Source organism: Paralichthys olivaceus, chromosome 6 (assembly GCF_024713975.1).
Source record: "Paralichthys olivaceus isolate ysfri-2021 chromosome 6, ASM2471397v2, whole genome shotgun sequence".
Lineage (NCBI taxonomy): Eukaryota > Metazoa > Chordata > Actinopteri > Pleuronectiformes > Paralichthyidae > Paralichthys > Paralichthys olivaceus.
Genome location: NC_091098.1, coordinates 19,507,954 through 19,629,577, shown reverse-complemented (window position 1 = coordinate 19,629,577; position 121,624 = coordinate 19,507,954). Strand labels below are relative to the sequence as shown.

General features: G+C 41.1%; 3 protein-coding genes and 1 long non-coding RNA gene across 18 annotated transcripts; 2 read left to right on the top strand and 2 right to left on the bottom strand.

Annotated features, from left to right (window-relative positions):
• Positions 1-12,312: 12,312 nt before the first annotated feature.
• LOC109635147 (SUN domain-containing protein 1-like) lies at positions 12,313-17,179 on the bottom strand. 2 transcript variants are annotated; one of them, XM_020096105.2, is made up of 13 exons: positions 17,018-17,179; positions 16,761-16,869; positions 16,521-16,627; positions 16,069-16,287; positions 15,926-15,985; positions 15,241-15,312; positions 14,984-15,111; positions 14,429-14,512; positions 14,230-14,314; positions 13,967-14,037; positions 13,658-13,831; positions 13,430-13,519; positions 12,313-13,199 (listed from the first exon to the last, which is right to left on the bottom strand). In XM_020096105.2, exons 2-13 carry the CDS (start codon positions 16,865-16,867, stop codon positions 13,083-13,085), a joined length of 1,314 nt encoding a protein of 437 aa, XP_019951664.2. In that variant the 5' UTR covers positions 16,868-16,869; positions 17,018-17,179; the 3' UTR covers positions 12,313-13,082. The 2 variants fall into 2 exon arrangements, with proteins under 2 accessions (XP_019951664.2, XP_069383462.1); XM_069527361.1 differs by lacking the exon at positions 17,018-17,179 and having other exon boundaries at positions 16,069-16,306; positions 16,761-16,787.
• A 4,745-nt stretch (positions 17,180-21,924) lies between these two features.
• Positions 21,925-23,404, top strand: LOC109635148 (rhodopsin). The gene has a single exon (XM_020096106.2). The coding sequence runs from the start codon at positions 22,004-22,006 to the stop codon at positions 23,060-23,062; it is 1,059 nt and encodes a 352-aa protein (XP_019951665.1). The 5' UTR covers positions 21,925-22,003; the 3' UTR covers positions 23,063-23,404.
• Positions 23,405-24,619: 1,215 nt separating this feature from the next.
• On the bottom strand, positions 24,620-110,873 carry LOC109635047 (membrane-associated guanylate kinase, WW and PDZ domain-containing protein 1-like). 13 transcript variants are annotated; one of them, XM_069526448.1, is made up of 25 exons: positions 110,139-110,575; positions 84,574-84,690; positions 60,208-60,327; positions 58,713-58,901; positions 57,328-57,595; positions 56,982-57,029; positions 56,640-56,722; positions 56,006-56,044; positions 53,901-53,958; positions 53,648-53,772; positions 52,239-52,361; positions 51,883-52,068; positions 51,053-51,664; positions 43,896-43,930; positions 40,053-40,308; positions 38,280-38,371; positions 37,352-37,547; positions 36,953-37,255; positions 33,924-34,127; positions 31,816-31,903; positions 31,678-31,735; positions 29,959-30,102; positions 29,602-29,740; positions 28,921-29,012; positions 27,917-28,112 (listed from the first exon to the last, which is right to left on the bottom strand). In XM_069526448.1, the coding sequence occupies exons 1-25, from the start codon at positions 110,434-110,436 to the stop codon at positions 28,056-28,058; spliced, it is 3,930 nt and encodes a 1,309-aa protein (XP_069382549.1). In that variant the 5' UTR covers positions 110,437-110,575; the 3' UTR covers positions 27,917-28,055. The 13 variants fall into 13 exon arrangements, with proteins under 13 accessions (XP_069382538.1, XP_069382540.1, XP_069382539.1 ...); XM_069526437.1 differs by lacking the exon at positions 28,921-29,012 and having other exon boundaries at positions 24,620-28,112; XM_069526439.1 differs by lacking the exon at positions 28,921-29,012 and having other exon boundaries at positions 24,620-28,112; positions 53,666-53,772.
• On the top strand, positions 30,078-93,999 carry LOC138410470 (uncharacterized). Of its 2 annotated transcripts, none has more exons than XR_011243176.1 (3): positions 30,078-30,193; positions 89,995-90,072; positions 93,864-93,999. It is a non-coding gene; the product is annotated as an uncharacterized lncRNA (long non-coding RNA). The 2 variants fall into 2 exon arrangements; XR_011243175.1 differs by lacking the exon at positions 93,864-93,999 and adding an exon at positions 91,484-91,612.
• Positions 110,874-121,624: the final 10,751 nt, after the last annotated feature.

Sequence of the window (121,624 nt, the reverse complement as noted above, 5' to 3'; positions counted from 1 at the left end):
TGTTGTCTGGCACTGAACTGGTTAATGCTCGGTTCTTACTACTCACGCTTAAGACCACTAAGAGCTTTCAGGAGATGAGCCATTGATTCCCTCGTGGCTCAGTGCACAACTGCACTGCCACAATACAGGAGGAGGCGAGTCACGTAGCAAAGATAATCCACTTTCATGGGCCGGAAAAAGCATTTGGATCCCAACATACAATTCAAAAAGAAGGTTTTGGTAAAACCCTGTATGAAAAGTGCATCGACACTACAAAAAACTAACAAAAACCCACCCAGAAATATGCTTTCTTCTCCTTCCTTAATAAATATAATTTACTCTAAATGCGTGTTCAACATCCATGTCCTTCACATACAATTTTTCATGTCTACCTGTTCATTTTAAAAGCCCCGACTGAGAAATGGCCCTCCTTCAGTTGGATATCTTAGAGGACATGATGTCAACAGATATCTTGTTTACCAAGTTACTAGTTGTCACAACTTCCTGGGAATTGAGCAGTCAACAAAACTGAAAACTAGGCTGACAGACAGGCACAGTGCCTGTGACACATTCGAATGGACACAATACTTTGCAAGAGCACGCGGGATGAAAATAAACTGCAGGATGAGATACAAGGGTGCAGTAAATGACATACAAAGCATTGGAGAAGCAGTTCACACTCTGCCGTGCTGTGTCTTTATTATCCTCAGCTTTTTTTAGTAGTTGTTTTTGTGAGGCTTTTATGGGGGGAAAAGGAAAGCTTTATGTGGAGATCTCACATTCAAGGAAGATGAAATTAAAATGAATAGCACAGGGATGACAGGCGAGGTTCTGGGTGGTTTTGTCTTTTAGAAGCTATCCTTGCTTCATGCCGTGTTGCTTTCCATCTGTCACAATTCAACAAAGTCAGTGTGACTGCAGCAATCCTTTCCCTAAACTCCTCTGAGCTCAGCCACACAGGATATGATCTCCCTTTGCATATAACACCACGACATTATATCGTATCAACGGTGTGGAGCCCTGAGCGCAAACCCTGTGGATCTGCCACATCCACTTTGGCCGCATGTAATTTGATAAGACACTTAATGACAGCATGTTCAATAGATGAGATGGGAGCCACATGGGCAACATGTGCGGCCGCCCCACTAACCCCACCTGTTACAATCTTTTTTCAAGATGCCACCATCACCAGAAACACACATGGGGCTGTTAAATAATGCGTCCTCCTGTCATCTCTGCCCACAAGTTTACTAATCTAATAAAAGCAAAACTACAAAGACCCAACTTTGAACCATACATGCAAAAATTAGACCAACAAACGGCAAAATCACACTGGCACTGAGCATAAACATCTAAGTGATGCTGTGCAAAGCCTCAGTGCTGCAAAGTGCAGTCAAAGGAGAATCATATCTGGTGATCAGATTGCTGATTCAATCATACAGCCATTTGTTCCGCGAGGGCAGTAAATCATCTTTTATTGGGTCTGAGATGCAGCACGTGTTCACAGACTGCAACTCCAAACTATCCAATACACCACATTGAATACAAAAAACCCCCCATATACATTTGAGCGCTCAATATAAATATGTTTTGTAATAATCTATTTTCAGCTCTGAAACAAATTAAGCATGTTGAGCTTGTAAAAACCATGAAAATAAATGTGGATATGTTCTCTACGCTGCACTGTATGAAAGGATGCAGCACATAAAGGTAAACAGATCAGGATAATGATCTCTATACGAGGAGTTATGAAACTCTTACCATTTGCATTTCTATTTCTGTCCACTCCCCGTCATGTCTCCCCGTCATGTCTCCCCGTCATGGATTAACAGCTCCAGGAGGATGCTACTTCATCACACAGGGGCTGGAGGGTTATTTGATAGCGGGGCAAGGGTCAATGGGGAAAAGCTCAGTCCAATTCCTTACCAAGAAGGCTGTCTCCATCACAACCATCTCTGAATGCCTTTACAATTTCATATTTTGGGAAGGACACAGAGAGCTGCAGTTTAAACAGGCAGGGATCTCGCCTGAGACTCTCACGACCTCAATAAAGATTTCAAATGAGATAGACTCTGGTGATGAGCTTTTAGGCAAATTATTACAAATAGCAAATTGTTCAGTGAAGCAAAAAGTGGTACAACCAGGGTTACTGAAATGAAAATAAGGGACACACACACACACACACACACACACACACGCACACGCACATAAACACATTCGATTTTATTGTACAATACCAATTTTGCTTGGATATGAAAGGGATTCTCGCAGACGTAAAGCTGTAAACTGTGCAATGAAACAAGGAAACCTCTAACTTGGTGCTTTAATAAAAATATTAGGCCTGTCATGATATGTTTTGCCAGAAATGATTGTGATAAATCATATTATTGTCATAATTTTGAAACCATTTCATACCACTGGTAATGATATCATAGCATGATATTATCATTATAGCATGATATTATCATTAACCCTTACAAAGAGCAATGAACTTTGAATTCCTAAGAATATACAGACATTTGAATTAGAATAAAAACTATTAAAATAGTGCTGCAGCCTGCCACGCATAGACTAGTGCCACCGAACTTTTTTTACGCTCGGGCGGAAGCACACATGCAGGTGAAGTGTTCCAGGAAGGAAGCTGTGATCGGGCGATGCTGCAATTAAACACAACACTGCAGATAACTTTTAATGATACAGGTGTCATTCGTTTGATTTAAACGTGTTCATTAAAGTAACTTTAGTAAATGGACAAACGGTGGACACATGGAGACGTTGGCTATAGGTCGTCCTCTGTGGAGTGATTTGTTTTTCGATAGAGCCTGAAGGCAGCAACTAAAACGAAACTTATTTCCCCCCGGTGCACCAACTCCTCATAGTCCTCACGTGGGGAAGAGGAGGAGGAGAACGAAGGAGGAGGAGAACGAAGGAGGAGGAGAACGAAGGAGGAGACGGAAGAAAAGAATGAGGTGGAGCAAGAGGAGAAGGAAGAGGAGGACGTTCCACCAGGCCGGCTAGCGGTAAGTTCAGTGCTAATGCGCTAATGTTAGCTAACAGTCACAGATGCTAACCTCTCTGTTCGCTGTTTCCGCTGTGTCCAGACATCATGAAAACATTTTCTACATAAAACATGTATTTTATTCCGTGGTTTAGTACAGGAACCATTTATTTTTAATCTGAGACCCAACTTTTGTGAACCACAGACAAAGATGGTGGATCAGAGGTGACAGACGTACCTGCGATAATTGATAATTAAATTTACTCTGGCAATGTGTTGACTCAGTTCAAATTATAACTTCATTCTGTTAATATTGTGACGTTCTTTTCATTACATTCTGAGTTTATTCTTGTAAAATTACGACTTCATTCTCAGAAAGAAATGTCAGATTTTGAGAATATGGCTCCGATAAGTCGGGGAGTGTAACACATCTTGTTTTCTGTGGCTATTATTTACAAATACCCCCACAAGAGTCTAACATGCAGACGATTAGTAAATGCTACAATTGACTGATGTTCCCTGATCGCCTTAGATGCTGGCTATCACTAGCACTAGCTATGCATAGAGATGCTTCCCTGGTGTGTATGTGTGGCTATAAGTGATTGTTTAGGAATGGTGAAACAACTTGTTGTACAAGTGTGGGAAACACTTTAGTTGCATCAGAAGGACCGTACTACCACACATGCCCAGCTGGCTGCCACCACAGGGAATGGCTTAAGTAGAGATAATCCTTTCAGTTTCTAAAAACAAAGAATCACAGTGTAAATTATTCAATGAAAAAGGATAAAAATGTCCTACAGTTGACATTACTTTTACAGTTGTGGAAGAGGTTTACTTTTGTGTTGAAAAAACACATTGACACCTATGAAAAATTTGCTGCTTTTCATCTGCTATTTCTAAAATATACACTGAATGTAATTAACTATACCACATGGATCTGATAGGCAGCAAAGATAGCTAGTATGAGAAAGCAGATGCAGGAACACAGGGATTGTTGTGCTATTTTTATGATTTATTACATTATTGCTGTGTTACTCTGCCAAACACTTTGGAGTCGCAGGAGCCCGTAAAAATCTGTTGTTTTGTCTTTGGTTCGTGTTCAGTTGAATGAAAAGACTTTTATTCTTTGGACATAGCTCATAAACCCACTGTTGGTTGTTGCACGCCCCATGAAAGCTGGGATAAGGCCGGAACAAGGCCAGTGCTCAAGGCCTTGTTTCTGGTAATCGCTCATATGTTGGCTGTGTGGAATATTAAACTGGGAGTCTGGTGCTGTAAGATACTGAGCTCAGCAGACATGACCACACTGTTTGACCATGATCTGTAAGATACTGAGGAGCAGACAGCGAGGAGCTCCTGGATGAGCACAGTGATCTGGCGGGGTGTTGTGCCAACTGCGTCCTCGACAAGAATCAAACAGATATGAAAGTACGGAGATTAAAGGTGCCGCAGCAGAAAGAACAAGAATAGAGAGCAAGGTTAAGGGACATCAGTAATCACTAGGTATACGCAACACTTATGAAACTTAGTGGTAAAATCATGTTTCCAATTGGGTTATTCAATTCTATTCTAAGATTGCTGGGATTACTGATGAGCCTATCATTGAGTGAGTGAGTTGAGACAGAAGAAGCACATGCGTGTGTTTGTATGTGAGGGAGTGACAGTGAATGTGTACAGTGCGTTGTTTTATGTATTGTGCCCAAAATAGCCGGATTAAACCTTTTCACGGTGGTAATCATGACAGACATCACAAGATGCTGCACAGCTTTCATTTCAGACTAGGGAGAAAGTGTTTCACTTCACACACATGCACAAACACAAGCAGATGCAAACACATAAACAATAAATATTTATCTGATCCAGCTTTTATGAGCCACCACTCACAAACATGTGAAGCGTTCTGTATGGCATACTTGCTCTTCTGCAGCAGACAGAAGTTAAAATAGAAAAATGCATCCATCCTTGTTGGAAATAATAAGCATTTTCAAAGTCAGGGAGGGTGATTCAAGAACATGTACGCGTGTGCATTTGTGTGTGCAGTTATTCCCTTTCATTGTTTGATGAAAACAGTTGGATGTGTTAATCTATCATGTGGCTGATGCAGGATTAGCACATCCTTTTCTCCTGTTTAAACAACAAACTGCTTAACTAAATGTAAACATCCCTTCTCTGTTTTCATTCTTCGTCCGTTATGTTTGGTTTTAATATTTCCCTGTGTCCACTCTCATCATGGTAAGAATGAATAATTCAGAACCATTTGCATCAAAGAAGACAAGACCATTTATATAGATACAAATGGCTTTATATTTGTATCTGATGGAAAGAAAGTACAAACAGCAGTAAATGCACAGGGTAACAGAACAGAACTCAGCAGACATGTATCCCTGAGAGATTTTATATACATAATGCACAAGGTATGAAATGTATGATTAATAAGAAACCAAAACAGGAGCAGGGGGTTGGCCTGTACACACAGAAGCAGTAATGACCAACCGAGTGTGAGCCAATTGTTTGGCTAAGACCATTAAATTGACTCAGTGTAAGTGGAGCTGCAGCTACTTATTATTTTCATTGTTATTGCCATAATTTTATAAGGGTTCAAGCTCTTTCACCATGGCTCAAACTGACATCAGCTGGAATGAGCTGGAAACATGAACCGCGGCTCATTGATTGGAAATGATGTACAAACGCTTACCAAGAAAAATGAGTCCAATTAGCCAGATGGTAGCGCTGTAATTAAGGCTCAAAAACACAATTTTGGAAAGGCTAGAGCTCTTAGACAGGAAGTCCAATTGACTGGAAAGTTGACGAACATGTCCAACTCAATCATCTCCCCAAAACTCCAGCCATTTTGATAATTTGAAAATCACATTTTTGGTAACTTCTCTCAATATCTGTAGATCCTTGTTATACCAAGCTTGTTGATATATAATTTTTTATTATAATCAACAATTAACGGTTGAACATGAATTGTCTGAGTGAAATACTTTGTATATTGTTTACATTTTTCTTTATATATATACATATGTGTATTTTTTAAAATGTTATTTCTATATTTTTATTTGTCTCTATCCTAATGCCCTTCTGCTGCTTTAATGTTGAAATTTCCCCAGTGTGGGATGAATAATGTCGATCTTATCTTATTTTTTGTGTGCTGCATCCATAGACTGTATATACAGAGGCTGCATCCTGAAAAATATCACATTACATGTCTGCTGTCTACAGAGAACAGCCTTTTTCTTTTTTTGAACATGTGAACAGGAGATTGATTCTTATGCACTGATGCCCATCCTCACCTGCATTAGCTGGTCATGCAAACAAAGTCACGTGATTCCTGCTCAACTTCACAGCAGGCCATTTGCTGTGCTAATTATAAGACCCCATGTGTGATTCAGTTAACGAACCTTAGGCCTCCTGGTGGAATTACAGTTATAGTTATTATTATCATATTATTATTATTAACTAGATGTCTTGAATCAACTCATATGTTCTTCCGATAGGCTCCTCAAATGAAGCTGTTAGACTTGGTAGTCTGTTGAGGGATGCTAGTCTTTCATTGCAGTGAGTTGGCAAAACACAAAATCCTCTTGATTATCTCTCTGGTTGCCTCTGTTATTTAGAACAGTGAAACACTTGATTTTCATTTAAAACAATAGGAAAATGCCTCCTACTTATTTATAAACCAAGGTGATGTATTGCATGTCTGCTGTAAAGGAGTTGAATCAGGTTACCAAGCAGATGGGGTTTAAAGCCTTTGTATAGTCTTATTCCCAGTTACACACTTCAGAGGCCCAATCCATCATCTGCTGATCTGTCTCCTTGTCTGCTCTAGTCCCTCCCTCTCATTAAGCAAATGAAAGCTTTAATTGGAGATTGTGTTAATTCTCTGAAACCCTATCTCACCTTCTCTTCCTCTAAATTGGAGACACACTTGACAAATTTGGGGAGGCAGCTCCGCTGATGCATATCCTGGTTAAATGTTTTTATCTTCACCCACTTTCCACTATTCACGCTGCATTAATGGTTAATGCCTTTAAAACGTACAAGCTTGCTGACTTGACAAAGCTGGAATGAGTAGTGTCAAGCTGTTCAAACAGTCATGCATGAATAAGAATTTTGTCTTAATTTTAAAATAATCTTGTCAATGATGAGTACAGTGACATTGTGGATTAGTGCTCTGTTCATGTAGCACACACATGGAATGAATATTCATGCATCTACATACATTAGCATGGGCTATGGCTTCAAACAATCCTGATGTCAACTTGCCTCTTGGTTTCTTTTGACCTTTGTGAAACCCCAAATTGTCATTATGCTTTGTGTTTCTCTAATTGTTGCTTGAGAATTGTTTCACGGTGTGAATATTTACCTCTCAATAGGACAATTAATAAGAGAGTGCTTCTCTCTTGTGTAGCTGTTGTCTAGCTGTAATACACTCATGGGTGGTATTGTTTGTCTTAGGTATGATGCATTATGTGGGATCAATCTGGGTTGCACTTGTCAGTTGCTTAAAACCCTGATGTCACATAAACAACATGTCAGAAAGAAACATTATTCATAAATGGAAGACATTAAATAACAACAAGTCCAACTGTTTTGTGCATTTGCATCCAGTGGCTGTGGACTATAGTAACCGCTGCTGTATAATTTTTTTAAAACTATGTTATGGTCTGGTAGAAGCTGAGTTAAAGACCAGGACTGCAGTCTTTCCTCATAATGACAGACCCAATGTTACCTCGTACAGTATTTTAGGTGAATCTATTGCTTCAGCTTCTGATATGATCATTGTTGTATGCTGGATGTAGGGCTGTGTAATATGGCCAAAAATGATAAAGATGTTCACATCAGAGTCAAGCTGTCTCAATCCAGACCGTTTCATTTTGGTTTGGCCATAGCAGTCTACGTGGCACACAAAGGTGCCTCTTTCATTGGCCAGTTAGACCACGTCCTCTGAAGGAGTCGGCCCCCTTAATTGGGACACAGCTAAAGTCTGTGCGGTAGTGATCGCGGCATGGAGCAGCAGCGAGGTTGTGTCGCCCTGTCCAATCATGAGTCAGTGTCAGATGCCAATCATGATGGTTCAACCAATTTTTTTTATTGCATCAAAAATTCACTGGAAAAATGAATACTTGACTTTTACTTTTTACTTTTGCTCATGTCCCGTCTACTAACAGAGGAGGGATTTATGACCTGTACTGCAGCTAGTGAAAAGTTTCCTGCAGAACCATCTGTTGACTGATAATTAGCAGACTGCTGATCGATATCTGCATAAGTCAACAAATAAGTAAAAGGTACTTATAGGTGTTTCTTCCTCTTTCCATATTTTATAATTATTTACTATTTCTTTTTTCTATTATTTTTCGATTAAACATAAAGAAGCAGAAATTATGCCCATCATATTTCTTAGAGTTGAAAGTGAATTTTCAAATGTCTTCTTTTGTTAACCAACAAAGAATTTGATCTAATGATAATTGCAGAGTAAAACAAAATATTGTTTTGTAGCTGAAGAAGCAGCAGAATTATAGAATCGCTAAAGCAATACATTGATTATCAAAATTGTTTTTCCTGTTCATTTTCTGTTGATTAAGCTACTAATCATTCCCTTCGAAAATCTTTATGTTGAAATGACACTTGGCTAATACAAAACTATTATACTGCTCTGAGTTGTACATACAATAATTATAATAATAATACAACTCCAGTAGCAGTTGGGCTGTACTTTCTGGTTGAGATGGGACTTCTCTGAGCATTGGTGCAATCAGTTGTGTTCGTCAGTGAAGCACCAAATGAGTGTTGGATCTGTTGCAATTTTGGATATTTATATTTCGAGGTTTGGCGCAGGTTTCAGGGATGTGGACTCTGAATGATTTGGACATAGAATTCAGTCCATTCAGTAGCTTTGGACTAGTCTTAGCCCAGCTGGGATGGTTTTGGCACATTGTTCATGACTAGTCTGGCATTAGGATGGTAATCAGACAAACTAGATTTGGGTCCCTGTTTGGCTACATGTGCTCAGCACTTTACACAGATTCAAAATGAGCAGTGGCCCTTTTACAGCACACATCAAGCCTGACACAGGTGTTTAACCTTACTAACTGTCAAGCTGTAGTTTACAAGCTCAAAGTCTGTGTGGCTGTTTAGCATGAGAATGATGAGATCTGATAGAGGGAGTTTAGAGAGGGCTGATGAATGTGTGGCTTTGAAGCGGTTGTTGTGTGATCATGTGCAGATGAGGGCGTAGGAGGTGTGTGTGTGTGTGTGTGTGTGTGTCTGTCTGTCTGTCTGTGTGTGTGTGTGTGTGTGTGTGTGTGTGTGTGTGTGTGTGTGTGTGTGTGTGTGTGTGTGTGTGTGTGTGTGTGTGTGTGTGTGTGTGTGTGTGTGTGTGTGTGTGTGTGTGTGTGTGTGTGTGTGTACGCGCACTAATGAGGGTGACATTTGTGCACAGAGCTTTAACAACAGACAGGAGCTTCTTTCTCCAAATCCTAAAACATCAAGCTCAGCCCGATGGTTTAGTCCTGCTTCCACTGCGTGTGTCAAAGTGAGGACATCGCTCTCCACACACTCCGCATGATTTCACCACTCAGCACATACACTGTGGATTCATCACCTTAGCAACCATTCGATTGAAAGATGATGAATCATGCCAAAGACTGCTAATTTCTTTGCAGTTGTCAAACATGAACAATGGGCATTAAGGAGTCATAGAAAACGTCACCACGGACAAAATGTTGTGTGGTGTTGTGTGTATGAACTCGGAAGACTACCATAAAGAGAGAGAAAGGGAGATGAGGGGAAAAATCAAGGTTAAATGGTCAGATACCTGATCTATTCAGGTGAGATTGGATGGTGTTGATGCAGTATGATCTGATATGCTGCAGGTGAATGAAACTGTAAAAACACCTCTGACTTCATGTTCTCTGCACCTTAAGGTGACTGAATGTGCTTGGATGCTATTTATTAATAGATGTCTTTTGTTGTCACGGGGGGAGTGTGTGAGGGGTCCACCTGACCTACAGTGGGCTCCAAAAGTCTGAAAATGTGCTCTCAGACTTAAAGGGTCCTCTGTATATGAATTAAGTGATGAGATTGTGCCACTAATTCAGCAACAATAAGAAAATGTTCCTTCAGTCGATTGCTGTGGAATCAGTGATGATGCAGACTGCAGAATGTGGACGATTCTGACAAGCAGAACACTGAAGGTTAACAGCTCCCACTGCTGGTGAAAAAAGTGCAGCCTAAGAGATTTGTAGTAAAATGCCTTTTATGTGAAGCTTTGACTTATTTACGATCATGTTCTCAACTTTAAAGTGTAAGCAGTGATTTCTCATGTTGTGGGTGAAGTATGTCTTATCTCTTCTTTATCCATTGAAGTGTTGTTTTTTTATTTTTTTTATTAAATTATAACATTGGACTATATATAAATAAAGTTCTGTATTTACTATCTGTGGACCAGTTGACTGAGAGGGAAATTAGCACTGATTTGACTGGTATAAAAAATAAATAGTAATTTGTACAAATGATTATTCTTTCAAGTCATTCAGCTGTTTCCTTCTGTTCGGTATCTGTCCTGTTCATGGGACCTCTACTCCCCTTTATCCCCTTATATGGGGTCTTCGCCATATTTGAACATCTTCTTCTCATTCTGTAGACTTAACTTAAATTAATTGACCATGAATTAATCGTAGGTGCAGCTTTATACACTAAACACAAGGGAAACTATCCCACTAACATACTTACACACCCGCAAAAACAAACATTTTTGCTGATTGGATCTTTGCAAATGTTAGAATTTTATGTTTATTCTGTTTTATCTTGCAAATTTAATATTTTTGAAGTTGGCCTGTCTGATTGCCTGCCCAGCAAAACAAATGTGACCATGTCACTTTGCAGTCAGGTAAATTGAATTGGTATTTTGGATTTAGGTCCAGTTAATGATTAACAAAAAGAACTAACATCGCTATTGATTAAAGGGGCTCTTTTTTTCTAAATCACCATTGGTCTTTCCCATTCTCAGGAAGGCCTTGATGGAATTCCTGCAAATTTGAATTTGTATGTTTATACATTAGACAGGAGTCTTTCTCTCTGACATATAATTCGAATATGTAGTGCGAATTCATAGGCTTTTGAATAAACTGTCATTGTATTTCTGACTAATGTGGCATGTTTAGGGTTTTCAGTGAGGACTTTGACTCTAGTAGGTCCACCCCCTTTTTTGAGCAACAATGCAAAAAAAAAGTACTCATTCCAGCTAAAGTAATGGACTGAACATACATGATGGTAAAGTGAATATCTTAGGGGTTTGTTGGTCGGACAAAACAAGAGCATCCTTCAGCTTTAGAAAATAACAGCAGGTGTTTTCAGTATTTTCTACATTTTATCAGACGCAACATATGATTGATGAATGGAAAACATGTTTAAATTCTTCAAAGTGTATGTGACACAGTTTTCATGTTTGGACATTGAAACTCTTATGATCCTCAACAACAGCTGATGTTATTTTTTGCTCTTGCCGGCCTGATGAAATATAACCCTCTGTGTGAAATGTATGTGGGAGCTGGTGGTGTGGAAGGTGCCATGTCCTGGTCACAACATTCCCTCCTCTCTACCGGTCACTCAGCAAGAGAGTTCCTGTGGGCAGAGTGAGAGAGCATCACACTCTGCCCACACATTTGTCCTCTAAAACCACAGATATCTTCATATAAAAAATAAAAAAAATCAGACAGTAAGGCCACGGCTGTTTGAAAATATAGTTTTATTTTTTCAAAACCAGTGTTATAATTGATGATAACCAATTGAGACTCATTACTATGTCTAAAAGTATCCTGGATTGGCAACCATGGATGGTACCCCAGCGACTTGAATGCTTGCTTACTCCCCTGATACCGAGGCTGAATAGTTAATGCTCCAAATGCTAGAAAATGTGTGACACCGACAGTAAAATATACAGTCTTGTTTGTTCTGTAAAATCTGATGTCAGTATTCTTGTGTGCTGTTGATATTATTTAGAATAGTTCTCCCTCCAGATTCTAGGCAGGAACAATTCATCTCCTGTGCTTCTATACATTTCTCGTTGGAGAAAGTCATACATTATTCATAATAAGGCTGAATCTTAGTGTATTATTCATAAGCATCTATCAAGGTAGATTATTTTAAGACACCACAATACTCTCCATTTTAAGTTTGGTATTTAATGGAGGAAGGAACAGAAAAATCACATTGGCTTCATGCTTAGTCTAAGAATTGCACAATAAAATACCAGAAACAAACCAAAACAACACTTTCATTACTTTGGGTAGAAAAAGATATAGTGTATGAATAATATTAAAACGAGAAGATAACTGAAAAGAAAGAGTTTATTTCTTTTATCCAGCTTCAGATCATTTGGTAATCCATGTAAAAAAGCATTCAAAGTCTTTTTGTGAGCATTACTATATTATTAATATTGTGCAATGATGTGTAAGCATCATGTTACTTAAGTAACTTAAAGTAGTTGCTACTAGTTTTGTCGGTTCCTCCCAACCTTTGGATTGATTCACTTTTTTTAGAATATAGGACCAGATGGTGAATATCCCTTGTATGTTTGAAGGTTTTCTGCACAATTTAAGTTACCAACTACCAGTAGATCTTAGCAGGTGTTTGTGGGCACCAGTGGGTGTTAGGGACATAATGTCCCAACTGTTCCCTTTTTCTTTCAAGGATACAACTATAGGTGTGCATTGATGGCCTCCCATTTTGCTTTTTCTGAAGCTCCAGACCAGTTCACCTTTGATTTGGTTTGTAAAGGTTTCTTCTCCATAGTTGGTTTTCCTGGCTGAGTGGGCAATATACTTTCTTCTGCAACCACCTCTGTGCTTGAGTTAACTTCCACAGATAGAGGGGGGCCGATGTCCTGCAAACTTTTGGACAAGTCCAGTCACTGGACTTTCCCTGACAGACTTGATAGACTTCTCACAAAGCACTGATCAATGCTTTTCCATTCCAGGGTCATTAGCCGTGTGCTCTGTTAGTGAGTCGTTTCCCCCCCCATTCTTGCCAACTCGGGGGGTATTTTTGCTTTAATTGCTTTCGTAGCCATTAGTGGTTGTCTCGATGTTGTCAGTTTATTTCATGTGGAGTCGATCTCTCCATGGACACGGAAGCGGTAAAGACATGTATATTCAGCTTGTCCCCAGTTACTGAGGACATGCATCTCCAAAGAATGGTAGAGGTCATCAGTAGGGTTCTGGTGTCAGGGCACAGGGAAAAAGAGGAGAATGGAGGGAAACAAGAAAGACAGATATTCAAATTTAGAGTGGGATACAGAAATAGAATCATCAGATGTAAACACTACTGCGTTCTAACATTCAAGAGCAAGCCATGTACTAGGTTCAGGCCTAGAAGCTAGGTCACGTTCTACCTTTTTCTAAATATCATGGTTTCATTGTCTGTTTAGATTTGATTATTTTAACTTACAGGCAGCTGAAACGTCTGCGTTGACTCGCCATTGTCTTTGTAGGTGAATGCTCCAAGAAGAGTTAAGTTGTCTAAGGTGTCTTTCATTCCCTGGGAGAGAAATTATACATTAGAGTGGCGACTATTATATGTGACTCACTTTTTTCTCTAAGGTTTAAGCACAGAGTGATAGGACCTCTGCAGTGCCTCATATAATGGGTGATAACTAACAGTATTGAGAGCACTCACATAGACTTTAAAGTCTTTGGGCGCAGAGTTGATCTTGCCAGTGGGTGAGTTGCAACGTGGCAAGTGGTCCACTGTCACATGCTTGATCCTCACAGGGTGAGAGAGAGAGATGGCAAGAGTTCCCTGGGCACCAGGGAATGCCCAACAGTTCCCTGCGTGCAGTGGTGTGTGACCCTGGGGATAGAGGTGATGCAATTAGGAAATAATATTTCCTCACATGAAACTAATTGTCACCAACTTGCAGTGAACAATACCCAACCCCACAGATGATACAAAGAAAACAGGGAGGAAGGTGATCATTCATTATACCTCAATAACAGTCAGTGGGCTCCTACTACCATGATATGACTTTGAAGACCTGGAAGCTATCACCCTGGCACCTACAAACAGAAACAAGAAAATGGGTAATTTGTATGAATGCTGAGTCATCATTCTCCAAGAATGGTACAAGAATGGTCATACTGAGCTAATAGAAGTGGTGATTATAACTGATTTGTGATGGTAATGACTAAATCTCTAATGCAGTATCATTCACTTAAGACAAGTAACAGTGAGATGGAGATATTCCTGACCTTGAGTCTTGAGGGCAAAGTCAGCCATTTTGTCAGCCATAGGAGGTCTACTTCCTTTTTCATCAAACCTGAATACATCATGCTCCTAATAGACATTCACATAGTACATAATTATTTCTTATTGACATTTGTTAAAATGCAGACACATCTAGACACCATAAGTAGTCTTGGAGATGATCTAGAGTATCTCTCCACCTACCTTGATGTAGTGACTGAGCCACTTTCCCATGGCCTGTTGGAGCTCTGGGGTTAGAGGGTCATTGACAGGAGCTAAAGGAGACAACTGATAAAGCAAAAAGAAAGATGAAGTCACATTTCAGTCACACCATCTCAAGGAAACACGACAGCAAGTTTGAAGTGAACAAGAACTAAAGATTAGGGCATGTGTGTGTCAGACATCTCTAACAGTAGTGTTACCTCTTCATTCTTAATCTCCACAGCTTCCAGTCATCTAACATATTTAATCATATCATATTTAACTTTAACCAAAGACCTTTTGGAAATTAAATATTTTGGTGTAACAAGTTGCAGAATTGTTCAGTACTGACAGTGGTGTGCACTTGTCAAAATATACAGAAGATACAGGGATTATGTTTCACTAAGAATATTTGTATAAGTTTGGAAATGCACTTTCATTGTTTTGAGTCTGTCAAAGTCTCATGTCTGGATTAGGGACTATTCTACTAGAGCCCTACCATATTGTTCAAGAATATACGAAAAAGTTTAGGACAGGGGATCTGCAGTTGAGTCCTACCTCCACAGCAGCATGAGGAATGGTGTTGGGTTGAAGAGTCATGTCAGGAATAAGAGGTCGACTCTCTGTCTGTTTGAAACTTGTGTTGGAGACGAAAGGGGTCAACAAGGGAAAGAGTAACCAAACACCTGGAGAAAACAGGAGGCACAGTTCTTAGAACTCCAAAGATCTGAGAGAACATTGAGTAGTCTACTCAATGTGAAAATTTGCCAAATGCCCTACAAATTTGAATCTTGTAAAATGTCAATGTCACTTACATAGAAATATGAGGACGAGGAGGAGAAGCAGACCACAAGCCTTCTTTGTTTGACTGCTGACTGAATTGTTAACTGTAAGGACAAGAAAAAAAAGTGGATTTTATGTTTTAAACATCTAGGGCCAAGTCATGCAGTGATTGTGAAAACACAAATCTATGTCAAGTAAAAGTTGTTTATGTAAACATGTGGCAATGTGAGCACACCCCACACAAATCTACTTACAGGTCCAGTATCTAAGATTTAGGTGAAAGGGATCTATTTACAGAAAGTGAATATAAAATAATCCCAGCAATGTTTTTAGTAGTGTGTTTGATCTAAACTGTACAAATTGTTTTCACTGTTTTTCTTTACCCTAAAATGGGCCGTTTATAGTTAAACTTTATATTTACTCGGTAGAGTGGGTCCTCTCTACGGAGGCTGCTATGTTTTGTACAGTAGTCCAGACTGGACAAACTAAACACCTTTTGAGTTTTTATCACAACTGAAGGCTACCACAGGTTCTCTTTCATGTTTGGAAGGGAAGGGTGAGGTGAGGGGTATTCAGCTGCAACATGCAACTTCACTTCTAGATGTCAAAAATATGTACACACCAAACCTTTAACAATGCCATTAAAACAAGCATGAGCTTGAAGCACACATCAAGTTAACCCAAAGCCAAACTTAAACATATGCACCGTCAACTTACCTAATGCTCCCAGATGCATTATCCTTGACTTAACTGTGGCAGCCATCAATAAGAGTGAGACTGCAAAAAAAATATCAGATTATGATGTCATAATATATTGTATCGTGTTATATTATATTATATCGAATAAGTTTGATACAAACCCATCAGAGAAAAGTAGGCACTGCTGATTTTGCTCATGTATCCAGAACTTTGAGCTGAACTCATTATGCTGGGACTGTTGGTAATCCTGCTAGAGCAGGTATTGACGATAGGTGGCCTGATGGTTGGCCTGATGGTTGGCCTGATGGGCTTGCCCTCAGCCCACAAGTACCTTGAGTTCAATTGCATGGTGTCATATGATACCAATGCAGGAGGATTGACTTGATAGACAGAGAAAAACTTGTTAAACAATTATTTTTTTTGTGTGACTTTCTTCATGTGAATAACAAGATACATTTACCTCTTCAATTATATTAATTACAAAAAAAGTACAAAGAAAATCTGGTTGAACTATATACTAGACTGAACTAGACAATACTTTGTTGGAAATTGTCCCTTTTTAAATCTAGAAAATAACTACAATGAACACTGTGCACTATGCAATTTATCTTACCATTAGACTGGGCTGCAGGTATGGGTGGCTCATAGCTGATTGGTTTAGTAGCACAATCGGCCTTAGGGGACTTTTTGGAGCGGTTCCCTTCCCTCTTCTTGAAAACCCTTTCCAAATTGAACACACACACGCACAGTTGAAGAAATTGGCATTAGAGAATAGACAAATGATTGTTTAATGTTAGTCTGCAAATCAGACTTGCTAAATTCAAGCTTGAGACACATGCATAGTGTTACGTACTTGACAGGCTTCTCATGGTAGGATACATTTGCCAGACAACTTAAGTTTGATATGTCATCTCTTTCGTAGTAGCCACTGGCTAAAAGGCGGGCACTCTGACGAGCCATGACTGAAAGAAGGAAAGAAACAAGATATGACTTATCACCAAGTTTTACACACCCTTTTAAACCAACCCCAGTCAATAGCAAACTTTAAACTATTTCATCCATAATGAAAATGCATCTTCTGATGAAAATGCAGAGTGAATGAATACTGACCTGCTGACTATGCTTTGCTGAATCAAGTGCGCTATAAATATGTAGCTGATGAAGCTGGAAACTTGTAATAGTCCTTCAGAAAACTTGCTTAAAATTCGCTTTGAATACTAAACCTGTAGAAATACTCTGCTGCATAAACTTATGATGATCCTTGATTAAACTTGCTTAAGTTTGCTTTGAATAATAAGCTGTGGAAATGTATTTCTATAAAGGCAATAAAGTCATCATAGAAATGTGATGATAGCACACTGCCAAGATCAAAGGGATGTGATGATGTCACTGAACCCCTATAAATGTCCTGAACAAGGTGAGTGTTTGAATGGTCCTATTGATGTTTTAGTCAGTTGAATGGTTGATCAGCATTCACAACAAATTCCAATTAATGTTAGCTGTGTTAACCTCAAAACAGCACATCTTCTCTTTGGTACACTCTTGCAAATTGCAAATACATTTCTTCTTCAAGTATCTAGTAAAACTTGCCACAGAACTCTGGACTCAGGCCTTCTCACTGTCTTCTGTGTCTGCATGTAATCCCACACTGTTTTCATGGTGTTGATATTGGGGCTATGTTGGCCCATTAACATTTGTTGCAGTACTGTTTTTCTTGTCACTGCAGTTGGCTCTTGTTGGTGTATATTTGGGCTCATTGTCCAGCTGCAATGTATGATGGACCAGTCACATGGATGGTATCTAAACATCTGAAATACCTAAAACTTTTGCACTGCAGTGTGTATAGTATATTATGTTTAGCTCATGAAGTAAAATGTTCTCAATTACAGTATTTTAATTGGATATTAGTTTAGTTAGGGTAATATGTGCATTAGGATGCTGAGGATTCTCTGCCAGTCAGTGGAGAACATTGTTGTATTTCTTATGGAAGTTTTCTCATTTACCTTGTGTTGCTGAGTCAAATTAAATTTTCCAACGATCAATAAAGGCACATCTTATATTATCATGTGTTTACCTCTGCCAAGAAGGTTATGTTTTTGTCTGCAGGTGTTTATTTAGCAGGATTACACAAAAAGTACAAAAATTTTGTGGAAGGGTGGGACGTGGCCTCTACTGCAGTGGAGGTGCATGCATAAGCGAATGAACTTCACTCTCACAACCAATGAGTGAACAGATCTAATGTGAGAGATAATTGCATTGCATACCACTTGCAGGTACAGACGCTACAGCAGCTGAAACCAATGAGGTCTGACTGTCTGCGTGGACAGTGAAAACTAGTCTTTACAATTTTAATCTGCACACCAAACCAGCTTTATAATCAGTATCACTCACTTTTAATATAATATATATTATCAATATTTCTCTTCTGCAGATGAAACACGTGGCATTCATGTAGATCCCGTTGTTGTGAATAATGGAGTTCCTGGTTAAATAAATTAATACATATAAGCACAATGATGCTTGCACTTCATATATTTCTGTAAATTGTCATATTAGTCACATATTCAATACCATTTATTCTCCACTAGAGAGCACAGTTTACTCAGAGAGCAAAAAAATCCCTAAACCTTAAACATTTCCACACCACCATTTTTCATCTTTGCTTACCCCACACTAGGTCTTTCATATTTTCTGTTTCTTTTTTCCTTTTTGATTCACTGCACCTATTGAAGTACATAAAATTATTATTTTTAAGAATTTAAGAAAAATATATAACTATATAAGTTTGCTTTTGTTGTTCCCCACCTTCAGTTGTGCCCTTGTGAATTGGAAAACATTTGAGAGGAAAAAATACGTCCACACCCATGCTGCTTATAAGAGTGAAGCATAAAGGATTCATCAATCAATTAATCATAAAGATAATTACTACAACAATTTCGATTGATTATTTCATTAAGTATATTTTCCCAAGCAAATATATCAAATATTTGTTGGTTCCAGCTTCCTTGATTTCTCGCTGGACTCCATTTACACCAGACATTAAAATGCATTTAGTATCCAGACTAAGTATTTTTTCAATTAATTGTATATAATATTAAAACATGTCAACCACATTTTGCACGATGTGACCATAATAACTCAACCTATTAATATCTTGTATTGTTTGATCAAAAATCCAATAACCCGATGATGCTGAGTTGTCAATGCTGTGACTAAGAAAAACATCCTCACAGCAGAAACCACAGAATGTTTGCCTTTTTTTTCTTCACAATTTTTACTTTAAAAATGAAACAAACTTAATTAACACAATAGATGATCACAAAGGCAAGTGAGGGACAGGGATTAGTCCAAGTTTCCACGTTTTTAAGAAGGGCTTCAAATATAAAATATATTTGAAATCCAACAGCTGTTATTTTGGCCATGCAATTTGGGAACATGTGGAGAAAACGTAGCCTACATATTGTTGACGTAGCAAACTTGTTAGCAAAGATTGAGAGTACAGGGGGTTCCCTTTCTACTAAAATAGGTTCCTTTTGTTAATGAAATAATGCATTGAGTGCAGTAATAGCAAACCACTGAACAAAACATTTGCAGGTTGCAGTCAGTTAGCTCAATCTTTGTATAGGCTGAATTTTCGTAATTTGGGACATTGGGTAATGTAAGACACCTAAAGCTTCAGTCTGTTTATTTCCTGGTCTAACAAAATCTATGCAACAGGACTATTACTATAGTTTAACATGGGGATGGTGTCACAGAAAGGGGCAGGACAGATGTCAATCGGAGGCCTCCCCTTGGAATTGCGTGACAAGGTTAATCTGACAAGATTAATGTTAAGAATATAAATCCATAATAAATTAGACAATGTTCCTAATTCTTATCAAATAATGTTTGTGATGTATTCAAGCAACATATTATGCATTGAGTTGTTGAAAATGTGTGTTAGTTTCCCCACTTTATCAAACATGATTGATAATGTGGGACAGCATGCTTTTGGTAATCTAGATCATTTAAATTCTCTAAATGGGGAAATATGCATTAAGGGACTTCCTGAAATTAAAATAATAAACTAGTAAAGTGATGTAGCATATGGTCTACAGTTGTCAGACAGGCGATTATAGTAAATACAGTATGCCCCTGTCAGACTCTGTCTTCTGGTTGGCTAACTACTCCATAATCAGTTAGGTCTCTAGGACAGAGATGATCTACAAAGCACAGAGAAGTGTCCTGTCGTCTGCAGCCATTGGTTTCCACGAAACATGTGGAAGAGACAATGGGCTGATCGATGACGATTTGTCTTTCACCTGCAAGGACTGTTTGTTTCCAAGAGTAGCCCCAGTAGAATTACTGAATCATTTAACAGTTGTTATTTTTTGTTATTTTTTTTTGCTGTTGTTTGAATTTTAATTGATTAAAAAAAATGTATCATCCACCTTTGATAGAATGTTTAAAATTAACTGTACAGTTTAATTATTTAGTTAATTATTATCTATAGGGTCCTGAAAGAAAGAATATATATTTTTACATGTTAATATGAATTAATGACATTTTTTATGAATAACATATTTTTCTTATATATTTTCTTATTCAGCCTACTTTTGCATAATTGCAATTGCAATTGAAATTGGTAATATTGAGTTCGGCATGCATCAAGCAAGGCCTTACACAAGTGTCCCAGATTACAAGTTATATGTCTCAGATTATCTAACTCAGGCACAATTTACTTTTTTGGCACCAAGAACTCTCAAAGCTGTCATGTCTCCTTTGAGTATGATATACTGTATGCATTCTTTCTTCTAGTGTGGCTTGAACACATTTTAGGGATTACAAAAAGTTATATTTTGTTGATCTACTGTTTAAATCAGAAAGAGTCACCAAAGTCAAAATTGCAAAAAAATATCCACATTAACCAAATTCACCCTAAATATCAGTAAAGACAGATTTGTTAACACATTAAAGTTTTGTCAAAGTTTATGCAATTTGACTATTTTGATGCACTGTCCTTTCATTAACCTATTTTGAACTAAAAATAAAAAAAAAACAGAAAATAAAAGCGCTTCTGAGGACAGCAACATCCTCCTGTTTGGGATTGACCCTCTGAGATATTAAATCCAGTACAGGCCTCTGAGAGTAGCATGTCCATAAGCCACAAATCTCTTTAATACAACACCCATTAGGAAAGTGCTGAGCTCTTTACCAACAGCTAAGATGGTCCATTGCTCAGCAACACCATTGCCTATACTCTACATTCAATACAGTACATCAGCAGTAAATCAATCACTTAGCATAATTTAATGTATAAGACCAGCTCATATTTTAAGATGATTTGATGACCAACCTGGGACTATACACAGTACAGTGTCTAAAATGTTTGTTTCACAGAATGTTTCACAAAATATTTTCAGAATTAGAGTAAAACCACATGACTTTGGGACAAATTTATTTTCAACATATGAATATACACTTTATGATATGGTTAGATATACAGTGTAAGAGTGTGGGGTGTCAAGTAATAAATACAAGTTTTGCTTTATTCAGGGTTGGAGGTTTGAGATAGTGCCAGCAATATAAAAACAGTGCACAGTTGACCTGTCCACCAGCCAGCTAAAAAGATACTTAGATACTAAAATTACTAAAAGAAAAACTATGAATCATTGCATGTTTTTTTGGACCTGCAGGAAACTAGAACAAACATGTTGACACATCTGAACACTGCACAAAAACAGTTGCCTTTAATGGTAGCTTTTAAATTCAGAGTGTAAGATAGATATCTTTAAAGAAGCATAATGAAGCATGTTGTAGTCATATTTTAAAACAAGTTGTTGGGCAGCTCCATCATAGAGCAGGTGAACAGGTGTAACCTTAATATCTTGATGAGTGGTCAGTTATGTTTGCATAGGTGGCTGGATTAGATATTAACTGTGGCCTAAATCACTTTGTGCTGACGGATTTGGAAAGTGATAATCCAAGGTGTGCCTTTTTAAAAGCCCGACTCGGGCCCCCTGGGTCCATTCGTAGCAAGGTCTCCCTCTTCATCACTATCCTACACAGCCAGAAGAAACACCACTGAAGGGCTGATCGCAACCGCAAGCCGCAACCATGAATGGAACGGAGGGACCATATTTTTATGTCCCTATGGTAAATACCACCGGCATTGTCAGGAGTCCTTATGAATACCCTCAGTACTACCTTGTCAGCCCAGCAGCTTATGCTGCCCTGGGTGCCTATATGTTTCTGCTCATCCTTGTTGGCTTTCCTGTCAACTTCCTGACTCTCTACGTTACCATCGAAAACAAGAAGCTGCGAACCCCTCTAAACTACATCCTTCTGAACCTTGCGGTGGCTAACCTCTTCATGGTGTTTGGAGGATTCACCACAACGATGTACACCTCTATGCATGGCTACTTCGTTCTGGGTCGTCTTGGCTGCAATCTCGAAGGATTCTTTGCTACACTTGGAGGTGAAATTGCCCTCTGGTCACTCGTTGTTCTGGCTGTTGAAAGGTGGATGGTTGTCTGCAAGCCCATCAGCAACTTCCGCTTTGGAGAAAATCATGCTATCATGGGTTTGGCCTTCACCTGGTTTGGAGCCAGTGCTTGCGCTGTACCCCCTCTTGTTGGCTGGTCTCGTTACATCCCTGAGGGCATGCAGTGCTCATGTGGAGTTGACTACTACACACGTGCAGAAGGTTTCAACAATGAATCCTTCGTTATCTACATGTTCGTCTGCCACTTCTGCATTCCACTGATTATTGTGTTTTTTTGCTATGGCCGTCTGCTCTGTGCTGTCAAGGAGGCTGCTGCTGCCCAGCAGGAGTCAGAGACCACCCAAAGGGCTGAGAGGGAAGTCACCCGCATGGTTGTGATCATGGTTATCGCTTTCCTGGTATGTTGGTGTCCCTATGCAGGTGTGGCCTGGTATATCTTCTCAAATCAGGGCTCTGAGTTCGGACCTCTCTTCATGACCATCCCCGCCTTCTTTGCCAAGAGTTCCTCCATCTACAACCCACTGATCTACATCTTCATGAACAAGCAGTTCCGTAACTGCATGATCACCACCTTGTGCTGTGGGAAGAATCCCTTTGAGGAGGAGGAGGGAGCATCCAGCACCAAGACCGAGGCCTCTTCTGCCTCCTCCAGCTCCGTGTCACCAGCATAAAAAGGGCCATCTACAAAGGCTCTGTGATCCACCATCCAAGAAGAAGACTTCTGCTCCCCCCGGGAAACGACTGAAGGCTAATGTCTACAGAAATAACTTCCTTTTTGTATTTTTACGAACAAGTTGGTTCAACCTAAAGACAGTTGCAGGAAAGGTCAGCCCATTACAGAGTTGTTCCTGTATGTACAAAATATCCAACCTAACAATCTATAATTTTTTTTCCTGAGAGTAAAGGGGAAAAATGTTATCTTTAACAGTTGGATCCTATATCATATTGGCTTATTTTTGAATGTAGAGGCATGTAATCAAGGCAATGTAAAATAAATCGCACTTTGCAAATGACTCATTCTGTTTATGTTTTACTTACAATTTGGGTAGGAAAGTTCATATGACTGTAGTTTATTTAATCAAATGAATAAATATGAATGACCTTTTCAGAATGCATTTATGTGTTGAGTCAATTTCTATTTTTGAGATATTGTAGGGACGACCGCCTTTCTACTCAGGCAGATACACACAGAATGGTACAAAAAACTTTGACAGTGTGAGACTCAGTCGTGGTACTGCATTGCTACTGTAATCTCATTTCAAACACAGGTCACCTTGGATTTAGAGCTTGGCCTATAGCAATGAGATTATGACATTGTTAGTCAGGGGTGAATAATACATATGACTCAACATCCAACTTTGTCTCATGACAAATATTAATCACATTATTTAAAGGTTAACACGGACATAAGACTTACTGGATAAAACCAATCTCTATCACCAAGGTGATGCAAAGCTTACAGAATCGAAACAGTCATCGCCTGCATTAATTTCCTCTAAAGGCATTCAGATAAGTTGTACCAGTATGCGACAGAAATTACAACATGATTTCTCCTCCTCAGGTGTCAGCTGTTTAGTATTCCAGACTGAAAGTAAAACAAATACTCAAGATCTCTCCCATAATGACCTTCATGTGTAGCTATAGCAACCGTCATACTACTGGATCTTTAGTGGAATAAAGATATGCTTTTAGAGCAGTCTGTCAGACTCCAGCTGCTGCTGCTTTAATTAAGCTCTAAAAGGTCTCATGAATTAAATACAATTTAGCTTTTTGTAATCAAATGATAAAATAGAAGATCATAAGAATCCAATAGAATAAATACAGTTTTTTACAGGGTTTAATGACTTAATGGTTTACGGGTTTCATGAATTTTGTTTTTCAATATATTGGACTGTAGTATCATTGGAGGTGACAAAGTCTCATTGCACCACTATAATAACTTTCTAGGTAGCATAGCTTGTACAACTATACCTCACCATTATGTGCTGTTCAAATAAGATGAAATACGCTATCAATGTAGATGAGGGAGGCAGCACAGCTGGCAGCCCATATACCAGCTTACCATCACTTCAAAATGTAGTACATTTTCCTTCAGTCTTCAATAAAACAGTCAAAAGCTGTGTTTTAAAATGTAGTGTGACCACAACTGACACATAAGAGCCATTTGATCTGAGTGAACAAAGTCTTCTAAAGCATAACTAAAAAAACATCTCTGCAGAAATATGAAATCCTTTTGAATTTGTATGGAAAACTTTATTTGATAATAAAAATAGCATTCACAGACTTCTTTTGATAGCTACATATACATTGTAATCCATCTCGGGGAAAGAAGCTGGAAAAGTCCACATCTACTTGTACTTAGACTAATGTTATGTATAGCTTCATGGGTCAAATAAAGCTATGAACAATGTAGTATCTATACTGTATATGCATAGTTTTATAAAAAAAAAAAAAAAAAGATTGGCCCATATACATGTACTGCTTTTATCAACACAGAGACAGCATTAAGTCTGGAGCACATTGCAAGAAATAATGCTTGAAGAACACAGACTGCATACAAGTGCTTTATAATACAAAGGCAGGCTAACCATCGAGAGAGATTCAAACCATCAAACAGTTTCTGATTGACCAAAGACAGGTTTTCATTTTAAAATGTCTTTACATACCTGATCCAGAGTAAATCAACACATTTCCCATAAATCATCAGGTCCGTTTCAGAGATATAAACACAATATCACATCCCTCACTGCTGAGGTTTTTCATAAATTTCTCTTTTGTACAAGAAAAAGGCAACATTTTATTTTATTTACGGGTTCCTAATAGTTACATTGGAAAATTCTTTACTGTTGATAGTTATGTTGATTTATTTCTTTTTTTATTGTGTGTATTTTTTGTTGAATACAGTACCATGGCAACAACAGTGATCAAACAATTCATTTGTTGTGGTTTATCCAATATATTTTCAGTTCTTTAATGAAACATAAAACAGAGAATACACACAAAACACATTATAAAGCAGCAGTTCGACTCCAGTGGCGAGACAGCATGGCTCAGCATGGCAGATTGGTCGCCTCCTGTACCAGGACTCTCCATATGTTACCAACACAACAAAATACATCAGCTCTTTGTGTCAGGACCCAGGAGGTGGTCGGTGCACAAATCATCAACACAAGGACAGGGCTAACAATTACTGTAGGATTACAGTGCATGTTCCTTATCGATTATTCTCACTTAGACTTATCAAATAAAGTGGTTAAACTACACTTTGATTCACACATGCAGCTTGCACAGGGATAATTTACACATTGGTTTGTTTTAAAACCTCTGCACACCCACAGAGTTGTTTTAAATTACTCTGGTTGAAAATGGATTGAACTACGGTGGACATTTATGATGTCACAACAATTGGCAATTGGAAATGACCATAACAGGCCATCAAGTCACCCCGCCCAAACGGTTGCTACAAAATTAACAGGAGGGTGGAGCTGTCAGTCAAACCAACATGTTTCTGAGAAGAGATCTAATCAGAAAATACCTGTGTGGGTGGGTTATAGGTGTGCAGAGGTTTTAAACCTTTTACTTTTTTTGGCATATTTGAATAATAATATTTAATGGCAGCTTCAGGCTGGCGTTGTGGCATAATGCAGACTCATCTAAAGTACTTCATTGAAAGTAAGATGAGCTACAAATTTAGATAATTCTCATTTTCCCACAATGGAGAATCTACCAGAGCAGTTTTGCCTGTAGCTGAAAGTGAGTCAGGTTCCATCTTTACACACCAAAGAACCAGAATATTTGAGTTGTTTTTATAATCCTACTCCATGCCAGTAACTCATTTTCACATCAGTTGTCTGATTTACTTCTCTAATTTCAGAAGTGTGTGGGTGTATTTTGGCAGACCTGCCACACATTTCATGGGTGCAACACAAGTAAAGGTACAGCATGCTTTCCCAGGTACAGTGTATACTTCTACCTTGATCCTTACAGGTTTAATGAAAGTTGCTCAAGATATGTGCCAAATTAAAAATAAATAGTGAGCAAAAAGTCATATATTATTTCTATAATTATCACTTAGTTTCCTCATCAGATCTTAAATTTTGATATTTGCCTCCAAGTCCCAACTTGATTTTCACAGTTCTTGTGAACCATTAGTGTCTTGTGCTATAGTTTGTTCAGTAAAGTTATTCAGGAATGGAAAAAAATATCTACAAAACAAGTTTAAAACAAGTTAAGTAGTTAGAAGTTACCACGACTGGAAGCATGTTTCATACCTTCGAGGGAACAAATATTTAGATTCAGCAATGCCTACAAAAAGCAATATCACTGATTTCATATGCAGGCACATACAATACCTTTACTATAGTACAACAACTTCTGTTATGTTCAAAATAACTATAACAATGACAAAACAACCAGTATGAACTGAGAGAAGGATTGTACTCCTGCTGTTTTATGAATCTCTGGATGGGATCACAAGTAGAAAAGTCAGTCAAATTAATCAATACATCAGTCGACCGAAATAAAGCACAAGAGTTAGTATCCTCAGAAGTACAATTCCAGTGTATGGTACATAGTTTGCACAGACAGAGGAGAGAGTGGCGAGGGGGATCTCTGCTCTGCTCTAGATGCTGAGGTCTTTGGAGCTTTCTTTGTACAGCCTTCTCTTGGGCTCAGGGAGCTGGTTTGGGCTGTGGCCTACTGCGTTATTGTTATGGCCTGTGTTGTTGTAGGCAGCATTGTTGTGTGGAGTGTTGTTCTTCATCATGCTGTAGTAGTCCTTCAGTCTAGGTGCTGCTGCATAGTTCAGCTCATCCCTGCTGTAGGTGCTGTCAGGGGAAGAGTCCCGCTCCATCCGGTATCGTCTCTCTGGTGTCCCATTCATCTGACATGTCTCCTCCATCCTCTCAGAGGAAGAGTCCCTCAAGAGGTTGCCATTCTTTGTGGTTCTTTCGTGTGTGTGACCCCTGGAAAGAGACAAGGAATCCCCGTAGTTGTTGGTGCGCTCGGGTGTTGTGGCCTCCCTGACTCGCCCAGCCATATGTGAGTCCTTGAGGAGCCTCCGCTCATATAACTTGCGTTCAGGAGTGACTGCGAGGAACCCTCCGTCATCGTTATCCCTCTCAGGTGTACGGTCCCGATGTGCTCGCTCGGCCCTGCGGTCCATCGACTTGGCCCGCCGACGATCAGGAGACGAGGTGCGCTTTTCGGTTGGTGAGCGGTCAAGGGAGCCGCGGCGCTGCAGGCGAAACCTCCCATCCAAAGTAGAACTGCTGCTTGAGAGCTCTCGACCCCTCAGTTTTTCGGCAGCTGCAGCCTTCTTCCCAGAGCTGTCTTTCCTCAGAGTCTTAAGGAGTTTAGAGATGCCGCTCTCCGACTCTGACTTTTTGACTTTTCGGCCTCGGCTCTTCTTGTTGCCACTTCTACTGCTGTTACTGTTGTCTGGAGACTGTTGTCTGGGGGTACTTTGACTGTGATTGTTATTCCAGGTGTGATGATGGTGGGGGTTAAATTCCCGGCCTTGGTAGTCCATCTGATCTGACCCGGCCCTGTCCCTGTTCCTGTCCCTGTCTCGCGCAGCCTCCTCCTGGCGTGATGGTTTGTGAAGGTCTGGTGGATAACTGGACTCCAATGAGGTGTGATATCGGCTGTTGGGTGGCAGAGTTCTCACTTCCGGAGTGTTTTGTGCCCCGGGTGTGGAAGGGTGCCCGTCACTGCTGCCGTCTGCAGGAGAGGAAAAAGGAGGAGAATCTTGTTGACTAGAAAAACCTTACATGAGGACTGTGGTTGCAGAAAACCAATAATAACATGAGGTCTATTGTGTACAGCAGACGTGACTTTCATTTTGATTCAGATGAGCTCTTGCATAAACATCACAGCAGGTCAATGCAGAGATTTATGGAAATCATGCACTCGTGCTCTTTCATAATATCTCCAGAAACAAATAAAAATGTGTGTATAATATTCTGTTATACATCATCAGTACACTTGAATTGCATTGAAGTGATAATCACTTCAATATATTGTCTCTACAGGGCTGCAGGTTGAAACACAAGGTGATGTCAGCAACAACAACAGGTGCAACACATTGGCAAGTATAGGGCAGGGTATATCAGTGACACAGCAGGCACCTGGGAAATCATTCAAGATAACATGGTGAACAACTCAATGTGCATCATTGGGAAGAACAAACCAAAAGTAAAAAAAACAAAAAAAACAGGTGTTTGACACAATGCTATGACTGCAGCATGTGACAAGCAGAGGCGTTAAATTAGTCCCTTCGAAAATATTTGGACTGACACTGGCATAAGGGAGAGGATTTGCTCATGTATGGATCCACAAAAGTTACTTCAGTTCAATTCAGGCATAGCAAGACGTAAAGCATGTACACAACGTAAACACGCCCAAGCGCAAACACACAAAGTGGGATGCAGGTAGGGATGAACTGGAAGGAAGGGTGGGTAAAACTGAAAGGAAGAAAAAAAGATGATAGTGAGAGGGAGGGGACTGGGACAGACTTTTGGCTACAAACCGTGGTCTGATTTTGGCCCATTAGGTAGAAACAGGGCTCTCCCATCTTGTCATTCCTCATTGTACCAACAGCGAGATGAGGAGCCATCATCGCTGGAGAGAGGAGGAAGAGCCCAGCAACAAGAAGAGAATCAGTGAGAAAAGAGGAAGAGAGGAAAAGACAAATAAAACAGACAAGAGGCCGATTTACAGTGCAGCTTAATCCAGAGAAGAAGGTGTTTGTTTTGAAAGACAAGAGAACATTCACTTGATATAATATCAAAAAAAAATCTCAGAGGGATTTCAGTGTCAAATTAAACCGCACATAAGCCAGAAAATATTTAAAAATGTGAGCGTAAACTCAAACTTTGAGCGTAATAATCTATCTTTTAAACATACAAATCCTAAAGAGTATAAATCAATGGCTGAGCTTTTGTGACGACCATTTCTTCTTGTGCTGAAACCGAGGAAGGCAGCTGACTTCAATTAATGTGCCAAAGTAGCTGTGTGTTAAATATTTATTATTTGCAGTTATAACATTTATGAAAATCAGGTAGAGGTTTCTCTGCAGTGCGCTAAGCAGATGAAAAGCTTTATACTAGTTCACAGTGTGAACAGAAACAACAGTAATAGGATTTCATTGCTGACATTAGCAGTTTATTTACAGGAAGCAGAGAAAATCATTTGCAAGGTGTTTACCTACCATATTCAGGTACAGATCCATCTCCCCGCTTGAGGACGAGCCGCGCCCTCCGACCCCCATTCTTGATCAGTTCAATGGCACGTGAATGCTTCATGTTCTTTGTGCTCTCACCATTTATCTCCAGGATCTCATCTCCCACCTAAACCAAAGAGAGGCCCTGTTATTATCAAAGCCGGCTGGTAATATTTCACAACAGTGTACAAAGAAATGAACCTATACTGCCCCACAAAGGCAGACAGCAGTCACTACAGAAATGCTGAGTTTTTACATATTCAATATTGATTTAAAGTCTGCCAAGATCTATAGAGGAGACAAATTTAAGAAAAAGTGTCCTTGTGGTCACAAACTGTTTCATACCCTCATCTTGCCATTTCTGACAGCAGCCCCATCCTCGGCTAGTCTCAACACGTATAGGTCCATGCTGTACTCCCGTCCTCCTCTCAGGCTAAAGCCAAACCCTTTGCTGTCCCGCTCCAGGTCTACAGAATAGAACTCGGCATCCTGCAAGATCGAAAAGAAGAGATGCAGAGAAAGTCGCAGAGAGTGACGAGAGAGGAGGATCGACTAATCCGTGGTGCAGTGGAGTCGAATGGTGAGTCAAAGACGTCAGGACTAATCAAGCCATGTCCCACAAAAATTCACAAAATGTCAATGGCAGTACAATACCTAAGAATGCATGAATAATTAATGCCACAAGAGACAGTGAGCAGGGTATAGATCACTAAGGGTAACACAAGGGCTGGACCAAAACTCACCACACTCATCAAATGTTCTCTCCCAAGAGAAACATGGTCTCCCCCAAAATTGTTTTCTCCGGGTCTTACAGTAGCAAAGCTTTACTCAGCATTAAACCACTCACTCATTTGAATGAAAGATTTTACTGATACTGAAGACATTTTAAGATCAGTGAAAGAGGTCAATTCAAGTGAGGAATGAGAAAAACCGTGCTCTTATTGTGTTCTTATAGGAACAGTGACTTCATAGGTTATTTTTGTGGGAGAGATCTATATGTACACAACAGAAATACATGTTTGGGATATGACACCTCAACTTAGACAAAGAATTAATCTAAAATACTAATGTGTTTGTAATAACAATAATTGTACATAAAATGGACTTTGTGCAAACATAACAAGTTGAAGTAATTCAAATATTCCACCCTATAAAACATTCATGTTTGCTATTTTTGTCTCTCTGGTGGACATATAGCAACATGTTTTATGCACATTGTGATGGAAGTGTGTTTCTTCTTACATTCCCTAAACTAGCACGACACTCAGAGAGCACATATCTCCACCGATTCCCAACAGTTCCCTTATGATACCACATTTAAATTCACTGGATCCATATTTTTTTATTTGGATCTGCACCAATTTCACACACTCATTAATATCAGTCCCCTAAACAGGCCTGATCTTTCATCAAGACCCATCAATTTTGTTGAGTAATCAACAAAGATGTTGAAAAATGCCTAATTTCACAATGTCAAAGAAAATTAAAAACCCACGAAAGAGTTGTTTCTTGAGTCATGCCCCAGCCCTCAACAACATTTCAGCGAAATCTGTTGAGCGGTTTTTGCGTAATCTGACTAACAAAGAAACAAAAGCAGATGAAAACATGGAAACTACAACAATGAAGACTTAGTTTAGAATAAAGATCTGTGAAAGATTAGTCTGTTGTTTATTGCTTATTTCTCTTCTGCTAAATATTTGATTATCTCAGTTGTAAATATATTGCAATGCTGTCACACTTAATGGACATTTTCTTCGACGTGCTGGATGTATGTCATTGCAAGGAAGTGATTGTTGGTATGTCCAATAACTTCTGGTCATAATTTAACCTCGCTCTGTTGCTCAATTTTATCACATTCTTAACCCAATTTTTTCTGCCACTATTCGTGTGAACAACTCTTCTGGGAGAGACTGACCACAAGCACGATTATCTGGTAACTGAAAAACGTTTTTGTGTCATGGTGTGTCCCTCTGCTTATTGCTGTAGTCTGTTTAATGCACTGTTACTGGCGTATTGATCAAAAACCCAGATGTTGAACTGTGGAGTGAAAATGTCTTTTCTTACCTGTGTCTGAGTTTGTGTGGGTGGAGGAGGAGGAGCTCCTTTTGACTTTGAGTTATTCCTATAAAAACAGAGATTTTAAGAATATATCCTTGACTGGGAGATGGATTTGTGCAAATTTAAGAAAAGACGATCACCTACCGTGACTCTGTAGACTGTTGGGGTGTGTGTGTGGTGGTGATGGTAGCTATCTTCTCAGCATTAGTCAGCAGAGAAGCATTGGAAGATTCTGAAAGTAAAAAAAGAAAAATATAAGATGAAGAAAGAAAAAAATAAAATGAAATGACTGCCTTTGTTGAATTCATTTGCCCGTAGCAGTGTTTTCGAAAACCTACTCAGAAAAAAAAAACGTTACTGTCCAGAAGAGTTGCTTGAACCACCCACAGGCTACTGTATTCAACCCGATTTTAACTGCCTGTGATGTTGTCATTTGCCATTTGCTCATGGACAATGCTGGCTGCACTGCACAAAACACAAAAAAAACAGCAGTAAAGGAAAAAAATCAAACTCTCGACTTGCATCATTGTTTCATTTTCAATACCAGGATATGACAACTGTCTTGTCTTGCTGTTCTTTAATTCCATCTTCTCACCAGCGAGAACTCCACAGGACACATTTGTTTCCACAGACACAACTACAGCTCTGTTCCTGTTTAGCAGGAAATGTCAGCCTGACTCATTTGTCTATGGCTTTTTACTCACTTTCTGCTCATTGGTAGAAAATTAACTTTTTTCTAAAGGCACTCATCTGCTGAAGCATATGAAATGAAAATAACTTGAACTAATACATGTCACCATTCCCATTTTATAAGGCCATACTTAGGGTCCCTTTCATTGTGCATTTGTATGCACAAGCCAGTGGGTTGGTGAACATGTGTGTGTGTGTGTGGGAGTTTGTTCCCACCTCTCTTACCTCCAGCCTTAATCAAGCTTTATTTTCTGCCTCTGTGGAGGATGTTGCTGCATCGCTCTGTCACTGGTTGACCAGTGGCTAAGCTCAGTTACAATACTTAACCTTATTTTACACCAAATGAGGAACTTTGTGTCACAAACTACAGAGGATTTAAAATCCCTGAATAAAAACAGAGATATTGTATTATCACAGCAATAAAAGTGAAATGTAATTAATTTAATGCCTGCTGCCTTTGAGTCATGTCCCAAAACTGTAATTAGACTATTGTAATTCTTTATCATTTTGGCACAGAAAGCTACTGTTGGCAGGTCTATGCTCCGCTCTCCTGGACAACACTGAAATACTGTTGTGATTTTATTTTTGAAAAGGTGGGGATGTCATGACAACAGAAAATTGACAGGATTCTCATTCCAAAATTAAATACCATATTCAAATGCTGGACATGTGCAGACGAGAGATACTGGACGGGGCAACAGATGAGAAACATAAACCATGAGCTGGACCAAAGATTAAGTAAAATACTAAGTAGGTACAGCCTAATCGTTCTTATGTTGCATGGTACAACTGAAGCCTTCTTATTAATTTTAGGTTTGACATCTAACTAGAAAACGTATAGGGTTTTAATGCTGCCATTGTCAACCTTTGGCACTTATGGTACTGTGGAAAAACAAATACTGTCAGAAATGAAAAGATTTTGAGCCTCAACTTTTCACCAAAGTATTGAACCTTGAGACATCACTCATCCAGGGTAAACCCCACTCTCACTCACTGGAAATGGCTCAATCTACCCCAGAGAAGTACAGCTGATGGATGCATAATGTGGATAATTATCAAGGATAAAAGCATGACTAACTGGCGTTAAATTTTTAATAATGACAGTAAAAACAGACATTAAAAGGAACTACATTTGTTTTTTTAGCCTTTTAAAAGCTTCTATAGGCACCTGCTTGTGCAGCTCTATTTCCTTTCCTAAACTAAGCTGAGGAGATTAACACCAACAGGAAGCGTTTGATTAAATGTGTGCAGTGCTTTTAATCCTTTCAGACTGGCAAAATATTGCAAATGTCAAAATATCCGGCAAAGAAAACAAAAACAAAAACCACAGAGAAAGGGCGAGAGAGGAGAAAGAGTTCTCGTGGAAGTGCTGCATTAGTGTCTGGGGGCAACTTCATCTCACTCCTACTCAGTGACTCACTCTCTCAGGGTTCACACCCTGATGAAAAGTGCTCTTGCCTGTGAAGAGCAGCAGTGCCCTTTTCTTCCCACTGCAACCATGAATAAGTCACATCATGCTGCATTATGAAACAGCCATGTGAGGCTGGAAGCCAAAGCCTTACCATCACCGGGGATGATCCTGAGCGAGACTGTGTTTCCGGCTTCCTTGATCAGGTTCACGATGTCAGAGTGCGACTTGTTTGTGATGGAGCAGCAGTTGACAGCCAGTATTCGGTCCCCAACTTTCAGCTTCCCGCAGCGGTCCGCCGGGCTGCCCTCGATGATGCGTCCTATTTTGTGGGGCATGGCCACACAAGCATTTCCAGCTTTTGTTTTAACACATATGTTTGTTTACATGTGTCAGACATAAGGTGTGATGATGGTTTGACAAAAGGATTTGTGTGATTGTTTGATTTTATTTGATTAAAAGGAAAAGGACAAACAGAAAACAGAGAAGGGAAGAAGGAAGGTTAATTTCCAAATCACCAAATCTCAGTTCACCCATAGAAAAGCAATAAGTTGTGTGCACATCAAAAGTTTACATTCAGTACATATGATAAACACAACCTGACTCAGAGAGGAAGAAAAGCAGTATAATATCAATCAACATAGATGTCCTCTGCCCCCATCGTGTGACGTGTTAATCAATGGACTGGGAATCATATGCAACCACTCAAGGTCCTCTGAGGTAACACTTGACGGCCTATCAATACTCTGGTCACTTCCTCCTGACTGTCCCCAAACACACACCTACCTGCCAGGGATCAGAGAACAAATAGCCGTTGCTGCAGTGTAAGATGTTCAGGAGACGAGATGTGAGTCATGTGGTCAATGCGAGCGCTACAAAACATACAATCTGCACCTGAATGACAGTGTTCAATACTACACGTCTTGTTTGCACAGTATCCCTGAAAATACCCTGGGGACCCGAGCTTCTCCTCGCCTTCCCTCCCTGTCACCCCCCCACCCCCCACCCCCGCGCTCCTCCTCACTCTGCCCCGTCCATCTAGTACAGCAATAATTACAGTATGTCTCCGTCTTGATTGCAATAAATGCACTTGTATCCAGTCACTGCCTAAATGATGAGATATGAATCATTTACTGGGTGTGGCAAGTCACCACGATTTAGTACCAAAGATGCTAAACCCCACACCAACCCCAGGTCATTACAGGGAGGGATGAGAGGGGGATGGGCCCTGCTGGACTGGAGCAAATTGGTTTGTGTATCCACTGTGTGTGTGAGATCGAATCAGTAGAGAATGCTTTGTTTTTCACACAATTAAAAAAATATCTTTTGCTCCTGGAAGAATCCTCAGAGCTATGTATTTGTTTTGTTTTTTTCAATACACATTCCTCTGTCAGATTTCAGCTCTTGTCCTACATTTAAGCGAGTGAGTGCAGGATGCTACAACACGATCCCAGATCAGCTCATAAAAGCTGAAAGTCCATTCATCCTACTCTGCTCCGTCACTGTTCGTCACAGGAGGAGGGGAGCGCAGAGAGGCAGCAGCAAAAACAAAAACCTTAAAAGACCAGAAGACCTTTAGACGCGGTTGTTGACTAACACCGCCACTGGCGTCACTATGAATAATACATAAGTTCATGCATCGCATTTTGCAGAGCAACACCATTAGCCCATGGGATCAATGACATTTCACTGGGCAGTTAGCATTGCTAACATCTCATCAATTCTTGTGACATGCCACAGTGCATCATCCTAATGGCCAACTATACGAGGGACCTTGGCATGACATTGGTGTTGGAATTCATCACTCTGAGGTTAATACCAAATTTGTTCCAGAACAACATCTACAACTCCTCATCAGTGCTCGAGCAGCTTTAATGGATGTAATTCTGCTGTTTTCTGTGATGCATAAATGGTATAGACAGATATATTTGTTGCTGAGTAGACTCCAATTACGTGCTGAATGAATTGTTGCAGGCAGCTGTGAGGCATGAATCTGTGATGGTGGTGTTTGTGATAAAGCTGTAGCCAGCCTGATCCCAAGGGGCCGAGCTCAGCACATGAAGAGATTTCTTTATCCATGAGCTTGTGACGGTAGGTGCTTGACCTCGATCTGTGGCGTACTCCTGTCAAACGTCACTCGCCTGCTATTCATAAAGTGGAGTAGAGTCAATGAGGAGTGACTGTAAAAATACTGACATTCTGCCAGGAGATGGCATCAGTCATTTAACTCAGAGGTGCGTTCATGATCTCAGTGGATTGAGTCTGAGGGTTTCTTTATTATTTTAGAATGTAGTACAAGATGGTAAATATCCCTTGCATGTTTGAAGGTTGCCAACCCCCAGCAGGTATCAGGGATCACCAGCAGATGTTAGAGACCACTGACAGATGTAAGGGACATCTTATCAGTTGTGAACCCTGGTGTCATTGGGTGTTTTCAGCCTTTCATTTTAACATATATATATATTAAAGTAACTTAAGTTTGCTTGTAGATTAAATTGCTGTGATCTCTGGGTCTTGATAGGGAGATAAATGTTCTGGTGCTTGTCTTATCTATGACAGTGATGTTTTTCTATCTGATTGCAGGCTGACATTACACTGTTGTCTTAATGTGTATAAATGTGCTATTTCCTTTTAGTCGGCGAATCCCTTCCCTCCTAATTCTCGTTGTGTTGATTTATTTAAGTCAAGTGGGGTTTAAATTTAAGTTTAGTGTTTATGTATATTAGGAATTATTGTTATATATTATTGGGAAATACTTCAAATAGGATATCATGATCACACTGTCATAATGCTTAACAATGGGTGACCATAGTTAAAAAAAAAACTCTTCAGGAAAGTATTATCGTCGGTGCCATACGGTAACCTTTTGAGGAATATAACTTTCTGACCAAAATATTACTGTTCAGAGGTTATTTGTTCCTGCTTCTCACAACAAGAGAATAAATGAATCGTGGGGAAAAAATGATAATCATCAGAAAAAAATTTTTGTGGAACATGCACCAACTCAGATTAGAGATGCCCAGACAATCAAGTTGTTGAGTCAGATTAAAGTCTAAATTGAACCATGTTATTCTTTGAAGCCAAACAGAGTCAGCACATAGTAAACAAAACAAATTCCCATGTCACACTGGATAGAAATCCCTGTCAATCTCCACTAGCTGCAGCTCAGTCTGCCTCACTTACCAAAGGTTGTACCGGCGTCAGGTCTGGAAACAGACGACACAATGACGAAACCGAAGCCCTCGTTCTCTCCACGCTGGATCTCCACGTCGTACGGCTGTAGGGAGGCGGGCACCACTGCACTTCCGCTGCCGCCTCCACCGCCGCTGCCTATGCCGCTGGTAGATCCGCTGCCTGAGCTGACAGTGTTGAGCGAGTTCTGGCTCCCCTGGGGGGTCCGCTTGCCCTCCGTCAGACTAGGTGCCTGGGTACTGCTGTGGTGGGAGGAGGCCGGTGATGGAGGAACGTCACCCTCTCCTTTTGACACTGGAGAGGAGGAGGAGGAGAGTGGTTAGACGAGTGTGACAGTGTATTCCTTGGCCTGCCTACACACAGAAAAGTTTAATGTAAAACTTTCATCACCTCCGTAACCAGGGGTCTTGCGTCTGACAGTGAGGTTGACATGGCCCTGTTTGGCAGCCTGCTGCATCAGCTGCACCACCAGCTGGTGAGACTTGCCCACCACCGCCGTGCCATCCACACAGATGAGCTCATCACCCGACCGCAGCCGCCCGTCTTCATCTGCTGCCCCATACTTCACTATGTGCCCTATGTAAATCTGGAAAAGGCAAGCCAGATAATGCATGTTAGTAAATAATTTGCTTTTTGTGAAATTATCTAGCTTCAGAATAATGATACTGTGGCTAATTAAGAGCCAAGCTGAAGTAAATTAAATACAAGTAAATGAATCCATCAACTGAGAGAGTACAATGAATCAGTGCATACTTAAAGGTGTTTGTGGCCGATGTTCGGAGAAATCAAGAAGGCAAGTGCGGCCATGCAGAGGCTTGTGTGCTTTAGGCATTGCGTGGGAGTGCACACACAGCTTTAACAGAAACAAGCGCACAACTACTCTTTGGCACAAACAGTACTGATTCCTGTGGGGTGGACCTGCTTCCATTTTGTTTCCCTCTATTCCTCAATTTCTGCCTTTCTCTCCCTGTCTTGCTCCCTTCTTTAACACAAATATGGCATGCAACCAGAAGGATTGGTGGGCATGGCCTTTGACTTTCTTAACAAGCTGTCTATGGGATCCTCCAGGGAACGACAACTCCAGTTAGAGAGTGATGTGTGCAATGTTGGTTTACAAGCCAATCCACACAGGGAAACACAAGGAGAAGGAAAAACGGGCAAGAAAACACACCAAGAACGCTGAGAAAAAGGAGGAAGCGTTCAACTATTTAGCAATAGTAAGAATGTGGTGTGTGAGTGTGCATGTTTACTTTAATGTTTTAAGTCATCAGCTGTTACAATAATCTATTCATGAGATTCAAAGGTGAGGGATACTTACAGGCTCCCCAGGCTCATTTCCTCCCAGGATGCGAAAGCCGAAGCCTGTATCCTTCCGCCAAAGGAAAATGTCCTGCTCCTGGCAATCTGGCACTGAAATACACAAGAGGAACAGTGAGTGGACGACACCAAACTGCCCAAAGACCTGATTGACCGATTAGCATCTTTGCACGCTAATCACTGAATGCTTGTTCTCTAATCAACCAGTTAAATCCAGTTTTGTCTGATTATAATAAATCCCCGTCCCCGTGCTGATCAATAAGGTGCTTTTCTATTAGTGTCAGTATGAGAGGAGGCAACTTCAGCAGCTGTTCCTTACTCCACCTCAGTCCTGCTTCATTGAGCTACTTGTTCTCACATATAGATGACAAACTAGGCTGTGGAGTCTCATGCTGTGACCATGTCATACTCGCAGACCTACAGTCTGATGAGTTAATCGATGTCAGTCTTCAATATTGCCCTTAATTTACATACATTTCATACAAGCCTATATTTTTTTTTTACAATTTTACAAATTTTCTCCTGTTTTCCATGATACACAAAAACACAAAACTACCCACACGTTTACATCTCACCAGACAAAGCAGGCCCTGGAGGAGGACACAGGCAATTTGGTGCCGGTCTGTTCAGCCCACAGGAGCCAGTCCGCACCGGAGGCACAGGCCATTTTTTTCCCTGCACTGCCTGCTGTCTGCACGGCTGCCACGCAAGGCCAACAGTCGAACCCATTAGCTTCAGCTCTGTGGTTCCCCCGATAACTCACTCAGTGTGATTTAAGCTGCTGCGGCTAGACTTGTAATTAACCCTCCACTGACCTGTGTCTATGGAGTTGTGATCAAAGTAAACTAACAGTAGGAGAAGGAGCTGTGACATGAAGCGCTGAAGGAAGCAGGATTCCCCAAAGCTCACCTCTCAGTTACACTGTCCTGCCACTGACACGTGGCTCCTGATGCACCGATGCATGGATGCACCTACTCTCAAATGCGTGTCCTTGTATGTTGGAGCCTGCCTGAATACATATGAAAATACAGACACAGAATCCGGGCTTCATTTCTTTGTCTCTCTCCCTTTCCTATTTCATTGTGTCTCGCCCTTCTCCCCCGATGACTCAAAAAAGGGGCTGCAGCTCCTTCAGGGGTTATCAAACAGATATACCAATCAGCCGCAGCTTAAAGCAGCCCTCTCCAGGCCCACTTAATATTTAATCATAAGCAGCCCTAGATTCCACAGGCAGCCATGATTATTAACCAACACTGCAAATACGCGCCATGTGCACGACTCACATGTCGAGCTGGCAACAATCACAAGTGTGCAAGCTAACGAAGCAGTCAATATTGAGGCGTTTTATTCAGACTTATTCTGCTTTCTGGTGTGCGCCCTGGGATGTGGAGTCTGACACTGAAGTCAGCGGATATAATACAGTGGTTAAAAAACTCTATCTAACAGTTATCAGTTAAAATAACCTTTCCTTGACCTCTATGTCGAATCCCAAAATCTTGCACCTTTTATACAATTCAAAAAGAGAAAAGAGGATGCTGTGGAACAGATCTTAATTTGTATCAACCAAAGCATTTTTATAGAAATCCATACACAAAAGAATGTTATACAGCCTCAGGTATTTGGGCGTCATTCCACAGCTGAGAGCTTTTTTACTTTTTTATCTTTGGCGAATAGGAGATCTCAGGCCACATTCACACATAAAGTTAAACTCTTTTCAACTCATCTCAGCAAAAATGTAAAAACATAGAATAAGACTAGACTGAATTCTACTCACGTCGGCTCTCGTACATGCTCCTGGACTGCGCCCAGATCTTAAAGGGGTCTGGCTTCTTCTGGAGGGTGAGGGTGCCATCCGCAGGTTCCAGAGGGGGCAGGCCTGGCAGAGGCTGGTTGGGGGCGGCAGGAGTAGGACCCACGGCCTCGCTTGGCATGACAGTGGGTGGGTGGCTGGGAGAATCAGTGTGGATGCTGCGATGGCTGCACACACTGTGCTGGGAGCTGTTCTGGCTGTCTTTCCTCTCTAACTGGTGCTAGGTGAACAGAAAGCAGAGAGAGAGGTGTGTGAGTGATGGGGGCGGACATGAGCAGAGGATGGAGGCAGAGGGCAGCAAGAGTGATAAGTGAGTTAGTGATAAGGACGAGATAGAGGAGAAAGAGGCGAGTGAGAAAAGTGTTGATGGAGGACAAAAAGAAAGAAAAAGCGACCAAGGTCATCTTTTTTAGACATTGCAGTAGAAAATCTCTCACTATCTTTCTCTTTAACATCTGCTGGAGTGTGAAGAAAAATGATTTGGTTTCCATGGTTGCCAGACAAAGACAGTTTGAAATGTGGGGGAATTTTAATGAATAAAGATACTGCTTTCATGAATCCCATGAATCTTTGGAAACAGAATCAAGGTTGGTCTCATAGTTGAGGCTGAAATGTGTAAAATCTAGGCTAAGATCAAACAGTAAAATCCAAACAGAAGAATCATAGGAGGGAGGGATTGTGAGTATTGTTACCTGAAGATACAAGAAATAATTAGCTGTTTTGATTGTGAATTTTTTTCAAAATCAAAAAGTTTGGCACTGAAAATCTTCAAGTGTTCATGGCTTCAGCTCAGAATTAAAAGTCCTCATTCATTTAAATAGTTCTCTCTCAAATCATCAATGTGTGAATGCATAAGGATCCTAGTGTTGTGTTAAAGAGTGTTAATATACATTTTCCCTTAAATCTGAACCAAAAATTATCCCTAACTCCAACCTACACAGAGTCTGTAGGTGAGACAAGACTTTTGGCCAGGCAGCCTTCTGTTTTTTATTTATAGTTTGTCCGATCACGCTTTGGCTGCCCACAGGTAGACAGTGTGTGTTGAGAGCAAAAGAAGTGAAACGCAGTGACCAATATACCTCGGCTATCTGCTTCTAAATTTGCTTCCATTCTTATGCAGATAGTTGTTAATGGAGATTAGCCAGAATGTCGTAAAACACCTATAAAACCCTGATAACATATGGATGAGGGCCACTTCAGGTAATTATGCAGCAATTCTTGCCTTCTTGTGGCCCAGACAAAATTAATGTGAGCCTTAAGTGGCCGAAATATCCCAAAACAAATGTGGGCCTAGCACATTACAAATTTGGGCCACCTCTGGTTGACATGCTGTATTGCTATGGCTAACTTGTGGCCCAAATCTGAGCCAAAACAATTTTGCTATGTGGGAAAGTATCGCTGCCTGTGTTTTGTGTGGAGGGTACAGTGAACAGAAGACATCCACCATCTGCACTGGAAGGCCCCAGATATTGGTTGTGCCTCTGAAATTGTGAAAGGGCCTAACTACAGCATAAAGCCGGACCCCAACCACAGATGATTGAATGAGAGAAGGGAGCATCATATTTAACAGGAGGGCAGCACACAGAGGCTCAGTGTTTGAAAAAAGTTTCTAAAAATCTGACTTAACAGGTGAATCCTCAGATTTGTTATTGTTTGCTTCCCCTTTGTATTTTTACGATCTACAGTTAAGAATCAAACATTGTTCCACACACTGCTTCTCGAATGCTTCGGTGTTGTGATGATCTGGTCTTATTATATTTATTGCTTCATTTACTGAGCTCAACAGGGCACGCAACGAGTTAAACTGGACCACAAAGAAAATTACGTTAAACACGCAATTGTTAATTTTAAATTCGAAAATGTCATTACAGTTCAAACATTAGATTTTGCCCACATTTTAATTAAAAAATGATTCTGGATAATATGCAACAGTCCTGATGTGGCTCCAGTACTTCTTCTAGCTTTTTACTTTGTGGTTGTTGCAATGAAATATAAAATAATTGCTTTATTGATGACTTTCCAACTTCATGGTTTTGTTGGTCAACTTCCTGAATCATATTTCATTGTGTCACTGGTGACACCCCACTATTGAAGCCACTTGTGTTGTTTTAACACTGTGCTCCGCTTAAGCAGAGTACCAGGGGTTTTTTGTTTAATGGCTGGTTATTGTGCTGCTGGGAACTTGATGACTTTCTGTAACCTTTGTATTCTTATTGATTTTGATTATTACATTGTTATTTGCAGATGCACTTTATAAATCCTTTCATGAAAAATGAGTCTTACTGACTAAATGTAATTACTGACAGTGAAAAAGTGCAAACAGCAACTGAATCCATCTCTGTCTGTCTGATATTAATAATAAATAAACGAAACGGTAGACAAGTCCTGGCACCATCTTCCATTTTCTCACTGAACAAGATGATGGGTCAAATATTCCAGGTCAAAACGCTTCTTAATGAAGATAACAGACACACAAAGTCTGATCACTGTAGCTGCACTTAATGGGTTGAGACAGCACAGTCTCTCTTGTATGTGGGAGTTTACTGTGAGCATCTATTTAGATTCTGAACTTGAGGCAAAATGGTTTTTCTGGGTTGACACGAAGTCGCATGCAGCGTGACATTTCACTGACATAACACAGAGGGGGGAAAAGTGGCTTTTCTTCAGTGGAAAACTAATCCAAAGTGACAGTCAGGCAAGGCCTCTATTGGTCCCTACCGACTGCCTTACAGCGCCCCCACCCCTCCTCCATTCACCGTGCCATGTGACCTGAATAGGTGACACCCACAGCTCTGACTGAAACCGTTTCAAACTAATCCTAATCCTAATATCCCGCCATCCGAGGGGAGGGATTTTAATGTTGATTGAGAGACATGGGAGTTTTTTCCACTCAAGTGGTGGGAATTGAACCCATCACTGACCTTGGATGAGTCTGTCCAGAAGGGAACGTCCTTCGGCTTTTTTGCTATAAGTCACCGGCTCTCCGGGGGGTTACACCGGGTGACAGTCATTTAAAACTGCACCGGAACCTCTTCTGAAACTGCATTGATTTTTTATCAGGTTGAGATGAGCTGTAAAAATGTGGAGCCATTTGCTCTTTAAACTCCTGAATGACTGTGAGGTCCCTGAGAGAGACCCTGCACTGCCCACAGAGCTGTTTGTTTCTCCCCTCTTATCCGTCACAACAACGAGTCTTATTGCAATCTCTTGCGATATCTCCTCCAGCGTTCTCCTTCTTCTTCGCTTGCAGCCCACTCATCATCGCGCCCTTCTCCCTGTCTCTTAGCCTCTGTGTGTTCTCTTTATCTGTGGGCTAGTGATTCACTGCTGTAAGACAAGCAGCTCCACACTGGACCTCGCCTCTCTCATCCTCATCCTTTTCTCCTATATTTGCATCATGCCCCTCTCTCTCTCCCATCATCCCTCAGCTGTGGCATCCTGCCCTCTCCAACAGCTGGTCACTGTTACACTGCTCTGCCTCGGCTATGCTTAATCAGTCACAGCATGGCAGGAGCGGAGGGATGGAGAGAGAAAGAGAGAAAGATGGGATATGATACAATGAGATTTCAAACACAGAGGCAGGAAAAGAAAAAGAGAACAATGACAGAAAAATGCATGTGGCGAAAGACAGACAGTGAAAGAAGTAAACGAGGAATCATAACAGCAGAATAAAGTGTGACGGTTTATGAAGCTGTAGAGCAAGAGTTTGATATCATATCTGTGTCTTTTGTTCTTTAAATAGCGCTTGTTTTACATGCATACACACACGCGCACACACATAAAAGAGATGAGGCTCAAAGTACTCACCACCAGCTTTGGACTCCTCTTGGCTGGCACCACTCCTGCAAAACATCGGCAGAGAGACAGAGAGAGCATTAATGACCTGTGGTGCTCCTGCCTGGTCCCCTCTGATCAAAAACTCTCCAGGACGGAAGGATGGACCCTCAGTTTCCTGCTACAGAGCAGAAAGCAACTGGCCCTGCTCTTTCGCTCTCTCCTCCTCCTCTCTGTTGCCTTCTCTCTCTGAGCAACACGCTGCACTCGGCTGCTCGCTAATCTAAGTGATCTCCTCCCCCTGTGCTCTATACTGCTCCACTCGCCACTCTCACCCGTGCTTTTAGAGGAGCAAAATGCAAATGATCTATCTGCATTAGAGGGGCTGAATGATGCTGCAACAGCCCCGACTGCTGGTCCAAGCTACAGGTCCCCCCCTCCACCCCTCAGTCTGCTTGCCAGATGTTTCCAACAGGGAATCTCAACTACTACCAACTGAGAAGGAGCTCAGCTGCTTGAGCTTCATATCAAAAGAAAGCCTGAGCTTCTGCCTGACTATGCACACACTCTGAGTAACTACAGAGCTGTTTCCTCTCCTCTCCACTCCTCTGCTTTGCTCAAGGCTTACACCGAGATCTTCTCTCTCTGCCTTTTTCTCTCGTTCCCTCCCCCTCCTCTTCTTCCACACACCATCACTTGTTCTCCCTCTATCTGTCTCCATCTCCCTCTCTCTTTTTATACCAGTTAACACACAGAAGAGAGTCACCAGGAAGATCAATCTCATTTGTGCTAATGAAATATTAATACTTGGAGGCAGTTGTCAGGGGAGAGGATTCATACCAGTGTGGGAATAATCCATGTTTCCCCACTCAACGCCTGTTTTTCCACATCCGTCCCAAATCCACTTATTGTGTGGATTTTGCTGTCCTGAAACATATTCACACCAACCTACTCAAACTCGAGCAGGTTATTTACCCCACACGCCAAGAGGGTGCACCGCTTTCCAAGAGAAATTCCCTTTCTGAAGCTCCTTTTCCTGTCACTTACTTCATGCACCATATGTTGAGACAAAAAATAGACGAATTAATGCATGAAGGCAGGATTGGGACAAAGTATTGCTGTTGCCAAGGCAATCAAGTAGATCTGTATACAGTGGCAGCAGTCGACTTTGTTAAATATGTGTAGTGAGGAGTGGCAGTGGCGGCAGCAGTACACTACAGTTACATTAATTCCCAACCTCTAAACCATTGCAGCCTCATTCTCCTTCTTTTCTGCTATAGGGACTGAAGGAAACATATTATTTCCTACCCAGCATGCACAGGGAAAACCCTACTGGGAGTATTAATGGAAGGTTCCAGCGACATTAACACATACAACCACATGCACACATCCATCTTAGGGCTCTGTCTGCTGCATTGGCAAAAAATCATTAAATGTTAAAATTCTCTGTTGCAGCACAGCCCCTCTCTCTACACAATTCATAATTTATCCTCTTCGCCCCCCCTCCCTTGCTCGCTTGCTCTCTCTCCCTCAGATTACGGGTGTCAGCTACTGAAGCGAGTGGAACGTCTCAGCTGCAGACGTGCTGATGAATGTTTTTATTTGTGTGTGTGTGTGTGTGTGTGTGTGTGTGTGTGTGAGACAGACCCATGAAGGACACACATCATAAGGTGAGATGTCAATAATAACTGTTTCCCATTACAACAGCAGGTCATGTGACCCTGGAGCCCTAAATTACACAGTGAGGAACGCCAATAGCGACCTCTCACTTTTGAAACAACCTCTGAAATATCTTCAAACTGGCAATGAGGTCAGCGTAATTCCCATTAAACAGACAGAAATTGAATTTAACTATGGCCATATGGTTAATAAATTGGGGAGCGTAGAACTGAAGGGGAATTAGGTTTCAGGAAATTGGTGCAGTTTGACCCTGACTCTGCATTAATCCACTCCTGCTTGTGTCAGCTAGTACAGCTGATTTACATGCTGCGTCGTGGGGACACAAATCTAAATTCATGATGCAGTCTTTAAATCTGCTTAACTTGATGTATAGGTACAACTCAGCGTTGATCGAATCTGGCAGGATGTAACATTCATGAGTGGCATAAGCTCGTCGGAAGAAATATGGGAATCGCATGTTCTTGCACACACGCAACTCTTCAGGAGCATCTATAAATGATATACAGTACATATGCATGCTATACATATGTAATATCAGCACAGGCAGGTGTGCAAGGAGGCGAGCTTTCATTTATACACAAGAGAGAGTTTTACACACACACACACGACATTTACATTTTACAGCATTATACAACAGAATGCTGCTCCATTTTAAGACTGAACTCATCACTGAGAATGCAACACTGGTTTAAAAGGCCTGGTTTTAATACTATTGAGGCAACCTCCCACCAAAACAACTACAACTGAAGCCATTATCATTAAAATGAGAGAGGAACTAAACAAATAGGAACTGAAGGAAAGGTGACCTGAACTGTCTCCAAGCATCAATATAGAGGAGGAGGCCGCTTCTTCTTCTGTTTTTACACTAGACACTGAAGCCCATGATAAGTAGCACAATTACAGAGAAGTACGCCAGTGTGAAAATCACTGAACAACACACAGGCAGAAAGGGTAGATACACACATGCAGCCTCTAAGAGAACATGTTCATATTATTGAGCTGCATCAGATTTCAAACACATCGAGATATCAGTTTGCTAAAGGTCAAGATCCATGAGTCATTTCCAGTGAAAAAGGTCAAAACCATTCCTGCATCTGCCCCTGGATCCACATGTGCACCAATATTTATGGGTTCTTGATCCATCTATTCGTTTTTGTGTAATCTTGCTTTGACAGAAACAAGCAAACCCACCAAAAAGCAAATGGACAGAACCTCCTTGGTGAATGTGATGATAAATATGAGCACATGCCCGTCACTGTTTCTGCTCGATAGTTGGGGTGATCTGATCACAAGTGGAAAATTTGTTGGACTGGACAATTACGTCAATTCACACCTGGAATAACAATCATCTCCACATGTCACTTTCCTAGTCTATAAGCACATTAACACGTAGCTATATAGCTACATCATTTCCATTTACAAGGACCAAAGGCATTGTTTTTTTAGCCTGACTTGCTATGACAAACGAGCCTGTGTGTGTGTGTGTGTGTGTGAATGAGAGAGAGAAAGAGAGCAGGACAAGCAGGGGCTTCAACCAGTATCCTCAATGAAATAAGATTTTACCCCTTCTGTAAAAAAAAATTTGAAAATCGATTAGTGGTGGTTGATTTATTTGTTTCTGGCTGCCAGAAATAAATCTATGCCTGCAGGGGAAACACTGAGATTTGTAAGATGCCTTCATTATTAAACTGCAGTGGGTCACAGGACGTAAGCTGAGTGGGCAGTCCAGCAATCCGGCCATTTGCATTCACACAGCCGAAAGAAACGTGGCCATGTGCGGCAGAGACCACCTCCTACGAGCTTGAAGCGATTGGCTCTTTAAATGCGTCGTTGGCGTTTACACCTGTATTTGAAGCTGACTGCTTGAGATCGGATCACCTGAGACTGATGTCAATGCCGGGTCGGAACAGAGCCTTTCATCCTCAAGCGACAGCAGTGGAAAAAAACGGGAGCTTTTCAATCAGTGTTGCAGCACAGTGAATGGCCCTGTGTTCCTGTACGCCATTGAAACTGTGGCCTTGGTGGGTCTGTGAAGAGCCCACACACAGGGAGTGAATGGTCCTTCCTCCAGGTTTTCTATATATTGTCAGAGGGTGTACAACATGAGTAATGCTCCACTTTGTCAAGCAAACTGTAAATATTTGCCCTTGCTCTACTTATAAGATCATCCTATTATCTGGCTGTTCTCTCACTTCCTCTCAGTGATATTCTCTCGCTCTTCCATGGCACGTCAGTTGCCATCACATTTCATTCCTCCACCTTCATTCCCTCCGTATTTTAATCCCCTCCCCTCTGTCTTCTCATTTTCTCTCCTCTTTCTCTCAGGGGACAGGAACGCTGTGCATAATTGTCATGGCAACAACGATAGGGAGACAAGATGGAGGAGTCATAGCTGACTTGGCCTCCTTTACAGGAGAGGAAACTGTGTTTGAGAACACCAGATGTTATCTTGAAACTTTTATTGGAAAATAAAATTTCTTAGACTAGAAAGATGAGGTAATACGTTTTTTTTAACACATACATATTCACACATGCAAATACCTTGTTTGCCGGTGCTCTGCAAACTGAAACTGACTTTCTCCGTCACTTCACAGTTCTTTAGCCGCTACTTCTTTTGCCACAACGACCCACTCTTTCCTTTATTTCTGTTGGATAAATAACATATTGCTACCCCCCCCCCCCCCTTTTAGCCCATGGAATTGAAACTAGAGAGATCATTTGTTAGGCAATCAAAGAGCCACAAATGTGGGTGGGTTGATTTGAAATTATTCAGCAATTATAGGGAGCATGAAAGTAAGAGACAGACCTCTAAAATTCCATCCATCCATTATCTGTACTGCTTATCCTCTGAGGGTCGTGGGAGACCTCCAACCAATCACAGCTGACATTGGACCCTGGACGGGTAGCCAGCGCATCACTGGTTTTGAGTCAAATATGAAAGTCAGGGCTTGTGGACACTTAGATGACACCACACGAGCACTATAGAGGCATGTTATGTTTTTTTCTGTTGTTTTATTATGTCTGAAGTCTCAGTTACTTCAATTGTACTGGATTTGGCTGATCCAATGTTTACTTCTGAGACTCAAGAAGTCTTTGTTGACTCAAACAATTCACCCACCATTCCATCGGCATAGTGGTGAATGGATAATGACTGAATTTTCATTTTTGGGTGAACTATCCCCTTTAAGAGATAATGGAACCGGCCTAGTTATATAGTGATGCTCTGTTTGTTTGACCTTGTTCCTTTCGCGGTCTCATAGTAAGGGACTGTGCTGACTTTGAGTCCGTCGGCGCAGATTGATGAGTCACAGATAAGCAGATTAAAGCATCTTCTCCTCCTGCAGAAGTCCACCTTGTTCCTCCTCCTCTCATCCAATGATACTCATCGAAACCAATCCTCTCATATATGCTCCCCTCGCAAAACTCACATTCTTTCCTCTAATCCGCCACTTTCTCAAAACATGATCCCCGGTGCTCCTATTTCTCATCCTCCACATTCTCCTCTTATCTGCCTTACCTCACTCCTCTTTGCTGCCGTAATCGTTGTTTGTGAATGACTGTGCCCAATAGCTGCTAGCGATCACTGCAAAGGTCACTGCATCATTCTGAGACCAAAAGCAGCAAAGTAAAGCACAATCCTAGTCAAAATAACTATTATTATCAAGTGCAGCTGCAGCTTATGATGAATATGTGTATGATTAATCCATCCATCCATCTATACTGCATATCTTTTGAGAGTCAAAGGGGGGAGCTGGAGCCAATCCCAGCTGATACATCCCAGACAGGTCCCCAATCCATCACAGGGCCAACACACAGAGACTAACAACCATACTCACCATATTCACACTTACATTTTAGAGTCTCCAATTAACCATACCCAATCATGACTTCAGACTGTAACCTGACAAAAGCAACGCTATTTTCTCTTATAATAAATAATAAAACTTTATTCATATAGCACTTTTCAAAAACAAGTGTAGAAAGTGCTTCACAAACATAGAAGCTGAAAAATTACATAAGATCTTATCTTATCTTACATGTCTGAGGTGGGTGTCAAATGACATTTAATATTTAAGCAGACTTTTGACACTCGGGTAAAACAGCACTCATGTTAAATTTATTTCAAGGTAAACTCAGCCCCTTTGTATTTACATGGGACCTTAAGTCAAATGAATATTAACCTGCTGGCTGCCTGTTCGTGAGTGTGTAGTTTCTGTCCCTCATCACCTGACCAATCAATAATGACAGACTGGTATCAAAGTAAACACTGCTGTCTGTCACTCTGTCTGCCCCTGTGACTTCCTGTAGTCTCCTCTCCTCTCATCCTCTCCTTTATGTCCTCTCTGCCCTGCTCTTGCTCTCTTTGTAATCTACCTCCAGGCTCTGGTAGCAGAAATACCACTCTGCAACTCATCACACACACACACACACACACACACACACACACACACACACACACACACACACACACACACACACACACATTCTCACACAGAGGCACCATAATGATGCTGACATTTAACACAATACAACAGTGTTACTCCAGCAGCAGTGCACAAGGTCAACTCATTAGAGGGCATAATTGATGCGGGGTTGCATATTCCAACCTGCCACTAACAGCGCTGCGGGTCAGCCAGCGTAGAACGCAGTTTAACATCGAGAAGGCCTGGGCTCAAATGAGAAACGTAGAATGTCATTCAGCGTCTACACGGACACTCTGCACTCAGAAAAAAACAATTTGTCTGTTTTGACATTTCACTGAGAAAACATTTATCTCTGGGTCACTCCAGGCCAACGGTGTAGGAGCATGAACCGTGCAGAAGTGAGAGGGCTGAAATCCAGACAATAAACAGCAGCGTTAATAATGTGTGGCTACAATAGCACATATAAGAGCAGCAGAATATAACCCAACTGAAGACAAAGTATTCTTAACAAAACCAGAACACTCGTCTCTTTCCGTTTCCATAAACACAGGCTCTAATGTCCTCTCACTTATTCATTCCAAAGAAACATAAAACACATCTTGCGGAGATAATGAACAGCCACAACTCTCATGATACCTAAATTATCATATAGGCTATAAAGGACAATAGCAAACATGAAGACTGACAGCATATCTGGGATCTAATTGAGAGGCATCTGCATTCAGAACGTATACAAGTCCCTGACCTAATGTGCTCCTCCTCCCTTCCTCTCTCATTCATCCTTCTGGCCTCTTTACACAGCCTCCCACTCCCTCCCACACTCACCCTCTGGCATGCTAACGAACGCAGACCATCATTCCTTTACCTCTCCTCGTTTCATCCCATCCAGTCTGAGTAGTTTCAACCTGCATCCCACCCTCTGCCTCCCTTTTCTCTGCTGCTCTCACATTATGTCACTCTTCCTGTGCCAGCTGTTAGAGCTGAGCTCCATATTCTTTTGTGCATTTTGTGCTCTCGTCAAAACTTTAGTTCTTCCTGTTTAACCACCTCTGTTGCACATATCTGACATCAAGATGCAACACGTACCTCTTTGCACCAGCATGGTAACCTCGCTGCCTCTGGGACATTTGCTCAGCAGGTCCACCACCTGGTTGTGGCTCATATTTTGGACATTCCTCTTGTTGACCTCCATCAGAATGTCCCCCTCCTTTAGGCCACGGCAGCGCGGATAGTCCACTATCTGCTTGACCCTCTGGCCTCCGCCTGTCAGACTGTCGGCAATGGTGAAGCCAAATCCTTTGTCTCCCTTTTCCATGTGGATGGTGATCAGCTCGGGCTGGGTGGCAATGGACGATGCCAGGGTGACCACATCGCTAGAGTAACCATGCGAACCGTTAGATGCCACCTCAGCCGAGGGGCTGTGGGGCCGCAACTCCCTCATGCAGTTATCGGGTCCAGCCTTATTGGAAGGTGAGTCAAACGTCTCCTGTCCATTGACGATGATAGGCTCCTTGTCCAAGATTGCCACTGAGGTCACCAGGCTGGTGTTGGGGTCATCAGGGTCAAAGGGCAGCGGGTAGCCACGGCATAAGGCCAGGTCCACCATGGAGCCGATGGGGATGGATTGGAAGATCTTCACCACCTGAGCGTGCGTGTAGCCCAGCACGATGGTGTCATTCACACTGACTATCACATCACCTGCACCAGGGAAAGGGATTCTGTTAGTACTGCAGTAATTTACAGTTAATATCAATTAAAAGCTTGTCTATTAAAGGGTAGGTAAAAGTTATTTGTTGTCACTGTTGTGCACTGTTGAAGTTTCACCGAAAATGGATGTGATGTGTTGTCAGAACACTACAGTGTATGTTGTTGATATGAAAACAGTGCCCCCTGTGGACAGTGGTTATGTACCGCACCTGTCTCCATCTTGCCATCCACAGCAGCAGGCCCATCTAGCACCAAACTTTTGATCTGTAGAAACTCGTCTGGCTCGTCACCTCCGACCACGGTGAAGCCAAAGCCACGGCGACTCTTCTTCAGCTTCGTGTTGATGAAGGTTCCTTTCAGCTCTGCTGGGTTTCTTGTGAAGAAAGGTTTCCCTCCTGCAAATCACAGCAGAAATCTATATTCTTCTTTCTGTCTATATATAGATATATAGATATATATATATGATAGAAAAATCAGGCCCATGTAGAGAGGTGTCTGTGTGTGTGTATATATATATATATATATATATATATATATATGTATACACACAAGTGTAAACATTTACGTTTGACTCCTGCAGGGCCGGGAGGTAGAGTTGGTGGGACCTGTGGGTCCCTGTAGGTCTCCAGGTGGTTTGGAGCGTAGTTTGCCAAAGGAGCCGCTGCTGAGGAGTGCTCCTCAATCCACTCTGTGAACACACACACACACACACCCACATATACACATTAATCCACACACACTCAACACAAACTTGTATTTACATGCCACACACATGCACACACATAGACACGTAACAGCAACACGTGTACATACACAGAGCTGGGAGCAAACACTGTTCATACTGCCTCGGTTTTAATCAGCTCTTTTAAACCAGTTTTTAATGGTGTTAATTGCTGAATGTGCGATACTTGTATTGTACTAGGACTAAGTAGCATTACATATACTATTTTACTTGCACTGCAGAAATAGTACACAGAGTTTACACTATTGATAATACAACATGAAAAAAGTTCATATTTATGGATTTTGGCTTTTTATATTGTTTGTCTTGCATGAAATTGGCAAATACCCATTTTTGAAGCTTTGGAACTATACTTCCCCTAATTGGGCTGCAGGCGATGTAAAGTGCGCCTCGGACTGCAATCGGAGCCTGACTCAAACACACAGGAATCTTTTAAACTTAAAAAACACTAGTAAATGAATATTGCTAGAAGGTTCTGGATCTATAAGAGCCAGGGTTTTTTCAAAGATTTCTAAGTAGATATATGAATTCATCCACAGTGGGGATTAGAGATATCCTATGAGACTTCAGGTTACACTAGATCTAAACATATGTGCATCATGTCTGTGTTCAGATTCCACTGCATGACTCTAAGAATAAGTGAATCAGTCAAACGTCAAATGTTTAAGGAAACTTACTGTAGTTGCCTCCATCAGCTGTGTCACAGCCGATGCTGAAGCTCCAACTGCTGATCAATATGGTCAGCTGCCGCAACAACGCCTGGTAAATCTACAATAACTCAGCTGTTCTCCAGAGGACCAGCATGCACCTGTTCCTTTAACCTTACACACCCCTTATATTCCTTATATCTCTCACTCTGTGCGTTCCCTGCAACTATCCCAGTCTCACAGGTGGAAAACTCCTGAATATCTCAGTAGAAATCTCTTATATTTTCACTTTAAAGCAAATTAAATGATCACACACAGGATGATAAATAGCATTTATGATTTTGAAACATGTAAATTAAATTCTAAACACCAAAGACGACACCAGGGCTTGGGCCAGCTTTATGTTGTTAAAAAAATAGTTTGCATCAGAATAAAAATGTAACTCTAACAGTGTTGAGGTCAACAGAGAGAGAAGAAAAACAGCCGGGCCCAATCCCTGGAGAGCACTGGACGAACTAGAAGGACATGACACTCACAGACATGAAGAAAGAAAGAAATGGTGCCGTGCCAGGGCAGGAAACGAACCTCGAATATACCGCTCACCTTCTGGAGGCTGCGGCTGCGGCTGCTGCGGCTGCTGCTGCTCCAGGATTTTACGACGCCGCGCCTCCACTACTGGGTTCTCATACTGTGTCTTCCTGTTTATGTGACTAAGAAAGACAGAGGGAAGGAAAACAAGGTGATAGGGAAAAAATGAAACGTTCAGTCTTTGCAGTAAAAACAGTCAAATGCAGCCTAAAGACAGACAGAAGATTTGTAAGATGGTCTTTGAACTTACTCTACATAATACACTCCGTACACAGGGTCGTCTATTCTCTCCCATCCTGGAGGCAGCTCTGAAATAAAGAAGGTAGTTTATTGGATCATTGGCAGAGCTTAGTGGGTTAGTGTGGTTAGCTTGACTCCACAGAACTATCAGTACAGCAAATATAGTTTTAGTTATAAACTTATAATTCGAATAATAGCCAGTAATTCATAGATCTGGATTTTTTTTTAATTTGATACCTTTAAATAACTGATTTCTATGAGTGTGTGCAATTTGATTCGGCTTGATTGAATTTAAGGGGACTGTTGGACCTTGGCAGGCGTATGTGCTCCATTGACAGCCATTCTAGTTTTAGCTGTTTTGGTTTTAGAAGTTGCCACACTGGTAAATGCTCCCTTTAAAATGTCTGTATATTACAACACAAAAAAAAGGTTCAAGCCCAAATCTGTTTTTACTTGTGCCAAATGCAAACATTTATAAATCTAGTCAATAAGTCAGACATGTGTAGCTGTCAGTCCTGAAGAAGGTTGACAACAGAATGTGGGTCAACACACGCCTAGTGTGGAAATTTAAAAACTGAAATGTTAACATCTGGATTTGTCTGCACATTGTAATTCTTTTCCTGAATAATACCATAATGTTATTCACACACACCCATGCACACACATAAACACTCTCACATCTGGGAATAGATGGACAAATCAGGCCTATTAAACCGACACATTCCCATTAAGACGTTGGCATCTCGGATCTCCACCTGACTGTATTTGATTTCGGACAAAGACAATACATCCTTGTGTTACTGTGGGCACCTCCCAAGTCCAGTAAACACTATCATGCGAGACTGGATTTCACAATCAATAATCACAGTGTCTGCATCTGAGCGGCCAGCAATAATAAAGTCTCACAACCAGACATTCAAGGCCTTGTTCTAGACTGAGCGCTCATTCCATTACAGGGGTTGTTTGTTCTACCTGCATATGGGACGAGAATCTACAGCAGAGCCATTGGCCAGTCTGTGAAGCAAGTCCAAGTACATCTATCAGTCCAAGTCCTCAGCATAAAATGTACCAGATGTGTTTTTGTCAATTGTAGACAAATAACTCCCACTAGTCACGCTATGACCATTGAGTTGGATATTGTTTTTGTAACATCAAAAGGAAATTAAATTATCCCCAAATCCCCAAAAGGCTCAACCTTTGGTATGGATGTTAGAATTTAAGTCAGCGCTTTGATCAACAACATAAAACCAAACCACATACAGTATATCCCACAGTAATACATGTGAGCCACTAATGCTGCGAGGCCCCATCACGAGCTGAAGATGTGATGAAGCCAATTGCCAAAAGACATTATAATCACTTATGACATGACAAAGACATAATTTATCTTGGTCAGTTTTTCCTCAGATGGTTTTCGTTACGATCTCCAGACACAAACCATTAAATCCAATTCAAATCTTTCATGTTTTGAAGTTTGAAGATTTTCATCTTTCTTCTATTGTTGTTTTGAAATGTGCATAGTTTCAGTCTACTGTCTTCTTCTTCAGAAGTTATTGCTATGGAAGCATACCACCAACTGTCAATATGCATCACAGCTTTCTGCAGATGTCATAAACAATTATCATGTCACCGCTTGTGGCGTCCAGAGTGTGAACTAGTACAGCAAACAAAAACTTTGCATCATTCCTTCCATCTATCCCGCTTATTCTTATGAGGGTCAGGGAGAGGGGGCCATCCCAGCTGACACTGGGTGAGAGGCGGGGCACACCCTGGACAGGTAGCAAACATACAGAGACAAACAACCAATTATTCTCACAGAAATACCTACGATCATTTTAAAGTCTCCATTTAACGTAATCCCAATCTGCATGTCTTTTGACTGTGGGAGGAAGGTGGAGTACCCAGAGAGGACCCACCCAAACACAAAGGGTACCATGCAAAACAGGGCTAACTACTGCACCACTGTGCTGCCCATCTCTCCTTACTCCAAACGGAATCAAAAATTTGCTGACAGATATCAGACAGTACAATCTAAAGATCTCTTAAATGTAGCTCCTAACTACATCACTGCAGAATCCCCCTTGTTTGAGACACAAAGGTTTAAAAGAATCTTACCTAAATCACTTTCCAGGTCCTCCGTATGTATCCCTTCTTCTCCAAGGTGAAAGCAAAGATGAAACAGAAAACAAAATGAAGAGTAGAAAAGGGATGGATAGCAGAGGAGAGGTGGTTCGGGGATGGAGGAATTAAGAGCAAATAAAGGATGAAGTGACAGTGCAGAGAAAGGGGAAGGAAACAGAAACCCCTTAGTCTCAGAACTGATATTAAGATGTAACATCTAAAAACAACACTTTGTTCTATGAAGAGAGGTCCAGTGTGCCACCTAAAAAATCACCACTTGATGGTGCAATTTTTCAATTTGTGCTCAGAAATCAGCAGTTGTCAACTGTCATTTGTAAATTCTCAAGCATGTCTGAATTTTTTGAGAGTTGAGTCATTTTCCTGACAGTGAAGCCAAATGTAGGACACGCATGGGGGAAGACATTCAATAAATCACACAATCAAAACCAAACCCAAACTGTGATCTAACCTCTTTTAAATACACTGTTGGGGAAATAGGAAATGTGTCACCACTTAATACACATGAAGAGCGTGTCTGACACCTCAAACACCACCTGCTGGTTCCTGAACCACACCAGAGTAGTGTGAATGTACACTTTTATTGTGTAAATGATGTGTAGCAGCTTACCATCATCATCACACTCTTCCAGAGGCCTGGAGGCTTTGTCTCTACACCGAGGATCGAGCCATGATGTCGTCTTTGTGTTGTGGCTGAGATGAAACAAACAACACAACAGTACAATTCAACACAGGGCCGCCAACCTGATGTATAAAAGCAATGCAGTGAACCACGTATGCATCAATAAGAAATAGAAAGTAAACTGCGTCAGCAAGTTTACAGAGGACAGAGGGCATCTGCTGCAGAGAGGAAAATTAGGATAACAGAGCGACACAGGCAGGATATCAGCAATGAACATCTATTGTTACACAAGAACATACTGTAATTCAGTGATAGCAGAAATGAACATACAAGCTCTGAAAATACACAGCCATGTCCTGGTGGTGTGTCTTTGCCGTGCTGCAGAGAGGACAGAGAGGTGGAGGTAGTCAGGTGATCAGGATGTGATCTCCTTTAGAGATCGGGACATGCAGGGATTAACAGGAAAGCAGTGCGACCCAGGGGGTTGGGCAGGTTGGCTTGGGGAGGCCTAAAAACCAAATCATGGGGGGAAGACAAGCCACTGGACGAACAAAAGGGATAATAGTGCAGGTAAAATACAGAAAACACAAACTATGGTATGAGCTGTGGTGAGAAATGCTTACACAGGCAGTGCTGGGAGTTTGTGTGTTTAATATTGCAGGTTGTCGATACATACTCTATGAAGTAAAGTTCTCCATTCTCGGTGTAGGCCATCTCCCAGTTCTCAGGCAGCGGCCCAAGCGGTTCTTCTGGAGAGACCTGCGGCTCTGCAAGGGTCTGCTGCCCGCTGTCTGCAGTAGAGGTGGCCGCATTGTTCAAACCACAGGATGGAGCATTGTCACGTGCGGGGTACGGCCGGAGGATGCCGCCGCGACTCTCGTCCTGATCGTTAGAGTTACCTGTGCACAACAAAGGAGAGGGGAAGAGACTACGCACTAAGGATCCTGGGTAACACAACAAGCAAGACACGGAACAACAGAAACAAAAACATAGTTTATGTCTCGAGCATGCAAGAAAAGAATGAAAAGAGCAGACATGCAACTTTATAACAGCAGACTCACAGCACTTCCCCTTCCCCCATTCCAACATTTAACTCCCGCCCATATTTAGTGTACTGAAAGGGCCCCAGGAATATGCAAATTCTTTCAGCCAGAGTCTTTCCCAAACTCTTTTTGACCCCCACCCTCTTTTACCTCTCCACCCATAAGCCCCTCTCTTCTAAAGCTTGCAATCCCAACCCCCCATTCCCCTCGCTCCCCGGCTCTGGCCCAGTGTCCTCCACCACTTCCGTGGGCCTTTCAGGTTTGATCAAATGCTAATTCAACACTCTGGCAGCCTGGCAGTGGGACACAGAGAGGGCATAGATTCACAGCATAAAAAGAAAAAACACATTACCTATCACATACAAAACAGGACAGAACTCAAAGGAGAGAGGAAAAGACGTGAAACGCAAGGTTCGGCATACAGTTTGCCTTTTTTCGTATCTTATATTATGGAATTCATATACTTGCAGATGGCTATTCTGTTAAAATGTGTTGAGAAAATCTGACATAGGAATATGACTATCACCTGAGGCAGAAATATCAAAACTTGACAAACATGAACATGTGCATGGGGGGATTTGATAAACTACAAGAAAAGAGAAACATGTTGGAGTAGAAACAGACAGGAGAGACGAGTTGAACGGTTGTGGCATGAAAAGAAAATGATGCATCTTGTGAGTGAAGCCTGTAATCCACTTCTTCCCCCACTACACCCCTCCTCACAGGCAGATGGCAGTGTTTGGAGGCTCACAGAGAGAGGAATCAGCATCTCAAAGACATGATGTAACCGGCAGACACCGTACGAAAGAGGAGAGAATCATAAACATGCACACATTCTCTCTCCCTCCTTCTGTATTCCTAAATTTGGACACACTGACACTCCTAAAAAAGCATCCACTCGAGAACAAACATGGCACAGATGGAGAATACTACACATGCGGAGACAAAGAACACTGCAGATGCAAAAACTTCAGTGAACAGAGAGAGAGAGGATGGAGAGAAGCTGTGACGCCCTCACCTGTAAAACTGTTGTTCATTTCCGTGGCCTGGTCGTCATCCTCGTCGTCAGCAGGCACTACTCGGGCGTTTTGCATGTCATTGTAGGACTTGGTGCGCTTTGGGGTGGACTGCTGGGAGCCTGCATCACTGAGAATCACTGTCCCAATGATGGGCTGCCTTGGTGGCTTGGGGGTCCCATAATAGTTACCTAGGCAACAAGAAGGACATTAGCATGCTTGACAGAGAGACACAGAAGGAGGGAGAAGGAGAGAGCGAGACGAGAGAGAGAGGGAAAGCTGGGGATAGAGAACAGGCAGAGTGAGGGACAGGGAGATAGGAGGCGAAGGATCTATGAAAACTCCTAATCTTCCTTCGCTGAGAGGAAAAGACATAAAGCTGGATCACAGTGTGACTACACATCACAGACATGAGCAGCTGGTGGGAAAGCAAAATGTTTCTAGTTTTGTCTGAGGCCACAGAGCTGTATTGTCTGGACTCTGAAAAGCATCCTGAGCAAAACCAACAGACCAGCCCACAACACTCGGCTTGTTTTAGCAGCTTCTTCTCGTTGAAACTGTTGTTTATTTGTCAGTGGTGCAAACAGAGAATTTATCAAGTTATATTCTGGCATTGTAGCATGCGGGTATCAATAAATTCTTTGCAAATATGAGATGGGAGAGAGGCCCTGGTGGTCTAGTCTCCCCAATTCTCTGTGCCTAAGTGTGCTTTGGCAAGATACTGGACCCCAAATTTCCCCGGATGACTGTGCGTGATTCAAGTGTGATGATGAAAGTGCTGCACATGGATGAACTGTATGAATTTGTGTGTGATTGAGTGAATGGCAAAACTGCTGTGAAGTGCTTTGAGTGGTCATCAAAGAGCTATATTAATACAGACCATTTTATTATCAAGTAAAAAAGGCTAAATTTCTATAAATAAATTCCACATAATCAAAGACGTTTCTACATAATGATTTATCCATTAAATCCAGAAATGTTTATGAATCAATAACTCAGGCTTCCTCCGGGTGTCTGGACGGCAGCAGACTCCCGTGGACAGGTATTTGACATTGTCTGCGTGAATGAGAGAACCGTGCCAACACACAGCAGAACCGGTGCCAAGCAGATTAGTGTCGCAACATTCTCTGCCATGCACACACACAAATCAGACAGAGCCCCCGCATCACACACAGCCTCCCAAACAAACACACAAGGGCACACACATGCACACGTTGACACACAGGTTTGTGTCAGTTTGAGACTTTGTACTACACAACACTGTCCTTATCAGAGTGAGAGGGGCAAATGTGGAGTGACCTGCTGTCTCCTGGATGCATCTCCCCCATTATGTACACTCTAATCGGAATCAATCGAGTGCACACTCCTACAGCCCGCCCGCATGTAGGGAGAAACAAATGCTGATTGCCGCTACGCTTATTGTATCTGTGGTGAATCAGGACACCTGCGCTATCACGAGTTGCATGGAGTGTCAGTAATGATCATAGTCATCCTCACCTTCATACGTTCCTATTTCCAGTAGTGTGCCACTCTCCTCAAGTTCTAGGAAGTCCTCCACAGAGAGGAAGTTGTAATCCACCCCTGGGACCTCTCCGTCTCGAGGGGGACGGGTCGTACCTAAAGACACAAGAAAAAAAAAGTTTAAGCAGCTGCTGAAAACCATTTAAAATTCACATCATGTGCTTACAGTTGACTAAAGGTAAAAATCCAATTTTTTCCTCCTGGCTCGACAACACGCTCAATATTCCTCTCTCACAGCTTCCACGCTGAGACGCTGTCATTAGAGTTAAAATGCAGTCAACATCGCTGCGTTCATTGAGCTTTTTGAGATGATGAGCAGTCACAGAGAAGAGCTTCTAAAGCAGGAAATGAGAGAGTTATGAAATCAAGAGGCTGTGATTGTAATTCAGCGCAGTGATTGGAATTACAGTGACTGGTGAGTCGCTGCGAATATCGTGTCAGGAAATTAAATTGGGGCTCACATCTTGAGCCGCCTCTCTCCGCCTCACTGGAGACTGCTGCCTGCTAAGTCAGAAGATAAAGGTCACCTTTACCGATTCATTGATATGCTTATCAATTCATCCGCTTCTTCACAGGGTGCGTGGAACTGTAAAATGCAACGTAACAAACATAATACTATTACAGTCTTATTATTTAAGCTGGTATTGAATATTCAGGCTGAATTGTTCCTGTTACGACTGCAGTGCTTTATAGCTACACTGACTGCATTCCTAGGTGTTGTTAGGTGTAACTGTAGCACAATAAAAGCTTTTCACTTGGAGGCAATATAAACCAAGACTGACTCCTTCGAGTTGCGAAACCAGAGAAGACCCGAGACACTGAAACTCAATATAAGTCACATACTTCTCAGAGAATTGCACATTAGAGGTTTGAATCAACTCTTTGGTCTCTTTAAAAATAAACCATCATTATTTTCCTCACTGGCCTGAAAGCCCTGAGCCTGATCCCTCTTTGGAGTAAATGATTAGCGGCCATGCTGCATTTTACTTTGTAGTGAGAACACTTTGGAGGAGGAAGATGACCCCAGACAAAAGGAGACAGCAGCTATTGTGTCTCTGTCCTAACAAAGAGGAGATGAGATGACGGAGCAGATGGTCGATGGAAGTTGTAAACCATCTGTGATCAGGACAGTGTCCACATGCATATACAAGCTCATATTTAAATATAAAGTCCCCTCACATACCTATACACCACTGTGTACCAAACACTTTCTGCTGGAAAAATGACGACCTTAAAGAGAGACTTAAGCTGCCAGTTCACTATGTCAAAACTGTTTGTCAAATGGCTGCAAAGCATCAGAAACCTCCTCCCCCCACATCTTCCTGAAACTGGATTCAGGGATTAAAGAAAAAAAATCTTCTGATGGAGAGGGTGGGGGCATCATGGAGAGTGGATGACATACATATACTTACTACTGCATTAATCTAGAATGTTAAATGCACAACATGTAACTTCTGCCTCTCTCAATCAAACCAAAACAAAAGACCTATAGTTTGATGACGTCGTGAAGCAGCATGTGATCATGGGAGTTGTTGTCTTCTCCACCATTTCTTGTCCCATAATCTTTTTGGGTTGCTTGGTTCCCATGTACGTTTTCACTTGGCTGGCAGAGCTTTGGTTAAAAAACATGCAGCAACTGGCTAACTGGCTAGCATTGAGTTGAAAAACTAAAATTTAAGTTTTCCTTGTCAGAACGAAGCACTGCTGTTCTCTGAAGTTTATCTCCAACCTCACAACGCACTTTTTTCTCTTGTGGTGAAAATTATAAACAACGTGATCAGAGTCAATACCATATACACTCAGGTCCATTTGTAACCACGTCTACAAATGCAGTACAACAAGACCCTACCTGACCCGATTTAACTCAGTTAAAGTCAGTTGGACTCTGGACCCATGAAGACCTCTGCTATGAACCCCTCCCGAGAGAGAAAGTCAGAACAAGTGATCCTGATGGGAAAATGAATTCTTGGAAGAATTTTAATGGCACTCTAACCAACAGTTGTCAAGATTTTCAAATCAACCCCAAACACAAATCCAAACCTCATGGTGGAGTGAGAGGAAAAGTTGGGGATTGTCAAAGACAAAGTCATTACAGTGGGCACTTATGTTCGTTGCATTGTACCTCGGAGCTCGGCCCTTGGAATGACATCACACCCGAATAATCGGTATGTTTATGTTAGCAAGCCAGTTGCAACTTTCAAGCTCCGAAGTTTAATGGAATGCGACAATATACTGTTTTTAAAGATGGACAACATTACTGCTCTCTAAAAGTGATCATCATATTAATCGCCTCCTGGTGGATGGCTGCAGTATAAGTCATTAACCCGATCTCCTCCATGTTAGCAGATGAGACATGGACAAACAAACAAATCCAAGTACAGTTTCTGTCATTTTAGATTCCTATCACACTGACGTTACGTTGAAAGTTCAAGTGATAGTTTTTCCAGTAATTTTCTATGCTATATAAATAGGTATTAAAGTCAAGATTGGCAGTGGAGACTGACTGCACTGGTGGAACATGTGTAGGACTGTGATACCACGGCAGCACATTAGGATCAATACTGCGAAGACTCTGGCCCCAAATGCCTATAAAAGCACAAGATGGCGGCACCATACCCGGGATAATAAGGCATCATTTTGTATGGGAGGAAGCAGAGATGCATTGTTCATAATTATTTATAGTCTATGTTGTGGCACCATGATTAATAGTAGTTAAATGTTGAAAAGGCAGATAATTTAGTCTGCACCAAGTGGTGGTACCTACAGAAGCTGTCATCACGCGATCTGTGCCACAAAGTGCTACAAAGCTAGGACTTTTTTTTAAGTATCCTTTTTTTTGATGCAGGAATGCAGTTTTTTCACTCTTTAAACACTTCAACATCATCCTCATGTTCTATTCCAGAAAGATGACAAAGCTCATGTTTGACAGAGGATGCTTTCATGTTCAAGTGTTTACCTGAACGTCTCCAATATGCAAGCTCACTCTCCAGCCCACAAACACCTGATAATAAGCAGCCGTACACCGCTCAGTCCCAAACCTCCACTGCACTGCAACACTGACTCCCTTTATCACTGCTCTTCCTGCCATTTTAGAAATGATACTCCAGATAAATTGATAAGCAAGAGGCAATTTAGTTGACAAGATGTAGTGCTCAGACAGAGAGAAACAAACAAGTCGCTCATATGAAGCAAGAAACAATATAAATTATCTAACTGACTGTGTGCAGCAGTGACGCAGAAGAAAAGCGCTGCTTTGTATTCACCTCAGTGGACCGAGATGAGATGAAAGTGAAGTTTGAGTCATAGGACTGGGTGGTCCCAGGATGGGAGATGTTACTGAGGCTCAGTGTGCTCCAATGACGATGTCTACTGAGCAGGGAATGGAGTTGTTATTCCGGGCTATTCCCCACAGTGAAGGGCAGTGATAGGATGACTAATTCTAGTGTGGCTGTATTACAGAATAAAGACGACTGAACATTGCCTCATTAGCTCAAATCTTTCATCTTAAGTTACATCGTCATCAAATGTTCAGTATGTATTTCTTTAAATACTTTTATCTTTTAACCCTTATTAATAATAATACTGCATAATGTTTTTACCGAACAATCTGAGTTCCTGGTTTCTGGTACTTTTCTTATTTTTGATTTGTTACATCGTGTAAAGTCTATATTTTCTGTCCAGAATTGTCGCACAATTGTAAAAATTTATATGACATCACGTTGTGTTGATCATGTTTACACACAGACAAACTTTTATTGTTATTTAAGGTTTCAGAACAGATTTGCTGCATTTTTCGCATTTGTCAAAGAAAGCTGTTTTTTAGCACTCAGGGCCACCGTATTGTAATCGTCATCATCCAAAATGGTATCTGAGATTTTAGAAATAAATTGTGGCAGGTGAATACTGAACAGATTGGAATTGGGGATAGTAGGTACTGATCACGAATCAACGGTTGTACAAGGTTTACACACATGACCACACCCACGTCCAACAAGCCAGAAACCTTCCTCAGTTATTAGTTAATGGTTTGTCGAACAAATTTTAAAGTTTTAAACAAAAGGAGTATGTGCGACATAACAACACAAATTTGTCCTGGTATACATACTATCATATCACCTACCCCTGATGCACAGATTATCTTCTATGTTATTGTTATAATCAGTATAGGTCCATTTGAGAATGAAATACTCTTCACTGTTGCTAAAGAACCAGTGTCTTTTTAGAAATGTCATTACAAATTGACCTGAGAACACAGTTAAATTTTCGTTGAATACTCACAGCAGAGACAGTTGAAAAACTCTCTGTGTACGATAGTTACTACGCGACCAGGCTTACTAAGTTTGTCTCTATTTTCTCAGTCTGGACTCCAGACATACAATGACTGGTTAATACTCTGCACTGACCCCGGCTCTGATGAACTAACTTCCACTGACAATCGTCAATGGGCTCATTCTTTCTCTGTGAGAAACCAGCCTGTGCATGTATGAATAGAAAAAGTGTAACACAAGCAAATTCGGAAATGTCTTTGAATACCACCAAAACAAAGAGCACAAGAGAGTATAAATGAGTGTGTCAACGCAAACTACATTTAAAGCCAAACAAAATTGCAGTTCCCCACATACAGTATATCTGATTCTTCATATCAAGACCCATGCATTACTAACTGGGAAATGAGTGAAAATCCTGTTTTTATCATGGCTCATTACAGATAAAGAAGGATGGAGCTCCTTCTTTTCCACACATTTAGTAAAACATGATAGAAAGAGTTTTACACTCTCACATAATATTTACTCCTCTGTTTATCATGGCATAAAATTGTGATTCTATTACTTTTGCATTAGATCCATGAATCATCCTTGATCTGGAACATATAATGTTCTTACAGCAGTGACTAGTAGGCTGATTGATTTGCTTCCCTGCAGAGATACCAAGGAAGATCGATTCCACTCTCAAGTGTGTCCACTAAATATGAAGCTATAAAACCAGGAGATGGTTAGCGGTCAGCTTAGCTTAGCATAAAGACTTGAAACAACAGCTAGCCTGGCTCTTTCAGAAGGTAACAGAGAATCTCCTGTTTTTTACCTGCTTGTGCAATCATCTCCTGTGCCACTGCACTATACTCAGTAACACTTTTATATAAACTAAGACTCAGTAAAAGGTGTATAATATGTAGAAACTATGCATTTTGTATTTAAAAGTTTTTGTTTTTATTCTATTGCTTTTTTATAATTGTATTCTCTTGTCTACCTCATTCGGACTGGCCTGCAGCTGTAACAGCTGAATTTCCCCGGTGTGTGGATCAATAAAGTTGTATCTTATCTCTGATTTTAATCTTATCGTCCCCCCACATACATTCCTGTAAAACCACAACTGGTCATAAGATAGGATGGGTGGATTAGTGAGCTTCTGAAGTGCTGGTAGGATTTTGTTATTCATACAAGCAGGTTTCCTTGTTAGAATAGCTTAGCTTAGCTTAGCATAAATTAATTCTAAGCTAAGGTAAGCATCATATTTAAGGTGGTATTGACCTTCTCCTCTAACTCTCAGAAAACAGATGCATTTTACAAAACGTCCAACTGCCTTCTTTAACACGTCTGTTTCAATCTTGTGATATTGTTATAGTCAGAAGATTCTGTCGTCATAATAAAAGTTTATATTCTCCAAAATGCTCATGGAAATATCAAGTAGAAACTTTTTGTGAACGACGGTAATTTTTATGAGGATACAAAAGCTTACAGGCTGTAGTGATGTGCAGGTCAGAGTTTTTATTTAATACTTGCACCCACCTGACCTCTTCTGAGAATCATGTCCGCACCTTAAGTGTAAACCGTCTCTTTCTTTAGCCTGGCTTAACGCATTATAAATGATAGGCTGGGTGCAGAAAGAAAGTGCGATAAGTTATTTTATAATGTGGTAATACAGGTTATTGACAGAGAGAGGTCTCGCTCAGATCCGTCTCAGGTCATTCGACCAAGTGGACGTGCCTAAGTGAGAACACACGACCGCCTCCTCAGCTGATGTGCTCTTGCCCGCAACTATTTCATAACCAACTGAAAATATTTTGACATTTCTCAGTGTTCCTCATGCTCTGATTTATTTATTTCATTGCAAAGCAGCACACAGCGGCATTTATTAGCTTAGTTCCTCGGGGCTCCGCTCTCTCTTTCTCACACAAACTGACGCACACATTAAAGGGATAGTTGACCGATGGTTAACGATTCTTCAAACGTATAAAAACAACAGAAAAAAACAGAAAATGCCTCTACACTGCTCCTGTGGTGTCATCCGTAAGCCCAGATATTCAAATTCGATTCGAAACAAGGTCATTTAAACCATGATTTTAGCCTTATGTCCTGGAGTAGTATGGAGGCATTTTATGTTCATTTTCTGTTGATTTTATATATTTGAAGAATCAGTCACCATTTACGTAAATTTTATTGGATTTGGCTTCAACGCTGTATACCCCTGAAACTCAAAGTGTTTTGTGGACTTAAACACTTCACCCCCCCCTCCATCGGCAAAATTTTCATTTTTGGGTGAACTATCCCTTTAAGACATAGATGACGAACTGTCATTGTCAGACTGGATAAAATCATAATTTGATTTTTGCAAACAGAAATAAAGTATGTGTCTATTGCATACTGAGCAGGGAAGTGAGGTCACTTGAGACGCATGAGGAGACACATTCTAATGCCAAGTGTGAACTGATGAACTCAAAACTGTCACTTTGATGTTAATGCCAGGTCTGAACAGAGCCAGAGAGAGGAAGAGAATATAGAAGATGGTCTGTAATGGACAGACGATTGCACACAATGTTTCTGTAAGTTAGAGAACCTGTGGGTTATGGTTTGAGCCACTCCTCACTGCTGCTGCAGAATCTGTTTCTGAGGCAATGTGATGTTGTCAACAACAGCAATTTGGATTCTTTCAGCACATGCCCAGAAGTAGCATAACTAGTAACTAATACTTAAAACATAAGTAAGTATATTCAGTCAAACACCCCAGATGCATCTAAAATATGAATGAAAATAACAATTTTAAAGTTAAAGCAGTAAAGTAAATGGTCTGTGGTTGCTGTTTACTGGGAAAAAAGCTCAGTCTTAGTCATCACATCCCTGCAGCCACATGAAGGGAGGGCTATGAGTTGTACGTTTTCCAATTATGTAATTAGACATTAAACTTATTTCGAATGAACAAAATTTAATCTGACGGCATAAAAAACATCACCATGGTTACAGTTCTGCAAGTGCAGCAGGTGGTTGCTGCCAATGTTACATCCGGACGAATTGGTTATGAGGATGGAAGCTGATAAATGTCTGTACTAAGTTACTAATTTATATGAAATGGTAAAGAAAGAAAACAGTGAGCTGAAGTAATCGAATTATTGACTGATATATTAAGCACCAGTTTAAAGGAGCATTCAAAATGTAACTGCATGTTGTAAAACTGAGTTGAATGATGCTGATGAACTTGTTATCATGAGATAACACCAGTGTTGGTCTTTTCACCTGAGAATGTGTTTAATACTCTTTAAGTCTCACAGCCTTGATCAAAGAAAATCATCACAATAAGACAAATTCTTCAATTAAATCACGCAAATACAAGTGCTGTATTCATTCTGAAACTGAAACCGAAACTGTAAAACAAGACGTCCACACCTTCCTTTGCCGCCAGTATCACAAACTTGAAAATACACTAGTGCTCCCCTCTGCAACATTTCCAAGATATCACAAAGTGAGAACAGGAAAGTACACGAACTGGGATACAGCATACGAGTCTATAATCATGCTAGCAGCTCCATAAGGCTATTCAGACACAGAAATGCTAAATGTTAATGTCTGCATGTTGACATGCTCATAATTGCAATGCTATTCTACTGGTGTTGAGCTAATATGTTTAAATATCTTAGCTCATGTTAGCATGCTAACATTTGCCATTTAGAACTACACATTAAGCATAACTGACTCTAATAGGGGGATTACTTTAAAAAGTTCACATTGGCCTGGTAATGGCTCTGGATAAAAAAAACTTAACTAATGAACAAAGATATTGGAATTCATGATGACATTGCCACAAGTGTTTTTCTCTGTATGTCGGGCCTGTGAAACTCTGTCTGTTTTAAACTAAGTGATAGTCATCATGCTGTTGTCAAACACTTATGCAGCTCGACTTTCACAGTAGACTGGAGGTTTGGTAAAATGCTGATACCATGACGAGGTAGATATTTTTCTACAGTCAGAGATTTTACTCTTCTTTCCACTTTTGTGGTGGTATCGACCGAAATGTTGTCAGTCATTCAACTGGAATGCATCAATAATTCGGCATAATATGGTGTTAAGGCAAAGAGAAGAGTAGTAGTGGAAGTGACCACATTTCGCCCACAGCTAACTTTTTTTACTCTTTACCTTTTATTGTGCGATGAATAAATAAAATTTGAACTCTCCGCCTAGCATTACTTTATAAGCAGCTTGTGTTACTCCCACCATGTTTCTTGATTCTCAGTTTTCCTGCTTTGCTCTGTCTGTGTCTCACTATTAATTCCTCCTCTGCTTTCATCTTCATTTCACAACACAGGGAAGTTTAATTTCTCAATTTCTGTCTTCTTGGTCTTGAAAAATATCCATAGGATAAAGTGGTCAGACACAGCAGTATTGATGAATGGTACTAAGGTGACCACCACAGCACGAATGTTTCCCTGCGACTTTGGCGAGAGTTCAGAAACCCAACATCGAATCATGATCAGTTATTCTCTTTAACAACAAAGTAAATCACCAGCTCTAGTCTGCAGCCACAGGGGGAAGAAGGGAGGATGTACAGAACTGCCGTGACAGGGCTCATCTATACCAAATGGTGGAAAACGGCACAGAGGAGAAAGATGGAGGGAGTGACAGAGGACAAGGGCGTTAAAAAACACATGACACACACACAACGGCAAAAACAATCACTTAATGGGCATGTGAAATCCCTGGCATAACAAACGGCTCACACTTTTGCCATCTGAAAAACAATGGTAACAATACAGAGAAACACACACACCAGACACACACCCCTCTACCATTTGGTGCAGCACACTCTCTGTGCTGGTTCTCACATCTCCACTTTCATCATGTCTAGGCATCGTGTTATTGAGTGAGGAGCATCTCACTCTCTTTCTCACTGGGATGAAGTTGGATGTATGCACGGATTCACGTGTGTGAGGCAGATATTGATCCAAGCGCTGCTAAAAGGATAAAGGAGCCTGGGCAGGCCTGTCCTCGTCCCTGCCACATCATCAACATCGTCTCTATGGTCCCCTTCAGACCTGGCACCAACATCTTTGGTGATCCAATCAGTGCACAGGTGTGAACGCACCCAAACACATTGACAATGGACTCGTCTGTCAAAAGTCGGACTTGCTATTAGACACTGGCTACAGACAACCAAGCATTTGGTCTTTTGATTTGCATGACTCATTCTAATGCAAGATGTGGACTGACGAACTCAGAGCGGTCCACTTGGGACCACTTGGGACCAGGTATGAAGAGGACCTATGTTTGCCACTGTACTGCTGCACCAATACATCTCTCATTCTGTAAAATGAACATAGTACAGCAGAATTTCTAGAGAAAATGATCAGATTTGAGAGTATTTTATAGATTTCCTAATCAATAAATCAAAGAAATAATCCAGATATGGATTGAAAGTAAAGTAAAAATAATAGTTGCAGCACTATACATGCAAATGCAAATTCAATGGCCCTTCTGTGGAGCAATAAGGGACAGATATCAGAGTTGATTTATATTGCATTGCTCTGTTGTGTGTGTGTTTTGTTCATGGCAAGTGGCAAACAGAGCTACAGTATATTGTGAGACGTAAGAGTAGAGTTGTGTGTCTGCTCACACTTCTCCTCACTGTACTCTGCTCTCGATTCAGCTACTTCCTCTATATGGCTTGAAATTTACAGTAAACGCACACACGGTTGCTTCTACAAGCATCAACACTGACACACACTCACAACCAGAGTGACAGATCAAGGAGAGAGCGAGAGTGTAAACACACACATATATACCGTGTGGACTATAAATAGCAGGTTGTAGAAGCCAGTTTCTGTCCTCGCTGGCTGTTCATAAAAAGCTCCAGAGCAGGGGACATGTGTCCCTGAAGTGGCCTGTTTGAGAGCATGCTATGACCCACATCCTTCCTCCTCATACTGGGCCACTCACTCACTGCTACTGAACACGCATCATAAACTGCATGAGCATCGGCCCTCTCGTAAGTCATTAATTACAGACCTTGGTGTTTCAGAGGAGGAACGTTATCACCTTGCTGTTAGTGCGCTGTGTACAGTACATGAATCATGGTTATCTTGATATGAACTGGTTCTCTGCGAGTGTGGAAAAGCTTTCAGTAAGAGGATGTAAGAGAGTAACTTCACCGGGAGAGGCCGACTTAAGGCAACATCATTTCTCAGTGACGTTGCACAGAAAACAGCAGAACACTAATAAAACTGAGATGACTGTTATCTCCAAGCAACAATTATGACTGGCTGGCTTCATCTTCTTCCTATTTAAGCTTTTTTTGCAGATATGAACTCCAAACAATGTCTGCATAATTGTATACTTTCACACGTGAAGAACACAGCAGGAAATGTTATGTTTAAAACAACACAAAATGTCCAGCGCATTCAGGTGAGGGGTGGTGCAGCAGGCAGGAGGCTGCAGGACGTAACATAAAAATGTATTTTGATTAAGAGCACATCAATGCCGGTGTCGGCTTGTATCACCAAAAACTCTCAAATCTCGTTTTCTTTACAAGTCCACATCTTCGTCCACATCTTCTATGTGTAGGGCACCACTTTTTCATCCTGAGATATTTGTATTCTTTTTTTTTTTTTTTCCAGTTTTACCTCCCTCTCGTGTTCAACGTCCATCAACACATCTACACTTACGGCCCCTCCAGATAATTTCAGGAGATTATCCAGAGTTCAGTGCATAGAACAGAGAGCATCTGCTTAAATAACAAGGTAATTACTAGATTGATTTGTATTAACGTTATATTCCAGTTTTGCTATGAAATGATTTCCACTTGCATAAAACAATAGTAAATAGAAACCATCTTTGAGTTCCTTTATCTCATCGAAACTGGCGCAGAGGAGTTACAAATGTTTCTGACGGCTCATGCTGCTGCACACTTTGAATGAGAGTGTACACTCGTGGCAAAACATTCAGAGGCCATTTTATGTAGCTTTGGAGAAAGCAGATTCTAAGGCCATCTGGCTCCTGAATCTTTTACAATGCACAAGGCTCAACTTTCGCTGTTTTCACAGCCAAAAATCCTTATATTGCTCAACATCGTTTGGCATTTTATCGTTGCTAATACTGAGCTAACATACACTCACTTAAACGAGTATAAGCACAAAGGTCAAGGAAAACCCATAAAGGGGATTTTACTTGGCTGTACCTTCACTGTGCATCGTAAAAATAGGATAAAACATTTTTTTTTTACATGAAATGAAGTTGCACTGCAGCCATTTCTGGTTGGCTGCTATGCAACCTGGGTGAGAGGGAGCTGTTATCTATGGAGGCCGACTAAATATTTCATTCATGTGGCTGAGTGACTGTTCGTATTGTCTAAAAGGGGATGGAGCCTGACAGAGAGAGACAAACATGTAACGTGATGTACTGTGGAATCTGAAATTGCATTGAATAGGTCTTAAATTTCAGGGATTCTATATTTACATTGTTGTTTTTAGCTGGTTGGTGCTTCACTTTGGTCCTGACTCAGATATACTGGATGGATTGCCATGTAATTGTTTTCGGTTATTGAACGTATCGTCATAACTTTTTAGATGACCCAACATGTCCTCTGACGTTCCAGCATCACTAGACTGTGTCTTCTTTTTGTTGTTTTCCTAGAAGACAGTATTTTTGCCCTATCTGCATTTTCTGTCAAAGCCCCTAAGAAACATATGGGACACTGCACAAACTATCATTCATTCTTTGAGGCCTGGTTCTGTAGAAACTTGTGAACACAAGAAGAGAGAGGTGTTTTCATGTTGCTTGTTTGTCTTTATTTGTTGATTTGTTGACTGTGCTGTCATGTTGATTTTGTGTTAGAAGCGATCATTCTTGTCCCAATAGTGCAGGGCTTTGTTGACCAATTTGCATATTTCTACTGCTTGTTGTTGATTCTGTTTTCTGTGATTTCATTCTTAAAATGTATGCTTTTTAACTGTTTCCTTTCCAGGGAGCAAAAATTTAATATTAGCATTTCTTGCAAACTCAAGCATATATTCAGCAATGTTATCAATATGCACTGTCCCTTTCAAATGAAGTAAGGAAATATATATATGTATCAATATGGTTTACAATATAAACTTTACTCTCAGATTCAAACACAATATAGCATAAAATCTACTTTTAAATCTTGTGCACACTTGCACTTGGTTTGCAAGTGAAAAACAATAAAACTATGTTACATCATGAAATTAAACCATACACGTTCATGCACAGCCCTTGTAGTGTGGTAATATCAATATCATATCAAGTAACCAAAAATAAGCAAATATTAGCACGCTAACACCCTATCATGAACAAGGCAAACATTAATCAACATATTAAAATAGTGCTAAGTTATTCTTTCACATTTGATCCTTTGGGCAGCAAGTATGAACAGTACACTCCTAATTTATTTACTTAGTCTCATGTAACAAACATTAACACTAACCCGGACTGCATGGCTCTTGTACCTGACTCTCACGCCTGACACTTGACTGTGCACATTTATTGTTCCTGTATTTCTCATTCCCCATACTGTATATATATATATATATATGTACATATATATATACATATATGTATATGTCCTCACCCTCGGCAGCCTCTCTCCGATGTCCTGCTCTGACTCTGGTTCACTTCGGTTCGCTGGCACCTGAGGCCAAAATAACCTGAACACCATCCCTTCCATCCACACCAAAATTCCCCCCCGCTCCGTTTGACTGTTCACATCTTCATCATCAGAGACGCAAGATGCTTTTGATCGTGTCACTATATAATGATTGACAAAGCTAATTTTCTGCATTTGTATAATAACAAGACACAGAAAATACCATCCTACAGATACACACACACACACACACATTCAGAAATCCAGGTGAAAAACATCCTCCTATGTGTATTAACAATAGACAGTGGGCCTGACAGCACTCTGGTGACATTTGATACCCTCAATCGCCTTCCTGCTGTTGATGGTCTGGGGAGCTTCCACTCATTGTCTAACACAGACACACAAACACACACTCGTAGACACACGCACACCGGTTCAGCCAAACATCTGCTGTTTTTAACCCCTGCGGGTGATGCGTGACTGGGGTGGGGTGGGGTCGGGGGTGGTCACACGAGAACAAGCAACTTCCAACCGACCAGAGAGTGAGATTAGCCCAATGGTGAGACTGTAAACTGTGCAGAGAAATGGCCTCTTTTAAGAGACAAACTCCAAACAAGGCTCTAACGCTTTCTAAATAATAAAAATTAGGTTACCGTGTCACATTGAACATCATTATTATAAAAATATATCTATATATATTACTGCTAGGCTAATGCTTTGCTAACACTGTCTCCTCCAAAACATCCAAAGCAGTAGCTGCAGCACGAATCGCGCTGTGTTTCCAGGATAAACACAAGCTCAATGTGGATGGGGAAGTGTGTGTGTTATGAAAACAGGCTGAGAGGTGACGTGAGAAGAAATTACGCACACATCTCAGAATGGACAGAGGAGAGGAGGGGCAAAGATAGCAAACAGTCACACAGGGAGTTAGCGGGGAACTCTCTTGGGCCTCTAAGCCAATTACCGCAGCAGCATTGATTGAGGCAGCACTTTAAGGCCTCATCTACACAAGTAGTCCCTTAATACACTGGTCAGATGATGGTAGTTCCTCAACCACAAACTACGGGTAGATGACCATTTGCATCCATTACAGTTTCAGTGAAAGAAGCTAACAGGACAAATACAGAAAATCACAATGTATTTCTTATGAACAAGTGTAGAGTCATGGCTGGACATCTAATACTGCTGAGATTCACAAGATAGCTTCCTTCGGTCCTGATCATCTGACCTCGATGACCAAGGTGAGTATTACGCCCTGAGTGCCGTGGCTGTGTTCAATCAGCACTTCCACCACCCCCCCATTAAAGAGATTGCTGGCCTACAATGATTTATGAAGGGGAACGGGGAGAGAATCAATGTAGCGGAGGCCCTCAGATTAATGATTAAGCAAATAGAAGGTCCACTCCAGATCCTATCAGAGGCCGAGGCGCTGCTAGGAGCACGCCGTGCTGTTTTAGGTTCAATTAGCTGCCATGGGATTGGGGGAGGCTTCAGCGAAGACCTTTACTGCCTCCTCTTGCCTCCCAAGATGATGCACACATGCAAAACCACACACATGCAAATAGTAGTCAAAACTCATGATTGAACAAAGCAAGCTCTAAGATGACTAAGGGAGTATAACTGCTCTGTAACACAAAAATCGTACATTTATGTACAAAAAATATAAATTTCTTTGGTCTCAGTGTCTCTGGTCTGAGTATAATGTACTAAGATATAAATATTCTTATAATATCAAACAAATGCTCTTTACACCGTTTGGACTATGTTCTTAAAATTGTTTTTCGGCTGGATTAAACATTTAAGATTGTTGGTTTATTTGTTTAGACCACTGTACATTATTGTCATAGTCAATTTTTATTCGTTTTGAATAATCAGTATGGCTGTTATAATTTCCTTCATTTTAGTGTCATGCCTTCAAACATCCTACTTTGTCTAACGAGCAGTTCAGTTACCAAATAATTTTCAGTTTCTGGTCGCAGAAGACAAAAAAGCTGTAAATCTTTATATCTGAAGGTGAAGATTTAATGTTTTTCTGCATTTGTTTAATATTTTGTTTCATTACACAAAAACTACGAGTGGGTTTTTACACAAAACTTTGTGGAAGGATGCAATATGGGTCAGGGAAGAAGCCATTACATTTTGTGCAGAACCTGATCAGGGGGCAGATCCACGTATGATTTTATCACTTTCTTAAACATTACGAGATATTTGACAATTTCACATATATCTCTGTGTTTGGTGCAGTTTGATTGGATTTAAGGGGACTGTTGGTGGTGGTATGTGCCCTTCTGAGTCCCATAGTTTGTTGTTGGATCTACATTTGTTACATGAAAAATGCTTTTATATAAAATCCTTTTAGTATCTTATAGGAATTGTATTGGAACTATAGCAACAAAAATGCAATCAGCAAAGGAGTGCTTTCTTTATCAAAGAGCCCATTTTATGTTATTTTTTTGTATGCACAGAGCGGGTTCCTCGCTGTGATTGTTTGAATGAAGGGATGATGGAGTTACCCATTAAAGAGGAGAGGGACACAGAGGGAGAGAGAGGCCAGACACACAATACTGCTGCTGCCCAACACAACAGACCATTCTTTCAGCTCGCGCCACAACACTCCTCACAGCTGAGTCCCAGCCACTATTCTCCTGCTGTTCCCCCGGCTCCCTCCCAGTCTCTCTCCTTTCAATATGGGGGAGAAGAATGAGGGAGTAAGGGCGGGGGGCTGAAAATGAATTGTGGGAAAGCACATACAATCTGAAGCATGAAAAGCTAGGAATCTTAAAAATCACACAAAAGATGGCAGGGGTTTTGTTTTTCTTTCACCAACCAGAAAGCACAGAGGAGGACAGGTGAAGGAAGGAGAGAAGAGGTTTATTTTAAAGAGTGAAGCTGGGGAGCTAGTGCATGGGGGGGGGGGCTGTTTAAATTCAGCCCCTAACCAAACACAACCTCAGACAGTCAAACATGCATATGTGTGCACACCCGGATATGCCATCATCACAGACACATGGTACAACACATCACAGCTCATCAATATCACAGCACATCTGCAAAAGCACTGATTCCCAAAGTCTCAAATAAAATAAAATAAAAAAATAGACCTGTCTCTGTATTTCTGCCTCTGTATGTATCCATCTATTTCTTCAACCCACATCCCTTCCAATCTAATCCCGGAAGCCGGGGTATCACTCACAGAAGATGAAGCAAATGTCACAGAATTACCTCTACACTGCCACCGCCGCGGCTGCTGCTGCTTTCCCCTCTGCACGTTATTCCAGAGAAATATTCAAAAAGATAAATCCGAGCAGGCTGAATTCTGCTCTCCCTCTTTAGTCCAAACCGTCCATGGATCATCCAGTTGTCTGTGAGTGAGTGACTGCTACCTCCTGGCTTGTGAGCTCATTCAGGCAGGCAGCTAGTAGGCAGCTGCCGTTTTTCTTCAAAGCTCCACAAGCAGAGCAAATTAGAGGTCCAGCCCAGCTTAGTGGCTAAGCCAATGTGAGCTATTCACACTCCAGTTCCTGTCTGAGGCCAATGGCTGCAGCCCCACAGCCCCCGCATACTCCCGCCCACTGCCTCCCTCCCTCCCTCTCTCACTCATTCTCTCCTTTCCCTCTGTCTTTCTCCTCTTCCCTTTTCCTTCTCCTGCTATCTGAGCCATAAATATAGACTGTTGACATTACCTAACACATGGTCTCTCCTGATAAACACTAAGCTTCATGCAGCCCTCGTGACTGAGAAAAATGTCTTCAGGGGTGAATGGTGGGTTAAGGGTGTTGAGGGCAGAGGGACAAGGATGAGGGTAAGAATTTAAGATAGGACGGATGTACACCATCATGTTCTGTAAAAAGGTATAAATCGACAAGTGCAGAGATTTAAGTGTGACAGTTGATGGTTAGCGTTCTTGGCGTGGGATTAGTTTGTGCGGAGTTGGCGGCAGGTTGAATTTGTTTACTATGCTTTGAATGGATCAGAGAGTGTGGACTTCATTAGGTCCTTGGGAGATTAGGAGTCCACTAGCAGAGCAAAGGAAAGCTTGAACCTGGCAGCGCAGGCCTGTACCTGCATGGACATGGACCGTTACCCAGGCTACCTGACCACAAAAACCCAAGAGCTGCCCTGAGGGCAGAGGGCTGCAGCTTGTGGGGATTCACATCCTCTCAATGAACTCGGACAAATTCAGTTTTAAGGGGATAGTTCTGGAATCTGGAGAAATATGCTTTGTTGCAGAAAATCTGCCAGAAAGCATCATGTTGTTTTTGAACAGCATGTTCAAAAAATAATAGAGATATGACTCTTGTGAGCATAAGAGGTCTTGGTCGGTAAAACATTTAAGTTTTTACAGACAGATCAATCTGCTGCTTCCTGCTTCAAAGGTATTTCACATACATTGAAGTGGCATTAATCCTCTCTTCTAACTCGCAGCAGGAAAGCAACAAGAGAATTTCCCAAAATCTTAAAACGTCTCTTGAGGGATTGCCTACATTGACAGAATGGCAGCAGTAAACAAGGAGATGGTTGAAACATTTATGTGGTTCATCCTTTACAGTCTTACAATGTCGTCCCGACAATCAAATGTTCAAAGAAGTAGCAAAAACCTTAAATCTCCTTCACTAACTTTATAAAACATGTTGAAGAACCTGCAGGGCTGAGGGTTTGTTGACCTCTAGATCTGTTCATTAGAAAACTATATTATGGAGCAATAATTTGTGTGTAATCATTTAGAAGAGCTCAACCCTCCCCTTGAATTCAGTCAAACTGCACCAAGTTGCACACACTCATAGATATTAGTCACCTAAACATGTCAGATTTCTTTCCTCTAGATCTTTGAATTAGTCCCTGAGAAATTGTTGAAAACATAAAAAAACATCCTATGCAATGTTAATGGAAGTGAAAAAACAAAACAAATCCTGGATCCATCCCAAAATGTAATGGGTTCTTTCCTGACAGCATCCTTTCCAAGTTACATGGAAGTTTGTCCAGTAGTTTTTGCGTAATCCTGCTGACTAACAATAAACCAAACAGATGAAAGCATAACTTCCTTGGTGGAGACAATAAACATAAAATGAGGACCAGGATAATAAGAGAGTGCTTATCTACAGGAGCAATGATGATGGAAACATAAATGCAGCCTCATGAACACTAAGGTTTTAACCTTTTTTATTTTCTGTGTGGAGCAAAAGTGCTTTTATATCAATCTGCCATTATCACACTCACTGCTCGGAGGCATCTAGGCTAACACACACAAACACACACACACTCTGGAGCTACAGTATATACTGTATGCTCGTTGGCCCGCCACAGTAGACCCACATCCAAATCATCACAAGACTCTCACACACAGATTAGTCTTCAAAAGACTTCATGATCATAACAGAGAATCTTTGTTCAGTCAGTGAATTAGCACAGTTCAGTTCCCTGACCTCAAAAACATGGTTATCATCACCACACTCCACTGACAACAGCAGAGACAAGACAAACTGAGCTAGCTGCCTTAAATATGATCGTCAAACTGCAAACAGTGAAAAGAACTCACACCTGCTTCCATCGACAATCCCCAGCTCTGTTTTTGTTCCATCACGCTGTAAACAGAGCTGCTGTCTGGACGAATGCTCTGGGCTGATCTCACCAACATTCGTACAGACACGACTACATGAAGCGTTTCTGCTGTCGTGGGACATGATAGTAGCTCATTAATCAGAGACTGATCACTTAAAGTTGAGCATAGTGACTCTGGGGTGATCCTGTCAACAATCCTCACATCTTTACTTCATTACCAGAGTATTCACACGATCAAAGGCCTATTGTCTTACACGGGCGAGGAACCGTGTATACGAGTAGTTTGAATGGCAAGAACATTACTGTGAGCTACACTTGATGCTCACGATCACAGTGGCTGCTGATCAGCATTGATTAAGTTAATGTAAGACCAGGCTCAGGGTGCAGTCTGTTCTGCTGGTGCAGAATCAGAACCAGAGGTTGTGTTGATGCAACGGTTTCCTCTGGATAATGTACTGTAAGATGCCTTTGAAATTGGCCTGGAGGGGATTGTCAATAACAAAGGCGACGTCAGAGACCACAGCCTCCGGTGCCAAATTCCACCCACTTGATAATCACACTGATGATAAAGAGGAAGGAAGATGTGCAGTCCTTCTGGCCTGTATGTGCAATGTGATTTGTTTCAATGGGAACAGATGATGTTAGTGTATCTGTAAAATGTGCTGAATATGGCCATTAAAATAACAACAGACACGGTAAACGAAAACATACATAGCCATGTAAACACACACACACACACACCCACACAACCACACACACACACAAATACACAGGCTGCACCTGTCTTCATACATCATTACGATGCATAAACACGTTTGACCAGCTTCCTCAATGAGCTCGGTGGCCGTCGTTTTTTCCCACCCCTTCAGCGTTTTCACAACGAATCGTGCGTTGGCGCAGCAGATATTTGGTCACGTTAACAAAATATGAACCTTGCAAATGTGAAAAGCAGGGAAACAGAAGCTGGGGCCCACTCAACCGTTACAAGAATGAATGGCCGTCATTAGCATGAGGCTCCCCAGCAGCACCCTGCAATGCAGCGACACACACAATGGCGAGTGCCACGCTTCCCCCTGTCATTCCCCCCAGAGAAGCCCTTTTGTTTGAGCAGCATCTGGACCTGACCTCCATGCATTTGAGGTTCGTGACACCCCCAATCCACCCTAGCTCCTCATCTCATCTCATCTCATCTCATGTCCTCTCCTCTCCTCTCCTCTCCTATCCTAACCTCCCCTTAAAAACCTGCTCTGCCTCTACAGCAACCCCCTCCTCCTCCTCCTCCTCCTCCCTCTCCTCTCCTTCCCTATACATTGTCCATTCTTCACACACACACACACACACACACACACACATATACACATACACACATACACCCCCCACCCCTTCTAGCTCAGGAGAGCAGCCATCACTTGCTTCTTGAAAAGAAGGTCTGTGTACCAGTGGGCCTTACACAAAGCCTGCAGGGTGAATTAGAAAACCAAAGAGGAAAAAGCACCACAGCTACTGGCCATCTGTCCCTCTGGGTTGGCCGTGCCTGCTCCGAGTGTGCCTGCCCCTCTATTTCCCTCACATAATTCCCACCCCTACCCCCACCTTCCCTGATTCCCTTAGCCTATATACACAGCATCATCCATACACACACACACACACACACACACACACACACACACACACACACACACACACAAACACACACACACACTCTGCCATGCATACATCACAGGCTTTGGATGGCGGATGGCGGTGAGAGTGGAAAAAAAGGAGAAGGAGGGCACAAGGAGAAAATAAGGAGCTGCCACTTGCCTGGATGCAGAGCGTGCCCGGAGCCAGCAAATCAAGCTGTAATCCCTTTCTTTGTGTGAGCGGCAAACAGAGAAATTTGTCTCCAACAATGATTTTCCCCGAGATCGGCAGTGGAGTGGAAAACAAGGAAGCAAGGGAGTGAAGGACAGCGAGGAGGGGAGGGAGCAAGAGAGAGAGAGAGAGAGAGAGAGGAGGAGATGGAGGGTGAGAGCAGCAGAGGCAGGGAGACAGTGGGAGCAGCTAGAGTGTGACAGCGAGAGACAGGAAGGCAGCAGCCACCGCTGAGCCACAGGGAGGCTGACACTCACTGGAGGATTTAAAGTGAAGAGAGAACGATGGTGGGTGAGAGAGAGAAAGAGAGAGGGAGCAGGGAGAGAAAGAGAGGGAGCGAGATGTAGGGAGGGGGAGATCAGGTGGGGGGGGGGGGTGATTTTCTCTGTGGCTCAAACGCTGGGATGACGCTCAGATAACCCTCATCCCCAAGCAGCAGCTGCAGACGTGAGAGGGAAATGAATCCCACGAGAGAACGACTTCTCTATCAATTGTGACATTTGCTGCACATGATAACAATGGCCATCTGTAGCAGCGGGCCGATGGAGGAGAGGGAGAAGGGTGGGTTTGACAGGAGGAGAGGGGGTGGTGCTATTCCAATAAACACACACACGTTCAAAACCAGAGAGTGAGAGAGAAACCCCACCTCGGCCTGTGGTGGAGGGAGAGACACCTGTTCGAGTCAAACACGGGGTATAGAGAGAGCAACACATGTGCTCAGGAGAGGGGGAGGAGGCACAGACAAAGGAAACAGAGGGCCCAGAAGTGTGGCTTTTATTTCACTGCTTTTGTCATTCTGCCTTGTCATGCCAAGAAAATATTTGCATGTGTGAGAGGCAGAGAGACAATAAACAGGAGGTGGCGGCGGGAGTAGGTCACAGAGAAAGAAAGGGAGAGAGGCATGGGGAGGAAGACAGAGAGGGAGAGAGGAGGGGGGTGGCGATATCAACATTTCAGTACTGACCATGTGGACGTTTTAAAAAGTCTTTATCAGGTATAATACACAGTCAACAAATTTGCAATGTCACTTAAAAATGACTATTAAACCTCAGACACAGATATTTCTTAATACATGTTTTATCTTTGTCAAAAAACAAAACTAAATAAAAACTCTTTTAATTAATAATCTAAAGCCTGATATACACAAGTCCTCTTTGTACAAAAATATATCTATGATCATTTTTTTATTTGTTGTTTTTCTGTGAGCTAGCAGCATTACGCAAAAACTACAACACAGATTACTGCACATTTGGTTTGTAAGAATATTCAGTTTGTTTGTTAACAGAAAAATAAATGAACAAATTTCCACGACACTTGTTGAAAGGAATGGACATGAGAAAAATAGAAACATTATATTTTGGTACAGATCTGCAAAAAGGGGCGGATCCAGAATTATTTCTTTCCACTGTTTTAGGGAGACATGATGCTTTTTGATTATTTCACCAATTTTGTAGAAAAAAATTAATTAATCTCAATGAAAGAAATCTATGGGTGTGTGATATTTGATGCTTGGTGGAGGTATGTGGTCTCCTGAGTGCTAGTTTTAAGTGACCAGAGTGGGTAGAGTCCATATGTTGCCATTTAATGATGCTTGATCTAGATCTACATTAACTGAGTCTATTTCATTGTTATGTGTCTGCAGCTGATGGCTCATTTCAGCAGTGACTTGCTCAAGTGTTTCAAGTGGTCTACACATTATTGTGAGTCATTTTTCAACCACGCACCAGGAATAGCATTGAGGAAACACTCAGCTCAGTGTTCACCTGTGTTTGCATTTGTTAGCTGAGAAACAGAAGTGGAGGAGAAGCATTACAAGTAAATCTCCTACAGTAAAAACCTCAGTATAAACAAAATAAATGTAACATAAAAGTATTCATTATGTAGAATGGTCCATGTCAATGTTCTATTATTCCATGATTATATCATTATTCTGCACTGACATCTAAACAGCACTGAAATTCCGTTGCTGGTTCAGATGGAGGAAACTTAATTCATTGTTGAGTGGCGTCACGAACACCCTAAAATAACACTAAAACCATTGTTCTTATTATTTTGCACTTGCACAACTGGAGTCTCTAAATAGCATTCATGGTGGCACAGCTACTGTTTTATTGATGATTGTTGAGTTTGGATAATCACAAATAGCTAACTTTCATTCAGCTAAAAGCTCTGTAAAAAATGCTTTCCTGCAAACATGGATGTTGGTCATAACTCCCTCATTACTTGTCATCACTGCAGGTGCAAACATGGACAGCTGTACACACCACAGGCATTTCTTATTTGGAATGCACTTAGATGTGTGCATGTGCAGTTATTGCCATTGTGTATTGCTGTGCACTTGTCCAGGCCGTACCGTGTGAACTCAAAAATATGTACATCAAATGATAAAATTTTACTTGACAGACCCTGTTCATTTGAAGCCAACGTAAGCCTTCACAATTCAAATCTAATGGCTCACACTAGTCCATTAATGATAAACTTTTCAGATTTCACTTTATATTTTACAATTAGTCAGAAACAGATTGGATCATAGAGTGTTCTGTTATTGTTAAAGACAGCTCAAAGGGTTACAATAAATAATGTCTAACTCAGCATCCCTTATGTGGTATTTTGCCTTCTGAACCCTTAAAAAAAAGCAAAGGATACTTGTGACCCTTCATCACAGGTTATATCGTTATGGGTCTCTGTTGTGAAGGATTTTTAGAGGCATACTTCACTTAATTTAGGATTTTCTTAGTCCTGAATAGGGGTTAACATTCAGTGCCTTACTTATATTTAAGATTCTACAGACCTAAGGAGGTAATACATACAGCATGTAAATTTTATTATGTACATTTCAGTTTTAGAGGCTTTAAGTGGTGAATGTCTCCAGATTTTCATCGTAAAAATTTGTGAGAAGCATGAAAAAAAAAAATTGCAACCCATTTATTCATCAGGTGTAGCCGCTGACGGCCTTATAAAACCATCACTGGCAAAACATATTTAGCGTTTTTATTTAGCCTATCTTCAACTTTAATGTCATTACTGTCTATCCTCTGCGCACGGAGGCCTCCCCATCGTCCTGTGATCTCTGTGAGAGCCCAACATGTTCATCATATAATCAGGCAGGAATCTATTTTCAATATATCAGAACATCATAATCCCGGGCAGGGCACCAGGGGAGGCTAAGAGAGGCGGATTTACGGTTTACGGTCACATGGTCCAGCGCAAGAGGACAGACAGCCAGAGGCCGAGAGGCAGATAGTTAAAAAGCAAGAGAGAGGAAAAAAAACATACATCAATCTTTTCCAGAAGCCACATTTATCAGGCAACGTTGTAATGCAAACACATGGAAACAAAGACACAGTCACACAGGAGGATGTGGCTTTTTAAATAAATGATGATTGATTAAATAATGTCTATGCATATGTGTGGTAATCAAAACAATTACACAGGGAAGGGGGAAGTGAGCGAAATCCACTCTCTGGTTTTGTTGAAACACTTTGTGGTCATCAGAACTCAAGCAAAATATATTTTTTTAAAGAAAAAACAAACATGATATGATACACTAGACAAATGAACCGAGCAGCGCTGGCCTGTGTCACCCTACCGCAGATCTAACAGTTTGTGATGTAACCGAGCGCAGCTGTGGAGTCTGGCACGGTGCGCAGGGTGTTTGGCCTGAGCCACACTTTTTGTATATTTCATTGACAGCTGCAAAAACGGTGCCCTGCTGCGGTCAAGACACAAGTGGCTTTAATGGGCAGTAAACACAACATGCCCCATGAGAGATGGCGCTGGTGTGAACTGCTTGTTGCGTTTGTTTCTCTTTTTGTTTATCGGATTCGGAAACAGTGAGGATTTTAAGCGATGACAGCAAAATAAAATGCAACAGAATAATTATGAGGGAAATAGAAGGATTAGATTAAATGGAGATGAAACAAATAAGACAGCAGCCAAAAGAAACTGGGTCACGGCATCTAAGATAAGGAAATGAAGCTCTAGAGCAGTTAAGGACATCACTCTTTAGCCAGATGTCCCGATTTAAGCATCCAGCCATTTGATTATTGTGACATTTTTACTCACAAGGCACAGCATGGCGATACAGATTGGCTCGGATGGTCTTCTGCAGCTCGTGGTCGGGTGAAGACTTTTGAAACCTCAAGCTCAGGTAGTGCTTCAGGTCCTTGTTGAGCTTGTGACCTGGAAACAAGAGTCAGACACAAATAGTTAAAGTAAAGAAAATTTGATTTAAAAAAAACAGTCGTCTCTTTGCTGTTTACATACATGTTGACCTAAAGAAAGGTCATGAAAGGTCATTTCTATTGTTAAAGTGCTCCTGGATACATGCTAATCTTTCTAAGACGATTTAAAAGAACATTAGACCTGCAGTAAATTAATTTATTTGTTAAAAGATGTTTGTCATAAGCCATTTTCAGGTATGTCCTATGGAGTATTGGGTCTGGACTTTCTCCACTATCTCATTTCACACATGCACAACACAGCGGGAGATTCTGAGCTCAGGAGGTAGCGTATTTACCTTTTTTCCATCTATGCGTCTGACACGTATGCGTTTTAGAAGCATGATTATTGATTTCCAGCCAGCTGGACTATTTACTGCATGTTATTCCGCTTCTCTCTCACCCTGTCTCTTGTCTGTGCTTCTCCATCTCTATTCAAACTAGAATGGCACTCAGTACAGCACATACCTCTGCAAAGGCCCAACAGTCCTATACTCTAGTTTCTAGTTCTTATGGTAGAAATATAAAAGAAAGAAGTGGTCTGATAACCTACATCATTTATTTGTCATAAAACATTGTTTAACCTACAATTTGTAACTTTGGCTCTGAGGGGTCTCAACAAAAGCCTAGTTTGATGACATTTTAAAGCAGCATGGGATCATGGGAGTTGTTCACCATGCCAATGTAAATCTACCTGATGCAAGGCGGTTTAGTCTGGGCCTAAGTGGAGGACCAACTGACAGACTGACCGCTGGAGCCATGCTGCTTGCATCACTTTGAATGTTGCACCATCAGAATCAAACATGAAACAGGGAGAAATACGTGATACTCAACCTACTGGATTGAATTTCCAGCTGCTTTTATTTCATCAGATCATTAAAAGAATTAAACCAAATCAACGGTGTGAGGAGAGTAGAGGATGGATAACAGGATGGTTCATTTACAGAGAAATTTAGAGGTCGCAGGTTTGGCTAATTGATTAAAGGAGTATCTGATTGGCCAGAATTCCCAGGCTTACTCAGCATTCGGCCAATCAGAGGTGCTGATGCTGCTGGCTGGGTTTGAACAGAGCTCAGGCGTTCACAATGGGGCCAGATGGCCAGAGCTCGCTCTCACGCCAGGGTCTCATTTAGGACCATTTAATGATCTCCAAATATATCATGCATGTCTGGGGGAGCTGGCAGGCACTTCTGAGGGGAGGTGCCATGGCCTCCTGTCGGCCTCTGGGCCACAGCAGAGGAGTTTCTCCTGGCTCTGGGCTTCAGGATGACAGGGTCAGTGTGCTGATATGAAGTACTGGATGGTTTCAAAGTTTTATGACTAAAACTGAGTGAAGGTATAAAACAGCTACAAGAGCAATTTCATCAAGTTATTGTGATATCTTTTGAGTTTTACAATCAAATGGAATAATGTATCATTCATCTGCTGAGAGCCTAGCTATATCAGACGGATATATTGTGTAGCAGTGGATAAAGTGAAAATGATCTTCAAGCAGGGGAATAATAGTCATGTGCCCGAAGGTGTGGCCTCATGGTCACATCATCATCTGTAAACCACCATGACTATAAATACTGATGTTACACAGTTAGTGCTACAACACACAGGAATAATAATAATAATCACAATAATATTAATAATAATAATGTGTATTTTAAAGTCAGAAACACAGCTGAGCTAATATTATCATCACTGTGAACCAGACTCTGATGTGGGGTATTTTCTGCCCAGAAGTGGAGACACTTGCTTGGTCGTGGTCTACTTTGCTGTATTTTTCCGTTTCTTTCTCTACACACAAACACACACACACACACACACACACACACACACACACACGACCAACTGTGTAATTCTGTGCAAGCGAAGCACAGTCAGGTAATTGTTACCTAGCAACCAGCCTGTGCTGACGACCATCATTATGGTCCCTGCTAGGCAAGCAGCATTCAGACTGTAAAAGGAAAAACGGATACAACATCACACACGTTCTCTCTCTCTCTCTTTCTCTCTCTCTCTATTTTCCTTTCAACACAACTGGTCGAGACCATCGACCACACACGATGAGTCGGGTTCTATTCAAGGGTTCTACCTATTAGAAGGGAGTTGTTCCTCACTATCGTCGCCAAATGCTCAAGGGAGATTGTTGTGTCTCTGTAAATAAAATTATTAAAGTGTGACATGTAATGTGCCCTGAGATAACGTCTGTTTTGGTGCTTTACAAATAAAACTGACTTCACTTGATATTTGAACCTACACACACACACACACATACATACACATACACACACACACACACACACACACACACACACACACACACACATACACACACACACACACACACACACACACACACAATGTTATATACATGCATTTTGATTTATATAAATAGCTCATTCTAAATGCCTCATCAGAAATAAATTATGATTGCATCATGCGATCATACATCAGCGTTGGTGTTCACTGTCATGTCAGTTTTGCTGGCTCAGATGCTTTCCCTGAGATAAAGAGCACTGCCAGGAACAACACCCTCCTGTGGGTATATACAGCGAGCGGAGGGAGGCTTCCTGCTCCATCAGTGGGAAAGTCATCAAATATTCAATATTTATGAGGATTTAAGCTGCATGGATCAGAGATTACAATCACACCACTGTGGCATGTGTGTCTGTAGGCTTCATACGATGTTCACTTAGATTACACTGGATCTTTAATCACGGATGCTGTTTCACTAAACAAATAAGAAGATGTTATGTTGCTGTATGTAGTTTTCTGCATGTCAAATAGAAAAAAAATACTCACATCTATTTATTCTATTCCTCACATGCAGACAATACATTCACAGTTTGACGTGATAGCTTTCGAAGAGAGCCACAGAAAATGTCCCTGTTATTTTTAAATGTATTCAAACCTTAAAACATATTCCCTATGGAGTTTGAGACTTTGTAGTAAAACAATGGTGGTTTTCTTTCCATGGTCCATTAGAGTGGTTTCTTAGGAGCATGTGACAAAACACAAAGTTTTAAAATCTAACAAAAACAACCAGATGTGGTGAGAAAACAGGCGATATTATCTGGGCTGTGCAACCACAGCTCTGCAGTGTTGAATTGTTCCATGACAAGCTGAATTGTTCAGTTCAACATGTGTGCTAAATGGAGATCCTTGTATTGCATACAATAAGATTCCAGTCACAATCTTATTGTATACGATCAGATTCTCCCTGGTAATGAGCTGGATATTACAATACACACACAGTGTCTGCTAATCCACAGCTGTCTCTTCTAAATATAATCTGGAATGGGTTGATATTTCTTGCATATATTAATGGATTATTTTCACAACCATAAATGGGATTTGAATAAATAGACTACATGTGAAGACATGGAGCTAAAAAGTAATCTTAAAGGGTGAGAAGATGGATCATTTGAGAGATCGGAGAAAGGAGATTCTTGAGTCTCAAAACAATGCAATCACTCCATCAGGGAAATCCTGAGACACCAGAGACATGACTGCACTGAGAGACGTTTCCTGGGAGCTGAGATGTTTGTGGAGCCGACTGGTAAAAGACTGAGTGACATGAGATCTGTGATTTTCAGCCTTGGATGAGGCAGAGGGGAAAGGCCCCTGTCCTCTTACAGATAGAGAGTGAGTGAAAGAGATGGGTTTAACCCAAATAAGAGTGGATTATACACATCCTCCATGCCTCCAGTCACCATTACATAACCTTAAATCTAGTTATGCATCCCTGTCTCATTTTGGGACTGGGGCGAGGGTGGGGGTGTACTGATTCACACATTCTCATGTGTATATATATATATATATATATATATATATATATTTTTTTACTGTGAGCATGACATCTTCATTTCTTTAGCCATTTTTAAAACAGTTTTGGATGATTTTGTTTCATGCTGCGTGGTAAGTATGTGGGATCAACAAAAACTGTACATTAAAATATGATGGCCTGATCACAAGAGAGCACAAACATGGCTTTGACTGACTGAAACATCAGCACGGCACTGTGTCAAGCAGCTGCAGCCTATAGTGCCACATAGCCAAGTCAATCATGCCTGTGAAAATACACATGCAGGTGGTTATCATTGCAAATCAGCAGCGCTACACATGCACACAGCAGTTGTGGTCTTTTTAAATTATTATTATTATTATTATTTGTATGTGCAAGCTGACAAATAAAATCAACAGCTTGAACAGAATGAACATTAAGTCAAGAAAAATGTCAGCTGTGTGTGTGTGTGTGTGTGTGTGTGTGTGTGTGTGTGTGTGTTCAGCTGCTGATTGGGATTCCGCTCCCGCCCTCTGGCTCAACACTGCCCTCTGTATCTCCGCACCTCACCACCAATAAGTCTGCTCCATGCAGGCCCGTTTCCTTGGCAACCCTGAGATCCAGCCATTATGAGATGAGCCATGTGTGGTCACTGTGGGCTGCTGCCCCCCAGTGGCGGAGCTGCAGTATACGTATTGGGGAAAAAAGACTAGATATATATGTGACTTCAAATATTTATGATCCCGAGTGGGGGCAGTTTGATTTAGATTTAAAAATCCTAGTAATATCAGATACTGACTGAAGAGAGAGGAGAATAGTTTTTTTTCCACCATGCCACCAAGGAGTGGTGTAAAGTAACTAAGAGAATTAACTTATGTATTGCACTTAATTGCCATCTATTATCTACACCACTTATCTTTTGAGGGTCACAGGGGGAGCTGGAGCCAATCCCAGCCGACATTGGGTATTGGAACAATGCACCTAAACCCATCTGGGAGTCATCATCTTTGACAGCAAACACAAACACGGTTACTATGCTATTACAAATAAATCTGTTATCGTGTGTTCAGTGAAATATCAACACAACTGTTTTCCTTCAAGATACAGCCCACAGGTGCAGGTTTATAAATCCTTAAATTATAGCCACTAACTGAGAGAATGCTATACAGTAAATACTCTGCAGCTTTTAAACGACTAATTACTGCAACCAAAATACACATTAAGATAAGATGCATTGTATGATTGAGAATGGAAACTGGAATTTGAATTCTTGTTTTTCAACTAATTACAATCAAACAATTCCAAACAAACATCACTGAAGAAAACTCAATGCAGCTTCCTGAGTTAACTCACAGGGAGGAACCACAAAGCTGCCAAACCTTTGCATGCGTGCATCAAGTCAGTGCAACAGTGGTTAACACATGTTGAGAAGAAATGTACTCTTACGTGTCTGACCTGTCTGTGTCTGCTGTCTGTCTGTCTCCCTTGTAGGTTTCTGCTGGCACGGATTAAAGGTTAAATGACAGACAGGTTACTGTTACTTTGGGTCGAGGAGAACAGACTCCTGCAGTAAGTAGAAGACACCTGCACACAAGAACGCACATATAGACACACATCTAATGAAACAGCACTTGTAGTGATGACAGAGAGGATTAAGGTGTAAGACAAGATGCCCTCCCAAACCGAGGCTGCTGGGCTGAGATATTAACACAAATTATTTGACTGCCTTTAAAGAAATAGTTACACATTTTGGGAAATGTACTTTCTTGCTGAACGTTAGTGAGGAGACGGATACCACTCTCATATCTGTCTGTTAAACATGAAGCCAGCAACTGGATAGCTAATGTAGAAATGCTAAGCTATTCTATACACAGCGTGGCACATACAGGCTCTGTCTAAAAGTTACAGAATCCATGCTCACCATGCTGCTTTCAGACATGCCCTGAACTCCCGACATTGTCCTGAAATTATCCAAAGGGGCTGTATTTTTAGAAAGCAAATGTCAGAGTCAGCTGCTGAGTTTTTCCTCCCAGCCTAAATTAGCCGATGTGAGATTACAGCAGGAAAATTCACCGTGAGCGAGTTGGTTAGCTAATAACGATTCTTACACGCAACAGACACAAAGTCACAGATGAAGATGTGAACTTTGAAAGACAAAACAAATGTGATTTCCACAGAGAAAGTTATACCTTATGTCCTGACTCCTGCTAATCAGACAAACCCCTCATCTGAATGTCCTGGAGATTTTCCTTTTATTGTGAACTGTTGCAACTGTCTTTTTGTGGTCAGGAGCAGTTGGTAAGTTTCTGTTCCAGGCCAGGAAAGAAAACAATTTGTCAATGTCTTTATGCTAAGTTAAGCTAACTGTCTTATAGCCTGAATCAGTAACCTGTTAATTAATGAGCTTCTGCTGTGTTTTAATTTTGATACCTCCAGACAGAGCCAGACTGTTTCCTCCACACAGGATTGGCATCAATCTTCTTACCTAACTCTCAGCAAGAAAGTAGATAAGAACATTTCCCAAAATGTTTCGTTATTCCTTTAACATTATAACTTAAGTATTCTCAGTATCATAAAAGGAATTCCTCTGTAAAATCCGTGTGAAGCAGCAGTGGCTATTCGTGGATTTCACCAGCCGGTCTGTTATCACACTCATGCTGGTCTGCATCCTTGTGAGCTCTGGAGCGACCCAACACAATTAAAGACACAAAATCACACACTGATCAGAGCAATTACTATTTCATTTCCACTAAGACATCTTGTCAATCCCCAAATCACCCTGATGCAGCTAAGCAACAGTCTTTGGCTTCCACAACCATCTTAGGCCGACAAAACTGCAGAGCTCAACATGAACACAAAGAGAAGGCATTTCCTCCACAGGACAAATAATATTGTATTTCCTCTGGCCAATTCCAAATAATGACCACTCAAGTAGGAACTGGATATGCTGGTTCTTAAACAGTAAATTCCATTGTTTCAGCGGCTTCCTGTGGGTCTCAGGACATCCCGTCAGTCAACACAGGACTCTCCAGTTACACATGAGAGCATTTAACTCTACATTATCCAGCAAAAGTAAGGAGGGACCGTCTGAGACAAAACTGATCAAGCGCTCCGGCTCTCGGTGATGGACTCCTCTCTGCTCACTCAGTGTGAAAAAGTAGCTGCAATCTCCAGCCATTACGCAGCCATTACCCTGGCTGAGAGAGTTGATAATGATATTAAACATGGGAACCACTTGCTTTCTTTTAATTTCAATTAAACACATACACACTCTCGCTCTGTCTCCACACACTCAGAAGCACAAGCCACATATATATAAACGTAGCTTCTTCAATCTGCACGTTTGTCGTCTTACTGCTGCCTGCCATGGGCCCTGCAATCAGGGAGGCAGTGGTGGAGAGGAAAAAACAACAATCACAGAGAGGTCCGCCATAAAGCTTTGGACCAGTCCTCTGCCTCCGTCTTCTATAATTGCTACCTCCATAACCAGCCCCACCCACAGCAGCTTTCATGGTGTTCCAACTTCTCTCAGTGGGACCAGGGAGTGGGACACTATCGTGCTCCGCAAAACTGTATTTCTTTCACCCTTTTCACTTTATTCTTATCTAATAAACGTGACTTACTGTGAGTGCATCATTCAATCAAAATAGGTGTTGTTTTTTTAGCCCAATACAACATGCGACATCTTCTTCACATTACTGCTGAGCAAATCCAGAAAGCGTATCACGTAGCACATCTTTTTAATTTGATGAGTGCTTTCATCGGCTTTGCGGGTAACCAGAAGTTTCAGTTAATTTAATTTAACGATGGCAAGAAAATCAGCCGACAGTGATTTGAAAGTAAATTGAGATAATTTAAGAGCAAGTAACACCAGTTGGAAATCTTGATTTCACAGCACCGTAGGGATTATCTTATTTTCATTAACTGTCTTATCTGTTTAAAATGCGATATGTAACTTGGACTGCTGAGGGTCTCTCAATCAAAACAAAAGAAAACATGAAATCAAAGATCTCGTTTGATGCATCATGGGATCATGGGAGTTGTTGTTTTCAAATTAATTTATTGCCCCATAATCTGCTTGGGTCTCTTAGTTGTGAGGTTATATTTGTGTCTGTGTTTGTTTGTTTCTCTGTCTGATAGTAAGCAGGATTTCTCAAAAACTACTGGATGAATTATCACTAAACTTGGAAAAAGGATGTGGTATGGGTCAAGAAAGAGCATTGCTCGGTTCCCCTAAGCGTTTGCACTTCACTGAGTGACTGAAGCAAAAGGTAATGAATAATTGTGATTCTTTACGAGTGACCAATACAAACACCTTAAAATAAAATTGGGGATTGTCAGAAATAGTCACTTTTGATTGTGCTTGGAAAAATTTTCAAATTCAATTAATTATCAACATATCTGTTGAATAATTTCCTGTTAATTGAAACATTAATTAGCATTATGATTTTATTATTGCATGGACAAGAGGTTATAGAGAATTTTCAACACATCCTGTATGAACATAAACATTGTTTTTGGACGGACCGTCCAGTTTTCACAACTGAACGTGCAGAGACACACGAATAGTTTATGTCCTGACCCAGTTCTCCCGTCCTGCGCTGCTGAGTCAGTCAGCAGTGCAAGATGGAAGAACTGGTCTGAAGGAAGAGTCACAGACAAAGACACACACACACACACACACACACACACAGTAGCAGTAGCAGCAGCAGCAGCAGCAGCAGCAGCAGAGGCGGTGTGTTCCGCTCCAGTGCACTGCATCTGTTCATTTCTAAATATAACCACAGGAACTTAGGCCTACCGCTCCCTCTGCTCTGTGTTACGAGCTGAGCAGGCCAAATGATGGAGGAAGAAAAACAGAGGCAGGGCAGAGAAAGAAGACAATGAAAGCTGGTGTGATTGTAAAGAATAAAAGAAAGAGTAAAAGCTTGACAGGGTGAGTTGAGAGGAGGGTTAGTGTTGAATGATGTGTGCACCATCTCTGCCTGTGTCCAAACATACTTCAACATAGACTAAACATGATTCCTGCCAAATACTGGAAAACAACAAAACTCCAGATGGCAGGATCTCTATTTTTATCCCCTGGGTTCATTTTTTAAGGGGAGAAAAAACACCTTTTTGTGCCATGTTTCTAAAAAAAAGTGATTACAAAACTATTTTAATGTAGCAATTTTTCCTCCCGTGGGCAACACATGTAAAAACCAGGGTGCGTTGAGCGGCTGAATGCTCCCCGTCATTCACAGAAAGCATCAAGCTGCTGCGGTGTGAACATGCCATCAGTTCTAACTGGTTGCCTCTGTTAAATGTCATTGCCTGCCTGACACAAAGGGCCCCTGTCATTAAAGTCCCCTCTTTCACAGGAGCCGATGACCATGGGCAATGAGACGGAGATGAGATACACATCCCCCATCCTCCATCCATCCCTCCTTCCTTCCCTCCCTCCATCGACTGCTGCAGCAGACTGGAACGCATCGCGGCACAGGGACAAGTGTGTCATCACCAGGTAGCTAATATGATGAAACTCACAATAAAACACAAGACAAGAAATTATCACATTAGGGTTAAATTATAGTTTATATGCATCTGGATGAAGGAGTGGAAAGAGAGACGCCTTTCCAGTGAGTGCAATAACCACTAATTTGTACCTTGAGGGCTGTAATTGAAGGAGCTTCTTGATGTGGCACACAAACAAACCATCGGAGTTGCTGGAGAGCAGGAGACAGGACATCCATGTGACCTAAATATATATCTGAGCTCTCTGCTAACATTAATTAAGATATGGAACACCCACTTTTACAAAAATAGCTGTTTCAACCAAGGGGCTCTCCATCAGATCTACAGAGCTGTGTGTGGGGATATATTTGACACACAAGACGCCCCACAAGGAGATTCATTAAATTAATATGTCATGTGACTTTCTCAATTTAGTTACCAAAGAGGCTGCTACCAGTCTCCTGAGAGGAAACAAAATTTTAAACAAAGAATTACAGTTTTTAAACAGAGGATAAAGAAAACTGCTTTCAAATGGACAAAACACACACACTCTTGTACTTCTATCTTAGTGAAGACACATTTTGGCATTGCCAGCCCCTTATCCCAACCTTAACCATCTTAACCCTCAAACAAGCCTTTTCCTCACTTTCCAAAAATGTCCTCACTTCGTAAGGTCTATGCTCAAAATGGTCCTCACAAATATGAAAGTACAAGTACACACACACGGCAAACGGACAGTGGTGGATCAACAGCTGAGATAAGATTAAAGAGAGGCCTTGGATCTCAGCTGCCAGCCATGTGGTTATGATGCGGCAAACTTCAGTAGATATCAGTCCATCCAACCATTATACCGCTTCACTGTTAAAGGTCACAGGGGGCTGCAGCCAATCTGAGCTGACTTTGGGTGAGGGGGGGGGTTGGACTGTGGGAGGACCACAGTACCAGATATGACCATAGATATGAGCCTCTGTTTTCTAAACTCAGGATCCCATGCACTGCTTCCAGCTCTGGGTGATGCAACGTGATTCGTAAGGTTAAACTACCAACTGTCCTTATGGGTGATGATATAACAGTTGAGAGAACAGAGGAGTCTGTCCATTTTTGTCAGTGCTGTTTGTAAACAAAAACATCCAAATGGACAGACTTCAACGTAAAAAAATAGTTTTATAAAATCAAATGTATCTGGTGCCAAGCAGAGGTGCTGTGGTGAAGATGAAATACAAGAAATATTACAACATTTTCTGCAAATGTATACTTTGCCATCAAGAGCACATTTCAATTGACATAAACCATGTCGTGTTTTAGAGCGCCTCATGGTGCTCAGTGCAGAGACAAAACTAATGCTTTCATTAACACACTGACATGACCCATCTCTGCCTGCAGCGGTCGGACTGCCACAGATTAAAGGTGAATGTGTGTGTGTGTGTGTGTGTTTGTGTGTGACATTAGTCTCAAATCACACATTGTGCTTCCTTCATAAACCACTCGCACACCATCAAACCATCAGATATCTGACAGTCAGACAGTGAGAAGTGGCAGATTCTCCTTCAAAGCTGGAAAGCACTGAACACAGAGATGAATGTCAGACATTTGAGATGGAAGAACGCATCGAGATAACCAACGAATGATGGAGACAGAGCTAGAGAGAGAGGAAAAAAAGGAAAGTACTGGATGATGAGATGGAGTGGGGATGAAGATGGAAAGGTCTTTGAAAAAGTTTCTGCTTCCACCAAAATGACAAATAGTTTCCTTTCACCATTATATTATTTTCTACCAAGTAATCAAAAGAGTGAAAACAAAAGTGTTTGTCATACTTCATGTATTTCCATGAAGAGAAAATGGAGTATTTTCATGATTCATCGAAGCTTTAAGATGACCATTGCTTTGTCCAAATATCTTTGGCTTTAACACTTTCCTCTTCTGCACTGGATGTTAGGTAAAGCACATATAATTAAATGTTGTGGCACAAGCTGTACATCAGAAACATGGACAAAGACAGGGAGTCACTGCTGTTGACTCTTTAACGGGTACGACGATGGACAGGAGGTTTAAAAAAAGATTCAGTAAAATAAACATTTGTCTGAATCAGACATGATTACATAATCACATTTAACGTTCATGTGTTGAGATCGGCTGCTGTTTCCCACTCATTGCAGCTCTGCCTCTGTAGAAATTGTGGCGGCTGTGAGTTCTTTAATGAGCTGCTGATTCATTGTGTTTGATGGAACATTACATGTCGAGTCCTCTTCCTCTTGAGCTCCATCATTAGAGTCTGTTGTCACACAAAATTGATGATCACACCAGGGAACAAGATATAAGAGGATGATTTATATGTCTGATGGCACAACATCAGCATTCAACTGGTCAATATGGTTTTAAAATGGAGTCTGTTCCTCAATTTTCTTTTTTTCCAGCCTGTGTGGCTACTATTGCTCCATTGAATTCCTAGGAACGGTAAATAGAAGTAATTCCTTCCTTCTCACGTCCTTCATACTAATGACAAGAAGCTGGAGCTGGAGAGGCGATGACAATAGAACTGGAATATTTCCAATGCTTACCCAAGCATACTGAAGCCATAGCTGAGTTCAAGGTCTAAGAGAAGGAAGGATGTGAATCAGTTGAAGCCAAACATAGTAAAGACCTTGTGCCTTTTTAAAAGCATTTCCTGGTAACATCATGCAGTAGAGTCAGTGAGAAAGGTTCAATCCACAGGGTGATGAACAAGGTTTTCTCATTTCATCATGAGCATCCGTCCTCTCCAGGCAAGGTACCTGCATAAATACCAGCATTAAGTAAAACAGTCAAAAACCACCATCTTAGGCTCGTCAACAGCAAGACCCACTCAAATACCAGCACAAACCGACTGGTCACCGGCAAAAGCTAAATTCAAGCACAAGCACAAGTTCCAGTTTAAACAACCAAAGAAAGGCTGGTTGTCAGTAAGACCAACACAAATTGTCCCAAAAAAACACACAAACCTGGTCACCAACAAGTTCACATGTGAGCAAGTCAATGCTGGTGTCCCACAGCTCACCAGAAACGCTGATGTTGCACCGTTGTTTGTAGATCTGGTGTAGTTTCCACTGTAGTCTCTTTGGATTGTCTGTTTTCAATAACTGTAACAAGTTCATTCATTTACGTAATGGCACTCAGTAGAACACATACCTCCACCCAAGGCTTATCAATCCTAAACATGATTGTCTAGTTCTTATATCCTTCCATTCCATTCATTATCTATTCTGCTTATTTTCTTGATTGTCATGGGGAGCTGGGGCCAATTCCAGCTGACATTGGGTGGGAGGCGGGGAACACTCCGAACAACGCCAGCATATCGCAGGGTCAACATAGAGACAAACAATCAGTCACACTCACACTTTGGGACAATTTAGAATTTCCAATGAACCCAACCCCAACATGCATGTCTTTGGAGTGTGGGAGAAAGCTAGAGAAAACCCACACCAACAAAAGGACATCGTGCAAACTCCACACAGAAAGACCATGGCAAAGCTGGGATTTGAACTAGGAACCTTCTTGCTGTGAGGCAACAGTGCAAACTTGATAACCCATATGATTTAGTGATTAAACCGGCCTGACCTGCCTGTAGCACCAAGTATCTCTCCTCTCTGTGCACCCAACTCACCCACCACCTCACCTCACCCCTCAGCTCAGCCAGATGCTGCCAACTTCTGACGAACAGCTGCAGCCCAAGGTCACCCCCCCCCCCAGACAGAGGGAAGCTTGCAAACAGTCCCAGAGTTGGACAATAGGATATCTGTTTTAGCTCCGAGCCCCAGCAGAAAATGCATTCTTACCTTTTATCGTCATTGCATGATGAGTGATTTAAAAATACACCTCTGTCTCTGCTCTTTATTTTGAGTTATCCAAAGACATTTTGGTCAGATAACGGCAGCGACAGTTTACTGATTAAACACACTCAGCTACCAGATATAACCTCACGATGAAGCTCTATAGTGAGAACAGAGATGAACATAAAATAATAAAATGTTGTTTTCCTCGATGGGATTCGAGTCTGTTTCAGGTCACATTTACAAAAAGCAGCGCAGAACGAGATAAGAAGGAGAGCGAGTTACTTCAAAGTAAATTTAGCTGACACCAACTGCTCAGGAAAAACGTTTCCATCATCATCTCACTGTGTGAAGTCTAAATTTAATCTGGAAATGCAGTGATTCATAGCCACAGCTGGAGGACAAGCAGCAAGTGATTTGATATTTGGAGGCATGTGTCAGATCGTGGTAGATTTGTATGTGAAAGCAGCCCAGCGGACTCAGGGAAAATATAGGTTTTAAAGAAGGCTTGTTTGATTTGTTGAATCACTATATCCGGAAAATCAGAAATTACTTTTGTAGAGGATGACAGCTGTTAGACAGAAATTGTCTATATGAGGATCTGCACTGGCTTTTAATTAGTCAGCAACATATCTCTTTTCTTACTGGTTCATATCGACATCTGTGAAATAAGCAATTTGACAGTTTAGAGGAGAAAAATGTGGCGCATAACCAGTAAAGAACAAAAAATTGCACATACCCCCATAAAAGAAAAACTTAAATAAGAAAACTGGTCGCAGTGGCTGGTTGGGGATTGATCAGCCTGGTGTACCAGTCAACTGAGAGATTCCAGCTGTGCATGCAGCTGTTTACATGCAACGCATCAATCAAACAGTGTGAAGCTGCTAAACACATGCAATCTGAGGTGGTGTTGATTTCTCTATGTCAAGGTTTTTCAGTTGTTCCGGCTTAAATCTTTCTTGTCATCGTCTTTTAGCACCTGTAAGAAGCTGCTGGAGGATACACACCAGAGCAGAGAGGCTTCCTTTACAACACTCGTCACCTACATTGTTGTAGCTTTCCTCTTTGCTACTGTGACCAACTCAAACCACCTCAGACAGAACAGTCATCAGACTTCCTGACAGTGATGAGAATATCAGATACTGAGGAAGCCAGTTCCTGCAGAGCTACTTTGATTTAGACGTCCACCTGCCACAGGATGCAGATATACGATTGGGAATGCATGATGTAATGTGGAATCTGCGACACACACATGGACACGCATGAGCTCATAAAGGTGTTTGAACCTACAGAGGCTCCTCTCCACCTGTTTGAAGTTGTCGGTCCTCTGGTGTGACTGAACTTTTTCACCTTTTCCAGGGTAAAAACTCTGGGAAGAACAAGATCGTGGGAAAAGTAGTCGGGTTGCTCTGAAGCTCAGAGATCAAAGTTGTCTCTGTTTTCTGACTCTAGCTTCTGTGTATGTGTTTTGGATTAGGTGTAACATTGAGAACAGGGACTTTTTTGTAGAGTCTGTAAACAAAACCAGCTGTAGACAGACATTTCTAAAACAATATGACAATAAACATAATTATGATTTTATGCTCATAAAAGTTCCAGTTTTTCAAGTTAACTGGTGATGAAGGTAATGAAGGCCCTGTTTTGTCATGGTGGCTTCAAACAATGATCAGAACAAGTGTTGAAATCTCAGTCACATCATCGCTAAGCTAACGGGTCACTTCCTTTCAACTTCGAAATAAAAACAACTCTGAATGTAACTCATGACACAATCAGTCTACCCCAATAACCACAGAATTAATAAGTAAGCAATTCAATACTTGTGCAACATATTAACAGTCGTTGCCACATCATCCAAGAAAAGCGATGAATAAATAGACCATTTAGACCATTTACTCTGCAACACGCCTGATCTCTAGACACAAGAGCTCACGACCGCAACGGTGTGTAGTTGGACAGTCAATGTTTCATTTGATCATTTTCCACAATAATTCAGAATTATTATCCTTTGCATATTTCTCATAAATTCTCACGCTGTCATTAATCGAAGGTTTGAATTTTTATTTTTATAATGCTACTTTCAAACTACCCACAACAGGCCCTTTGGATGCATCCTCATATCGATACACAATTCTACCACTAGAGGGCTCTGTTAATGGGATTATATCTTTATTGACAACTGCTTCATCTGAAACATCTCTGCACTACAGTAACCATGGGTACCAGATGTTTTGCATGAATAAATGTTTGTTGTGTTGTTCCCCTGCCAACTCATATCAATATTACTATAATGCAACTGGCTCTTCTCCAACCAGCCTGTGGAACACAGGAAGTGATGCATTTTCAAAAACTCAGGCAACAATGGTCGTTTGTTTGAGATAAACATAATAAAATCCACTCGTACAAAGAAATGCAAGACACAGTTTGCACTTAATGTTAATATATGTTGCTGATAACAATCTATACGTCCACGTTTTAATGACACTGACTCAAAATACTATGAATATATCTGACTAAATATAAAACACATAAATTAAATGTATTAATCTAAAACAAATGTACTGCATCTATGGCTACATTAAATAATAGTATACGGAAACACCACTACCTGTAGAAGAAGAAGACATTAGAGGATCGTTCCATGTCTAATGTGGTATAAGTTAATCTTGCACCACATCAGATCACTAACCATGAAACTCATCAAATATTAACAAGTGGTGTTGTGCCAATAGAAAGTCTTCACAGCTTCATATCCTGGTGCAGCCATCACGGCAGTACATCCAGGTTACACTGAAGTTTTAAGTTACTCGAGAACAATTTTCTTTAATTTCCATTATTTGTCTTTTGTGTTGCTTTAGAAATGATTACTGTTCATCCGATCGTCCAGATTACACAGCAGTGTGAACATTAGTGTCAGGATATCCGATGATAGTGCATAAAGCGTTTTATACACTGGTAAACCGAACAGGGTCGGGTCAGCCTCAAGAGCTTATGAACAACCTGAATCTCTGGAGATTGACAGACGAGGAGGAGGGGAGGGATAGAGAGATCAGCTGCATGAGAAATCCTCTAAGGATCATCTGCAAACCTTTCTCCTCCCTCGGCTCAACAACACACCAAGGTTTATATGATGAGAGTAATGCTATAAGAGAAGCAGCATTTTATTTAAAAAAAACTATGAACTGAGCATAGATGATTCATTTCTAGAAATATTTCTGAAGTCCTTCTCCAGTTTTGTGAAAACTCGCTTGATGACAGAGAAGCTTTGGGAAAATTAGAGTGTTTCTCACACTGTATGTTATTTGCATCAGAGGGAAGGTGCAATTACTGAGCCTTAAAACCACAACAAAACCAAAGAAACCGACTAAATGTAGAACTATGATTCATGTGTATAAATCAGGGCCTGTAATGGTGCCTAATCCCTTCCAGATGTGTGAATCTAGAGGGAGCACAGCTTAAAGGTCAATTTATCTCCACTATACGAATATCTCTTGCAGAGATAGTGTGTGTGTGTGTGTGTGTGTGTGTGGCTGACTTAGTAGTAGCATGTGTGAGAGGGTAGGTCACTGCCCGTGCGTTTAAGTACATCATTGAGAGACTGAGTGACCGAGAGAAGCCTATGAGCTCTTAAAGCTGTATCTCACTGTTTTTGTTTTCCTGGATCACCTGATTCAAACCATCATAATACTGCAGAAAAGAGAAATCACTCAGAAACACAAACCACAGGACCATTCACGTACACTGGGCGTGAAATTGCAGCAGATCAAAATATAGAATTTAACTGCACAACAGCTGACAATTTATAAAGATGGATGACATGATATTTCTAAAAGAAAACTTCACCTGGCTGCAGAAATAGTATATTCAAATTGTAATAATATCTAATATTATTATTGGCTTAGTAAAGTAAGCCAGTAAGTTACGTTATGTTGCTGAATGGATGGATATATGGTCAAAAGAATTGCATATCATGTCAAACTGATTCTTGCAAACACAATGCCAGCGGTGCTTGTAATTCATTATTTTGTAGAAAAGAAAAATGGCAAAATAAGCTACATCGTAACTGACAAGACCAGATCAGGAAGGTGCATCATTATTTCCAAAAGTCTCTGTTTCAGCCCATCCAGACCAAAACACACCTGCATGTTGGAGTGATGGAGGCTATTTATTTTTGATCAGTTGACATTTTAGACAAAACATGTGGGAGCTAGTTAGAGACAACACACATAACGTTATTAACAGTAAATGATCCCTAAACACTTACGTGTGTTATTTACATCTGATTGAGGCTCATTTGTTGTGTGTGATGTTACTTTATTTCTGTCCTGGTTTCTTTGTTTTTTTGGGTTGAATCACTGAGCTAAGGACCTGAGAGCTGCGTGTGCGATAGAATAAAATATTCAGTGATGCACAGATCAGAAAAATCTTCCTGGGTAAAAAATACTTTTCTACTTCTATCAGCAACAATCAATCACAGGTAGAACAAAGCAACAAAGAGCAAAAACAGACAAGATCATTTGAGCAGATCTCAAAATGTCCATTCTTCAGTCATTCATTATGCAAACCAAGCAGTATTCACTTTCAGAGGTCGGAGAGATTACTCAGCATCATCACACAACCACAAGTCATTAGTGGGAAACAACAGCAATTACCATATGCAGGTATCATGGAGTTTATATAACACAATTTAACTTGATTTATTTCCCTGTTACAACTCAAATATCAGATACTGTACATAAAGGGATATTAATGTTGTTAATGTTAGAGGAGTTAACATTTTCCGTTTACATTTCTATTTTTGTTGGATTCCCAGACGCTCCAGAAAAGGTGACGAAAAGAATGAAAAAAGGGACACAATGGAAAACTGATTTGCTTAATCTGCTCAATAGTAACTTTTAAATTTTACTTCATTGTCCACAGCAGGAAACATATTCTATGTTTCAGATGCAGAGATACAAAGTGAAGTGTCATGTTTTTTGAATTTTAACTGGAGCCAGTGTCTACATACAGGGAAACGCTGCATTTACCTGAGTTTCGTGTTTGACACATAATAATATAAAACTGCCCAGTGCCCATGAGAAAAACATTCAGTCGTGCAGAAACCCTGAGGGCTTTCTGTGTTACTGATAATGTCACTCACATGATGTGGAGGAGTGTCTCTTAATGAACCTACTGTACAGACATGGCTATACTCTCTTTTATCAGCTGCAGCATTCTTTTTAAACTGAGGACAATCTGACTGCACTCGGATGCTTCGGCTGTAACTCAGCTGAATTACTCCCTTAATAAAACAACATTTGTGTGTTTGTATGGACACAAAGGGTCAGATGAGACTTCCTGCCTCCCTGTGGGGTAACACCTGTTTTCTGCCCCAATTAAATAACGCACAAATACTTCAAGCCTCCAGTCACACACACACACACACACGCACACATACACACACAAACAGTTTCAAGGAGAATATGAAAACAATTGAAGTAAAAAAGTTGGAAGAGGATTGCCGACCAGTACATTGACATTTAGTTTCTGCAAAAAATTCATCCATCGATCCATTATCTATACCACTTATCCTTTGAGGATTGAGAGGGACAGGAACTGGAGCCAATCCCAGCAGACAGCTAATGGCAGGGTACACAAAGGACAGGTCACCATCGCATCTCAGGGTCAACATACAGAGACAAACAACCATTTACACCTAAGTACAAAGAGTCTCGAATTAACTTAACCCCACTCTACATGTCGGAGTACCCAGAGAAAACCCAAGCAGACATGGGGAGCAGATGCAAACTCCACAGAGAAAGACCCGGGTCAAACTGAGGCAACAGCTCTAACCACCACGTCACCACTAATTGAATGAATTAAGTAAAAAAGAATGAAAGCAGTTGAGTTGGAAGCTGTATGAGCCTGTTTACATAGCGTTGGTGCTGATGTGTTTACCCCTGGACACATTGGTCCATTTACTTTATTTACTCTGGGCCTAAGGGCTCATGACTCTCTTCACTTCACTGACGAAACATGGAGACAGGAGATCAAAACTTAAATGAAGTAAAAAGTAAACTTCTACCTCCAGTGACACAGGCGTACATAAATGAAGTCACAGAAGCCATCAATTAGCTACTCACTCTTTATTGCTAATAATTTTTCTGCAGTAAAATAGAAAAGATCTAAAACTACTAAATGGGAATAATGACAATAAACTTCTCTTCTGTTTCATTTCAACTTGATTGTTCTAGCACCTGGGGAGAAGTCTCTAAATATATGTATCCACAGAAATATACATATCTTCTAAATGTGTATATTCTTCTTGTGTATGCCTCAAAGTCACAGTCTGATACAGTTTGTGCTCAAAAAGCACATGAAAAGATAACAAATGAAACCACTGAGAAGCCTTACTGCTTCCTGCAACACACACAGTGCTCATTAAGTGACGGTGGGTACAGGAGGAAAAGAAAAAGCAGGAGAACGTACTCACAATCCTTTGACAAACCTTTCATGGAAATGAATAATGTAGTCAAACTGAAATCTGGCAAACTCCTTACACTTAAGAAATTGTTAGAGACTTTCTGGGACAAGCACATCCAAGAGGTGAAGTCCTCACATCCAACGGAAATATGGAGGACTCTCTGTCTTTCTGTCTGTCCACCTGTCCTTCAATTGTCTTGATAACTCCTCATCTATTGACTTCAAATTTGATGTGTGTATTGTTGAGGACCCCCGGAGGTGTAGTGTCGACACACACATTAAACAACAGTTGGTTAGATCATTTATTACGACAACAGCCATTACTCATGGTGATGACCGGGTCATCAGGGTCACCACAGAAGTTAGAGACACTAATGCCCCGTCCCAATTCACCACTTGGCCCTACCCCTTCATTTTCCATGTGGCTGTGAAGGGCTGGTGTTGTCCCATTTCTCCATGTGATGTAGGGGTAGTGGCCATCTAGCCCTTCAAAACCTCTTATTTTAATCCAGTGGCAAATGAAAATGTCATTGAATCACCATGAGAAGCCTTTCAGGAAAATTGCTATTCGCATCATCAAAAGAAGCATGCAAACAGTCTGAGTGAGATTTAACGAGTAACGCTCTTTACTCCCGCAGTCCTGTGTAACTGTCCCCAATAGCAGCATCATTACTATAGTTTGTTTTCTTGCACAAATTTCAGTCCAACTTAAATGAACAGAGTAATGTACGTCTTCATTTCCTCTGTCTTGTCTACAGGATAAAAGCTCTGATTTGCCTTTTGCTTTGCTGCCTCCACCACAGCCACAGCGCAGGGTCGATTATTAGTGACCCTGAAGTTGGTCCACACTGAGTTGGGCCCAGGGAGACTTAACCAGGACAGATGCTTACTACCCTGAAGGTTTGAATGATTAAACAGATGGTTTCCCAAATCACTATCCGACCCTCTCTCTGAGGAGTGAGCAGTGAGAAAGTAATACCCCCGCAGAAATTGGGGTATGAAGGTTTTGTCGTTTCATCACGGTGTACCAGTGAACTCCTGGCCCCTACATCTCAGGAATGCCAGGCATCCAACAGGCTGCATTTGCTCTGGCTGAGTTCAACTGAATGCAAGGATCTAAGGCGACCAACGGCCATTTGTCCTGGAGATCAGACAGACCACCAGTCAAACCCATCCGAGAACACAGCACCATAAACCTCCAGAGCCTGGGTGCTGGAGGGGGGGGGGGGGTTCACTTCAAAGATTAACAAAACAGAAGAGGCACAAAGAAGTTGTAAAACAAAGCAACTAGAACCGAGTTATTCACAGCTGTTTCTTGACTCATCAGTGTACACTCATGCACAACCTTTTGTTCTCAGGTGTTTAACAAATGCAGCCAAGACAAGAGAATGACGACAAAACCTTTCACCCCGGGGCTGAATTCAACCGCTCATAAAAGATAAGCACGAAACAGGTGCGTCAAAGTCCTTCCTCTCTGTACTTTAACCTGAAAATGATGCCAAACGTATGAATCTCTTCTTCATTCACCTGGGCCTCTGCAAACAAAGAATGATTGATGTGATCAAAAATGAAGTAACCACAGTCTATTGGAGGGTAGAAAATGAGGGTATGTTGCACAGTCACTCAGTTTATTTATGTGTACTTTGTGTACATGTACTTTGAATCAGCCCTAGCTTTTCAAACTGTGAAGCATGCCTCGCCCGGGGGGTGTGGGAGAGTCTGTGGGGTAAAGAGGAAGAGACATTAGGCAAAGATAACCCTGTGATGGGTGAAGGTGACAGATGTATGCTGTCGTTTTATTTCTTGTTGAAAGGGTGTGTGACATAAGCCATTTTCAGAAATGAACTCTGGAAAATTTAAGACATTTTCCAGATTTTGCTTTTCAGAAGCCCATATCTGAAAGATGGGTAGGGCATCACATGCTTTTGTTTGCGGCACATGGAGAATGGTGTTGACCTTTATCATCAAAAGCTCTTGAATCTCGTTGTGTTTGAGTTAATGTCTTAGTTGGCGTCTTCTTCATGTGGGGCACCTATTTTTCATCAGGATATATTTGGAAATGTTATCAAAACAGCCACTTGCTCACTTTATGGGACATTTTTCTGCTGTGTTCTCACACGGGCTAAAAATTTGATTACAGGGGGCAGGCAGGAAAAACTCGGGACAACTGACTCAGACATTTATGCTCTTACATACGGCCCCCTGGAAAACTGCAGGACGATGTCCAGTGCATGAGTTCAGTGCATGTCTAAAAGCAGCCACTGTGTACACAGAAGCTCTCAGGTTCATAAGTCATTCAAATCTGACCACAAAGACATGATATGACGTTTACATTCAGTGCAGACTCTCTGAGGATGTCTGTGATGTCAATTGTGAGGAAAAGACCATAAACCTCCTTAGAAATCACAGAAACCAACATGTTTCTTTTAACAAATAACCTTGCATGAGAATTATCAAGATTTTAAGTTTTCTTTCATGTCCAAATATTCCAGTGAATGTTTTCTGTACGGGACTACTGATAGCTCATTTTAACGTTTAACGGTGCCAGTTTAAAAAAAAAAAAAAAAAAAAGCTACAACCTGTTGTGCCACAGCAGAACCTACTTAATTCAATGTGTGAAATTATAGTGAATTACACTAAAACATAGAGACCATTTACTCTCTTGTAACCTCAATTGTTTGAGGTGAGTCTTAGTGTCAAACTTTGAAAACCACTGGAATAATACAAATCTAGTAACGTGTATATTCTCCGCCAGGCCAATGGGATTAAAACAGAACACATTGATTATATATTTGTTGTACAAATAAAATGCTCTCAAATCCCTTTCATTCCATCACGATCTGAAGTGTTATTTGAAGAGCTTAATAAAAAGCCAAAACCACAGGAGGGTAATGTTTCACCTTTTCCACAGGAATGCTCAGATTTCATTCAGGTGGGTTTTTTTTTTCTTTCTGCATTCCTCAGTGGGAGAACACACCTGTAGGCGCTGTAGTACACCACAGCAGTGACCTCCCTACCTGTGCACACTGATAGGGTTTCCTCATACGCTACAGAGGCGATGTGGTCTCCTGTAATAAGACCCACAGCTCTTTCTAGAGGAAAGGAGAGAGGTCCAATCAATCCTGCCAACCTGTCGTCTGGTGCGGGACAGCGTGGATCACTGTTCCTGGCCAGTTCTGCATGGAAGCCCAGCAGACTGTGGGGCACAATGAAGGTTTTGTGAGCGACTCAAATTGTCAGAGAATACCCCTCTCCTTTAATTAGAGACAAGGAAAATGTGCTGCCTCGAGCAAGAAACTTTATAATGACGGAGCCATGAAGTCAACTCAGGATGCCCGTAATGTCTACACGAGTGTCACAGTAGGATTTAAAAGTAAAAACCAGAGTTCAGGGTAATTAGAAAACTGTTTGTGGATATTAAGAAATCTCCCAATGGTGCCAGCCTGGTCTGATTATGTCAAACAAACGCCTGCTCTGCAAACAGAAAGCAGCGTGCAGTGCTGAGCTCCTGTCCCAGGGGTTGAGACCTCTGCTTCAGAGGTCAAGCGTTGACAGCCATTAATGGACATACAGTAGACCAGAAACGCCATGATACTACGCTGGACCTAAACCATGGTTATATAAGGCTGTTAATGATTTCCCCAGAGAAGAAGCACTACAAGCTTTGTCAGATATTGTGTCAGTGTATGAGCGAGGGAATGGAAGACACTCGAGGAGTGTCTCTCACAGAAAGTTCAGATTTAGCCAGAGTGTCGAACAACAAACGCCTCACACGATACTCTGAGACAAAGAGAGAATAGGTTTGAATGAGTTGCCGTGTCCCGCTCCCTCTGGCCTGTCTCATAGACAGATGCAGAAGCAGCAGACTGTGGACAGTGGGTCAAGCTCATCTGACACGATGGGAACATGTCCACAAACAACCCCATCTGCCCATGAGTGGTGATCAGCTCTCACACAATGCCCTCCTTGGTTTACAATAAACAATACATTCATTTACAGAATGAAGCTGAAATGCTCTGATGATCAAGCAATGAATCTATTCAGTTGATGAGTTAAAATTCTGAGAAAAATGCTACAAAACGCTCAGGTTTTAGGTGGTTGAGCAGATGCTGTTGTATTTCTCCTGGGAGTGCCGACAGTCGTTTACAGATGCTTTGAGAAATATCTGACTGTGCAGAGTAAATCCACTGCCACACGACAGACGCAGAGTTCTGTTTCAGCTCCTCATCCACCATCAAATATGTCAAGCATGACAGACACACGTGATAGAATTTGGCCAATCAGCACAGCCAATCATACTGTCGGTTAGTGACTGTAGAGTGGATCCATGTTATTATGGTGACTATAAATGTCATAAAATGTCACGGTCTCAATAAACTTGCCTTGAAATTGTGGATGAGTTCAAGATTAACCAGGATATAAAATGATCAGTTTGTCCGTCCTTAACGTAATTCAACCTTAAATCTTAGACTGAGAAAGTAAAATATTAAACCTAGAGACACAACTAACGATTTTATTTATTTTCTCTATTAATAATTTAGTCCAAAAAGAGAAAAATATCTATCCAAGAGTATCTCTTGTTTAGACTCAACAACAACATAAATCCCATGATCAGTTTACAATGATTTGGCTTTTATGCTTGAAAAATAAATTTAAAATGATTAATTGATTATCAATCTAAAAACCAATTAAACAAGTAATTGTTGCAGCAGGTTTGAGATTTTCTTCTTTACATGTCACAGCAGACTTTCTGTGCTGTAGATGAAGCTCCTGAATAAGTGGCCTAATCTGTGATGCTGCAGGTCTGACCCACAGTGTCTTTAGCAACGAGGGCAGGAGGACTGTCAGAGCAGCTTCACGTCAAAGCTGCGAAAACTCCAGGCTGCTGTGGAGACAATCTGAGCAGCAGCAGCACTGCTCCGCTGCCCTACTTCACATAAATCACCATTTTGTTGTGTGCTTATAACAGTGTGCCACATGGTGATTATGAAACAACTTCCAGTGGGATTTCTAAACTCTTAATGTGTGTGTGTGTGTGTGCATACTCGTATTGGTCACCTCATTAGGACCATCATCACAACCAGTAGTCCTCAAAGGGACCAAAGCCTATAGACTGAATGTAAGAGGACCTGGTCAAGGTTAGGGGTAAGATGTGGACTGGTCATGGTTAAGGTTCAGTTTATGCTGTCCACAATCAACGGAAGCTACTACAATGTCTTGGGGGTCTAAGGATAGCTGCAAAATATGTGCACGTGTGTGTGTTGTCCAAGTATTACTCATATTACCCATTTTGTCTGGGACATAAATCTGTTCACACAGTCACATTATCTGGACTTGTCTTCCTTATGGGGACAAAAAGCAACTTCCCATAAGGAAAATCAATTAATAAAAAGGTAAACATAAATTGTAAGTTTAGGTTTAGGCCAAAGTTAGGATTATTAGGGTTAGGTGAGTAGTAACCTTGAATAAGGTGGACGCAAGTCTCCAGGAAATCTATCTAAATCAATGTAATGTCCTCTACAGTCATAGAATGGAGACAGGACTTTGTCTGTGGGTGGTCCAGGTATTACTAGTTGTGAGGACCTAAATCTGTTGACACAATTGCATTATGGGGACGTGTTATTATTATTGGGACAAAAAGCAAGTCCCCACAACATGAACAATTACATTTAGATGTAATAACATGTCCTAAGGTTTAGGTTAAGTTTAGGTTAAGGCAAGTAGTAACTATGGTTAAGGGTAGAGTAAGTCTCCTGTGTGTGTGTGTGTGTGTGTGTGTGTGTGTGTGTGTGTGTGTGTGTGTGTGTGTGTGTGTGTGTGTGTGTGTGTGTCACATACACACATGCTGGTGACTCTCTCACTCCCTTCTTCTCTTACCTTGACGCACAGTCCTGAACCTGACGGGACCCGGGCAGCACTTCATCACAGCTAAAATGTCATACAGGGGTAATCCAGACACCGGCAGCCCCTCCACCTCCAGCAGCAGCTCCCCCTCGCAGAGTTTACCCTCCTGATAATCCACCGCATCCTCCCGGAGTGGCCCGATGTGCGGGAACTCTCCATTCTCCGCTCCGCCGCGCAGCTCCACGTTCAGCTCCCCGCAGGCGTCCCGCACAACCGCGCACTCGCGCACTTTGGTAATCCAGTGGTTCTTCTTCTGAATGACTTTTGACATGGCGACTCAGGTCCAGCCAAACCCGTCAGTCCCGCGGAATGGTGTGGGAGAGGTCAGCCGAGGCATAGCACAGCAGTCCAGGAAACTTCAGGCTTTTGGGCGCATGTGTCTCCAACAAACTGGATCATCTTCATCCTGCTCCTGAGCCGAGGCATGACGTTGCGCTCCCGGCGCGTCTCAGTATCCCAAAGGTTCAAAATCCAGTTTGTTGTCGCTTCCCTTGTTGTTTCCGCATCTTCACCATCAACACACACTCTGGTTCCTCGCTATAATCCGCTTCTTCTGCCCATTAATCTTCAACTTGTGCGTAATCCCCTCTCCGCGTAAAAACCCCTCTTTTTGCAACTTTCCTGGAGGAAGAGAAAAGTGTTACAGTCCACGTATCCGGTGAGCAGGCTGAGCTGAGCGCACCCAGCTGGCTGCGCCTTTAAGCAGGTAACACGACAAGTTCACCCTCCGCTCCTGCGCTGTGGATGGATGGAGACACGGCGGTGGAGAGGAGCGCATGCGTCCTCCTGCTGCTCCATGAGGGGAAACCCTACCGACCCCACACCATGTCCCGGGTCTCAAGGCTCCTCCCCACCCGCCGGCCTGCACGCGTTTCAAACCGGATTACGCAGCGATCTCACTGCGTTGAATCCCCCCCACACTCCAGCCTGTGTCTTTATTCATAAAGAATGGACACACATTCTCAGGGAGCTGCTTTTTAATCTGTAGAGTCTCAGGTTTATTGGTCCAAACAGCTGGTGACTCCTCAGAAGACTTTAACTCATAAATGCATTTCACTATTGATCGATGAGAGAAAAACTGCCTCAGGTAAATGTGAATTTGAATTCTGTGTCTTTACATTAACTACATTTGCTTGAACTTTGTGAAACAGAAGTTGAAAACACACTGGTTCTCCAAACAGACAAAACGAAGACACTTGACTCAAGAAGGCTTTGTGACTACTATTATCATTATAATTATTATTAGTAGTAGAAGTAGTAGTAGTAGTAGTAGTAGTAGTAGTAGTAGTAGTAGTAGTAACCCTAATCCTTTTCACTAGTTCGTTTCATCTAAATTGTATGAATTGTAGTTTTCTTTACTCCAGAAAAGACCCTTTATATTCAAATACTTTATATTTACATGGAGGGGGTCCTCTCTACAGAGGCCGCCATGTTTTTTACATTAGTCCAGACTGGACAAACTAAACACCTTTTGAGTTTTTATGACAATTAAAGGCTGCCACAGGTTCTTTTTCATGTTTAGAAGGGGAGGGTGAGGTGAGGGGTGTTCAGCTGCAACATGAATGTGATGTACACGAGACAATAATTACGATCCAGCTCTAGTGTATTGATCCGATTATGGTATAGTGTATATAGTATAGTTCATAGCATAGTATATTTTCATGCTGCTGTACTTTTACTTAATAAAGTTTGGAATACAAGACTTTTAATTGTAACAGTATTTTACACTGTACGATTGCCACTTTGACTGAAAATGTATTTCACCTCTTCTCATAAAAAGTAAAAGTTCTGAAATCAGAATAGTACTTCAACAAACCTACAGGAGGAAAATCAGCCCAATATACTTAAAAAAGACTTAGAACCTGTTGAATACTTTGGATGTAACTGAATAGATTAATGATCATAATTTAAGATTCATATTCTATTTATAGATCATATGTTTGGTGTAAATCTGAATCTGTAAAAGAAATGACTTCAACAATGTTCCCTTTTGAAATGCAGTGGAAATAGAGAAAGTGTAAAGTTACGTGAAATGGAAATATTAAAGGAAAGTACACATAACTCAAAATTGTAGCCTACTTAAGCACAGTGACTTGGATATGCAGTATATAATCAGCTGACATGACGATACATCAATATGAATTTATGAAGTCAACAGTGTATAAATGTTCTTCTATGTTATGTGGGCTTCATGCATTTGAAGAAGTCATTTAATTAAAAACATTTAAACTCCTTAAAAAATAGACAAAACAACTCTTAAGACGTTGTGGTCCCTTTCTTTCTCAGTGCAAGTGACCAACGTCTCTCAATAAGCTCCATCTTTAGTCTTATCGATGAGCTCAGAGATCATTTTGTTGACTTAACTTTTTGTGCAAAAGTTAACTCAACTTCCATGACTGGTCCTCAAGTGTTTGAGTGCATGATGCTGTTGGAAATGTAAAACATTGTAGATCTAAAAGTAGACAAACCAATTTGACACAGACTAAAGAGTCGTTGTCAATGTTTAACGTTAACATTATCTACAATATGCAAATAAATGGGCCGTCCTCTTCGAGAACCACATGGCACTGCAGGGTCACTGCCTTTTCAGATAAAATGCAGTATCTGGCACTTTACCACAGGCTGCAAGGCCAGTGGCCTGGATAGGCCAGTGCATGAAAGGCAGCTTTCCATCCCATTTCATCTGAGTGCTGGAAGTGTTCATTTGGTCTTTTTTTTTTTACCTCTCCTGCTCGTCATATGGAAATGATTTGCCTCAAATAGCTGGAGTATGGTTGTGTTTTTCTGTTTTTGTTGTGTGGTCTGTGTGAATATGTCGAACATAACATGAATGACACTCTATCATTTACTGTGCTGGTCACATGGTCCATGGCAGTCCCAATGGGGAGAGGTAACAGCTGCAGGCCAGTGAACGTGACACACTTCCAGGGCGCTGATGTGCTCTGACTGGTGAGCTGAACATTGTTTTTAACAGACAGCCCAGAGATCAAACAGCCATCTGAAACCTCCACATAAATCTGACATGGTCCAATGGACATGGACGTAAAAGAAAGAGAGTCTCTGATTTCTCTCATAAACTTGTCTTGGAAACTTGGAGTTGAAAATCACATCCTGACCAGTAGATCAATGATCATTCACTGATTTATATTTGACTTGTGAAATCTCAGCGCTCTGGAGCTGGTTAGAGAGAGAGAGCGTGTGATTGATCTCCTGATCCGCAAATATTGATGTTTTACATATATTCTTGTTTTATACTGTCATGGCAACATGGTGCAAGCAGAAGGGAGTTTAAGGACACGGACAGAGGATAACGATGAAGCGTTCCATAACAAGCTGTATATTTAAAACCTTTCAGATTGCTGTGGTATAGTGGTTAGCAAGAAGGCTCCCTGTTCAAATCCACACAAAAAATTGTCTTTTTGTGTGGAGTCAGCGTGTTCTCCCACAGTCCAAAAATATGCAGGTTGCTGTAAATTAAAAATTGGTGTAATGCGTGACCTGGTGACCTGGCCAGGATGTACCCCGCCTGTCGCCCAATGTTGTTATCTCACTAGCCATGCTAGCTGCTGCAGGTTTATTCTTAAAACCCTGTACACGTTATTTCCTGTCCCGCCCTGCTTTTGAAAAAGGTCTGTATTTACACAGCGCTTTTCTAATCTCGATGACCAGACTGACGGCAGTTTAGGTTAAGCCAAAGAAACTTTACCTAAGTTGGTGTATTCCTTCTCTGGTCTTTTAAATCCACCCACACAAAAAGCTTTCTGATTCTCTTCACCTTGCTAGATTGTGTTGGGCCTAAAGAAAATGAATTTGCCCATTTATCCTTAAGATCATTAAAAATGTCCTGTGTATTCCAGTATTTACTTTGAGCTACCTTGTCAACATTGTCAGAATAAATTACTTTAAAAAAATAATTATAATCATCCGTCCTTGGTTTTATTTAATGTCATTTGTAGACAGACATCATCAACAAAATAATGAAACCTCGGCAACCAACATAAAACACCTTTTTCAGGTTTCTTTTACAATAATAGAAAATAAACAGTGACACATTGTTTAACGAGTCGCTGTATTGAGACTAATGAGGAAAGCATGACATTGAGTGGTACACAAAGGTGAGCCTGTGGCAACAACTGCTGGAATAATGACTGCAAAGGCCCCAACGTTGTGTAACAGAGAGTGTTTGGTTTTATGAGTGACAGTAATCGGTCGCCCAAACCCTGGGAATGCAATGAGTCCACAATCAATGCACAGTAATTAATTATTAACCAGCAGGTCAAACATTGTATTGATCTGTTGTGACGGTCAGAGAGTGAAAGATACTGCATCAAAGCTTGTGCTTGTGACAACAAAGACACAATGCTCAGATAGTTTGAGGTGTTCCATTGAAACCCATTACTCACTCACTTACACACAGTGATTCATGATTTGCCTTGAAAATATTCAGGGATTATTAATCACATAGTGAAAAACATATATTGGAAGAGGTGAAGCTCAAAAATCTAAAAGATTGTTTTCATTTACCAGCTTCTTCTTTCTCTCTCCAGTGAGAAGGTTTTTGCTCCATAGCACTCTGGCATCCCAAGGCAGATGACGGACTTACCCACTGATCCAATTAATTAAATATTTATCCAATCTTAAACTGCTTCTTATCACTGAGCTGTGCTTGTGAGACCGTAGAAAGTAGGTTCTACATTTTCATTTGGAATTATGTGAACATTTTTTGAAGAAAAATACAGGTCATCATGACGAGTATTTTCTATAACGGATTTAGTACCAAATTGTAGAAGTTGTAGTCATCCTCACAGTGTGAGCTATACTGCAGTAGTTTTATTGGAACATATCACATGATGTGACCATGGACTGTATGGATGTGACACAGTATCTGTGTTTTAAACAGAGATAAACATGGGTAGAGTTCATATTTCAGACAACAGTATTCCTTGTTTCCTAACTGTACAGCTCCAATTAAATTATTGTTTTCTTAATCAATCAAGGCTACGACAAAGAAAAACAAAATGCCCATATGCTATAAGAACATTGCTTACACTGATAGACAGATATATTTATTCTATATGTTTTGCTTAGTTTTTTCTCCTGCAACTCCCAAGAGACCCATATTAGTTTTTTTATGGAATTTATACAGGTGTGTAATAAAAAGAGGTGTGTAATATATAGTTTGATCAAATCCATGTTACAATGATGGATGAGTTGACGTTCATACAGGAGCTCACAGTTATTTCCTGCTTCAAACTGATAGTCAGTGATCATCCACGACCGGACCACAACCATAAGCACATGTTTACCATTGTTGCCATGGCAATAAAGGTCGTGTAAGTAGTTATTTCAACCCAAACCACCATCTTTTCTGAAGGAACTAGTGTTTTTGCCAAAAACTAACCAATCTGTGACCACTCTGTGACATCAACTGTGTTTTTATTATTGTTACCATGACAATAAAGGTCCAGCACACCAGCTGGTTGTGTACAGGGTCACACAACAGACTATAGAACTGCAGCAGTACTAAGAGGATCACAGAGGACATGATGTAAATGAAGCCGTTTCGAATGGAAGTGTGTTTACTGGGTAGTTAACCTCTAGTACATGTGAGTGACATTTGTGCCACACAATTCAACAGCTAGTCAGTGGAGTTTGGAAGGATCTTTTACTGTTTAGCATTTGCATTTTAGCCATATGCTAAGTGAATTGAGCTGAACTGTGAGAACGTTGAGAAATAATTTCAAGCTGTGGAAATATGGACACAAGTATTGATTCAGAGCAATCCAGAGAAATACCTGAGGGGCACAGTGCTTGTGTGGAGTGGAATCATGAGAAACTCGTGTACACCTGTGAAGAATTAGATGTCTGGGTCAAATAACAGACGTTATCATCTGAATCTTCATATACCACGTGTCTCACAGGATACAAGGTTCAAATCCTCAGTGAGCTGCAGCCACATTACAATGAGTACATGTGTTTATATTGTGCTTACACAAACAGCATTTGCTCATGTGAAATGTTAATGAAGCAGGATGCATGATGGAAAAAACAGAAATACAAGAAGAAGAAAAAAGAGCTCCTCCAGAAGTCTAAAATGGTAATTAAGATGTCCTGTCAAAATGTCTGCCTGTTAAAGAAGACCAAGGAGAGTGTGGGGGTGGGGACTAAAGAGACGAAGATAAAGAGCTGAAGGCAGATATGAGAACACACACTGACTCAAACAGAACAACCACAGAATGACAGAAAATGTCATGTCACAACGGAGGACTGCTCATTAAAAATTAGGGCGTTAGTGGGGCTGTAACACACAGAGAGTGCGAGTGGAGATGGGACAGACACATCATGACAAAGCGACGGGAGTTTTCATGGATGTTGTTGTACTCTGCCCCCCCTCCCTTACATAAGACACACGCTTGGCTGCGGGCACAGAAAACAAGGCCTGTCCATGCATTGAGCCTTCCCCTTCACTGGTTTTTAACCATGCAGCACACAACAGGAGCAGACACTGAGCAATATTGAATTATTCAGGCACAGAGAACATCGCAGCAATAGAGGGCACATGGGCTGTGTTGACTTTAAGTCGGGAAAAGCACAGCAGTGAGAATTCCAAAAAGGCTAAATTGGTTATTTGTGCAAATTCCGAGCGTGTTTTTCTGTCACTTCTTGTTAAAATGTTCATAATACATGAGTGTGCAGCTGTGATAGGTTGTTCAAGTGGGAAATTGTGCTTAACCAAGTCAAAGTTTTGCACTAACAGTGGATTGCATGACCACTTGTTTGTGATAAGTGTTTCTCTTGAGCTGCTCAAGACATACAATGCACTCAAGACATTTTTCTGAATTTTTGCAGAGGGGCTTTATGTCTGAATCTGTTGCTTCTATACACAATGGCAAAGTGGAATAAAGGTGCAACATGTAAATCTTGAATGGGCTACGTACATTTTTATTCAACAAATGTACGAGAAAAACTAACCAGTTAATCTTCATTCTTTGAGTCATTCTATTGTAAAACTGACATTTTCTAATGAAGCATTGATCTCACCTTTGTGTCGTCACGTTTATCTTCTGCGGCATCTTCTTTGCGTTAATGTACGCTAAAGGTTGCACTGGAAGCGTGTGGCCTGTGGGTCTCGAATGCATCTGGGAGCTTGTCTGCTGCAGAGCTGCTGGATGAGGTTTCTGATGTGACTTCTGTATCTATTCAAATAAAAGTAGCCTGTACTCAACTAAATGCCAGGAATCTATGAAGCCGTGCATCTTCTAGTCCTGCAAATATTTCACAATAAAAATCTTGTGAAAACAAATAAATGGATTTAACAGAGTCAACAGAAACAATAAAGGGCTTTTAGTTTGAAACAGGCACAGGAAAAGATTGTAAATATTTATACATGACATATTAAAGAAAGATAATTTTCACCATCTATTTTGCATGAAGAGATAATAGGCGATACCCTGGAGAAACAGCGCGGCTGCAGGAACTGTGGATGCTTTCTGCTGATAAAATGGAAGGCAAGACATTCTGAAACATACATTTGCTGCTTCGCCCAGGCTTCATTACTCCCCCCTGAGCATGTAAGGTGGAAAACCACTAAAACTTTAATTAAAGCTGCAAATAGTGATGATCAAACCTGTGCACCACCACATGTAGTGTGGTGTGCAGCTGACACAAGGAGGAGCACAGGAAAGTATGATACATGTCTTTTTTATGTCCAGTAGGTGGCACTATGACCGAATATTGTCGTGTAGATGTCTTCAGGGAAGGACTCATATCAAATGTGACGTTTTGGGGCAGGTCTGACCATAAGCAGTCAAAATACAACAACTTCCAATTTTCAAGCCTGGTTAGCAAAACAGTTCAGTGAGGAGAAAAACACAAAAATGAGATTTATGCTTTATCAAAGTTTTAAATTGTTTTTTTCAGTATTCTTGAAAGACAAATATGAACTGTTCAGTTGCATGTTGCTGGTTAACTGCCCGTCCTCTGTTTCAAAAGCAGCACACAGCTGCTTCCTTGAACTTTTCTGTGGAACCCTCGAGGACATGGAGAAATACTGCATGGTTTATCATGCAGAGGATGAGACTGTATCTGAAACAGTGCTGGACTGAATCAAGGCTATAAATGAGAAAGTTCATATATAAGATGTTTTAATAGTGTTGTGTTATGTTTCTTTTGCATCATGGATAATATGAAACATTATAGATTATACTGCTCAACCATTTACAAGTCGACCTAAGTGTATCACGATAACACTGTTTTGTGTTGTCATACACAAAATGTACTTTTGTACAGTTTTATATTAAAAGCTAAGAGACATTTTAAAAGCAGACCATGTCATGTGAAAAGGCCCCAGAAAAATAAAGGTGGACCTTGCGTAATTTGTCAAAATATTTTATATAAGGTTGTGTATTTATACTTTTACGTGCAAGTTTTTTTTCCACCGCTGGTGTCCACACAAACACATTCCCTGCAGCCACGCTTACACACAAGAGCAGTTCTTGCCCCTGATGTATTTTATTAGCAGCCACGAGATTCACATCACTAACAGACCTCATGCTTGGCACAAATATATTTCCACCAACCAGATAATATAACTGTCTCCCACCTCTACTTGAGATCAGAGTTTCAAACGGGGGAAAAACAATCCAGCAGCCAGGGAAGTGGACATAAATTCTGATCTCAAATTATCAGCCATTGTCTTAAGACTGATGTGGATTTCCTCACACCTTGTGCTTGATGTTTGTGTTCAACAGCTTATAACGGAACAACTGACTTCAATGAAATCCAGGATCTAACTTGTCAACTATTTTTGAACACTAATAAAATCCTTATGTCAAACAGCCATTAAGGTTTTTTGTGTTTTACACAAACAAAGCTCTGTGTGATAAGAAAAGCATAGAGGAAAAGATTGGCTTGTTGACAGGTGCAGAGAGAAGTTGCAGCCAGACGACTGCAAGACATCGACTGGCCATCGGGCAAACTGGTACAAATCAGTAATTTCCTCAGTGTTATTATAATAAACATTTCCTATGCAAATTTAAACAGTTACAATCAGCATAAGTTCTCCATCTGCTTCCATCTGCACTTTACATGCTTCTAGGAACCAAACCAGTTTTTAGAAAAAACAGGAAAAATAATGTGATGATTTCTTCTTCAAACATTCATTTATTTAGGAGCCATAGAAAAGGGAATAACAAAAATACCCACAAGAGCCGAATTGCATCAACAGAAGGCCAAGGAGAGAAAAACAAATAATACTCAGCAAACCTGGTTGAAAGCAAAGTCTTTGAGCTAAAAGTAGACCGAACGTTTTATAGGATGAAAAGCTCTCAAAGATGTGAAGAGATGAACTGATATGATTCATTTTCTTTTCAACTGATTTTCAGGTTTTGCTCTCAGCTAACGTGAGCATCTTCAGCATAATTCTGTAATCATGTCTGTCTTCATACAAGAGCTTACACAGCCCAAATATTCCACCTGCATAGTGTCCCCAATAACAAACAATGTTTGTAATTGACAAGGAAATATTCTGATTGTCTTGGTTGAGTTGGATAAGACTTACTCACACGTTTGTCTGTCGAATATGAATCTAATGGAGAGAGGTGGGAATCACAGGGTAACTCCCGATAAAATACCATACACAATAATGTAGTGTCATGATACAGTAATTCTGCGATGATCGTTTTAGTGCAAGACAACAAATCATATAACGACACATCATGATATCTGTCTGAGGAATACAAAGTGCCCCTATGGATTTTTGTATTTAGTCACTGCAACTCACTGAGTTTAACACAAACTGAGATGAAACAAACCAAAAAGTGCATAAAGTCTCATTTGAGTGCCTCTTTACTGTTCAACACACACACTGTACCTTGTGAATGTCCACATGTGTCATCGTTACAATGTAAATTAGCAACAAACATATGTAAGGGTTACACCATCAGTTAATATTATTTTGTCACATTCTACATTTCATTTCAGTAAAAAGATTTTTACATAGTCCTTTGTTTATAGTACATTGTTATTAATTGACTGTTTGAGTTGGGTGCAGACAATTTGACTAATATTCTGTCTTTCTCTTTAATTTGTCATAACACTTACTCTGACGCCTGAATCCTGTGGGCTATTATACCCAGCTAACAGGAAGTTAGCTATTAGTTTGTGTGTCCACTTATTCTGATAGGTTCTTTATGTTTGTATGTTGATAGTTTATTTAGGTAGTTAATGTTGTATGTTTGATTGGGTTTCCCCTGTGTGCCTGTCTGGACTAGTCTACCTGTGTATTTATACCCCCTGTGCACATTGTAGTTCTTTTATTTGACCTTTAAGTTTGTGCCCTGATTTTGTAGTTTATTTATTTTTAATTTTGTTGTAAATTGTATGAATATTTAATTCTTTGTCATTTGAAAATTTCAAATTCATAGAAAATGAAAAATTACTTTCTGCACCTTTGTCCTTCGCCTTTCTGTTTGGTTACATATATATTCGACTGCGGCAAATGATCGTATCTCACAAGGCAGGATCAGGACATGTTGTTGTATAGATGTTTTGTTGCACTTACTAATGAAGCTCAGCTAAGCTCTAGTAAAAATCTCCTGAATGTAGCTTCCTAGATACAAATAAAGCTCATTGTTTATATATTGCAGAACATATGATGCATATGTTGATCTATCCTCTTTTCACAAAAGCCTTCGTGCACAAAATGCAGGACTTAAAAGTGCCTATATGTTACTTACCAATCCAGAAGACATGTTATGTCAAACTTTATTACTCTACTCACCAGGAGCTGTCTCTAGCACATGAAAGGAACGTCAGTGTTACCTCTCAAACAAACTGTCCCCTTAAATCTGCAGAGAGATGGGTGTTATAGCTGCTTTATTATATTTTAAAAGCAAACTCAAGATCTATTTTTAATCGAAATGTAAATAGAATTTTACATTTATTTTAATTTTATTTATAGGCTTCATCTTAGACCGTGTCAGATTGATCCTTTTATTTATCATTTTCCCATCTCTCTTAACCTTTTTTTTCATTTTATCTTTCATCTTTCTCTCCCCACCAATCATCCCAGTTCAGCAAAAAATAACATTTGAACAAACATCGCCATCTAAAATATCAGAAACTGTCTTTGAGAAAAACACCAGGGGGCAGGCTTTGGCTTCACTGTTGGGGAGTAGTTGTGACATCCATCTTCATATAAAGTGTAGCGTGACAACACATAGTCTGATGAGCTGATTCTGAGATGTCATGACTTTTAGTATTTATTTCTATTTTCACCCGACTATTAGTGAGGATCTCAATCTAACAAAGTTGTGTCTTTATTTCATTCAACCAGCTGTTTGTTTTTATGTTATGACCACAAGAGCCTCAAAGAGGTGCTGTTGTGGCTTCAGGCCTTTCAGAGCAGAACATGTTTGGTTGTGGCTTTGGGAAAGATGATGGGTAATGCAATACAGAGC

Bases quoted from the DNA above. Each gene is read 5' to 3' on its own strand.
- LOC109635047 (XM_069526437.1), bottom strand. From the start codon at position 110,436: ATGTCAAAAGTCATTCAGAAGAAGAACCACTGGATTACCAAAGTGCGC. The intron at 58,902-60,207 runs GTGAGGATGACT...CTTGTTGCCTAG, and splicing joins GGAAATAGGAACGTATGAAG to GTAACTATTATGGGACCCCC. The intron at 31,736-31,815 runs GTAGGTGATCGT...CTGTTTTTATAG, and splicing joins CAACAGTCTACAGAGTCACG to GAATAACTCAAAGTCAAAAG.
- LOC109635148 (XM_020096106.2), top strand. From the start codon at position 22,004: ATGAATGGAACGGAGGGACCATATTTTTATGTCCCTATGGTAAATACC.
- LOC109635147 (XM_020096105.2), bottom strand. From the start codon at position 16,867: ATGGCTCGTCAGAGTGCCCGCCTTTTAGCCAGTGGCTACTACGAAAGA. The intron at 15,112-15,240 runs GTAAGTGACATT...TGTTTTCTCCAG, and splicing joins CCTCGTCCTCATATTTCTAT to GTGTTTGGTTACTCTTTCCC. The intron at 13,832-13,966 runs GTATAATGAATG...CTCTATCCCCAG, and splicing joins GCCCACTGACTGTTATTGAG to GGTCACACACCACTGCACGC.